This window comes from Dreissena polymorpha, chromosome 11, assembly GCF_020536995.1.
Source record: "Dreissena polymorpha isolate Duluth1 chromosome 11, UMN_Dpol_1.0, whole genome shotgun sequence".
Taxonomy (NCBI): Eukaryota; Metazoa; Mollusca; class Bivalvia; order Myida; family Dreissenidae; genus Dreissena; species Dreissena polymorpha.
In genome coordinates this window covers 55600799-55711481 of record NC_068365.1, presented here as the reverse complement: position 1 = coordinate 55711481, position 110683 = coordinate 55600799, and the positions used below count along the sequence as shown (strand labels likewise).

The window sequence follows — 110683 nt, the reverse complement described above, 5'->3', positions numbered from 1 at the left end:
GTTATAAAACTTGCGTGAAATCACATTATATAATGTTCCTAAATGATGCAGTCATTAAGCTTAAAATGTTTTGAAGATTTCACAATTGTTTTGCTGATCAAAAATGCGACAAAATCAGGTCAATGACACTTTCAATGCAATCAATTATTAATCATTATAACAGGCAATAAACTTTTTTTAAGCTATCTATCTATACTGACTAACTCCCCTTGCGGGTATTATTGACAGCAAATAAAGCAGCAAATATAAAGACCAATGGTTAATAATAATGTTTATAATGATTCATAGTCATACATTTATGAACATTTCCCACGACTCAACAGGCATAAAGCATACAAGAACTAGTAGTAGTTAGAAGGATGTGAAACACGTGTGTAATGGGTCAGTTGTTTATAACAAATAGGTGGAACTCTGATTAAATGCAACAGTTCACAAAAACTAAGAGTCAGAAATTACACATGAATAGATTTTTTTTTAATTATAAAAAGAGTTTCCAAAAACTTAAAGAATGTAAAAAACTAAGAGTCGGTACATAAAGCAAATTTTTCTGTGAAACTTAATTAACCCAATTCCAGTTCAGACATAAGATAAGCCTCAAATGGTTTAGCAAAGAGGATATTGATGATAATGTTAAGGTTTTTCATGCTAGTGTTTTAAGCACTGAATAGGTCCCCATTTACTTACAAGTCAGTCTTAGTTAGTACAAGAATGTATCTCCCATGTAAAGATGTTAGTTTAGCAGTAACAATAGATGTCCCATGTAAAGACATCTGTAGATTTATGTTTTAAATGTTTCTGTTTGAAATTTCCCATGATCTAAAGTATTCATTTTATTTTTAGCATTGCAGAAAAAGGGCCAGAAAAGTGCCAGGACCTTATTAAAGCTCACATAGAGTGCATGCGGAAGGCAGGCTTCAATGTGTGATATCATCTTATTTGTATGGTGGGTACCTACAATATGCTTTATTTTTTATACAAAATTCCCAAACTTATCATCGTTGGGTTTTTAGCAGTTTAAACTAGAATTATCAGAAGATTGACAAATATAAAAACATATTACCGGTATTGACTTTTCAAAATCCTACGGTACCCATTTCAAAGAAATGTTATTGATTTGTTTCTTTGTCAGTTTGTCACTACTGGAATGTAGGAGCTACATTGGAACCCCAATGTTCCACATTTGTCTGTCTGTCTGTCCCCCAGTTCCGAACCTATGTGGACTGCAGCTCCCATGCATGGAAGTATTTTTAAATAGTTTGGAGCAACTATTTACCTTTATGATACAGTGTGCAAAGCGTAACAATCATGTGGCTATTTTCAAGGTCAATGTCAAATGTTGAGGTCTCATGTAAAAATTCAGGGCTTTGTGGGGCTTGTGCCAACTGTAAATTCCTGCTGCATGGAAGTATTTTATAATAACTTTGCACAAATGTTAAAATGTATGAGGCGACAAGAACCTGGTTGCTCTGGTCAAGATCAAGGTTACACTTGGAGGTCTAAGGTCAAAATAATAAAGCACAGTGTTGTCATGAAAGGGATTATTTGCTGTACAACTTGCCCATGCTTTGAAGGATTTTAATTTATGTATGGACATGACTGTGTTCTGATGGTGTATCACAGCAAAAGCTACCTTCAAGGTCAATGTCTACTCTTTTAATCAAAATATAGTACATGAAACCATGTGTGGCACACAATAATCATGTGACCATCTCAATTAAGGTCATGGTCATACTAAGAGGTAAAAGGTCAACTTACTGACATGTTTCTGCAGGCAAGCTTAGCCAACATCTGTAGTTAACTTTACAAGGGTGCATATTTAAGTGACAATAATTGCTTTACTTGAATCTGAGGTACACATGTAGTGGGAGCTGGCCATAGAAATAATTCCATGACCTGTCCCTGCACAACTTCAAATTGCAATATGCATGAAAATTGAAATCTATGTCATGCAATTCTGTCATTACCCCACTGTCATTAAGTTAAACCTTTTTTATGATGATGTGCCAGACTTATGGTGCATTATGTGATTGCATCAATATAGCTATTGATGCAAACGGATCTAGTATCTACTAATGCACTCAACAAATAAATAAGCCCCCCAAAAATGATTTTGATGTTAACCTTGTATAGCGCACATGTACAAATATTGTTGGTGTGTGCCATCAATCAAACTGTTATGACAAACTTTAAATGGGGTAGACAAGAGTACATTAGAACAGTTCATTTCAAGATCCCAATGATTTTTGTCATGATATTATATAGAGGATATTTGTTCATGTCGGTGTAAGATCGTTTGTTATTTCAAGAGTGATCATAGAAAATATGATTTTTCTATGATCATGAGTGGAATAACAAATGATCTTACACTGACGTGAACAAATTTTCTGTTTCTTTTATGCCACTTTTTCAAGAAAATAATTAACAGCTGTTTCCCTTTTGCTGAAAAGTTACCCTTTCTCCCGTGGGGTGCCTCAATACATTTCAATACATAAAACGACGTCATTTTTTCGGCGAAATAATGTCACTATTCCGGCAAAATTCTCCAGTTTAACTCTTTTACAATGTAAATAGATGGTAATAAAAATTATAAAATAAAAAAATAATAATTTGGGATTCAGTGGAATACTGATTTTAATTCACTTGTGATCATAAAAATCTTGATATGATCATCTTAGTAAAAATTAAAATAAAAGTATTTCCAAAAAATAACAATAACAATTTGTCTATTTTCACTGCTGTAATTTCACTGCAGAAATGTCATATTTTATCATTATGTATAAAAGAAAGTTAAGTTTTCAGTTATTGCAACTTAAATATGCGGTTGTGCTGTAATTAAAAATCTCTTAACCTCATGTTCTTGCACTTGTACATGTACCTAAAAAAATGTTGAAATCTATATGTTTTTTAACTGTTCATGATTTTTAGCGAGGCTGTTTTCGGAGAAAACCCGAGCTATTGTCATAGCCAGCTCGTCGTCCGCTGTCCGCCGTAGGTGTCGTGCTAAAACCTTAACATTGGCCATAACTTTTTAAATATTGAAGATAGCATCTTGATATTTGGCATTCATGTGTATCTCATGGAGCTGCACATTTTGAGTGGTAAAATTTCAAGGTTAACATCATCTTTCAAGGTCTAGGGTGCAAAAAACAAAGTAAAGGGAAGTAATAAGCTTTAAATGGACATAGTTATCTGACCTGCCCAAGTATATATTTTTGTTAAATAAATCAAAGCGGCGCAGTAGGCGGCATTGTGTTTCTGACAAACACATTGTGGTAAAAGGTCAAGGTCATCCTTTACGGTCTACGGTAAAAAATACAGATTTAAGGGAAGTAATAACCTTTAAAAAGGGAGAAAATTATTAAATATTGAACATAGCCACTTTATATATTTGGCATGCATGTGTATCTCATGGAGCTGCACATTTTGACTGGTGAATCTACAGTCACAGTAGTGGCTTTTAATTATTTGCTACTAAAAATAGAGATTTGTTACAAACAATTATTTTCAAGGGAAGTAATTTATATAATTATAAATCTCATATTATATATTTCCTTACCAAGAATTGAAGTTCTTTTCACAGTTACTGTACAAATTTATTATTTTGATTATTTATAACCCAAATGATTGATTTGTGAAAGTTTTTTTTTTAAATGATATAATTATTATTTCTTTGATGTACATTACATACCTATGTCCATAGATACATGCTCAACTCTGGCTATGATCTCTTTTAAACCACAGGCCTTGGTTGTTAGTGATGTCTGACATGGTCATAATTGACTGTGAGACCCACTCCAAGGTTGGCTTGGACAAAATTCAAGGGAAGTAATAACCTTTAAAGGGAGATGATTTCTATACCTGCCAAATGATAAATAGAAATTTTATTTCAATGCGGCGCAGTAGGGGGGGGCATTGTGTTTCTGACAAACACATCTCTTGTTGGGTCACTAGGTCAAGGGTCAAGGTCACTGTGTACTCTATAAAAAAAATCTGACAAGCTTTCGCAGCCGAGCGTGGCACCCGTTATGCGGTGCTCTTGTTTATTTGAGCTGCATTTTGGGAAAACTGGGTTTTATGCATGTGTGTAAATTGTCATCCCAGATTGCACAGGCTAATAATCAGGCACAACGCTTTCAGCCTGAACTTGTTTTTTGTTTAGAAGATTATTCCTTTAAATGAAAAATTCCATAAAATTGGGAAGTCTCATCCCTAATAAGCTAATCAGGGACTAAACTTTACACAGTGCTCCAGCTGTACGGACTGCATAGGCTAATCAGGGATTAAACTTTACACAGTGCTCCAGCTAGAATTTGAAAAGGGCAGGGGGGTGGGCTATTTTGTCAAAAGGGCACTTTAGAGCGCGTGGTCTTATCCAGAATGCTCGTTGTTGCATATTGATTTTTATATATTAATTTAATATAATTAAAAATGGTAAGAATATAATATTTCCATTATAATTAAACGATGTAAATAAAATGTCTGCAATGATTAATAAATTAATATCAATATAAAATGCGATTTATAAATTATAATAAATGTTTAAAAAATAATAATAAAAGGGCAGGGCGGGGCCTCGGAAAGGGCAGGGCGGGGCGCCCTCCCATTTAGGCCTAGCTGGAGCACTGCTTTACTCATATGCTTTTAGCCCAATTTTCCCAGAGCAAAGCTCATTTTGCGTTCTGTTGCTTAACATCTGTTCTGTGTTACAGTTAAGCAAATCCAACAGATACCTCAGTGATGACACCATTTACTGATGAAGCTCCTCTAACCTGAGACAGTCATGGGGCACTCACGATTAGTTCCAGTGTTCTTATAGCTGTAGCTTTATACTGCTCGTTTACCTTGCTTATATTATTATGCATGCTTGAGAACTAGATGGAAATTGTTCTGGTAATATTAAGACTATTTAAGGTTACTTCTGTGCCAGATGTGTCAATATTTATTTCCTCATTAAATGTGTACATATTGCAATTATTTCTGTACCAATACTAAAGTATGTTTGTGTTTTGTTTGACATTATACAATGGTATATGTACTGAAGTTACTAGAACAGTGAGTGAATAACTTTTAAAAACATAAAAAAAGACTGCCTGAAATTGATCTGAACTACTTATCATTGTTGTTTCAAACTTTTCCATTTGATAATTAACTGTATGTGTTATATAATGATACTGCATAATTTTATATGTGCATGTGCATATAATACCCACCCAAATGTGTGCTTATGGGAGAGCTCTTGCAATGTAGATTGGAATAAATATTTGTTGGAATTTGTTTATCATGAAGATCATCTCTGTAAAAAGATTGTGTTTTCCAAACTAATGTATGTTTTCTGCTGTATCAGCAAAAGTAGAATGTGTGTTTGTACTTTATTAAACTTATCCCAAAGGAAACGTTTGTCTGTTTTCTAGCATATTTTGATACAACTGCATTATAATTTTCTAAAATAAACTTCAACATTTCAAAGGGTGTATTGCATTTTATTCCTAATGTAAATAAATAAATTATTGTTTTGAAAGACTGTCTGGGGCTGTCCAGTTAGCTCAGTGGCTTGTACACTCGCTTCTCACCTACGCGACTTGGATATAATCTCCAGTCCCTGAAGCAAGTGAGTTTGGTTGGTGATCACCATACCAGACAGGTGCGATAACCTCAGGGAAGTCCGGCTTCCTCACACTAAACAAGGCAACTCCAATATTAAAATATCTTTCTATAAAAAAGCAAATAGCTGAAAATTGTAGCTATAATTCAAAGTTCGTCCCATTTTCCAGGAGTCAAATAGTTAATTAAGTATGAAACTGCGACACACTCCAGGTCCTCAAATAATTCAGTCTCAGGCGCAGAAGGACCTCATAAACTTTGAAAATACACTCACACACACAGTCTGTTTGAATGCTGTCTTCATTTTCATATTCTTGAATTCTGGTATATGTATATGCTGAGATGATTGAGGTGCTTTACCACAACTGAACTCCAAAAACCATTTCCTCTTCATCATCATTTGTGATAGTTTGTGATCTCTTTATCCACATTATTGTTGATTTTTGTTTGATTTTCATAATAAATCCAGTAAATGTCAATGTGTTGAAATGCCCACCCCACATACATAAAGAAGAAAAAGATTGAAGAATGTTATTGCTCGATTGACAGTATATAGTAGTGGCATCATCCCTACATGGTTTGATGGATGGTTGGACAGGTTTGTCTGTCTGGTCTGTCTGGATTTCATTTCCCCTCTGTAACTTTACTGCATAAGAGGATTACTATTTTCTTTAACCAGACGATGTGTCATATGCAACTCCCATGATGGTCTCCATGAAAGGTCAAGTCATATTTTCCTTTCCGCTCATAATAATTTAATGCCTGGAAGGATTTCAATGATACTTTGGAATTATTTTCCTTATGACCAGAATATTGAAAACTCTTGTGATCCTGATTTGAGCTTAAAACATATATCTTAGTTGGGACTGCCTTTGTATATAAGACAAGCTGTATAACAGTTTTATTCTAACTATCTAAGTGTGCCCAGACCTTTGTGCTGTGGACACAGTTTCATGAAAAATGCGTAATCAACTTTCTTCTCAAGAGTGCAAAGTTGCTTTCAAAATTTTATGATGATAAAATTACACAAGAAGAAGTATTTGCATAATTGACCCCCAAGTGTGACCATTGAACTAATGACACAAGACACAATCTCCATATAATCAGGGATGCATCACAAAATTACAGTCTAGAAATGACGAGATTAAACAGGTGCATTCATCCCCTGAACTGCCATTGCCATCACTCAATCCACTTGACACCAAGTCTGATATACACAAGAGTTGTAAGAAGACAGCACGCTGGACTTTTCGAGTGCTTGACGGTATAGCGTTGGCCATCATGGGGAAATTGTTCATATTCAATAAGGTCAAGGTGACATAGTCATATTCTAACTGGAAGAGGACCATAATTGAAACATATTGATTGCTTATGTTTTAAAGAAGTGGTACATTATAGACGATTCTGAGTTCAGGTATATTTTCCACAATCTATTGAACATTTGTAAAGACATAAAACAAACTAATAAGATTATATTTCAATTTTGATAGCAACAGCTTGGGTGGGATGGTTGGACGGTCTTTAAAAAATAAAATAATAACAAGAGCACCGCATAACGGGTGCCACGCTCGGCTGCGAAAGCTTGTCAGATTTTTTTTTTTTTAGAGGTCACAGTGACCTTGACCTAGTGACCCAAAATGGGTGTGGCGTGTAGAACTCATCAAGGTGCATCTACATATGAAGTTTCAAAGTTGTAGGTGGAAGCACTCTGATGTTAGAGGCAAAGTTAAAGTTTTATATTAGAGGTCACAGTGACCTTGACCTAGTAACCCAAAAATGGGTGTAGCGTGTAGAACTCATCAAGGTGCATGTACATATGAAGTTTTAAAGTTGTAGGTGAAAGCACTATGATGTTAGAGGCAAAGTTAATGTTTTATATTAGAGGTCACAGTGACCTTGACCTTTGACCTAGTGACCCAAAAATGGGAGTGGCATGTAGAACTCATCAAGGTGCATGTGCATATGAAGGTTCAAAGTTGTTGGTGGAAGCACTGTGATGTTAGAGGCAAATTTAAAGTTTTATATTAGAGGCCACAGTGACCTTGACCTTTGACCTAGTGACCCAAAAATGGGTGTAGAACTCATCAAGGTGCATGTAAATATGAAGTTTCAAAGTTGTAGGTGGAAGCACTATGATGTTAGAGGCAAAGTTAAAGTTTTATATTAGAGGTCACAGTGACCTTGACCTTGTGACCCAAAAATGGGTGTGGCGTGTAGAACTGCATCAAGGTGCATGTACATATGAAGTTTCAAAGTTGTAGGTGGAAGCACTTTAATTTTAGAGCCAATGTAAAGGTTTTAGCACGACGCCCGGACGACGAAGAGGCTATTACAATACCTTGGGAGTTTTCTCCGAAAACAGCCGAGCTAAAAATAATAAGGGCTGTTTGTTAAACATGCATGCCCACCAAATGGGCTGTCAGTTCTAGTGGCAGCCATTGTGTTAATACGCTAGAAACCATTTTACTGCTCCAGGTCACTGTGACCTTGACCTTTGAAGAAGCTTCATGATCCTAGGCCTAGGCATTCTTGAGTTATCCGGAAACCATTTTACTGTTTTGAGTCACTGTGACCTTGACCTTTGATCTAGTGATCTGAAAATCAATAGGGGTCATCTGCCAGTAATGATCAGTGTACCTATGAAGTTTCATGATCATTGTTGTTTTAGAAAACCTTAAAAACAACTGTAAGTCGGGCATCAAACTAATGCAAACGGTCTCAATTTAGATAATGGTTCCAGGCTTAGCGATATTCGCAACTGTTGACCTCGGAAACCATATTTCTGGAAAAGCGTCTTTTGATTATGATGACTTTGGCAAGGTGAATTTTCAGAACCAATTGCATGAAAACTTACGCAATAAATTAAAAGACATCATGGGTCAGACATCGGTAACAGAAGCGTCCAAAGTAGAAACACCTACAGCGACTGGTGAGAAGCAAACAAAAAAAATCGGCCCCTCGTTATGTCTATAAATAAATAAATAAATAAATTTTATTTTGAGTCGGCAAGACATACACAAATAACATAAGCTGCAAAGCTTTTTAACCGACTAAACAACAAGTGTAAGCAATAAAACATGAGTAAAACAGCTAAAAGAAAGATCAAATACATGTTTTTAAGGGTGAAAGCACAAATTAAGATAATAAATTACATGCAACACTGAAACAAAGACCTATAGATAACACAGATTGGAAACTTCGCGCCTTATCGGGCTATCTCTCGGCGGGGTCACGTGGTCGAGAAACTGATAAGAACACTTGGGATCAGCAGACGATTTATTCCATGAATCAATCGGAGTAGTCCGGAGATAGCCGGTGTATCACGATTGCGATAGCGACGCGTCAGTAGCAACGGCCACGATCATCGAGAAAAGTTATGCGAAAATGTTACGGCGCTGTAGAGATGCGGCTGTAACTTGGTAAATAATGATCAGATTTTCATAAAATTAAGTTTCATAGAAACATGAGTAATTATGTTTTTATAAAATCTCGATTTTATTTACCTACAACAAGAATACATAATGCCGCGATCATTGAAGCAATTGCGCTAAGAACTTCCAAATCGCGGCGAGAATGCTGTTGAATAGTTTATTTGAAAGGCTTTTGCTGATAAAATAATCTTGTATAATTTGGTATTTCAGACAGTTAAAACCTTATAAAATATTATTATTTCAAAAAGGATAGATATATGTGGACACATAGATCTAGGTCTCTGATTAAAACAACATTACAGTATAATAAATGCTATGATCGTTCGATCCAAAAACGGTTTTAGTTCGACTTATTTCAATATTGATTGTGTAGATTTTTTTCAATTGTTTAATTCTCTTTTTATTGAGATTTAATTCATGAGTTATAGGTTATTAAAGTTTTGTTTGTAATCCAGTTTTTTTCTTTTGGTAATTAAATTAAGCTTTCAGTATCGTGGGCTAGGATTTCGCGAAAAGAAAAAAACAAAAACATTTCACGCGCGTGTTAATCGTCGGATCAATTAGCGAACTGAAGATGCTTTGTGTTTTTTTTTCTTTACTCTTGAGAATTAATTAAAGGAAGGGATTCTTACTTCAATTATCAGTTTGCGTTGTTGATTGATTTTAATTGTGTGATCAGTGGCCGCGGCCGGCGAATTCATTCTTTATATGTCATTGTGATGTCCAATTAAGGTAAGTCTTTGTTGTGAATGTGTTAGATTTTAATATACTTGTTTATAATAGTACGTTATAAACACAATGAAATGCTGTATAAAACTGTTTAAAAAAAAGGCTATTCTCGATTGTGTATCTTATAAGTTGGACATACTAGTACATATTTTGGATTTTACATTTTTAAATTCTGCTTCATTTGTGCAATCATGTCGCGTAACAGAGACCCTGATTTTTTCGCTTGGAGTGATAGTGATTTAGACCTTGATGAGCTTTTTGAAGGGGACTATACATGTAACTATTTTGTAAATGTCAAAAAACTGTAAAGTTTACGTCAATAAAACATTCTGTCTGTCTGTCTGTCTGACTGACAATGACTCTGTTTGTACTGATAAACATAGTGTTAGTGTTGATAAGAAAGATATATACATATGTATGTGTGTCCAATTTGTTCACGAGAATACAAGACTATATATTTCTTACTGTAAGAGGTTTTGCAATTACAACTCTAATAAATAAGAAAAGTGCAAAAAATGAAAAGAAAACATCCGCCAGCCTGAGAGATGCTTTAAAGTCACTGAATACCGGTAATTTGAAATAAACTGGGACTATAGGTCTGTACCAGAAGTTTAACATCAGGCCTATCAGTATGGGAATATTGAAACTAATAACGTGTGCTTTGCTATTGCTTACGCTTTTAACAATGACAATTTGTGGTTTTTATAGTCATCTCACAGCATTGTACTTTCATCTAGTTCTTTTATTCATACCAAGATAAACATATTACCCAGAATAAAAATCTTATTTCTTCAATTAAATGTGAATAATGACAAAGTTTTTCACAATGAACCAAAGCACGTTTGACAACACGTGTGTATAATAGGGTAAAAGAGCTTAAAATTGTACCATCTTTGTACAAGGCCAAAATCCTTTAAAATGAACATTATCCTCCAGTTTAATTAATTCATACCAAGATTAACATATCACTAAGCATAAAAATCTGACTTAATCTGTTTGGGATGAAAAATGAAAAAGTTTATCAAAAAGAACAAAAACACGTTTGACAGCTATCTTGTACAACAGAAGAAAAGAGCTTAAAATTGTACCAACATTGTATAAGGCCAAATCCTTTAAATTGAATATTTTTTTGTAGTTTGTTTAAATCTATACTTAGATAAACATATTGCCTAGCATAAAAATCTTACTTCAACGATATGGGATGAGAAATGGAAAAGTTTTCACAAAGAAACAAACCACTTTGGCGACAGGTGTGAAAACTTATTGAATGAAATAACAGTATATAATTGTACAAAATGTACAAAGGCAAAATCCTTTAAAATGACTTATTTTCGTCTACTTTTTATTAATCATACCTAGAATTACATATCACCAAGCATAACAATCTGACTTAATCGATTTGGGATGAAAAATGAAAAAGTTTATCAATAAGAACAAAAACACGTTTGACAGCAATATTGTACAACAGAAGAAAAGAGCTTAAAATTGTACCAACATTGTATAAGGCCAAATCCTTTAAATTGAATATTTTCTTGTAGTTTGTTTAAATCTATACTTAGATTAACACCTTGCCTAGCATAAAAATCTTACTTCAAATATATGGGATGAGAAATAAAATAGAAAAGTGTTTCAACAAAATACAAACCACTTGATTGAATGAAATAACAGTATAAATAGTACAAATTGTACAAAGGCAAAATCCTTTAAAATACCTCATTTTCGTCTACTTTTTATAAATCATACATAGATTAACATCTCACCTAGCATAAAAACCTTACGTTATCAATATGTGATGCTTAATGAAGAAGTTTATAGAAAAATGCTTCGGGCCTTTCAATTTTTCAAAAATTATCGAAAATGAACGAATCCAGTGTTCTCTTTCAAATTCCGATAAATTAATAATTAATTAGAATAATAACTACCAAAACCTAAAGAATTATCAAGACAGAAAATAAATACTTATTTCTAATCACACAAAAAATATTCAATATGTCTTTTTTCGGAGACCGACTTTGCTCACTACGTAAAGTTCGTAACGTTGCGCTTTCAGGCATTCATTGCTCTGCAAACTGACAACCGAGCGCTAAAAACACTAATTAACACATTAATATTGTTAATAACAATATCAAAATAATATAAACTAACCAGATCATGCTCAGAATACCCTACGACATCAAATATTAACGACTAATTACGAAGAATAATTGTTTGCTTTATAAGAAAATGGCCGACAGCAGCTGGAACAGGGAATAATCTACAGGTACACCGGCATCTCCAAAATCAATGTCACGTGACCCGCGTCCGCCGATAGATATTATCGCATATCGCTATAGCGGAGACGAGAGATTCCAATCTGTGTTATCTATAGGTCTTTGACTGAAATAAGTTTGACAATATTAAAGCATTAATAAAATTTGAGGCAATTAAAAACTGTGTAGGAAGCTGCTGATCTAGACCTGCTAGTAGGACTAAAAACTGCAATAAGACGAGTGAATAAGAATCTGAATTCAAAAAGAAACACAAAAGTGCGACAGATAAAAAAGTGCTAAGAACGAATATCACCTCGAATCAGATTCGAAATGAACTGATCAGCAGCTTTCTCACAATAAAAACAGAATAAAGCATGAAACAAAATTAAGCATGAAACAAAATAGGAGCAAACTAGAAGCAAGCACAGGCAATCAGAATAAAATAATACATACTACATAAGCAAAACATAGACATCAAAAGCCACTAAACACAAATTAGAAGCTAGCACAAAAATAAAGCATGAAACAAATTAGAAGCAAACTAGAAGCAAGCACAGGCAGACAAAATAAAATAATACATAGTACATACGCAAAAACAAAGACATCAAAAGCCACTAAACACAAGTTAGAAGCAAGCACAAGCAATCAGAATAAAAAACTAAATAATACATAAGCAAAACAGAGGCAGCAAAAGCAACTAAACACAGTGTGGCATGCAGCTCCAGAACTTTATGTACCTATGTAACTTTACAGGAAGAACATTTGCATTCTTTGCCAGTCCAGCTCATCATAAAGCTTTTAAATTGGTTAAAATTACTTGCTTTCCTGTGGCTTTCTGGTAAAGCATTCCACAGAACTGGAGCTGCATGCCGGAAGCTGTTTGTACCATACTTAGTAGACTTGACTTGGGGAATCTCAAGAAGATTGGTATACCTGAAGTGATAACGAGATTCACGTTTGATAACAAGGTCATTTAGAACAGGTGGAGACATTTTATTTATAATTTTGAAGGTTTCAAGTGCTATTACTCTGGTTCTTCTAATGTATAGACTAGGTAAGTTTGCTTTTGTGAGTAATTGGTCATATGAGCTGTTGTAATCATCATATACAAAGCGAAGAGCTCTCTCTTGTATTTTTTCAATTTTGTCTGTGTTACTTTTAGAACAGAAATGCCAAGTTAGAGGGCAGAAACTGAAATTTGATAAGATAAATGAATGGAAAATGGTTAGTCTACTAAGACGACAGAGGTTTTTCCCTATTCTTTTCAGGATATTTAGCTGCTGTGCTGCCTTACTGCAAATGCTACTAATGTGGTGATCAAAATTTAGGTTTGAGTCTAAGTTTACTCCTAAAAGTTTAACAACATCGTCACATTTTATATTAGCATTACTTATGTCGAGAGAAAGGTTTTTGGAAGCGGTTCTTTTTCCAATAGCTATAGCTTGAAACTTGTCGGGATTAGCTTGCATACAATTAAAAGTAAACCTGTCTATAAGGATATTGCTTTCTTCTTGTAGAACTTTAACAAGGTCATCAAAATTTGTGGAACAGTAGGAAAGTGTATTATCATCTGCATAATTATAGAGTGTGCCCTTGTGAATAAAATAAAAGATATCATTGATGAAGACATTAAATAGGAGAGGCCCGAGTATGGAGCCCTGAGGTACGCCTTTGATAATATGAGCCCAGGAGCTTACAGAACTACCTATTTTGATTTGTTGTTTCCTATGGGATAGATAAGAAGTTAAAAGATCAATAGAGTTGTTAGATAGACCATAATATTTAAGTTTGCATAGGAGAATATCATGGGGCAGGCAGTCGAACGCTTTTGATAAATCCATCAGAACTGCAGCAACATATTGGTCGGAGTCTAATGCAGATTTTCAATCCTCGACAAGTTTCAAGAGTGTTGTTTGGCATCCATGCCCTTTCCGAAAAGCACATAAAAAGTTATTGAAAATCTTATCAAAGTGTATAGTAAGTTGATTAGCCAGAACCTTTTCGAAAATTTTTGAAGGAGCAGGTAATATGCTTACAGGTCTATAGTTAGACTTGACTAAGGGATCATCTTTCTTATAAACTGGGGTTACCTGTGCTTGCTTTAGTCGATCAGGGAATATACCTGAGTCAATAGAATTGTTTATAAAGTATGTATAGAAAGGGACCAGTGACTGTGAACCTAATTTTAGGAGTTTTATAGATATTTTGTCAATTCCAGTAGCTTTTTTCGCATTAAACTTCCGTAAAATATTTGAAACAGTTGATTGTTCCACATGTGAAAAATTAAATGAATCTGGGGGAATATTTTGCCCTAGTATTTTATTTATACTTGGATGGTTACTTTCATCAAAGGTGAAATCTTTTCCAATGTCTTTTGCGACATTTACATAGAAGTCATTGAAAATGTAAGCTACATCACTATTATCTGATATTGTCTTTTGATTATCATTGAGAATGATTTTACTCTGACTATTTTTTGACTTGTTTGACATATAAGGTTTTATTGTTTCCCAGAAATCTTTAGATTTACAGCCACCAGTACACCTTTCCTGAAAAAAGTTATTCATGGATTTACGTTTAAGTTTATTTACTAAATTTCTATTTTTACGATACTGTTCCCAGGATTTTGATTTTTTCGTTTTAGTATACTTGTTATACAACATCTTTTTAGTGTAAATAGCTTTTCTTAGTTCCTTATTCATATATGGTAACTGAACAGGCTTTCTGTATGTTTGTTTAAATGGAGCATGCTTGTTCATAATTTCAACAACATCATTTTCAAAAGTGTTGTACACCAGATCTAAGTTATCAGGATCGATTGAATAATTTTCAACATTTAGTTTGCACAATTCTTCATTATATGAATCAATATTGAAATTTTTAAAACTTCTGTAAGTAATTTTCTGTTTCTCATTCCTCGGGACAGTATTGTTTATAACAGTGCTTATCATATTGTGACAATCGCTAATACCGGTTGAGAAATTTAGAGTTTTGATGCACAAATTTTTACTATTTGTCAGGATGACATCAAGTAAGGATGGTGAACAGTCCTTTTTAAAACATGTTGGATTTTTAATAATGTTGGACAGATTAAAAATTTCTTAAATATCTAATAAAATTTTACTTTTAGTATCACAAAGAAGATCAAGAAGATGTCTGGCAACATTTCTTCTAAGAGAGGTGTGGTATGTGGTAATGTTTGGTCTACATTGGCACTAGAATTCCAATTTTTACATAATTTAAGGACATATCACTTTCTGAAATGGTCAGAAGTGGGTGGAGTAATGTCAAATAATAATTCCTCATATAAGCATTCTATATTAAGTTTGGAACACTATGCAGAACTAAAATAACATATACTTCAGTGAAACATGAACCAGTTCTATTGAAATCTTTCAAAAAGAGTAAATAATCACATGTTTTTACCTTATAAACCCCCAGGGGGGGGGTAACTTCTGACCATTTCAGAAAGTGATATGTCCTTAATGTTAAACATTATCTTTTACCAGTATTCATGTCTATTCTACCAAATAACGCAAATCTCAGGGTCAGGTGACTTATCGCATTTAGGTTTTGTAGTAGTAGTAGAATTAGTAGTATGGTAGGTTCTTGTTGAGTCGTGGGTTCTTTTTGAGTCGTGGTTATAAAAATCGCGTGAAATCACATAATATAATGTTCCCAAATGATGCAGTCATTACGCTAAAAATGTTTTGACAATTTCACAAGCGTTTTGCCGATCAAAAATGCGACAAAATCACATTCAGGTCAATGACACTTTCAATGCAATCCATTATTTATCATTATAACAGACGATGAACATTTTTTTTAAAGCAGCAAATATAAAGACCAAAGGTTTATAATTATGCCCCCCTTCGAAGAAGAGGATTGTTTTGCACATGTCGGTCATCTGTCCGTCGGTCCGTCCACCGAATGGTTTCTCAAGAACGCTTTCGCCTAGGATCATGAAACTTCATAGGTACATTGATCATGACTCGCAGATGACCCTTATTGATTTTCAGGTCACTAGGTCAAAGGTCAAGGTCACGGTGACTTGAAATAGTAAAATGGTTTCCGGATGATAACTCAAGAACGCTTACGCCCAGGATCATGAAACTTCATAGGTACATTGATCATGACTTGCAGATGACCCCTATAGATTTTCAGGTCACTTGGTCAAAGGTCTAGGTCACTGTGACTCGACACAGAAAAATGGTTTCTGGATGATAACTCAAGAACGCTTACGCCTAGGATCATGAAACTTCATAGGTACATTGATCATGACTTGCAGATGACCCCTATAGATTTTCAGGTCACTAGGTCAAAGGTCAAGGTCACGGTGACTCGACACAGAAAAATGGTTTCCGGATGATAAATCAAGAACGCTTATGCCTAGGATCATGAAACTTCATAGGTACATTGATCATGACTCGCAGATGACCCCTATTGATTTTCAGGTCACTAGGACAAAGGTCAAGGTCACGGTGACTTGAACCAGTAAAATGGTTTCCGGATGATAACTCAAGAACGCTTACGCCTAGGATCATGAAACTTCATAGGTACATTGATCATGACTCGCAGATGACCCCTATTGATTTTTAGGTCACTAGGTCAAAGGTCAAGGTCACAGTGACAAAAAACGTATTCACACAATAGCTGCCACTACAACTGACAGCCCATATAGGGGGCATGCATGTTTTACAAACAGCCCGTGTTATATTTATAATGATTCATAGTCATATATTTATGAAAATTTCCCACGACTCAACAGGCATAAAGCATACTAGAAGTAGCAGTAGTTAGAAGGTTGTGAAACACTTGTAATGGGTCAGTTGTTTATAACAAATAGGTGGAATTCTGATTAAATGCAACAGTCCACAAAAACTAAGAGTCAGAAATTACATGTGAATACATTATTGTTACTTTTAAAGAGTTTCCAAAAACTTAAAAAAGAATGTAAAAACTAAGAGTCGGTACATAAAGCCAATTTTTCTGTGAAACTTAATTAACCCAATTCCAGTTCAGACATAAGATAAGCCGCAAATGGTTTAGCAAAAAGGATATTGATGATGATGTTACTGATTTTCATGCCAGTGTTTAAGCACTGGATAGGTCCCCATTTACTTACAAGTCAGTCTTTGTTAGTATAACCAATTATGTCCCATGTGAAGATGTTAGTATAACAGTTACAATAGACGTCCCATGTAAAGACATCTGTAGATTTATGTTTTAAATGTTTCTGTTTGAAATTAGCCATGACCTAAAGTATTAATTTTATTTTTAGCATTGCAGAAAGAGGGCCAGAAAAGTGCCAGGATATTATTAAACTTCACATAGAGTGCATGCGGAAGGAAGGCTTCAATGTGTGATATCATCTTATTAGAATGGTGGGTACCTACAATATGCTTTTTTTTATACAAAATTCCCAAACTTATCATCGTTGGGTTTTGAGCAGTTAAAACTAGAATTATCACAAGAATGACAAATATAAAAATATATTATTGACTTTTCAAAATCCTACAGTACCCATTTCAAAGAAATGTTATCGATTTGTTTCTTTGTCTGTTTGGATCTTTATATATCCACTACTCCCCTCTAGGGGCTACATTGTTACACATTGGTCTGTCTGTCTGTCCCCCGGTTCCTAAACCTGTGTGGACTTCAACTTCCCATGCTTTTAAGTATTTCAAAATAGTTTGGAGCAACTATAATTCTACATGATACATTGTGCAATGCCTAACAGTCGTGTGGCTATTTTCAAATTTTGAGGTCTAATGTAAAAATTCAGGGCTTTATGGGGCTTGAGCAGACTGTAAATTCCTGCTGCATGGAAGTATTTCATAATAACTTTGCACAAATGTTAAAATGTACGGGAGGACAAGAACCTGGTTGCTCTGGTCAAGATCAAGGTTACAGTTGGAGGTCTTAGGTCAAAATAATAATGCACAGTGTTGTCATGAAAGGGATTATTTACTGTACAACTTGCCCATGCCTTGAAGGCTTTTAAATAATGAATGAACATGACTGTATTCTGATGGTGTGTCTCAGCAAAAGCTACCTTCAAGGTCAATGTCTACTCTTTTAATCAAAATATAGTACATGAAACCATGTGTGGCACACAATAATCATGTGACCATCTCAATCAAAGTCATGGTCATACTAAGAGGTAAAAGGTCAACCTACTGACATGTTTCTGCAGGCAAGCTTTGTCAACTTCAGTAGTTAACTTTACTAAGTGTGCAAATTTAAGTAACAATAATTGCTTTACTTGAATCTGAGGTACACATGTAGTGGGAACTGGCCATAGAAATAATTCCATGACCTGTCCCTGCACAACTTCAAATTGCAATATTAATGAAATCTATGGCATGCAATTCTGTCATTACCTCACTGCCATTAAGTTACATCCGTTTTATGATGATGTGCCAGACTTAAGGTGCATCATGTGATTGCATCAATATAGCTATTGATGCAAACAGATCTAGTATCTACTAATGCACTCAACAAATAAATAAGCCCCAATTAAATTGATTTCTGTGTAAATCCTGTGAAGCGCACATTTAAAAATGCTGTTAGTGTGTTCAGTCAATCCAACTGTTTTGACAAACTTTAAATGGGGTAGACAAGAGTACATTAGAACAGTTCATTTCAAGATCACAATTCCTGCATTTATTTCGTGATATTATAGTTAAGTTTTCAGGTATTGCAACTTAAATATGTGGTTGGGCTGTAATTGAAAATCTCTTAACCTCATGTTCTTGCACTTGTACCAACAATAATGTGGAAAACTGTAAGTTTTTAGCTCACCTGAGCACAATGTGCTCATGGTGAGCTTTTGAGATTGCCTTTTGTCGGTTGTCTGTTGTGCGGCGTCAACATTTGCCTTGTTAACTCTCTAGAGGCCACATTTATTGTCCAATCTTCATGAAATTTGGTCAGAAGATTGGTCTTAATGATATCTTTGATGAGTTCGAAAATGGTAACATTTGCTTGAAAAACATCGCTGCCAAAGGACGGGGCATTTTTCCTTATATGGCTATAGTAAAATCTTGTTAACACTCTAGAAGCCACATTTATTTTCTGATCTTCATGAAACTTGGTCAGAAGATTCATCCTAATAATATCTTGGACGAGTTCGAAAATGATACCGGTTGGTTAAAAAACATGGCTGCCAGGGGGCGGGGCATTTTTAACCAGATTTTTCGAAGATTGGCAAATGTCGGCGGGCGGGTTGGCGGGCGGGCTGGCGGGCGGGCAGAACAAGCTTGTCCGGGCCATAACTCTGTCATTCAGTGTCAGATTTTAAAATCATTTGGCACATTTCTTCACCATCATTAGACGGTGTGTCATGCGAAAGAATTACGTCGATATCTCCAAGGTCAAGCATTTGGCACATTTGTTTACCATCATTAGACGGTGTGTCGCGCGAAAGAATCACGTCAATATCTCCAAGGTCAAGGTCACAATTTGAGTTTGAAGGTCAAAAATGGCCATAAATGAGCTTGTCCGGGCCATAACTTTGTCGTTCATTGTCAGATTTTAAAATAATTTGGCACATTTGTTCACCATCATTAGACGGTGTGTCACGCGAAAGAATTACGTCGATATCTCCAAGGTCAAGGTCACAATTTGTGTTTGAAGGTCAAAAATGGCCATAAATGAGCTTGTCCGGCCATTACTTTGTGATTCATTGTGAGATTTTAAAATCATTTGGCACATTTGTTCACCATCATTAGATGGTATGTCGCGCGGAAGAATCACGTCAATATCTCCAAGGTCAAGGTCACAATTTGAGTTTGAAGATCAAAAATGGCCATAAATGAGCTTGCTGGGCCATTACTATGTCATTCATTGTGACATTTAAAATCATTTGGCACATTTGTTCACCATTATTGGACGGTTTGTTGCACGAAAGAATTACGTCAATATCTCCAAGGTCAAGGTCGCCACAACCAAAAATAGATTGATTTTGAAACAACTATGTAACTATGAAAGGATAATAACTCAAGACGCTTAGGCCTAGGATCATGAAACTTCATAGGTACATTGATCATGACTGGCAGATGACCCCTATTGATTTTCAGATCACTAGGTCAAAGGTCAAGGTCACAGTGACTTGAAATAGTAAAATGGTTTGCGGATGATAACTCAAGAACGCTTAGGCCTAGGATCATGAAACTTCATAGGTATATTGATCATGACTGGCAGATGACCCCTATTGATTTTCAGGTCTCTAGGTCAAAGGTCAAGGTCACAGTGACTTGAAATAGTAAAATGGTTTCCGGACGATAACTCAAGAATGCTTACGCCTAGGATCATGAAACTTCATACCGTAGGTACATTGATCATGACTGGCAGATGACCCCTATAGATTTTCAGGTCACTTGGTCAAAGGTCAAGGTCACGGTGACTCGACACAGAAAAATGGTTTCCGGATGATAACTCAAGAACGCTTACGCCTAGGATCATGAAACTTCATAGGTACATTGATCATGACTGGCAGATGACCCCTATTGATTTTCAGGTCACTAGGTCAAAGGTCAAGGTCACAGTGACTCGAAACAGTAAAATGGATTCCAGATGATAACTCAAGAATGCTTACACATAAAATCATAAAACTTCATAGGAACATTGATCATGACTGGCAGATGACCCCTATTGATTTTCAGGTCACTAGGTCAAAGGTCAAGGTCACAGTGACTCGAAACAGTAAAATGGGTTCCAGATGATAACTCAAGAATGCTTACGTCTAGGATCATGAAACTTCATAGGAACTTTGATCATGACTGGCAGATGACCCCTATCGATTTTCAGGTCACTAGGTCAAAGGTCAAGGTCACAGTGACTCGAAACAGTAAAATGGGTTCTGGATGATAACTCAAGAATGCTTACGCCTAGGATCATGAAACTTCATAGGTACATTGATCATGACTGGCAGATGACCCGTATCAATTTTCAGGTCACTAGGTCAAAGGTCAAGGTCACAGTGACTCGAAACAGTAAAATGGTTTCCGGATGATAACTAAAGAATAATTAGGCCTAGGATCATGAAACTTCATAGGTTCATTGATCATGACTGGCAGATGACCCCTATTGATTTTCAGGTCACTAGGTCAAAGGTCAAGGTCACAGTGACTAAAAACATATTCACACAATGGATTCCACTACAACTGACAGCCCCCCATATGGGCTTTTTACAAACAGCCATTGTTTTCTAATTGAAATCAAGGTCAATTTTACACAAGGGGGTTAACAATACACATTTTGAATTGTCTCCCTTTATCAGACTTTTTTTCAACTGAAAACCTGGTTTTGTGACAATTTTGTCCCTTGTTCCTTATATGGCTATAGTAAAACCTTGTTAACACTCTAGAGGCCACATGTATTTTCCGATCTTCATGTAACTTGCTCAGAAGATTTGTCCCAATGATATCTTGGATGAGTTAGAAAATGGTAGCGTTTGCTTGAAAAACATGGCCACCACGGGGGCGGCGCATTTTTCCTTATATGGCTATAGTTAAACCTTGTTAACACTCTAAAGGTCACATTATTTTCCGATCATCATGAAACTTGGTCAGAAGATTCGTCCCAATGATATCTTGGATGAGTTCGAAAATGGTTTTGGTTGCTTTAAAAACATGGCCACCAGGGGTGGGGCATTTTTCCTTATATGGCTATAGTAAAACCTTGTTAACACTCTAGAGGCCACATTTATTGTCCAATCTTCATGAAATTTGGTCAGAAGATTTGTCTCAATGATATCTTGGATGAATTTGAAAATAATTATGTTTGCTTGAAAAACATGGCTGCCAAGGGGCGGGGCATTTTTCCTTATATGGCTATAGTAAAATCGTGTTAACACTCTAGAGGCCACATTTACTGTCCTATCTTAATTAAACTTGGTCGGAAGATTCATCCCGATAATATCTTGGACGAGTTCAAAAATGATGCAGGTTGGTTGAAAAACATGGCTGCCAGGGGGCGGGGCTTTTTTCCTTATATTGCTTTAGTAAAACCTTGTTAACACTCTAGAGGCCACATTTATTTTCCGATCTTCATGAAACTTGGTCAGGAGATTTGTCCCAATAATTATTGTTATCTCAAATGAGCGACTTTGGGCCTTTCAGGCCTTCTTGTTTAACTGTTAATGATTGTTTTATTTTAGCTGCATTCTGGGAACACTGGGTTTAATGCATGTACGTACTTGTCATCCCAGATTGCACAGGCTTTCAGCCTAAACTTGATTTTTGTTTAGAAGAGACTTCCTTTATATGAAAAATTCGAAAGCGGAAAGTCTCATTCCTGATAAGCTTGTACAGACTGCGTAGGCTAATGAGGGATTACACTTTAGGAATTTGCTTTGAGCCCAATTTTCCCAGAGTGAGGCTCATTTTGCGCTCTGTTACTTAACCTCTGTTCTGTGTTTCAGTACAGCAACTCCAACAGATACCTCAGTGATGACACCATTTACTGATGAATCTCCTCTCACCTGAGACAGTCATGGGGCACTCATGTTTAGTTCGAGTGTTCATATAGCTGTAGCTATATACTACTTGTTTACCTTGCTTATATAATTATGCATGTTTGAGAACTATATGGACATTGTTGTGGTAATATTAAGAACACTTGAGGTTTATTATCCCCACGCTTTTTAAAAAGCGTGGGGATATTGTGGTTATCTCCGCTGTCTGTCCGTCCGTTCGTCTGTCCGTCCGTTTGCCACTATCTCCTCCTACACTATAAGTACTAGAACCTTAAAACTTACACACATGGTAGCTATGAGCATATGTGCGACCCTGCGCTATTTGGAATTTTGATCTGAACTCTGAATCAAAAGTTATGGGGGTTGGGGTGGGGCCGGGTCAGAGATTTTCACTCATTTTTAACCAGGTTTTCAGAAGGAAAAAACTGGTTATTAGATTGGTGAATGCGGGCGGGCGGGCTGGCTGGCTGGCGGGCTGGCTGGTTGGCTGGCGGGCTGGCGGAACAAGCTTGTCCGGGCCATAACTATGTCGTTCATTGTCAGATTTTAAAATCATTTAGCACATTTGTTCACCATCATTGGACGGTGTGTCGCGCGAAATAATTACATCGATATCTCCAAGGTCAAGGTCACACTTTGAGTTCAAAGGTCAAAAATGGCCATAAATGAGCTTGTCCTGGCCATAACTATGTCATTTATTGTGAGATTTAAAAATCATTTGGCACATTTGTTCACCATCATGGGACGGTGTGTCGCACGAAAGAATCACGTCAATATCTCCAATGTCAAGGTCGCCACGACTAAAAATAGATTTTTTTTTAAAACAAACTTACAAAGGGGGTTAATTTTGTTTGTTCATTTCAAAAGTTCAGTTTGAGTTTTCTCCCTTTATCAGATTTTTTTTTTCACAATGAAAACCTGGTTTTGTGACAATTTTGTCCCTTGTTTTATGTTATTTTACATTAACTTCTTCATTTCTACACCGATTTACTTCAAATTGATACTGAACATCTCTTATGATTATACGGTCAATCTCAACTATGCATGGCCCCATTACCAACCTTGGGGCGCCCCGCCCACATAGACCACGCCCACCCAAAATTGCCTTTTACTATAATTTCTTCATTTCTACACCGATTCACTTAAAATTGATACTGAACCTCTCTTATGACAATACGGTCAATCTCAACTATGCATGGCCCGATTACCAACCCTGGGGCGCCCCGCCCACATAGGCCACACCCACCCAAAATTGCCTTTAACTATAACTTCTTCATTTCTACACCGATTCACTTCTAATTGATACTGAACTTCTCTAATGACAATACGGTCAATCTCAACTATGCATGGCCCCATCACCAACCCTGGGGCCCCCGCCCACATAGACCACGCCCACCCAAAATTGCCTTTTACTATAATTTCTTCATTTCTACACCGATTCACTTCAAATTGATACTGAACCTCTCTTATGACAATACGGTCAATCTCAACTATGCATGGCCCCATAACCAACCCTGGGGCGCCCCGCCCACATAGGCCACACCCACCCAAAATTGCCTTTTACTATAACTTCTTCATTTCTACTCCGATTCACTTCTAATTGATACTGAACTTCTCTAATGACAATATGGTCAATCTCAACTATGCATGGCCCCATTACCAACCCTGGGGCGCCCTGCCCACATAGGCCACACCCACCCAAAATTGCCTTTTACCAGAACTTCTTCATTTCTACACCGATTCACTTCTAATTGATACTGAACTTCTCTTATGACAATACGGTCAATCTCAACTATGCATGGCCCCATTATCAACCCTGGGGCGCCCCTGGGTCAAACATGCGGCGTGGGGATACGCGTCGGCCTCTGCCGCGCCATTTCTAGTTTATTTCTGTGCCAGATGTGCCTATACTTATCTCCTAATAAATTGTGTACATACTTTGGCTTTCATATTGCAATAACATGTATTTATATTGATTACTGTATCAATAATGCAGTATTTTAATATGTATTGTTCTTCATCATACAATTGCAATTGTATTGAAGTGACTAGAACATTGTGTGAATAGCTTCTATAAACAAAAAACAGACTGCATGAAATTGATCTAATCTACTTATCATTGTTGTTTCCAGCTTTTCCATTGGATAATTAACTATGTGTGTTATATTATAAAACTGCATCATTTTATATGTGCGTGTGCATACATACCCTCCCAAATGTGTGCTAATGGGAGAGCACTTGAAATGTAGATTGGAATAAATATTTGTTGGAACTTGTTAATCATGAAGATCTCTCTGTAAATAGAGTGTGTTTTCCAATATATTGTATGGTTTCTGCTGTAATAGCAATAGTATAATGCAACATGTGTTAGTACTTTATTTAACTTATCCCAAAGGAAACATGGGTGAGTTTTCTATCATATTATTTCGCTCAAACTCTGCATTATAATTCACAAAACTAAACGTCAACATTTTAATAGACTCTGTAGGCGTATTGCATTTTATTTCTAATGTAAATGAAATGCTTATCCTCATAAATGTTTTCTAAAGTTTGTTTTTATCATGTACTGGTAGTATACTCATAATTCTCCGGTGAGCCATATTTTAATAAATAATGGTGTTGAAAACCTGTCTGGGGCTGTCTAGTAAGCGCAGTGGTTGCTACGTTCGCTTCTCACTTAGATGACCCGAATTCAATCCCCAGTCCCTGAAGCATGTGAGTTTGGTTGGTGGTCACCATACCAGACAGGTGGGTTTCCTCACGGCAGTCTGGCTTCCCCACACAAAACAAGACCACTCCAATATTAAAATATCTTTCAGTAAAAAACAAATAGCTGAAAATCGAAGCTACAATTCAAAGTTCATCCTCACTTCTTGTGCGTCAAATAGTTAATTGGGTATGAGTGTTGAGACACAGTCCAGGTCCTCACGTAATGCAGCCTCAGGCACGAGAAGACCTTGTATACTTTGAAAATACACACACACACAGTCTGTTGGACTGCTGTCTTCATTTTTTTTCATATTCTTCTGGTATATGTATGTGCTGAAATGATTATTGGTACTTTACCGCAACTGAACTCCCAAACCATTTTCCTCGTGATCATCAATTGTGGTTATTTGTGATTGCTGTATCCACATTATTATTGATCTTTGTTTGATTTTCATAATAAATCCAGTAAATGTCAATGTGTTGAAATGCCTACCCCATATACATAAAGGAGAAAAAGAAGAATGTTATTGCTCGTTTGACACTATATTGTAGTCGCATCATCCCTACATGGGTTGATGGATGGTTGGGAAGGTTTGTCTGTCTGGCTTTCATTCCCCCCAGTAACGTTTTACTGCCCGGGAAGAGTACTTATTTCTTTAACCAGACGATGTGTCACATGCAACTCCCATGATGGTCTCCATTCAAGGTCAAATTATATTTTCCTTTCCACTCAACATTTTAATGGATAGATTTCAATGATACTTTGGAATTATTTTCCTTATTACCAGAATATTGAAAACTCTTGTGATCCTGATTGGAGCTTGGAACATGTATCACTTTGTCTTTGTATATTGAACATTTGTGGCAAGTTAATTAAAGCGAGATTATACAATTTTTGTATATGTGTTAAATTGTAATATATTGATAAAATATGTTACAATAACACAAAAAGGGCAAGAAAAAATATACATTAAATACGAATTTCATAAAATACAGCAAAGAAAAATTAGCGCCCGAGCCGATTCTGGCTAACATATTTTCCTACAATAACCGAAACATTCGTCTTTTTATTAGGACCAGAGTTAGTGTTCGTGTGTCGTATGAATATATATCGTTGCAGGAATTTAAAATGAACCGTTAAACTAAGTTTAGATTCACGTCGTTCATGCATGATATACATTCTGGCGAATTAGACTGTACAGCTGTTTTCGATTTCAGAATTAAATATCTGGCTTATTTCGCATTTTTCGACACATGTTCTTCTGAACTTTTATTTTATTTTATATTGAAATATATATATAATAAGTTGTTTACACATTTTATATAAATTCATTAATATTTGACAAAATCGTATAATCTCGCTAAATATAAGTCACCAAATGAATGATTATTTACCGACTGGACATGCTGTAATACAGTTTTATTCCAATCTATCTTAGTGTGCCCAACCTTAGTGCTAAAGACACAGTTCTTAAATGCAACATGCGGAAACAACTTTCTTCTTATGAGTGCAGTTGTTTTTAAAATTGTATGATAATAAAATTACACAAGAGGAAGTATTTGCATATTGTCCCCTTAGTGTAACCATTGAGCTAATGACACAAGACACCATCTCCATATGCATGTAATCAGAAATGTGTCACAAAATTACAGTCTGGAAATGACGAGATTTAACAGGTGCATTCACCCACTGAACTGCTGTTGCCATCACTTAATCCACTTGACACCAAGTCTGATATACACATAGGATCTTCAATGAAGTCTAAGAAACTAAATGTCATTGAAGTTTACAAATCACTACTTTGCAGACAGTGTGCTACCTTTATCTTAGCAAGTTTTGATATTATCAACGGTTCTTAACTAATTGTTACATATTTAGTGAAAATAATACATGTTAATGTATAAAACATTTATTTGATAAGACAGAAGATTTTTATGAATACAACTCATTTAAATGCACAGTATTTCTTAATGTGTTGTTATTGATAATATAAAGCCTTAAGTCCTATGTTTAGAAGTATCTCATTATTTGTCACAAAAAGAAAATAAGAAGGCTATTGATTTCTCTGATCTACAAAATGCAAGTAAAATACATTTTATAACATTTTATAAAGTCAATCTTTTTAACATTTTGCACAAATTCTCATACTTCATATTTAAAACATATCACAGACACATTCCACCAATTTTCACCACAATTGTATATATTTAATTCAACAAAGCTGATTTCACCAGTTCTTTCTTTTCTGGTGTTAGGGTAGCTGGGAACTCAATGTCAAATTCAATAATCAGGTCTCCTTTCTGTGTTGAGTCATTGGACAGAGGCATGCCTTCCTTGGGAACCATCTTCTTGTAGCCTGGCCTGAAATACAGGGACGCAATCTCAATAATGGCTGCCAACAACACAATGAAACTTGAAATAAGCTTTTGCAAAATATATTTATTCAGGGCAATTTTTTTTAAAGACAAAATTACTTAAATATTTTTATCTTATTTACGCGGCAGGTAACTTTTTGCTATGTAGTCCGGCACTTCCTAATTGCATGTTATTTTGTTGTAATTACATCATCAACACGTCAGTAAACAACTTTATGAGTTAATAAATAAGTTATAGTAAAATAGGCAGGCTTTATTTTGTTGTCCCCTACCGGTTTCACCGGAGGGGACTTATGGTTTGCACTCCGTCTGTCAGTCTGTCTGGCTGTCCGTCACACTTTTCTGGATCCTGCGATAACTTTACAAGTTCTTCATTTTTTTTCATGAAACTTGAAACATTGATAGATGGCAATATGGACATTATGCACGTAATTTCATTTTGTTCCTACGTCAAAAATTCTGGTTGCTATGGCAACAAATAGACTTAAAATACTGCTGAAAAAGGTGGTTTTCTGGATCCTGCGATATATTTAAAAGTTCTTAATATTTGTCCATGAAACTTGCAACATGGATAGAAGGCAATATGAACATTATGCACGTCATTTCATTTTGTTCCTACATCAAAAAAAAAATCTGAAAATGGTGGAATTTCTGACAATGGAGGAGCCGGTAGGGGACCATAATGCTTGACAATAGCCTTGTTTCAACTAATTTGATACATAGGATCCGACACAAGATGTATTTTTACACCATATTTTAATTAATAAGGAATTCAGTTGGATAGCCAGCCTTCGCAAATTTTACTAACAAATTCCATTTATAAAACTTACTTATGAAAAGACAGGTGTTAGATTCAATATATCTTAAAGATTGTTGCTCCCACTTATAGTGCCTGTGATGGAACTAACCACAAGGCTGCAAGTCCTGCATTGGTTCATTTTAAATTCGAGCCTGCTTCTTAAAACATTTCATTTACTGAGCCTCGCTCTGAGAAAATGGGGCTTAAAACATGTGCGTAGTGTCGCCCCAGATTAGCCATAGCGCTCATTCATTAAACCCCGTTTTCCCAGAGCAAAGCTCATTATTGTAAAGTAGATATCTGATGATGTAATTGATGGGGATATTTCAACAAAACTGATGTATGCAAAAAAATTAAGTGTCAAATCCAATATATCTCAACAGCAGCTGTTTGAACCTATGGTACGTACTTGATGATGTCGTTGATGGGGATGTGCAGGGTTCTATCATCAAGGGTGAGGATGTCCACTGTACAGCCAGTGAGGGCCTTGCCGAGGGGCACCTTGGCCGTGTGCACGAGGTTGTTGCCTTCACGACTGAACCGAGCATGCTGCTTATCCTTCACTATGAAGACAATGTCCGCTGCAAGACATCAGATATCGCCATGTGAAATGATGTTGGAATTGATAAACACTTGATTTTTATTTTCCTTTAATATTCACTTTAGAAGAGTAAAATTGCACTACCTGTATTACCTAGCGCTATAGGAGAATAACAATAAACTTGAGGGTTGGATACTTGAAGGTAAAATTGCACTACCTGTATTACCTAGCGCTATAGGAGAATAACAATAAACTTGAGGGTTGGATACTTGAAGGTAAAATTGCACTACCTGTATTACCTAGCGCTATAGGAGAATAACAATAAACTTGAGGGTTGGATACTTGAAGGTAAAATTGCACTACCTGTATTACCTAGCGCTATAGGAGAATAACAATAAACTTGAGGGTTGGATACTTGAAGGTAAAATTGCGCTACCTGTATTACCTAGCGCTATAGGAGAATAACAATAAACTTGAGGGTTGGATACTTGAAGGTAAAATTGCACTACCTGTATTACCTAGCGCTATAGGAGAATAACAATAAACTTGAGGGTTGGATACTTGAAGGTATTAAATTTGAGCCCCACTCTAGGCAAATGGGGCTTCATGCATGTGCATAAAGTTTATTCCCAGATTAGATTATGCAGTCTGCACAGGCTAATCAGGAACGACACTTTACTCTTTAATTGATGTTTGGTTTGAAGGAAGTCTCTTCTAAACCAAAATCCAGTCTATGATTCATCCCAGATTAGCCTGTGCAGACTGCACAAGCATTAAGACCCATTTTCCCAGAGCGAGGTACATTTGAATGCTTTCGCGCTTGAATACATAACAGAGACACCTGTATTAAAGGCTGTAATAAACACATCATTTCAGTTGCACATGTTTGGCTACAACAATAATGCTATGTGTACCTAAAGCACATAAACTCAGTAAATATAAATGGAAATAGCTAGATGATCATAAAACAAAATGCATTCTCAGCAACATGCCTCCTAACTAACATACCTGGCACATTGTTGGGTCCCTGGTCCCCCTCCTCAGGGAAGGTGATGCGTGTGTTTGGTTTCCAGCCTTTCTTCACAGTGATGGTGAGGATCTTGTCTCTGATGCTCGATGTGTGTCCGTCCTCATTCATCACCTGGAATACATTAATTGAGCTGCTTTCTAGGAAAACACTTTCAAAATTGTACGAAATTTGCCTTCTTAAAGAAGTCTCTTTTATTAGAAAATCTAGTTTCAACAGAAATTGTCCTACCTGATTAGCCTGTGAGAATTGCACAGGGTAATCTGGTACAACACTTTACTCACATGAATTAAGCCCCATTATTGGTTTTCATATAAGATCCTCTTATTTAAGCGAGTACAAGTTTCTGGTGCTGTTTTCTGACTAATTATTTACAAATTTGACCTTAGCAAAGTTCATGTAATGATAAAGTGACAGACCTGTCTATTTGAAAAATATTTTTACACTCAATAGTTTGTGATGGACTTAATTCTAAGTAGTTTTATGTATGAAAAAATAAAAATAAAAAATTCAAAAAAACAGATTACTAACAATATGTGAATGAACTTGCTATAGTACAACATAGCTACATAGGGTAGACCACTGCGATGTTTCTAAACTTCTGTGTGACGTACCCTTCTTGAGATCTTCATTTTCTTGGTGCATCCATGGAACACCTCCTCCAGTGACAGGAAGAGATCCCTCTCAATGGGCGGGTCCTGCTTCTTCCTGCCTCGTCCAGCCAGCCCGCCAAACGACATGCTCAAATCACCGTCAACACGGTCATAGAATTCTGGAATCAACCAGCCCAGTTTGTTGTTTTTCTACCAAATTTAAACGCGGCTATCTTTACATTCACCTCTAGGAATATTGTGGATTCAAAAAACTAGTTTACATGAAATTTAGGGGAATAATAAAGTCGCGCGTGCGTTGGACACCGACATTTGTATTTTCAAATGATGTTTAATACCAGTATACATGTAGAGCTTACTTTTCCTTTCATTTAATTCCTTAAAGATGTACAAATGAACAATCTTTGGTAAACTAAAATCTAATTTAGAACAGTTTTTCAATGTCAACCCCTATAAATATAGGTCTCCTAGTTTTGCTAAAGTAAATAATGAGCCAAGAGGAGCCCCGCTTGCCTACCTTGGAATGGGTTGCTGCCCCCAAAGAAGTCCCTGAAGACCTTCTCAGCGTTGCCATGGAAGGTGTACCCCTGGGTCCAGGCCCCAGTCTCCATGCTGCCACTGGGGACGCCATTCTTCAGACCTTCCTCCCCAAACTGGTCATACACAGCACGCTTGCGAGCTACGGGTAATAGGACAGTCATTTTAAGATAAAATTATATCTTTAGAGAAAGAGAATGTGACAAGCGAACCTATATAAATAAACGAATCTGAGATAGTGCCCCGTGTATTAAACATTCACTTCTACATACAGCACTGAAAGGCTGATATATTACTGCAACACAGCATTAATGACTATGTACATTTATAAGTTTATTCAATCTTTTTTTTTTATAAAATATTAAATGTGTAAGTAGCATCTGCTTTTTTACATTTTTTTCTACATTTCAGAAAATAGTTATTCCATGAAACAAGATAACTTTTAAATTTAAACCAATTTCAACAGTCAAAAGGTATTCATTACTTCCAGTTTAAGTTAAGTATTATCTAACCATAATAAGTATTGCTACTTTGTCTTACTTTATTTCAATTAAGGTGTTAAGAATATGGATATCTGATATATTAATTATAAACATCAAATTGCATACAAGATCTCTGCTGTATACCAGTTACATAATTTTTCAAAAGTCTAGCGAGGTCAACATTGATGTTAAATTGCAAATATTTTCTTAACCCTTACAGTGCGGGAACCGAGTTGTGAAGGCCTTTGCAAACAGTTTGGATCAAGATGAGACGCCACAGAACGTGGCGTCTCATCTGGATCCAAACTGTTTGCTATTCTGATAGTATTCTTTGAAAAAAAATCGAAGAAAATGCTAATTTAAGAAATTCAGCAAACGACATTTTAGCAGACGACAAATTTCCCAGCATGCAAAGGGTTAAAACCACTTACGATCTGCTAAGACATCATAGGCCTCTGCACACTGCTTGAATTTGTCTGCTGTCACTTGATCCCCAGGGTTTTTGTCTGGATGAAACTTTAATGCTAGCTTTCTGTAGCTAAAGAATAAAAAAACATCCAATGAAAAGTAAAAGAATATTTACAAAACAAGTGAACAACAAAATGTTGAATCAATAAATTGTTACCATAATTACTCTAAGTTTATGGACACTCTAAATTTCCGAATAAGCCAAAATATTTATTTTTACTCTATTTTCGTACATACGGGTTTTCGCCCATAATAAATGTCACTAATTTTTGCAGACAGTATATTTTACACCGCCATTTTACCAGATTTCTGCCCTGTTTTTTTTCTTATCTGTGGACCTTTCGATCATGGAGTTTTACAGCGGGATTCATTTCATAAAACCTGGCATTATGAATGCCCTAGGGGTCATGGACCATTACAAATGCGCTACAATGTATTGGGTAGATTACCATGTATACCAGTAATAAACAATGGTTTCACACAACAGCATTTGAACTGATATTGCATTCAGGAAGCAGTATGGTTGTTTTTTATAATGTTTTTATATACCATTTCAGGTATTAAGAGACTGCACAAAATTGAAGTTGTGTTGTATTTTTTTTAAGTAGAGAAAAAAAGAGTACAACAGAATAAAATTATTGCACATTTATAATTGGTTTTATTTCAATATTATAATTGTCAAACAAACATAACACATCAGTCTCTAAATTTTTGAACACTTGTATATTTTTAATATTTTTCGTATCTAAATTTTGATCAAAGTCTATGTTAATACGCATCATGACTTGTTTATTTATTGTCAGAGACCTTTTTTCAAATATATAAAAACAAATTTAAGATTTATAAAAATTATCACTAAAGATCCAAAATACTTAAGTTGCCTGATTATAGGAATGGATTAAAACATATGAAAGAAGGATATCAGTCATTGTTTATATTTTGTTTAAGCAACATGAGCAATGCAGTGTCTAAATATCTCGTATAAAATATAAATATTTATCAAAGTTTACTAGTAAAAATCACACATCTAAAGCATTTACTTTTTCTTGATATCTGCATCGTCTGCTGAGCGCGTAAGCTGCAAAATATTGTAATAGTCAACTCCCATTTTACTTTTGTTCAAGTAGTCAAAAAATTGTAATGGCGTCCGTTTCTATGCAACCACCATGTAAAGCTGAAGTGATAAAGTATTTTAATTGTTTCGAATAAAAGCAAAATTAACAAAAACATTTGAAGCATGTAAAAAATTTAGAACAACCAAAATAATTTCTTTATCCAATAATCTAATTCGTTATCGGCATATTTAATTGTAAGAGTAATAATCGATCGCTGTTATAAAAATTCGAAAAGTCGGATTTAAAACAATGTGCTAGCTGGACTCCGAGCAACACAATCCAAACAATATGGAGGATTGGTTTTAATTTGAGAAATGGAATGGATTTGACTTGAAGTGTTTTCATGATTTGAATAATTAAAACCTTTAAACATGGATAGAGACGTTGCAGGGATCCGTATTAGCCCCGCGAATGTTGCATTTCACGATACAACCCTGGATAGTGTCGAACAGTTGAATGTGACTGTGTACAATATCAGTAAATCGAGTAAAAGCATAAGATATTATGCGCCAAAAACAAAGGTAAATACGAAATAGCTTACCCTTCAACATGCTATGAAGTCAAATTTATTTGGTGTAATATATATGCTGGTGATATGCATGAGCTTTTTTATTTGGGGGGGGGGGGGGGGGGGGGGGTAGTAGTAGTATGACCATGATTCAAAAGGCACAACTAAATGTCACATAAAATTGTGACCCATGTCCATAGCAATACGTAACATAGTTTTTTACTCATTTAACAGATCGTGGACCATCACTTAAGGAAATGCCCAATGCAGCATTTATACACACCATTAAAATAAATGTATGCAACCTTATTTGATGTTAATAAATAGATTAATAGACCACCGTGCTAGGGTTTCAGAAGCTGATAGCCCATTTTTTGTGTTGTTGTTGTTTTTGCAGCCTTTGACTATTAGATTGGCAAAAATAATGTTATAAGCCAGGACATGTAGCAGGGCCCTCAATCTATCAAATCTGCTGCTGAATTTCGGCGGCAGTCCCCCACCTGAAAAGTATACTTTTTTCCCCTTTTGGGGGGAAAAATTCCCCTAAAAAAAAAAAAAAAAAGATTTTTTTTTTTTTTTTTTTTTCAATAGAAAGATGTGTCTCATGATTATTATATCTCAATTCTATTTCAATTTAATCTTTTCAAACATACTAAATTATGAAAAATGCAATGAATATAGTGCAAACATGTACAAATGAAATAATGAGAGAGTAAGTAAAAAATTCCCTCAAAAAGGGAAACGCCGCGAAAATTCCCCCTCCTAAGGGCTGCGGACCCCTTCCCCCAAAGTAGTGTGAGGGCCCTGTGTAGAAAACACAATGTTAAACTGCAACTTTGTAATACAAGTGCTACTTAAGTTCGTTCTCACAATCAAATTAACAGCAATGTTTTTTTCTTTTTATTGGGCATTTTCTGAAATATTTATGTGATTTTAAAGAAAAATCATAATTTTTTGTCATATAGGCATATCCCAAATTCAGCAAAGATATCACTGTAGCCCTACACGTGGCGCTTTTTTACCAGGCTTTCAAGTCTTTAGTATACAATTGCTCACATTGAAATAAATATGATCTAACTGAAAACTCAGTTTGACAATCTTTTTATTGTTGGTTTTACAGAAATTCAAACTCAAAGTAAAAAATCCAGACAAGCCAGTGGCCCCTGGATTATGCGTGCCTGCAATTATTGAGTATACAAACACTGAGGATGGTGAGTTCAAGGACAGAGTCGTGGTGACTGTGGACGGAGAGGTGGTGGAAATCCCCATCATAGCGTAAGTAATGATAGCATCTTATGTGCTGGAGTATTGGCAGCAGTCATCAGCCCTCTGTTTAAATACCGACTTGTTATCTTAAAGGGTCATTTTAACAGATTTTTGGCATGTATTGAAGTTTGTCCTTCAATGCTTTATATTGATATATGTAAATATTGGAACTAGATGGCTTCAGTTAAAAAAGCAACTGGGCTCAAACCACTGACCCTTTGAGTAAAAGTCTAGCACTTAAACCACTCGGCTGTCCGAGCACTTACAGTGAATGTTGTATTGTATACTTTATATAAGCAATCCTCTTTGTGTCACCACATATAATGATAACAACAGAACTCTCTAAGTTATTCAATTGTTTTGCGTTTGTAAGGCTTTATAAAAAGATGCGTGTAATGGATATTTTAGAGCATAGAAAATGTGCAGTATTACGGTTTCCTCGCAAATATCATTACTACATTGAACATATGCGAATCTGAAACAATTTTTTTCAATTTTGTCAATTTCCCAAAACATGAAAAAATCCCTTTAATTTTATCAAGTTGCCATCAAACCAGGGTTTCAGTCAGTAATAATTAAGGGAAGTGCAGATCTTGTCCGTTTCTCATGGATTAGGACTTTTGTGGATGAACAATTTAAAATAACTGTTATCGTAGTTTCATCTTTATTGAATTAAACTAAAAGATATCAATTATTGTTGTGGAAAAAAATGAGAAAATAATGCTTGACTCAATTCAGGTTCTCTTTTTTTTCAGGTACCCTACAAAACCAATGCTAGAAATTGAACAGACAGTTGATTTTGGCAATGTTGTAGCTAACAGTAAAACTATTGCAAGGGAGATAAGTCTTGTGAACCATGGCTCCAAATCGGGAGAGTTCAAGATCAAGTATGCTGGAAATCAGCCAATAGCCATCATGCCAACAAGTGGGACTGTCCCACCCAAAAGTGTGCAGCTCATTAAAGTGGAGTTTGTGACAAAACAACCAGGAAAGATTGAAGAAATTGTGAAGTTAGTAGAAGAAATCTATTATAATGTTTGGTGCCCACAGTTATATGTTCAACTAAAACAAGAACCCAATATTTCATGTCAATATCTGTGCAGTTGTAAATTAGTTATCTCATTACGGTCGTTACATTTCATAATGTTGGAATTCATCATTGATCAAATATGACTGTACATTTCAGGAATGGGTTCAATAATTTGCTTAGATTAAACTTAATTTATTTAATATTACTAGAGTCTTTTTGTAAGTCAAGTGTTTTCTCATGGACAAACTTCAATGGTTTCAGCTAATAAAAGAGCTCCTCATTCAACATTTGAGATATCATTCTAGGCTTTGCCTCATTATACATTTTATATACATATGGAAGAGACACATTTTTAATGTTATGTACTTTTCATTAATTAAGTTAAGAAATAGTATATTTTACAAAGTGGTTACTTTTCCCTGTGTTTATATATACACCTAGTATAATCTTTAACCCCAGAGTGAAGCTGGAAGGTGAAGGCTCCAAGGTGATCCATGTGCGTGCAAACCTTGTGAAGCAAGCTCTGCAGGTGCTCTCCCTTGAGAGTGAGGAACCAATCAGCTGCATACAGTTCGGCCACACGTACTATGGCTCTGACAAGACCGAGTGTGCTGTACTCTGTAACAACGGGCCGGAACCGGTCAACTTTGTAGCCATTCTGGATGAAGATGCTATTGCCCAAGAAATGGTATGGTGTAGTTTTGTTCATAGTTTTTTTAGTGTATCAGGTTTATGCATGTGACTATTGTGACTACACAATTGTTTTGAAAATGTAATGTGTATTTAATGATGAAACAGTATTCAAAACAGATTTAATTTTAGAACATAGAAGAAACAATGCTTAATCAGATGGTAGGGCATAATTGATGACATTCAATAAATATTGCAACTCTGAATATACAGGTTTAATTATTTAATCTCTATAAATAATGTTAAATTGGAACATTGCAATTAAGTTCTGAACATAAAAAAAACACTATAATATGTAATAAATAAAATCCCTTTTTTACTCTAAAGGGTATTGACCTGACAAAGAACACTCTGGCTGCACTGGCTGATCAAGGGGACACAACTCAGGTGCCGGGAGAGACCAATGACATTACCTCCCTTGTCACTGCAATCCCCAATCAAGGAATTCTACAGCCCTATGAGAGGATACCTGTTTTCTTCCGGTTTAGTCCCAGGTAGTTTGAATTCTGATAAAATGTTGTTTTTGTTTTTGCAAACAAATTTTGAATGTATACACAATTTGCCACCAGTGTCAATTATGCAAGTTCTATTTCACATTTTTGCTGGTAAAGAAGTTTATGTAGTAAATACATATTAATAAACAAGTGAACTATATTTCATATAAACAGTTTCTATTCATGTGTTTTGTGTATAAAAATGAATACGAAATAAAAATTAATCAGTCCTAGAGTAACAGTTGTGAATAAATATTATAGTATATAGTATGTATATCTTCATATCCTGTATCTCATCTAATATTTTCACATGACACAAGTACCAGTATTTTTCTTGAGAAAAAAAGCTCAATTATCTTTGTTAAATTTAGCAGTAAAAATATATTGATATGAAATAGTAAAATAACTGTTTGCTTGGTAATTGCAGAGTATGTTATAATGGTAGCATCAATATTATTCTCAAATTATCTTTGTTTGTAAGTAAATAGGCAGCTTTTTATACCCCCGGTAGGGTGGCATATAGCAGTTGAACTGTCAGTCCGTCTGTGCGTCCGTCCGAAAGCTTTAACATTGGCCATAACTTTTGCAATATTAAAGATAGCAACTTGATATTTGGCATGCATGTGTATCTCATGGAGCTGCACATTTTGAGTGGTGAAAGGTCAAGGTCATCCTTCAAGGTCAAAGGTCAAAAAACAAAATCCAAGGGAAGTAACAAGCTTTAAAGGGAGATAATTTCTATTTTATATCATTTGGCAGGTACAGATCATTTTCACAAAGGAAGTAATATTTTTTTAAAGGATATAATCAACAACAATTTTTTTTAATTCAAAGCAGCGCAGTAAGGGGCATTGTGTTTCTGACAAACACATCTCTTGTTTAGTAAGTAAAGTAGATTAATATAACATCCTCATGGTTTGATGTGTGTGTTTAGAATAAAACAGTTACCATACAACATCAAATTAATAATTAAATAAACACATTATTGTTGAATGATTGACGTCAAGGAACAACTGCTTTGATTAAACCCTTGTGTATTTAATTAATTCTTAACCACTTGTCAATCGTCAATTATTTATGGACAAATACTGATGAACATGTAAAATCTCTTGAATTGCTGAAGGAAGTCCTTTCCCTGTCACAGGTGGAATGCATCCAAGGCAGGTTTTAAGAACAAGGAGGGTCCACCGCCCAGGAAGGACTTTGCTCTCTTTCTGAAACTGCAGATCATTGGCTCCAGTGAGGCAGACGGCATGTCAGGTGAGGCAGACAGCATGTCAGCTGGAACAATCCTGTTTTGTCAATAAAATGTCAATATGATTATTATGATGACAATGAAATTCAAGAACAAAACACCTTCTTTGTTTATTATTTTTTTATAAAGAAAGTTCACATGTTTCAAGCATTTTTACTTAAAACGTTATTCCTCCACTGATTAAGTATTGCACTTGTAAGTCTGTATGATTGTACATCTGTACATACTTTCTGAAGCTTGTGTCTTCAACTTCTGTTTAACTACTGGGTGGATCTGGTTAAAACTTTCACAGGTTAATGTGTAGAATATTGTAAAGAAAGAAATTTCGTCTTCCACATTTTTTACAAGATGTTTGCCATTTGTCTTTTTTTCTACTATATTTCCAAAAGTTTGTGTTCAACTCAACTTTAACTTCTGAAGCAGTTGACTGACCTTATGTGTAGATGATTGCCAAGAAAGGAATTAAAGTTGCACAAGTTTTGTCAGAATTATGGTGCTTTGTTTTTCCTTTATGGAATATGTATCTTATTATTATTATTATTATTTTTATTTCCTTTTCAACTGCTTGACAGGTTTTGCTAAAACTTTGATTGCTGAGTGACCTTAATGTGTAGATGATTTGCAAAGAAAAGAATTTTGGCTGCGGCTAGTTTTGGCAGAACTTTGGCCATTTGTCTTTTTGTCAATTGTGGAACATATAGTGGATTTTTCTGTGTCTATACCTAAGTTGGGGACCCATTTGCGTCTGTTATACACTTCAAGTTCTACAAAAAAATGATGCCCATTGACTTAATTGATTTTTTTAGAAAAAGAACTTAAAACTGAATGCCAGACGGAATGTTCATGCCATAACCCTTCCCATTTCAGAAGACAAGAGTATCGAGGTAGCGCTGACAGGTACCGCCCTGCCCGTTCTTCTTGACATCTCCCCGGCAACCAAGTACGACTTTGGGGAGGTCCCAGTGGGGGAACATGCGGACATACTCTGCACTCTGAAGAACAGCTCCGACGTGCTGCCAGTAACGTACCAGTTCCGACGGATTGCTCACTTTATTGCTCATCCACCGAATGGCAAGATTCAGCCACTTGCAACACAAGATGTCATCTTCTCCTTCGCACCTAACCAAGCTGGTAATTAAGAGTCTATTTTTAAACTGTGTATCTTTTTTGTAAGGCACCTTGTTAAAATTAAATTACAAAAAGACTTGAAACATGAGTGTATTAATGATTTAAAGGTCATTTGGTGTTTTTGTGGATTGTTTGTTTTCTTTCCGTTTCTTATGTTTGGTTTCAAAATAAAGAAGAAAAAAAAAAGATGTGATGAATAGAATTCCACTTAAGTGTTATAAGTTTACTTGCTTGACATGAACATTTGAAAACTTGCCAAGCCTTATGAATCTAATTTTCTTAGCTTTACCAAATAAACTTGTGTGTATTCTACACTCAGCTAATATTCTGTTTGTCTTGCTCACATTTAAGACCAGAATGTCTAAAATGACATCTTCTGAGCCTTGCTCTGGGAAGACTTGGCCTGTAGGTAAAGTGTTGTACCAGATTAGCCTGTGCAGTCCGCACAGGTTAATAAGGGATGACACTTTCTGCCTAAACGGGATCTTCTGTTAACCAACACATACATATAATTCTTACTGACGTTTGTCTTCTTGCAGGATTCTTCAAGCCTCAGCAGCTGATAGATGTGATTGGTCACGTGGCTGACAATCGCAACCCAACCCTCGCCCACCTGCAGATCATCCACACCCTGCCGATACACTTCCTGGGGCGCAGTGACCCTATCACCAAGCACAGACAGCCCAAATATAACCCAGGTACACAACAGAGTGTGATTCTGGCGGCTGTATTGATTGACAAATCATTAGACCTATGAGAAAAGAATATTCATGAAATAGTCATTTTATACCCCTGAGTTTATGTTTCGAAGTTACTCATCTTTTCAATGTATAAAATTGAAAAAACAAATATGCATCATTGGTGGTATGTATTTGTTCAAACTATGTATTACTTATTTATACACCTGTTTATAAAAAGAGCATATTATGCATAATTTGCATAAGCAAAATTATGTCAAAAAATCCAGTTGTTCATGATTGTATTCTAGGCCTGACCCCGTATATCAGTAATGAGGTGGGCATGTTTGTGGACACGACCTTCGCGTCTCTCAAGGACAAGCCCCGCAACGCCGTGGCAGGCGGGAAGGCCACCAAGCTGCACCGCCTGGCCTCCTCTGTCAACGAGGACGATCTTACATCCAAGGTGGCGTTCCCCAATGATCGTGCCCATAGCATCAGGCCTAGCGATAGGCACGAGTCGTACAAGTAAGACAATTCACAGCAGTTCTTGAAATATTTTAAGTATGTTTTATCATCTGCAACAATTCTCAAGTATATTTTTAAGTATGTTTTATCAGGATTACCTTTAGACTACTTTTGTCCAGTTTGCGAACATATGAGATTGTCACAATATAATAAGCTATATATAAAAGTATTACCTGGAATTCACATGATTAATACTATTTTGTATAACATAAATAATTTTTATATACTCGTACTTTCCAATGAAATAACAGACTGTTGTGAGTTATTTTGAAAACAAATGTTAAAGTTGTTTTTAGAAATCGCTGCCAGATAATAAATAATTGTATTGGTTTTGACAAAGTTAAATAAATAAAAACTCTCTTAATAAGGAAAGTTAAGAGTCATACAATTGTTAATAAGTGACTATTTAAAAGGAAGAATTGACACATCAAATAATTTTAGTTTCACTTTGAGGATGTTGCGTAAGGTTTTGTGACAGATATGAGTAAGTATAAGCTAGCTAAGGCAGTGTTTGTTTTGTCTTCGGCAGCCTTTACATTAATTTCCAAATCAATCCATTGTCAAAGCCAATTGTGAAATCAATAATTGGGCAAGAAATTTTAATTCATTGTGTGTTTCATAATGTATGCACCTTGAGACAGTTTTGCATTTTTGGTGTAAACAATTCATTGACTAAACAAAATGTCTATGACTTGGACAAAGTTGAAAAAACGTGCAATTTGCAAATGGTTAAAGTATTTTCAATTAAGAAAATTGCTTACTACAGCTACAAAGATTTTGTGTGGTCGGACAATGTAAAACTCACTCAGCTGAAGTGTCCATGTTGCCTGGTAAAACTTCTTAACAAACACAAACATGTCGGTGGAAACACATCCGAGCTGATGCCATCCCACGGGTAAACATGCACATGTTTTGTGGGATCATATGTGCAATTCTTTGCAGTGGACATCGCTTTCAGCATTTGTTGCACTGGAGAAAGGAAAGTCTTTGCACTTAATGAAGTTTTTTGATAGCGTGTTAAATGCAAAGTCATCTTTAGCTTGGTATTTTTTTTTCTTTTTATCTGACATCAGCAGAATTATGGTCCTTTTTTAGCTGTACAAATCTTTTTGGATATTTGTTGCATCTAACTAGTGAAATATTTATGCAAGTGGGATGAAACTCACCAAACAAAAAATTCAGCATGTTAACTTGTTCCCCTGGGTATTTTGGTGTTTTTTCCAAAATCAAAAAACTATTAATCTTTTTTTTTTGCAAAAAAAAAATAATTTAAGGGACAATTTAGCATATAAGTTTAACTGTTAGGGTTATCTGAATAGTAATTACCTTGACAACATGCGTACTTTGGCATAGTTTCTTTTGATATATACTAAGTTGTGGGATAACCTGCAGACACACACATATGTCTAGGTCTAGTTAACAAATGTTGATGATGAATCCTATTTAAAATGTTTGAAATTTTTAATCTAGCATATGCATATGGAATATCATAGAAGTTCCAGTAGCATTGCAGTGTGTGTAAATTATGTGTTTTGGTAATATGAAACATGGTATTGGGCTGCTATTGGGCAGGTTTGTGTGTTTGAATTGGAAAGATTTAGGTTTTCTCAGCGTAAGTATTTATATCACAATTTATCATACCACCGCACATCTTATATCAGTCATGTGTGAAGGATGGTCATATTACTCGGAATCAATTATAAAGTAATCATTTTTAGTAAAATAGAATCAGGTTCAACAAAACAAGCAATTTGATACCAAGATGTAATATATTTTAAACACAAAATACAACACAAACAGCAAAAAACATTTTTTACAAATATTAAGCGCGCATGCTCATGACGTCATTATTAACAAGTCAAACGACAAAAGTCATATGCTCTCCGCTAAAACTGCAGTTTTATAGCGATTTTTTCATTATTTCTTTAAAATCGGGGACGTAGAGGCATGATAAACAGAAAAACAGGTTACTGCCTGATCTTTTTGTAATATATCAGGCTCGGCACGAATAAAATAACCGCTTGGCAAGCCTCGCCGTTATATTATTCTAAGCCTTGCCTGATATATTACATAAAGATCAGGCAGTAACCTGTTATTCTCTATGTAGCAGCCATAGTAAGGACAAAATCTGCAAACTTTTCACACAAAAAACACACATCACAACAGCTAACACGACTCTACCTAAAAAACTACTAATTTACTCAGTAATATTGTTATGGAGCTTTTTAGGTCCTGTTAAAAAAATGCACTTAAAAAACACATTTTGACTTAATTATAAATTTAATTTAGTTCACTAGATTTTAATCAAACAGACATAGGCATGTGTTTGCAGGACAATATTTATTCATGTAAGTCCCTGCACATTATGCGAGTTTTTGCAGGACGATATTCACGCGTACAAAGCGTCACACGTATGTGGACCCTGACTACGCCCACATTGACGATGAGGAGGTGAAAAAATGGAAGCATCGGGACAGCTACATGCAGCTCATACGGGAGATGAAGGAACGACGACTCAACAAGAAGAAGGCCATGTATGTATAATCATGCTGTCGTGATAATATGAGCCGTATCATGCAAAATTGGGTCTTATGCTGCATACTGCACCCTACTGCAGACCAGCTTGGGAATACGTGCAGTCTGGTCAGGAGCTACCCTTCCCAGTAATGGGACCACGAAACCTTGCATGATTTATAGTAAACAATGTAGCTCCTGACAAGATTGCATGAATGCGCAGGTGGTCTGGAGCTACTATATGCTGGCTGCATATGGCAAAAGACCCAGGGGTCTAGGTAATTGTTACTTAAAATAAAAAAATTGTTTCTGCTCAAGAACTCAAGTTTTGATAGAGCTATTGCAGTGCTTTTTTATTTTAATTTCGGGGCCGATATTCGGCCCCATTCTCCTCAAAAAAGAGTATATATTTTTCCCCCATTTTGTAAAAAAAATCCCCTCCAGATTTTTTTTTTTTTTTTTTAAGAACTGTCTCATAATCATGATAAATATATCTCAAATTTATTTCATAAACAACTAACAAAGTATATAACTATGATTTATATTATTTTGAATTAGTTATAAAGAGTTATATTAAATAGTTTTTCCCAAATCAGTGGACTTTTCACATAAAATTGCATTTTCTCCCATAATGGCCAGGAAAAAGCCTGATGTATCTATATTGTGTCAATATTTGTTGATAAAATCATTCCAATTTGGTCCATTTTATTGATAAAAAATGCTCAAATTTGCCATTTTATCGATTTAAAAGATCCCAATTAGACTCAAAATGGCTAAGAAAACTGAGACTGTGCATGAAGGCTGAACTGTCTGAAACTAATGTCGAAAAATCATTGATATATATTTTAATTTTAAGAAAACGGACAAAGACATTCGGCTGTGAATATTATATTCATACAAACATGTGTATTAATATCATAAATATCATTACATATAAACAAGTGAATTTTTAATTTTCCCCTTTTCCTAAAAAATGACGCATTTTTTTCCCCTTTGGACGGGCCCGCCACCATTCCCCTATAAGTGAAAAAAAACACTGTATTGTGTTATAATTTTGTGAGAATGCATCTTATGTTCAGACCGTATTTGCAAAACTTATATAATAAAACTAAATGTTCATTATACTATCAAAGGGGAAGAATAGCCCAGCACGCTGTCTTGGAACAGCTCTTGTCATTAAATAATATCCATGATTCATCCATGCTGGTTTTGTGATTGCAGTGAGTTCAATGAGACTAACACAGAGATGGACATCGGCATCAAACCTGCCAAGGGCATCCGACCCAAGAAACTGCTCCTGGAAGAAATCCAGCCAGATCCAAGACGTATGTAGCCAACTCTGACCTTGCATTAGTCAGGGTTTAAATAGCTTATATTGCTCACCTTTCATTATCTTTTTGGCCGCTTGTGATAGTCATCAATGTTCATTTTAAACAAATCTCTGAAATTCCTGTGAGTAAATTGATAGAATTTGTCATGAATATTCCATGAGAAGTCATCTGTTGAAATACTTTGTAGGAAAAATCATTTTAAGGATGAACATGTGTGTTATTATAACTTATATATTGTGGAAGTACATATGAAACTCGTTTAGGAAAAACTGGGCTATATGCATGTGTGCAAAGTGTGGTCCCAAATCTGCCTGTACCAGTTGAACAGGCTTATCAGGGTCGCAATTTCTTTTCTTTTTCATAAACTGGAATATTGCTAAGAAAAGACTTCCTTTAAATGAAAAATAGCATACAAGCGGTGTGTTGTCCATGATTAACCTATGTGGACTGCACAGGCTAATCTGGGATGACACTTGTCGCACATGCATTCTTTCAGCCCCTACGCCTCCAAATGCGGACTACAAGCTGCTCAGCAGCAAGACGCTGTCTGCTAGCATGGGTCATGTGACCAGCAAGCGTGTGCGAGACGGCCTCAACGCTGTGCCCACCACGCCACAGGAGAAGATAGACTGCGGGAAGTTCCTCACTCCACAGGAGCAGCACCAAGTCGTCATTGGTAGGCAGTTGGTTCTGTGAAATCATTAGTATTCACTGCACATCTTTTTTTTTCAGGGCTTGATTTACCCACAAGTTTAATACAAACGCATTGGAAAATGACTGATGCCAATTTCTCTTCTTTTTTTCCAAAATCAGAAGTCCACAAATTATTGTATCAGAATTTAAAGAATTTAAGACAACATTCTTATTTCTGGTTGTATATATTATATATTTAACCTTAAGTTTAAAAAAAACTACTAAAAGCAATAAAAACTACACCTACTGGACGCCTGTGTATGTTTAGCAAGGCTATTAGTTTAGGTTCTCTCGTCATCACCTAATACACTTATCTGTATTCAACTCTCACCTAGTATTTTCTATATTGCATATTATTTATTATTGACATTATTTTTATCAACTAGGCCCCTCAATCCTGGACTTTGGCCAGGTGTGTCTGCGCTCGATAACCACCAAGAACCTGGAGATTGTGAACAACTTGGACCAGAATGTGCTTGTAGTGGCCGAGGTAGGTGACACACTGGTTTACTTGATGTTTGATTGTCAGTGTTGTGCATTGGTGAAATATTGATATAATATATTAATGTTTATCCAATCTATTGGAGAAATTGATACAATACCATGAATAATGGTTTAGAAGAGATTTATTGTTGATCACCTATAAAACACACCTTTGCTTAAAGTTTGGTGTATTTGCCATTAACAATGAAGTGTTAAATGTTAAACAAGTTTTTCCATAAGAAACGCTACCAGGGCTATCATTAGGACCCGAAAGGCATGTATGTTGCCCTGCTATTTCAATATTAAATAATGTCCACTTCAATTCTAGCTTGGCTTAAAAAATATTACAATTTCACTGCTTATTTGGGAAATCATCCCCCTACTTAATTTAACAAAACCCCTGATACTGTGTAAGAGTTTTATTATTGATAGAGGGAAAGGCATAGCCTTCTTTTATAGGTATAATCAATCTACAAAACTGAGGAAGGGGAAAAGATTGTCCTAGTTATATTAAAAAAATGGGGAGAACGGTAAAATGTTAAAGAAATTCACTTTGACAGAGGCTCTGCTTAAGAAGAAAAAAAAACACCTTGCTAATGCATGTTATGTTGCAGATTGACTGCCGGGAGCTGCGCCAGAGCAGCCCCCTCTCTCAGGTGGTGCCCCCCAAGTCTAAGGCCTTCATCCCCATCATCTTTGAGTCCAACCAGAAACAGAAGTTCCAAAGGTGAGAGGGTGCATGACTCAACAGTGCACATTTATATTTTAGAAAAATAAATAAATTATTAATGTTTTGGTTTCTTGCAGCTTTTTAAAATACTGGTTTTGTATTTCATATTTTACCAAGATATACGTGCTCAACTTTGTTTAAACAAAAAAGGACAATTACTATTTTAAAACAACTTCTTAACAACACAGAAAAAAATACCTGAACAATCAGAAAATATAGTTGCGCATATTCCTTTACAATCACTTCATTTTGGGAATTGAAATAATTTCCAGGTCAGTGTCCTACACTGTTAATAACTTCCACAAGCACCATGTGACTGTACTGGCGGAGGTGGTGCCTGTAGCCCTTGAACTGTCCACAGAGGAGCTTGTGCTGAAACCTTCCTTTGGATTGCCTTCTGATGCAGGTATTATGTAATCCTCAATCTGGGATAATTGGGCTTAATTCATGTGCGTAAATTGTCATTTCAGATTAGCCTGTGAAGCCCCCACAGGCTAATCAAGGACAACACTTTCCGCCATTATGGAATTGTTATGCCCCTGGATCGAATGATCGGGGGTATATTGTTTTTGGCCTGTCTGTCTGTCATTGTATGTGTGAGTCCAAATACTTAACCTTGGTCATAACTTTTGAAATATTGAAGATAGCAACTTGATATTTGGCATGCATGTGTATCTCATGGAGCTGCACATTTTGAGTGGTGCAAGGTCAAGGTAATCCTTCAAGGTCAAAGGTAAAATATATGGCTTCAAAGCGGCGTAGTAAGGGGGCATCACAAACACAGCTCTTGTTTGTTTTCTTCTAAAGGATAAACCAGTCTAGGCGGAAAGTGTCCTCCCAGATTAGCATGTGGGTGTTACACAGGCTAATCTGGAACAACACTTTACGCACATACATTAAGCCTAGTTTAATCAGAACAAGGCTCATGTGGGTGATTGACTTGTCTCTTCATGCTTAATTATGTCCCCTCCCCTTCATCTCTTTGAAAAAGTGCATTTTTATTACAATGCACATGTTCATTGGTGCAAGTTAGTGGGAGGGAAGGTGGGGCATGCATGTTCTGCAAGCATCTTTTGTTGGGCAATTGAGTGCAACTTGGCTTTCAATTTTCTATCAATTATCTTTTCATTTTAATCCACTATCTTTTAAGTTTCTGAGATAGGTAAAGTATAATCTCTTTTTTGGTTTCAATCCCCATGTTGATCATTTGTGAATAATTCTTATTCAAAGTCCCCAAACACTTAAATACACTGAAGGCATATCCATATGTATCGCAGTGTTTTTTCTGTTGATAACCATTGTCGCCAATTGCGAGACATTTTAAAATATGGCAACACTTTTCAAAAGTGGTGATTTAAAAAATAATCGCCTGCAAATCCTATATGAAAAATCTTTAACAAGTCAAAAGCAAACGTCTGAATGTAAGCGGCTAAAATAAACGGACAAGAGTCTGTAAAATATTTTGATTTATGAACATAACTGTAAGAGAACAACAGGTTAGAGTGCACAACTGAAACCTCTGAAGTGTGTAAGTGTTACAGATTTTTTTTTTTTAATGTAATTGACTTCAATGTTTGATTGGAGTAATTATCGGATCAAAGTCACTGTGTATGATATGGAGCAATAAATTAATACTGTTATTGGGACAAACCTTCACAAAGACCTCTAATTAGAATGATGTTTAGTTTTGGAAACAGAAGCAACCTAAAATATTAAAATTCCAAAATCAGACTATGACAAATGTTATTATTTAAATATGAAAGTGTTAATTGGGATTGAGATCTTTTATGTTCAGATGTATAATATGTCTTTTTTTCAGACGTTCATTTGTGTGGTACAATTTTTTTTATATAAGTTTGAGACAGTTATACAGCATTATGTTGCATTGATGTTTGCATGATCTTTGATGATTTTTGTTTTTTGTGTTGTTCTTCATGTGCAATGAATGTTATTTATGATATAAAAATAATGTTCATTGTGCCTTAAAAAGTTTCTTCTTGTGCATTATATAACTTTGACTTGTATACAATTAATGTAATACAGTATATGAAATGGTTATTTATTCAATAAGAACGGGATAAAGTTGCATAAAACAGTTTTCATGTCGCAAAATAGTGGCAACAACAGTTAAGGGGGGCCATTGAATCCCTGACTTGACATCAGATCTGTCAATATCAATGATAATGTGTCTGTGTGAGCATTTTGTGAAGTCAACACATGTAAGCCCTTTACCACTCAGATACGCGCACATTTTGTGTAATTATCAATCCCATGTTAGCCTTTTACCACTCAAATATGTGCATATTTTGTGTACTTTTAACATGTAAGCCCTTTACCACTCAGATATGCACTTTGACATGTTTCTAGGCCCTAAAAAATTCAAATTGAATTATGACCTTTCTCACTTGATTCAAATTTTAAAAGCTTGATTATCAACCCACAAATATTGATGATCAACAAACAGCATAAAACCTGAAGAGACTGCGAGTTACTTGCAGGCTGTTCTGGTTGCATGCTGTTTGCATATAGCATTTTTCATTTTGATTCTGAGAGGGGAAAGGGTTGATATTGTTTAGAGCCATCTTTTCTAACAGAGAGCACTAAAATCTCAGGACATATTAGCCGTGCTCTGTGAAAAAAGGGTTAAACGCATGTGCGTAAAGGGTCATCCCACATAAGCCTGTGCAGCACTGGCTGATCAGGAACAACACTTTTTGTCTAAACTTGATTTTTATTAAGGTAGCGCACCCCTAATGATTTCCCGCGATTTCTTCGAAGGTTGAAGAGCCTAATATTAGGTGCCGTAGCCTAGTGGTTAAGGCGATAGACTAAATCTTTTGGGATATTCCCACGCAGGTTCGAATCCTGACGATGACGTATACTTTTTTGCGACTTGTTTTATTTCTTTTCTAACGTAATTTGATTTAATATGGCATATAAGCTATGTTTATTGTTAAATATGTAGCAATTTGTATGCACATTCTTCAATTTTTAAAATTAAAACAATGTTATGGCTAACTTGGGTGATTTACTGCTGAAAATACGAACCATGCATGTTGCATTTTTATTTTTATTTCAAAAAGTAAACGGTAAATCTGTCTATTTTTTGGTATTTTTGCTGTATATAGTGTATCTATAAAAACTAAGCTCAAAATATTACTAAAATGATACTATTTTGAATTTTATGACACTTTGTTTTCAACCAACCCAATTTCTACTTGCCTGAAATTTCTTAAATTTCATGGGGCTCTTCCATAGACAACAAGTTACCGGGTATACAAAATAAATGTCTGTAAAAGAAAACTTTGTTCATCTTGTTTAAACTTTAAACACCTTTACTGCATCTGTACACAATCTGCATGCCTATATTTGGAAATCTGGGTGAATTATGGAACTTTCATATACCCCAGGGATGCACATAAACTGGACAAAATCAGTGTGTAGGGGTGGTTTTGAAAAAATCAGTATATTTTTATAAAAAGCATGGAAAGACTACCTAAAAATGTGCATGTAGTTCAGTAAAAAGATGCTGATTAAGAAAATAATAGATTAGATTAGATTTGGATAGGTGCCCATTACAGGTGCGCTACCTTAACTCTTCCAGTGCTGGAACCGAATTTTGAAGGCCTTTGCAAACAGTTTGGATCCAGATGAGACGCCACAAAACGTGGTGTCTCATCAGGATCCAAACTGTTTGCTATTCTGATAGTATTCTTTGAAAAAAAATCGAAGAAAATGCTAATTTTAGAAATTCAGCAGACGACATTTTAGCAGATGACAAATTTCCCAGCATGCAAAGGGTTAAGAAGAGTCTACCTTTGAATGAAAAATACAATAAAAGCGGAAAGTGTCTCCTCTGATTAGCCTGTGCATACTGAACAGGTTAATCTGGAATGACACTTTACACACATGAATTTAACCCTTTGCATGCTGGGAAATTTGTCGTCTGCTAAAATGTCGTCTGCTGAATTTCTATTATAAGCATTTTTTTCGATATTTTTCAAAGAATACTATCATAATAGCAAACAGTTTGGATCCAGATGAGACGCCACGTTCTGTGGCGTCTCATCTGGATCCAAACTGTTTGCAAAGGCCTTCAAAACTCGGTTCCCGCACTGAAAGGGTTAACCCCCTTTACCCACAGCATGATTTATATCTGACTTGCAGGTTTCCGTGGCATCATTACCCTGTACAACAAGCTGAACTACCAGGCAGAGTTTACGTGGGCCCCTAACCTGGGAGAGAAGGGGACTGCGTTCTCCATCCGGCCTGCCACAGGGGTTGTGGACCCCTTTAAGGACCTGGACTGCGAGGTAGTGTGGCACCCCTCGTACCTGGCCCCCGAGGACGGCTCCTTCTCTCTCATGATCCACAGCGGGAACACACTGCAACTCAAGTGCCGGGCTGAGGTACGTAGACAGGGGGCTGTTCAGTTGTTATTATTTGAGCCTTGTTCTGGAAAAACTAGGCTTAATGCATATGCGTAAAGTGTTAGTCTCAAATTAGCCTGTTCAGTTTGCTCAGGCTTAGGACTACCCTTTCCCCTTTTATAGACTTTTTATGCCCCCGGATCGATAGATCGGGGATATATTGTTTTTGGCCTGTCTTTCTGTCTGTCATTCTGTCCCAAAACTTTACTAAACAGTAAAGTTTTGCAATAACTTTTGAAATATTAAACATAGCAACTTGATATTTAGCATGCATGTATATCTCATGGTAGGGCTGCAACGAATCCAAAAATTTTGTTCGGATCCGAATCCAAATATGGTTTCTTGCAGTTTTTCTGATCCGGATCCCTCAGATAAGAGAAAATTAAAATTTGATGTCTAAATTAAAGAAATCTATGTTTTAGAAGTATAATTTGACTAAAAAACATTTAACATTTATTAACAAAAAACATAACAAATTTCTCGTTTAACATTGTAGCAATGTCAAAATAAAACGAAACCTTAACACTTATTCACTTAATAGTTTGCTGGTTAACATACACTTATCACTGTTCATACAGTTTGATGTTTGTTTTCCAAAAAATTAACATATCAACATTGTCCGGGTCGAGGCAAGCCCTGTGAGCAATAACGAGGTCTCCTTCTGTGGCGAAGATTCTCTCACTAGGCACTGAGGCTCCTTGCAACACAAGATAGCATTTAAACTAATTATATGACGAAATATGCTTTCAAGACAATACATTATGCTGGAACACAATTTGACAGGTCGCGAAATTATGCAAAATTTACCTGAATAACATTGCAGCCCTTCTGGATGATCTGGATCCACTATCGTTGTTTTTAATACAACTCAGAAAGACAATAAGGATTGAAAACTTACTTATTGCCCTTAGGAATTGCATTGGTAATGTGTAAATCCTCCATGATTTCGATGGAAATGCATGAAAACAGCGCTAGGTTACATACAACTATGAAAATAAAAATTCGGAACCGAAATATCCAGGGGTGGATCTGTACCCGCGAATCTTATGTTGGATCCGATATCATCGAATATTTCGGGTACCCGTTGCAGCCCTATCTCATGGAGCTGCACATTTTGAGTGGTGAAAGGTCAAGGTCATCCTTCAAGGTCAAAGGTCAAAATAATTCTGTCCCAAAACTTTTATGTACAGTAAAGTTTTGCAATAACTTTTTAAATATTGAACATAGCAACTTCATATTTGGCATGCATGTGTATCTCATGGAGCTGCACTTTTTGAGTGGTGAAAGGTCAAGGTCAAGGTCATCCTTCAAGGTCAAAGGTCAACAAAAAAAGCGGCGCATTAGGGGGCATTGTGTTTCTGAAAAACACATCTCTTGTTGTTTAAAGAAATTCTCTTCTAAACAAAAATCCTCTTCACTTGGAAAGTGTTGTCCCTGATTTGATTAAATCCCTTTTTCAGAGAGTGGGGCTAAAATATGTTTTAGGAGGAATATAATTGAAAAATACAATATATAATTATATATCTAAGTACCACTAGTAGTGGTATTCGTTTACCTGACTCATCCTTATTCCTTATTCAGCTGGGTCCGACCCATGTCCAGTTTGTGGAGAGGCGTATCATGTTTGGTCAGGTGCCTGTCAATCTGTGCACGACCCGCACTGTGCTGTTGGCCAACACAGGACATAACCACGCATACTTTCAGGTATGTAAGCAATACTAGGGTCTTGGATTATAAAAGGTGTTACTGCTTGCACGTTATTCCAAATGTTTTGTATACTATTTTTACATGTTATTGTTATATCATCTGATCTTTGTCTGTGGTCCTGTCTGGGACGTAGGATGCCGACCAGCTTCCTCCATGGATCTTGGTTCTGAGCAAGTCTCTCCAGCTGTCCTCACATCTTGTCCATTTTTATTGTTTGCTCTATATTCATTATTATTTGCCAAAATATGGTTGACAAATTATTATCACAGTCCCTCATATGGGTTTTGCAGAGGGTTTTGTAGTTTTTTGTGTTTTTTTTAATGGCTGATGTCCATACTAGTAAAATGCAGACTGAGGTTTAGACTGCGTTTCACAAACTTTCTTAAGTTGTACTTAAATAGAAATTTCAAATTAAGTGTTTGTTTGAAGCCAATAGATTTTGTTTACCAAATGAAACATCTCAACTGTATTTTCATAACTTACTTAATATCATTGTAGAATGCCCTATTTATCAAATGATACCAAAGTTAACAAATTCTATAAATTCATGGAGTGGTATGTGTGCCCTTAAAAGATAAGTGAATACGTTTCATGGTCAGAATTCAGCACTCCATTCATAGACTTCAAAATTGGACATTGCCTCATGAAAAAAACACTTTTGCATTGGTTAGTATGATTGGTTGCAATTTTTATTTTGTTCCCAATAAGTCATGTTTAATAATAATTCAAAAATTGTTAATACAAGGTTAAGTTCAAATTAAGTAACCAATTTAGAACAGATATATTCCTACACTGCTCTTTAGTATTAGGCTTGACATCTAAGAATTAGATAGCTACTAAATAAAAATAGAGCCTTTCATTTTGGGAAATAATTTAACAATAAAAAGGAAGAAATTTGTAAAAAAAATGTGAAATTGCTTGAATTTAAAGAAAATCTCGTTAGGGGAGGGGCTTTATTAAACCCCTGGCCAAGAAGAAAGAGCCCTATCAGTTAAGAAGCACATTATAAATAAGTCGCAATTTGGGAAAACAGGGCTTAATGCAAGTTTGTAAACTGCCATCCCAGATTAGCCTGTGCCATCTCTGGGATAACGGGGCTGGGAAAATATTTATGTGGATATAATTGCATTGAATGAAAAATAATACAAGTGGGAACCCCTGTGATGCTTAAAAAAAGTTGTTCAGAACTGAACTTACTGTGGACAACATTAGAACTGAGGGGTTTCTCTTACAAAATTGAACCCTTGAAGGGAGTCTTGGAGTCATTTAGTTGGTTGATCTGTTTGTTTGTTGTTCAGTTTGTCCAAAATCTTTGTGGAGGGAACTTCAACATTTTTCCATTTAATAAATCAAAACTTACCACATGTCATCGCCATGAAGTGTAGATGTGTAAGATGCTTGTTTTCTTCAAGGGTGATCCGCACATTCCCTATTTATTTGTCATTATTCATAGCGGACATAGTGGTGCGGGGGTTTAAGTTATTAATGTATGGTAGCTATAACTTGTTTTTGGAGCTTTAAACAAGTTCAGTATTAAGCTCGCTCTTATAATGGTGACTCTTCCTCATATTTATGAATTTCATAGAAGACTCATATTCTTTGAATGCACCAGAGTTAAAGTTTGAGAGAAAGTTGCCAACTGGCAGCCTCGTGTAGATCTTGACAAGGACAGACAAGAACAAACAAATATATTTTCAACTATACTTGTATTACAATACATGTTATGTAGTGGCTACAAGGTTTTTAATAGGGTTTATAGGACCAATCACCCTTCACTTTTGTGAGCATGTTTTTAGAGAGGGGTCTATCCTATCACATTGTGCCTATAAAATTCAGTTTAGTAGGGTTTATTGGATACAAGTACACATCACTATCCCAATGTGAGCGCTAAGTGCTTTCTGCACAGGCTTATAAGGGATGACACTTTTCGCCTTGACTTCAAACTGCACGAGTTAATCTGGGACAACACTTTACAAACATGCATTAAGCCCCGTTTTCCCAGAGCACAGCTCAAATATACGATATAAATACTGGTGATATATGTAGGTGAATGATCCCAACCCATTCCCGGGTCTACAAGTGAGTCCCATACATGGGGTGGTGCCGGTTGGAGGTAATGCTGAGCTGCAGGTAAAGCTGACGCCAGACGCCATCCTAAAGTTTGACACGCGTGTCCAGGTTGCGATCAAGGGAGGCAAAAACCTGGAGCTCCGTATGGGAGGGACTGTGGAGCCACCTACTGTTGACATAGACCTGGTGAATATCCGTCTTTTGTAGTTGCGATAATCAAACTTTCAGCTATTGACCATGAGCAACTGGTTAAGGCTTTTTTCATGTAAACTCACCACCTCGAATCCAGGCAGTCCTTTAATTGGTTATATGAGTCACATAAAAAAATTCTGGCATTAATAAACACACAAATATCATAAATATCGTAAGTATGTCCCTTTTTTGCAAATTAAAACATCCTACTTCCTATGGTGTGCTTGCAGAATAATTATTGTTAACCAAGTTTCAAACACGGCAAGTTTTCACAGAATGTCTATGTTTTTTAAATGGAAAACGCAGAGATATTCTGAATTTGAAAAATTTGAAAATATGTTTATTTAACCCACATATTCTACTCGAAGAAAAACTGCTACAATTTTTTGCATGCGGTGTGTTAACACCATGTACCATTATACCTCAAGCAGCGATAATACTATCATAAGAATATGATAATAATATGATGTTTTCTAATTAAAATATAACACTGTTATGCACTACAAACTGTCAGTTGCCAGCATAAGACCAGACCATTGGGTGAAAAAAAGTAGTGCAGCATAAACTTTTAATTTCTTTTGTATAACAGTCAAATCAAAACTTCCTCTTTTGGTTTGATTTTTATCAAGTTGTTGTTTTGAGCAGTTCTCCATAAAAGACATGCAATGTGCTCTCCATTGGCAACAGGTATTGTTTTTGTTACCATGTATAAGTTGATTTACTTGATTTTATAGACAATCATGTGATTTACTTTTTTACATGGTTTTTGCCAAAACCACTAAGAGGATTAATCTGTACGTATGTACTCATAATAAAAGCTTAAAGCATTCAAGAAGAACTAGGGACATGTGATCGGTCTTATTTAACCTAATATTGGATCTTTTGAGGAAATATTTTATCAGATATGTTTGATGTATTTGAGACAAACCATGAAAATGGTGTTGCAGATACATTTTTGTGGTTCAGGGGGTAATGTCCAGTGATAAGACTATTCGTTTGGTAAATGAATTTAAAGGATAAATGTTCTTTGATTGTAAACTTTATTTATTTTCTTAAGACCTTAAGGATGAGAGGCATATCACGAATAAACATTTAAAATAACAATCTGATGTCATAATTGTTCAGTTTTTTTTTCTCAATTGCTCTCAAAATGCTGTATTTTTATTTTCATTCAATAGCTTTTGATTGCCCATGTGCATATTATTTCTGTATATCATATGTTTATCTTGATAATGTGACACATATATGGATATTGATTTTATCTTCTCACGTCAAATGATATTAAAATGTTTAAAAAGACAATATGAGCCGCATCATGAGAAATGGGTGTTATATCAGATGTTGCCAGCGTAGCTCCAGACCAGACTTCCTCTTAACGCGCAGTCTAGCAAAGAGCTAGGTTGTCGCCAATAAACTGACACAAATTTCATGGTCATATTAGCGGACAGAGTAACTCTTGACCAGACTGCACGGATGTACAGGCTGGTCTGGACATAAGCTTGCCCCATAATTATGTCATAAGACCCATGTTTGCATGACCCACCTGATATAACATTAAAAAGAACAACACTGTAGACTGCTGTTGTGTCTGTAATTGCCTGTTGTTACTTTGCAGCCCTCATTCAATTTTGGAGGGGTGTTTTGTGGTTCAGGGTCAACACTTCCATTCAAAATGACCAACAAGGTATGTGATCTGTGTCAGGTTCTTTTTGGCTGTGTCACACATTTTGTAACCCAAATCATTGGGAACACAATTTTCATTTGTATTATTAAGTAAAGGAAATAATTCTGGTTAGTTTTTCAAACTTGCTCTTCTAACAGATGAAATTTCAACTAAAATGTATGCCAGTGAATCTGCTTTCAACACATTTACATATGCTCATGCAAACTTTGCCAGTAGATTAAGAAGTCAGTTTTGCTGCTTTCAGATGACCACAAAAGCAAAACTGGAGTTTGACCTGTCCAGATACAAGGACTTTACCCTCAACTTCCCAGGATTCCAGACTCAAGGTAACCATATCATCATATTATTTGCAGCTGCTGTAATTTTTCTGATCTTAGATCATTCACTATCGATGTTCATGTTCGTAATTTAATCATTTTTGTCACTGAAAATCCGAATCTATTAGCTTAAACGGAACCGAATGAAATTCTGAATTCACATTCCCAATCTCTTTTACATCTGACTTGTAAATCATGTTTCCTATCTCTTTTACATCTGACTTGTAAATCACATGCCCTATCTCTTTTACATCTGACTTGTAAATCACGTTTCCTATCTCTTTTACATCTGACTTGTAAATCACATTCCCTATCTCTTTTACATCTTACTTGTAAATCACATTCCTATCTCTTTTACATCTGACTTGTAAATCATGTTCCCTATCTCTTTTACATCTGACTTGTAAATCACGTTCCCTATCTCTTTTACATCTGACTTGTAAATCACGTTCCCTATCTCTTTTACATCTGACTTGTACCGTAATTACTCTATGTTTTCGGACGCTTAAAAATTATTTTTTTTTCGTGTCCGAAAACTTAGATACGAAAAAATATTCACAAAATACAGGTGTCCGAAAACTTAGAGTCGAAAATTGAAGTGTCCGAAATAGCGTCAATTGTATCAACGACTACGGGTAATAGCACGCGCTTGTAAGATACCATGCCGTATAGTATAAATTACAGTTATATGTGTTTGGACTGCATTTTAAATAATTTTAAATGCTTAATTTATTTGACAGATCGTTACAACAAGGTTGTACTTTGACCAACGAGTTCAAAGATGAGCATGTGATGTACCGATACTCGCTAGTATGAACCTGTAATTTACGCAAAAAAAAACAACAATGAATTCTTTGTTTGTTCATTTCCGATAGTTGTTGTCTTACACCTTCCATTGTTCGTAAAACTTGCAATAGGGAGCATCACACTTTGAAGCGTTTAATATTTGTCAGTCATTTTACTGAGAAGCTGAAGTACCATTGCGGTAGATAATAGCACAGTTCTGCTGTGACGTCACTAATTGCTAAGCTGACCGATACATAGGTCACGTGGTTTAACCACAAAGGATTCACTCATGTGGATTCACTCATGTTAATTGGCGCTACCCCTGGTAATTGTCGTAACGCTTATGCTATCGGGCGAAACCATTGATTCATACCGGTTTACAAGGTTATTTACCCTATAACGCAAAAGTAATAGTCCGTTGCCCTCAGGCATGCACTTGTCATGTTTTATGATGTTAATCTGGTTGTAAAACCCCATGATTGAAGTGTCATTAGATATCGAAAACAGGACCGAAATTTGGTAAAATAGCGCTGTAAAATAGACTGTCCGAAAACTTAGAGACATTAATTATGGACGAAAACTCTTATGTCCGAAACTTAATTATTTTTGCTAAAAAACGGGGTGTCCGAAAACTTAGAGTGTCCGAAAACATAGAGTAATTACGGTAAATCATGTTCCCTATCTCTTTTACATCTGACTTGTAAATCATGTTCCCTATCTCTTTTACATCTGACTTGTAAATCATGTTCCCTATCTCTTTTACATCTGACTTGTAAATCACATTCCCTATCTCTTTTACATCTGACTTGTAAATCATGTTCCCTATCTCTTTTACATCTGACTTGTAAATCACATTCCCTATCTCTTTTACATCTGACTTGTAAATCATGTTCCCTATCTCTTTTACATCTGACTTGTAAATCACATTCCCTATCTCTTTTACATCTGACTTGTAAATCACATTCCCTATCTCTTTTACATCTGACTTGTAAATCACGTTCCCTATCTCTTTTACATCTGACTGGTTCACACCATGGTATGTGTTTGTGTTTCAGAGGACTACACGTTCCAGGTGTTGAACCCGGGCATGTTCTCTGTGACCTTGAACCCTGAGGAGGTCGTAGAGGGGGAGCTGATCTTCATGCCAACAGAGGTAGGCGGCCAGGTTTTATACCATCCTTACAGTGGCTTTGACCTAGGGGTGTTTCTTACTTTATAGCATATTGTCTTTCTACTAATGTTTTTGATGGAAAGTACAAGCACACATTTTACTGTCATACAAAACTTTGTTATTTACTTTTCCATTAGTGAAGTTAATGTAATATTTTAGATAATTGAAGAAAAAAACATGGGTGTAATTACAATGAAAATAAATCATGTACACATTACAAACATTTTTTTTGCCCCAATAGTTAACGTATTTATTGTTAATAGTTAAAGTGTGTCAACATTTATGTAAATGACTGTTATACAACACAAATTGTCCATGGGCAGGTGGCAGCCTATGACTTCACACTGCCTGTGATCATCAACCACACAGGGGCCCCCTCCCCGGCCCCTACCCCCTTCCCACCGACCCCGGCCCCCTCAAACAAGAACTCCCTGCAGCACATCATCAACCCCAAGCCCCAGCCCTTCACCGTGGATACCCCAAGGAAGCATGTGATTGCAACGGCCCTACGCCAGCCCCTACAACTCTCAACTAACAAGATAGAGTTGTTCGCCCCTGCCAGCTTCCATGATGTCTCCATACAGTCCGGTCAGATGCAGTCTAAGGTGGGTTTTGTCTTTTTGTTTCTGGAAATTTCATTATCTAGACCCGTATTCACATCTGATTCTTAGACTTAAGTCATATAATAAAGAATATCCTGAAGACTGTTAAGTGCTATAACTAATTGAAGGTGAAGTCTAGCATGCCAGTGAATGCCTGTAATTATATAATTGTTCATTGAGAACAAGATGTTTATCAAATGAGTCGCAATCTGAGAAAACTGGGCATAATGCATGTGCGCAAAGTGTTGTCCCAGATTAGCCTGTGAACTCCGCACAGGCTAATCAGGGAAGACACTTTCTGCCTAAATTGGATTTTTGCTAAGAAGAGACTTCATTTTAATGAAAAATGTCATAAAAGCGTAAAGTGTCGTCCCTGATTAGCCTGTGCAGATTGCACTGGCTAATCTGGGACGACACTTTATGCACATGCATTACGCCCAGTTTTCTCAGAACACGACTCAAATAAGCGCCATTTAAGCTTGCAGGTATTTTCATTGAGTCTATGACTATTCCTTGGTCTTAGAATTGGTGAGTCAATACCGGCCCATGTTTAAATGCTTGCAACATGGGTTTAAGTATTTGAATAACAACATTTTGATTTAATATTTACCATAAGCTGGCATAAGTTTCATAGTTTACACTTACATGTAGTTAACAGTTATAAATACTATGAACATTGTTACCATTCTCTTAAAAGTTTTCTGTTTTAGAAATTATACTAGAATTCTTGAGAATTTAGAAACATACACATTTTACATTGCCTTTATTTGACTTCTTCCAATTCTTCAGGGTACCATCTTTGTCAACAACAGTGACAAAGAACTGCAATGGGCCATCGACCTGCGTATCAACAACAAGACGATGGATGACGGGGTGTTCAAATTCATCCACCCCTCTGGGGCCCCATTCACGGACCCTACAGGGGAGAACAAGGGGTACATTGAGGGGTCTCTGAAACCAGGAGAGACCCAGCAGGTGGCAGTCATGTTCTGTCCAAGTGAGTGAGCCTGTCTTGTGGATGATCATACATTGCCAACATGGGGACTTTGTAAGATATGAGTCTTGCTCCGGGAAAACAGGGCTAAATGCAAGTGCGTAAATGTTGTCCCAGATTAACCTTTGCATTCTGCACAGGCTAATCATGGACAATAACTTTCACCTTTACTGGGTTTTTGCTAGGAAGAGACTCCCTTAAACAAAACTTCAATGAAAGCGGAAAGTCTTGTCTCTGATTAGCCTGTGCAGACTGCACAGCCTAATCTGGGATCCCCGTTTCCTAAGAGAGAGGCTCATTTCAACGTGGTATTAAAAAGACGTTATTATCCAGATATAATTTATAGTGACCATCATTTTTATGTCCCCCAACACTATAGTGGGGGACATATTGTGTTTGCCCTGTCTGTCGGTTGGTTTGTTGGTTGGTTTGTGTGTTTGTTTGTGCAAACTTTAACATTTGCCATAACTTTTGCAATATTGAAGATAGCAACTTCATATTTGGCATGCATGTGTATCTCATAGAGCTGCACATTTTGAGTGGTGAAAGGTCAAGGTCATCCTTCAAGGTCAAAGGTCAAATATATGGGTCAAAATCGCTAATTTAATGTAAACTTTTTCAGTATTGAAGATAGCAGCTTGATATTTGGCATGCATGTGTATCTCATGGAGATGCACATTGTGAGTGGTGAAAGGTCAAGGTCATCATTCAAGGTCAAATATATGGGGAAAAAGTGTTTCACAAACGCATCGCTTGTTTTCTAATATTTGTGACAGATATAGAGGCCACAATCAACATTTACAATGTTATTATATTGTTAATATATGTAAACAACAAATGCCTGAAATGATTATACATCTTTGACAATTCATTCTATTAATTCATTGCTGTTCACTACAACCAAAAATATGGTATCAATCCTCCAACTCTTCTCTATTACCAGAGGTGCCCGGTCGGTATGAGAGCCTGTACAAGATTATCCTCAACGAGAACTTTGAGAAGCCCTATCAGTACCTGCAGGTGATTGCCGAGTACAAGGCTCCCCGCCTCTGGTTTGATCCCCTCGCTATTGTACTCACCCCCGTACCCCTACTGACGGAGGTCAGCGCGGAGTTCACACTGTTTGCTGCACAGTTCAGAGAGTAAGTACGGATATGTATTTTTATCAGTTAAAAATGTTGGCATCGATTTTTTTTTTCAAAAATGCTGAAAGCAGTATTGGCACATGACTGTTAAATAATACTTTATTTGTGTTGTTAATTGCTTGTGTTTTGTTTGTATTGACAACACCATAACAGACATTTTATGGATGTAGGCATGTTCTGGGAAAATCTGGGATTAATGCATGTACTTAAAGTGTCATCCCATATTAGCCTGTGCAGTCTGCACAGGCTAATCAGGGACAACACTTGCCGACTAGACAGGACTTTCATTGAGATGAGACTTTTTTTTAAACAAAAAAACAACAAAAACGAACAACACAGCATAATCTGGGATGGTGCTTCACACACATGCATTAAGCCCAGTTTTCACAGAACGCAGCTCAATTGATTGAAGCACTGACTGTTCTATGTGACCCCTTTCAGAGCCACTAAGATTCAGGTTGAGTTACCTGAAGTGGAGTGTGAGGATGGCAGCAAACTTTCACCTCTCAAGGTCACATTTCCAGAAGGTCAAGGTCAGTCTAATGTTTCATTTTGCAAAATTATAATTGTATTTTAAATGTTTTAATGGTTAAAAAACATGATCATTTTGTATTTTTAACATACATTATATAATTTTAAATTGCTTGTTTTGGCATAGTTTTAAAACTTGTTTGATGGTAACTGAGTATAAAAAACAATATTGCTATAAACTTGTTTTTTTTCAGTATTTGGTGGTTAATACTGATACAAAGTTACTTATTGTGCCTTATATTTTCATGAAACTTAATGTTTCCGCCATAAACATGTCTTGTTATGCAATGATGTGTAATTAATCACAATACTTTTTGGAAAAAATTCAATGCTTGAAGTGGCACTGTCATGTCTCATACTGCTGCCTTGATAGTCATTTGCTAATAAATTTAAGTTGCACTGCTTGGGCTAGAAGGAGTAATAATGTGTGTGGTTAGAACAAAAGTAACAAAGATAATATGCCTATGCTCATAAGGGGACAGGGTTGCTCCTGACCCGACTTTGGACATACGCACAGAGTGTTCTTGAGCTACCCTTGCAGCACATGGCATAAGACACATTATTGCCTGAAGCGTGTCAAATCATTTGTGTACGCAAAGGTTACGTAAATGTGAAAAGTTCACCTTAAAAATGAAGCATTATTAATTCTTGCCCATTCTAAATGTAACCATCCTTTCCTATTGTGTAACTTCAGTTGTGAAGCCCTGCTGCGGAGATGAGGGTCAGATAGAGCCATTCAGTCTGCCAGTCAAGGTCACCTTCTCCAGCTCGCGCCCGGTCTCGTTCGCGCAGAACGTTCAGTTCTCTTTCCCGGACTGCAGTCGCCCGTTCAGCCTCATGGTGACCGCCACCGCTGACAACTGCCTTATGACGTGCTATCCCTTCCTGGCCCTGCACCGCACGGACCATCAGATTGTGTGCGAACAGGTATGGAGGGAATCAAGGATAGAATAATTATTTAGCATATTTTATCATAGTGACAAAAATGATATTTGTTATGTGTGAAAATAATTTTCAGACTTGTTTTATCTATGAATATCATTCCTTCCATAAAGCTGTCTGTCTTAGTGTCTATATCTGTTTGACCTGTTCAGGTCCGATAAATATGATAGAGGCAATCTACAGTAATATTGTCTGGTCACTATTGACTTATATGGACCACTGGTGTTCAATACTGACAAATGACCTTTCTGAGTTTCAGTTTGCAGTAGCACTTTATTGAATTTATCAGTTAACATTAGCAAATATTTAACTGAAAAAATATTAGGTATTAATTACTGGGTTCTTTGAAATATTTGATTCTATTATCATGTTCCAAAATTAGAACTGCCTTTGAGTTGTACCGTTTTTCTCAAGGTGTGTGCTTTCAAGGTTTATTGTACACTGGTTGGTCATAGAATGGTTGATAAATAAAATGCAAATGTTCAGTACAACATAAGAACAAGGAAACCATTCCTTGGACCCCATGACGTAATAATGACCAGCCTGGCAGCCCCAAACTGAATATGGAACTAAGTCCTCCTTTTTGGTCCAAGTAAAATGTGGGGCTTCCTGGTTGGTCCCTATTGTGCCATAGAGCTATCAGTAAGTTTTTCTTTTTACCAGTTCCTAAAAGGCTTAGGGATATAGAAATGGTGGACATGCATGTATGCGTACATTCTGTCCCACTCTTCTGTGTACAACCTCTCAAGCAGTTTGCATTTCATTTGTTTTTGACCAAGTTTTACAGAAGGATTATCTTCAATTGCTGCAGCCCATTATGTCAAGATTTTGTGATTTTGTTATTTTTTAAGGAACTATTGCTGTTTGTTTTAAATTAAATATAGAGGCTTTTGTGCTCATGTTCTATACTTCTATACACAATTTTTGTCAGACTTTTATAGAATTTTAATCTTTAAGTGCTACAGAGCATATTGTCAGGATTTTGAGAATGAGTCATTTTTAAAGGAGTTATTATTGTTTATTTAAAATTATGTTCATATGCTACTATGCGCAACTCCTAATTTATTTTGGGTTCATTATTTGTAAAACTTTTTCAGAATAATAATCTTCCAGCATTTTAATGCATTTATCATATCAAGGTTTTTCCCCTATTGCTTTATTTTTCTGTGGTTATTGCCCTTTGTTTAACATTACATATATAGAGAATACTAGGTCGGTGCCGAATAAAGCGAAGTTTATTTTGCGAGGCTTTGAAAATCTGAACCACAAGCTTTGGGAAGTTCAGATTTCGGGCCGAGCAAAAATAAACTTCGCTTTATTCGGCACCGACCTAGTATCTGATTTATCCCATCAATTTTCTTAGTTTTCAATTATTTCTTTAAAAGTAGAGTAGGAAAATAGAACTACCGGTACACGGAAAATCCCAAAGTTATTTTAAGCAAACATTGTTTTATTATTTTATTCGTCCCGAGCCTAATACATTACATACAGATCAGTAACTAACCTGTTTTACTATTTATCATACCTCTACGTCCCCGATTTGTAAGAAATAATAATAAAAAATACTAAAAAACTGCAGCTTTAGCGGGAAAGAATATGACTTTTGTCGTTTGACGTGTTAATAATGACGTCATGAGTACGCACACTTAATATTTGTAAACAATGTTTTTCGCTGTTTGTGTTGCATTGAGTGTTTAAAATATATTACATCTTGGTATTAAATTGTTTGTTTTGTTGAAACTTATTCGATTTTACTAAAATGATTACTTTATAGTTGATTCTGAGTAATATGACTATATGAGTCCGCCGCGCGTGCCCAAATAAAGGAAAAATTTTCCACAGTGGTTTATTTCGAGGATGCACGTCTGATGATGGGATGTAAAAGCTTCTGTTTGCAACTCCTCATACAATTTTGTCAAACTTATTCAGCACAGATATCTGCAAGTACATCAGTGCATATTGTCAAGATTTTCCGAGATTCCATTACTTTTAAGGAGTTATAATTGCCAAAATTAGAAAATGCTCAGGCTTTGTGATTCTAATTGTACTGTAAACAACAATGCACCTGTGGCGAGGGATACACTGTCTTTGACAGGTTTATGTTCTAACATGCAATAATCACAAATAAATGAGCCGCGCTCGTGGAATTTGCGGCTCAATGCATTTGCCTAAAGTGTAATCCCAGTCTGCACAGGCTAATCAGGGACAACACTTTACGCTTGTGTGGTATTTTTTGTTTAAAGGTAAAGGGAGGCACTTCTTAGTGAAAATCCAGTTTAGGCAGAAAGTATTGTTTGCAATAAGCCTGTGCAGACTGCATAAAACTAATTTTGGACAACACTTAAGGCAATTGAATTAAGCCCTGTATCCCCAGAGCGTGGCTCAGATCTGCCCTTTTTCAGGGTTCCTCACCCAAGGGTCACAAGACAGTGTCCAAGGAGAGCCTGAACAACACAGGCGAGGCGGTGTTTATCCCATGCCAGACGCCCAACATGAACTCCCGCCCCAGCACCAGTGCCACCAGCTCCAACTTCCAGATCTCCTCGTCCAGCTACGAGTCCTCCACTAGCGCCTCAGGTACACTGAAATGCCACATATGTTGGAACCATGCTCTGGGATAATGGGGCTTAATGCATGTGTGTTAAGTGTCATCTCTGGTCAGCCTGTGTAGAATGCACAGACTAATCTTAGAAACACTTTACGCCTTTATGTAATTTTTTGTTTAAAGGAAGTCTCTTATAAACAAAAATACAGTTTAGGCAGAAAGTGTTGTCCGTGATATGCCTGTGTGCCAAAATATTTGGGGGGAAGCATATAGTCACCGCTTCATCTGTCCGTGCGTGTGTCCGTCCATGCACAATTTTTGTCTGGGCTATTTCTCAGCAATTAATGACCGGAATTCAATTAAACTTTATGGGAAGCTTTGCTACCAAGAGGAGATGTACATATTATCAGCCGGTTCTGGTGGGATGATTTTTCACAGAGTTATGGCCCTTTGAAATTTTCCATTAACTGTACATATAATGCAATTCTTGTCCTCCCAACTACTAGACGTTTCCTTTTATCTGAATATATAGTGCAATATTGTGACAAACAATAACCTTTGAGGAGCATCACCCGTCTTTGACGGTTTCTTGTTTAAGTCAGTGCATGTTTTAAAAATTATTTTCTTCAAGTTTTTCATTCTAAGTTTGGACTTAAAATCCCAGTATTGTGGGTTTGAATCCTGGCCTGGCCCCATGAGTTGTATCGTGAGAAATCATACAATTACTCATACTGTCCGCTTGTTTCAAGCAGGTCAGTTGTCAATTACTGGCTTTTGTGTGTGCTTGGCAAAAAGTGCTGCTTAACTAATTAACCGAGAAAGTGTTTGTAGGTAAACTGACCGCCCATGATGTGACAGATATAGTTGTAAAAAATTGTGCAGATCCCAAAATAAAGGAAAAAACTAACTTTCTTAACCTGATGACCTGGAAACCTGGAACGTGTCTTAGCACTTGTACCTTGTTAAGTTACTAGACTTATGAAAGTTGGGACTAATTAAGAATAATGTATGCAATTTCTAGTTATTTACCTTTTTACTGAAATAAACACAATTTTGATGTGGTCTGAGGACTGGGAAGAAACCCTGCCTGTCTGGTATGGTGACCATCAAACCTTGCCTGTCTGGTATGGTGACCATCAAACCCTGCCTGTCTGGTATGGTGACCATCAAACCCTGCCTGTCTGGTATGGTGACCATCAAACCCTGCCTGTCTGGTATGGTGACCATCAAACCCTGCCTGTCTGGTATGGTGACCATCAAACCCTATCTGTCTGGTATGGTGACCATCAAACCCTGCCTGTCTGGTATGGTGACCATCAAACCCTGTCTGTCTGGTATGGTGACCATCAAACCTTGCCTGTCTGGTATGGTAACCATCAAACCTTGCCTGTCTGGTATGGTGACCATCAAACCCTGCCTGTCTGGTATGGTGACCATCAAACCCTGCCTGTCTGGTATGGTGACCATCAAACCCTGCCTGTCTGGTATGGTGACCATCATACCCTGCCTGTCTGGTATGTTGATCATCATACCCTGCCTGTCTGGTATGGTGACCATCAAACCCTGCCTGTCTGGTATGGTGACCATCATACCCTGCCTGTCTGGTATGTTGACCATCATACTCTGCCTGTCTGGTATGTTGATCATCAAACCCTGCCTGTCTGGTATGTTGACCATCATACCCTGCCTGTCTGGTATGGTGACCATCAAACCCTGCCTGTCTGGTATGGTGACCATCATACCCTGCCTGTCTGGTATGGTGACTATCAAACCTTGCCTGTCTCGTATGGTGACCATCATACCCTGCCTGTCTGGTATGATGACCATCAAACCCTGCCTGTCTGGTATGGTGACCATCAAACCCTGCCTGTTTGGTATGGTGACCATCAAACCTTGCCTTTAGAAAATGATCTTCCTTGAGTTTGCAAGCCTTAAAGTCATAATTAATAAATAAGGTTTATCAATTGACTGTAGTTTATTATATGAATTAAACCCATTATATACTCTAACCAAAACACATGTTATTCTAACCTTCCCAGACTCAACAGGCAGCTCGCCAGACAACCGTGACGGGGCCAAGAACAAGCCTCCTTCAGGCTCTGATCACCATGTCATGTCGCGCCAGAACGACCTCGCGTCGCGCTCACTGGGCTCGGCCATGTTTCCTGATGAGGACTCAGAGGAAGGCATCTTCCACATGGAGGTGCTGCTGGCGGTACAGCGCTGGTTCTCGGCGCAGGGCTGGCCCGGCGGGCCCTTCCCCATCAGCATACCTGTCTCTCTGAGGATGTGAGTAACATAGTAGATGGAATCAATGAGCCTTTTTCTGGGAAAAAGGGAAAATGGGGCTTAATGCATGTGTTTAAAGTCTAATCAGGGACAACACATCCTTTTTTTTTAAAGGCATCTGTACTAAACAAAAGACCAGTTAAGGCGGAAAGTGTCGTCCCTGATTAGCCTGCTAAGACTGCACTGGCTAATCTGGTACTATGCACTAAGACCAGTTTTCACAGAATGGGGCTTATGTCAATAATCATTTTAAAATTAGTAGTATACAAAGGTGAAATAATTAGGAATGGAATGTAGTATACAAAGGTGAAATAATTAGGAATGAAATGTAGTATACAAAGGTGAAATAATTAGGAATGGAATGTAGTATACAAAGGTGAAATAATTAGGAATGGAATGTAGTATACAAAGGTGAAATAATTAGGAATGGAATGTAGTATACAAAGGTGAAATAATTAGGAATGGAATGTAGTATACAAAAGTGAAATAATTAGGAATGGAATGTAGTATACAAAGGTGAAATAATTAGGAATGGAATGTAGTATACAAAGGTGAAATAATTAGGAATGGAATGTAGTATACAAAGGTGAAATAATTAGGAATAGAATGTAGTATACAAAGGTGAAATCATTAGGAATGGAATGTAGTATACAAAGGTGAAATAATTAGGAATGGAATGTAGTATACAAAGGTAAAATAATTAGGAATAGAATGTAGTATACAAAGGTGAAATAATTAGGAATGGAATGTAGTATACAGAGGTGAAATAATTAGGAATGGAATGTAGTATACAAAGGTGAAATAATTAGGAATGGAATGTAGTATACAAAGGTGAAATAATTAGCAATGGAATGTAGTATACAAAGGTGAAATAATTAGGAATGGAATATGACTTACATCTACTAACTAACTAACAGAAGTTGTTGTAAGTTACATATTAGGTGCCACTTATAAATTTGGGATGTGAGTTACATAGTAAGTAACTATTATCAATATATGAACGTGAGCCACTTACAAGAAGTCATTTACATTTTAGGAATATGAGTTGTATATTGTATTGGTCATTCTGTATGTTTTTCTTAGAACTAGCAAAACATGGAACACTTTAGCTATCGAAAATAATAAGTTTAGATGCTTAGTTCATCAGCAAAAAACAGAGTAAATTCGCTTCATCATTTATAAAATTTCTTTTACTTAACATTCAAAACAGTTTATGTTAGGAGGATGGTTTTTATGTTTGTGCGATTTTGTGTCATCTTTCATCCTTAATAATAAATCCATTTTTTCCATTATGTCTCCCAAGATTGTAGATGTATTCCAGGTAATAAACTGAATGATTTAAACTCACTTAGTACATGTCCACAGATTTTTGTATAGGCATGTTTGTGTATGTAATGTGTTATGTTGGTGTGTATGGTATGGTAACTATCTCATTAAATGATTCTGGCAAGTGGTATGAATATATAATCATGATGACAATCATCCCTCGTGTTGCTAAACTTAACTGTTGAAAAGCAGTTTAATTTCAAGTAATGAAATCAAGATGTTTGTCCTTAAGGTCACACATGTAACATAATGAATATTTGGGGCATTTTTAATACATGTAATAATCGAACTTTGTATCAACGCAATAACCCAGATTTCATACAATCTTCAATAGGAAGTCACGTCTAGATCATCATTTCATTGCCTCGGGTATAAAACTTCAAACATCGATCAATTCCATAGGTATTTGTTATGTGTCCGTTGCATACATGTACATCATATTTACGTTGCAATTATTAAAAACGTGCCTTTGTACACGGCCTGTCAGACTTTGCACATGTAACAATCAACTGTTTCATCGTTTATATCTGTATTTTGACGTTAGTAACAGGACAGTCTCACACACACTACTGGGCATAGCGGACACACAACTTCTTGTGTCGCGAGGCCCGTTGAGGGTCTCGCTTTTATCATGTATTCAACAAACATTTTAAAACGCTGTGTGGAGTTTAATAAGCAAAAATAAAATGCAAATAAAACTGAAATGGACGTTTATGTTATTGTGTTGTCCACAAAATATATAAACATTACCTAATGTACGATGTTTTTAGATACCAACCATGTAATGATTTGATTTTAATGAGATTGTCTATGGTAGATTAGCTCTTGAGTTTAACAATGCCATTGCATTAATCACATTTTAGGTGTATATGTGGCACAAAAGAAGGGAGGTAACTTTGTTCACTTTACATTGTTTTAAATGATGTTGCCTGTTCATGTATGTTGACTATTTTGTGATTTTTCCCATTTCAGTTTTTCCTTATGAGCATGTTTTATCAAAATGTCTGTTTCTAAAAAGAAAGCATGGTATATTATTGGTAATTTCTTAAATCCTCGCCAACTTTTTGCATGCTCTCCCATACAAATGTATCCTAATTATTTGCAGAGGGGAATTTGCAAATGTATTCTAAATAATACTGAATACGACTCAAGTTTCATGTCTGAATGTATTAACCTTATACACTACATATCATTAATATAAAAAGTAAGTGACATCACAAGAGGGCCAATTTTTGTATCTCCTATTCCAATTTGATAATATTGGCCACAGACTAATTTCTGTATCTGAATACAATCTGATGGGGCTACATGAACTGAACAAAAATATCATCCACACTCAGTGGAAAAATCAAAATTAAACAATATTTTTTTTTAATAATTTAAACGTAGCACACAATTGAAACAATGAAAATATTAATTACAAGTGAATGTGAACTGCAGATCCACTGCTTATAACAATAAAAAGACACACTATGCGCTTCCATTTTCTGTTGTTTTTATATCCCTTACTCTTAATTTATTTCAAACCAAACTAGTTTTTGGAAACATTTTTTTTAATGCTAGCCATTATGACCAAAAGCAATATTCACAAAATCGAATGACTTATTCATTTTATTTTATAAGTTTTTAATTATGCATGCCAAAGAGACAATCCTAAATATGTTTTGAATTTATTTTATGCTTATTTATCAAACTTTTTTCTTACCGGTATATTTAACTGTTTGAAAACAACCATGTCATAATTATGTGCCAAAAATGCAGAGATTCTAGCATAAACTGATGTGTTTCATCAAACAAATTACTTCTAACGACATTCGTCACAAATTGGTGACCCTTACGCATATATAATCATTATTTGCTGAGTAAACAATGGAAAATTACCTTTTGATAATTAATTAAACTCAAGTTTCATGTCTGAAAATATTAGCTTTTTATATTTTTCCATCAAACTTTTAAAGTTTTAGGACCTTAATGTATAGATGATTGTACAGAAAGGAATTTAGACTGCAACTAATGTTGGCTGAATATTGTCCTTTATTTTTGTGTCCACTGTAGAATATGTAATGGATTTGTCCAAACATGTGTTTTTGGGAGCATCAGTGTCTGTTAGACATTTGAGTCACGTTCTGAGAAAACTGGGCATAATGCATGTGCGTAAAGTGTCGTCCCAGATTAGCCTGTGCACTCCGCACAGGCTAATCAGGGACAACACTTTCCGCCTAAATTGGATTTTTGCTAAGAAGATACTTCTTTAAACGAAAAATGTCATAAAAGCGGAAAGTGTTGTCCCTGATTACCCTGTGCAGACTGCACAGGCTAATCTGGGACGACACTTTACGCACATGCATTATGGCCAGTTTTCTCAGAACGCGACTCATTTCTAGTTACAGTAATTTCTGTTTATTGGAATTCTTCTTATTGTAAATCTGCTGGAGGTGAAAGTGTTCTGGATTAGTCTACAGGCTTTTCCAGGTCAACTTTTTATGTACGTCCATTACCTCTGGTATTCCCACAAAATGACTCATGTTGTCATTTTTAAACATAATGAGCAGACAATCATTTGGATGTGTTCTCTATTTCATTCCAGCAGTATCAGCTACAGAATACTGAATGTTTACATGTTTGCATTTATTCTATTTTATTGTGTGATCATGTCATTGCTTCACTTGACGTTGCCCTCCACTCTGTGTCCACAGAGGCATCAGCCGCAAGCCAATCGATGAAGAGAAGGGCTCTAAGTCGGGCAGCTGGGACACCAACAACCTGAAGAAGGAGTTCAAGACAATATACGACATGATAAGCAACCTGGCTGGGCGACCCGTGCCCGGTATCCCCATCAATGGACACCTGCCGTCTGACCCCATTGAGAGGGTCAAGCAGGTCTTCTGGCAACACTCTACCCTCCTCACCTTTCTCAAGTATGTGGCCGCGCACATAAACAATGGGAACCTCGTTCTGGGAAAACTGGGCTTAATGCATGTGTGTAATTTGTTGTCTCATATTTGCACAGGCAAATCAGGGACGAAACTTATCACTTTTACGGTATTTGTAAGGGAGTCTCTTCTTAGCAAGAATCCAGTTAAGGCGGAAAGTGTCGTATCTGATTAGCTTGTGCGGACTGCACATGCTTATTTGGGACAACACTTAAAGCACATTAAACCTTGTTTTACTAGAGCACGGCTGATATACACAAATAAATCACCCTAAAATTCCTGAAGTATATACGCAATATATTGCTTAACCTAAACTACGTAAAGATCTATAAATAAGTCATCCTCAAAGTTATTTTCCTTTCAAAAATTGCTTTTTACAAACATTTGACTCAGAATTGTTTTCCACTTGCCCTAATGTGTCTATATAATGTTTAAAAATCCATGAACAGAAAATAAACTTTGTTGACTTAACTCAAGTAAAAGGTTGATTACATTTAACTCATTTTTATCACATAATCAAATCTTTTAAAAGATATTTAAATAAACATGAGAGTAAAAATTAAATTAATTTCATGTTAGTCACAGAACGTAAAAATGTCATGTTCCTATATATGTCTTTTACATTTTCCTTGATTTACAGCGATCAGATGTTTAATCCAGACTAGGTCTGTGTATGATGTTCACATTTATGTCAAATTTACGCGTACATGCGTCCTGAGAATTAAAGACATCAAATAGCACATGAAAGTCTGTTTATGTACGTATGTTTCTCCCCCAGATGCCAGGGTGCGTGCCTGGCTTCGATAAAGCCTGAGTACCTGATGGACGTGCGAGACTACCACCTGTGGAAGCAGATGCAGAGCGAGCTGAGACTCTCGCCCGAGAACAACGGCTTCTTTGAGGAGATCGGGAAGGTGACCACGGAGGAAGAGCTGGAGGACGACGTGTTTGAGGCCGTGTCCAAGCGTGCCTGGACAGACATACTGTTGCAGATACTCAAGGTACATAGTTCATTGGCCAGACTTTTGACGCTTTTATGGAGTTGTTCATTTAAAGAAAGTCTTTTTATGTCCTGGATCGAATGATTGGGGGTATATTGTTTTTGGCCTGTCTTTCTGTCATTGTATGTGTGTTTGCAATATTGAAGATAGCAACTTGATATTTGGCATGCATGTGTATCTCATGGAGCTGCACATTTTGAGTGGTTAAAGGTCAAGGTCAATGTCATCCTTTAAGGTCAAATGTAAAAAAAACAAATCCAAGGAAAGAAATAAGCTTTAAAGAGGATAATTATCTGTACCTGCCAAATGAGAAAAAAAAAATCAAAATGCCGCAGTAGGGGGCATTGTATTTCTGACAAACACATATCTTGTTTAAACCAAAAATCCAGTTGAGTCTAACAGTGTTGTCCCTGATAAGCCTTAATCAGGAATGCGCAGGCTTATCTGGGACTTCACTTTTGGCACATGAATTGAGCTCAGTTTTCCATTAGTGAGGCCCATATGTTACTGTCTGCTTCCCTCCCTGCAGACGTTAGTGCTGGCAAAGATCACACCCCGGACCCTCAAGCACATGGCGTCACCCGACCGGACCGTGAGCATGCCCGATGTGAACCCGGACCCTCTCAGCTCCAACATCTACAATGTGGGGGAGAGGATCATACTGACGTGGCTCAACCACCACTATGAGCACTACAGGAAGACTGTCTGGCAGAACTGTGACAAAGGTGAGCACACTGGCAGAACTGTGACAAAGGTGAGCACACTGGCAGAACTGTGACAAAGGTGAGCACACTGGCAGAACTGTGACAAAGGTGAGCACACTGGCAGAACTGTGACAAAGGTGAGCACACTGGCAGAACTGTGACAAAGGTGAGTACACTGGCAGAACTGTGACAAAGGTGAGCACACTGGCAAAACTGTGACAAAGATGAGCACACTGGCAGAACTGTGACAAAGGTGAGCACACTTGCAGAACTGTGACAAAGGTGAGCACACGGGCAGAACTGTGACAAAGGTGGAGCATTCAGTGGCAACATTCAGTTTGTTTGAAACTTTTAATTTGTTAAGGTCCTAATATTTCATTTGTTGGCACATTAAGTTTATTTTTCATATTTCAATCATTATACTTAAGGTTAATTTTCATTTAGTTTTTTTTGTTCTTGGATTTCAACCTGTACACCTTAGGTCTTGTTTCATTAATTTTGTCTGAATTCTAGAATTGGATACATTTAGTTTGTAAAGTGCAGATAAGCCCATGAAAACATTGTTAAATGTACAAAGCTCACTTATAGTTTATAGTGCCATGTCTTAAAACAAGACATGGCATTTTCCATTAACACTGTAAACATTGCGCAAATTAGACATACTGTATAAAAGTAGTCTGTTTTCGTTGCCATTTAATACCTGTACAGATTTAAGACAGATATACAGAAATTTCTGTCCAATAGCTTGTTTGTATCAAGAAATAATAGTAAAAAAGCAACATTATGATAGAAATATTATATGCATATATGTGAATTATAAATTAGTTGAGCCCATAAAGTGATATCTGTCTCAACTTTCTCATATCCAGGTGGTGTGCCCCCATCTCGCTGGATCGTCAACTATGACTTTGACCTGCTGGACGGACTTGTGCTGGGCGCGGTTATCGGCGCTCATATGCCCTTCCTGGTATGTATAGTGCTAGAATATAGGGCAGTAACAATGAACTGCACCTCGTTTACTTTGAAAATGATGTTTTGGTAGAGAATATTTATTGCATAAATGATGTCATAAATGAATCTTTACATTTTCATTTTAAATTGAAAAAGTGTCATATTTATATTATTTTTGTGCCTCCGACATCTACAGATGTAGAAACTTGTCAGTTTTTTGTGTGTCTGCCCTTCTTTCCATGCTTGGATCCTTACCAGGTTTGTAAAAATTAAAAGCAATTTCATCGAAAAAGAAAAGAATGCTGTCAGACACTTTTGTTAACAGTTGATTCGGCCTGATATTCACAAAGTCATGAGAGAAATCTGAGGTTCTTCTAAAGGAGAATGTGCAAGTTAATATTCTAGAAGAAATCCAAGGTGTTTTGCTAATGAAAGGCTAAAATTCAATTATTTAAGTAATTTTTAAAAACTTGGTAATTAAAAAAACTTAAACATACAAAATGTATAGCCAGAGACTTATGAAATGTCCTTATCTTGACTCTTAGAAGCTTTCAAAACAAACGGCCCGTTTTTCACCCCTCAGATCCGGACCCACCTCCAGGACATGTACACACATCCGGCCACAGCTGAGCAGTGCCTGCACAATGCCCTGAAGGTAGTGAACGCGATGCGGTTTGCTGGCATTGACTATGACATCCAGGCCATCGACATCACAGACCCGAACCCTATTGCCCTTCTGTTGCTGTGTGCTCACCTGTACCAGCGTCTACCCCAGTACCTGCCCAAGGCCACTGTTGAGTTCTCTGGTCCCTTGCATAACACCGTCTCTAGACAGGTATGTCTGGTCCCCTGCATAAAATCATCTGTAGACAGGTATGTCTGGTCCCCTGCATAGCGCTGTATCTAGACAGACCTAGTTTTGACTGCTAAATTAATCAAATTTTGGATTGAGTCTTATTAAAATGGGCCAATACATCAATAGTGAAATAGCTTCCACATGGATCATCAGTGTATCTTATTTATGACTATATTTTTGGTAAACTAAATTTTCAACCATGATTAATGACTCTATTTTGACATTAATATGAAATGAAAATTTTGATCAGAATTATGACCTGTTGTTTTATTCCCTTTCAACATGTTGCCCCCTTCCTATTGGTCCTGTATTTCGCAGGTAAAGCTGAGCAACCCCAGTGGTAAGTCCCTTGTGTACCAGGTATTGCTAGCAGGCCACGATGCACGAGATTTCAGAGTTCCCAAGGGCGAGTTTGTCACAATACCGCCAAAATCTAATCTGCCGCTGAACGTGGAGTTCACAAGCCGCTTTCTGCGACCTTCCGAAGCTATCCTGGTTCTGATTGGGCGACGCCAGGGGTCAGCTGTGGGATCAACCTTGACCTTTAATCTCCGGACCCAAGTGGAAAATATAGCGCCAAAGGTAAAAATCATGTGGGAATGAGACCTGCCTTTAGTGTGCTGTGCTTGCTTGCACAATCTGCACAAGTGTACATTGTGTGTTATACATTTTTCCAAAAGCATTTTTTTAACCCTCACAGTGACAGTCACTTCACATTTTCTTTCAGATTAAAAAAAAATACTATTGAGCTATAATGTTGATTGGTTTGAAAAAAACACATACTTTTTGAAAATCATTAAGTTGTTTTTATCGCATTATATCTGATTTCTTTAGAACTGCTGTTGCTATGAGACTAGTTTTCATGTTTTATAAGGCGGCACATATCAACTTATCGCCCAATATTTTGCTACTTTGCATATAGGCTTTGTGCTGTTTTCAGAAATTTAGAGACCCAGAGGTAAGGGTTGTGTTGCAGGTAACATAGAATGGGCTAATCCTAGATAGGGTCATAAGCATACGAATGGTTTTGCTTCCTGTCACTTATTCCATGCAACTAAAAAACAAAATGTTCATTTACCAGTACATAACCCAAGCTTTCGATAAATCTCAGCTTGTATCAATTTGCCATTATCTTGAATTATTGTTGGATTTGTCTATCTTTTATTTTATTTTCCTGATTACTTGAAAATGATTCTTCACAAAAGAAGCATGGTAGAATGACATGGAACAAAGCATGTTTGTTTATGGCTGAACAGTTCATGTTTTTAGCTCACCTTAGCACAATGTGCTCATGGTGAGCTATTGGGATACTTTGATGTCCATTGTCAACCCATGTGTGACTAGTGTGTGTCCGTTTGTTAACTTTTTCTTTGAATCACAACTCCTCCTGAAGCATAGGGAAGAATTTGACGAAACTTCACAGAAATGTTCCTTGGGTGATCCTCTTCGACATTTTCTTAAATGGTTCCGATTTGTTATATAATTAGGTCAAGGGTCAAAATAAGGTGTTTTGAAAAGGAGAACTTTAAAAAAAAACTGAAACCGCATGACCCAGAGGTTTAGTATTTGGTCTGTAACATTTTATGGTAGTCCTCTTCAAAGTGTGTTCAAACCATTTGAATGAAGTCAAAATGAGGCTTTGGGTCAAAAAAGTGAAATTTTTATTGTGGAGATACAGTAAAATGTTTTTTTATGCCCCTGAAGGAGGGCATATAGTGGTTGCACTTTCCGTCTGTCAGTCACACTTTACGTTTAGGTTTCGAAAAATGCTCATAACATTCTATGTGGCTTCAGGTGTAGCCTTCTTATTTGGTATGCATGTGTATATGGACAAGGCCTTACCATACGCACACAAATTTTGACCCCTGTGACCTTGACCTTGAACTAAGGGTCCGCGTTTAGGTTTCGAAATATGCGTTTAGGTTTTGAAAAATGCTCATAACTTCTATCAAAGCGTTTATAGGGGGCATATGTCATCCTATGGTGACAGCTCTTGTTTAAATCTCGGCAACAGCGAGGCCCATAGCTTTTTTAAATTTTGTCATTGGTGTAAAAATTGGCCACACCTGTGTGGTGGTGAGAAATTATTTATATAGACTTACATAGCAAGAGATGTTGACAGTATATCTCCTGTTGTGAAATATATCCTCCAAAATGTTGTCTTGAGTAGCATAGATGTGAGCAACAGTGTAACAGGTGAGCAATCAAGAACCCTTAATGTCCTCTTGTGGTTTATAAGACTAGTTATATCAACAACTACATGTGGTGGAGCGTATACTTGTATGTCATTTGTGGTCAGAATAACTTGGCTTACAAAATTAATAGTAATATAGTAAAAATGATTAATAGTAAAAATGAATAATTTCATTGGTAATGTAAATGTAAGTGATCATAATACATATACAATTTTATTTTTATGTCCCCTACCACTATAGTGGGGGACATATTGTTTTTGCCCTGTCTGTTGGTTTGTTGCTTTGTTTGCTCCAACTTTAACATTTTGCCATAACTTTTGCAATATTGAAGATAGCATTTTCATATTTGGCATGCATGTGTATCTCATGTAGCTGCACATTTTGAGTGGTGAAAGGTCAAGGTCATTCTTCAAGGTCAAAGGTCAAATATATGGGTCAAAATGGCTCATTTAATGTACACTTTTGCAATATTGAACATAGCAACTTGATATTTGGCATGCATGTGTATCTCATGGAGCTGCACATTTTGAGTGATGAAAGGTCAAGGTCAGAGTTGTCCTTCAAGGTCAAAGGTCAAATATATGGGGATATAGTGTTTCACAAACACATTGCTTGTTTAAATGATATTTATAAATTAGGTGTAAACTACATAATTTATTATTCTGTGTAGAAGGTTCATGGTTGGTTTTACAAAGGGTTCATGTTAACAAAGTTGGTTTTGCATGTCGCATAGTTGAATTGGTTTCATTTTAGATGTTTGTTTTACTATGTATATAATACATGTACTTTATTGTGGGGATGATGTAATTTGTCAATAAATTGTGTTAAGTTTAATATTGTCAGTACAGTACCTAACCTATAGTGTGATCTAATGAAAGGATAGGTAATGATAACATGCAAGTTGGTCAGCATAACTGTAACAAGCATGAAGATGTTGCATTGCATATTAGATTATCTTTGTGTTTTTTCATACATTTTACTTGCTTGTAATGCACTGGTAAGTCAGAACATTCATGAGTGTTGATTTGTTAATTCATACTTTGTACATATGTGTTTATTATATGTTTTATCTGTCTAAATCTGTTTGTACATTCACCTGTTCTTATAAGAAATGTTATATATTCAGTAGCTTTAGTTGAAATGTGACCAAATCATGGGATAACAAGGTTGAAGTTGAACTACTCAACCCCTCCCTGTGTATTCACAGAAAGTCATCCAGTGTGAATCACCCTGCTATGAGCTGGAGAAAATCAACATTGATGTGACCAACCCTTTTGCTGAGGCCGGGGAATTCCGGATCGTCTTGGTCGAGGCTAGCGGGGCGCTTCTTGATCCAGGCAAACAGGCGGCCATCTTGAAACGGCGGGAACGCAGGAAGAAGCGTGTTAAGTCGAAGATCGACTCGGGAATTGTGAGGCCCGAGACACCCCCATCACCGCCACCAAAGATTGCGGACACGCTGCAGATGCAGAGAGATGGTGAGAGTTGTGGCCCTTTGGGTTTTGTCTTACTATATAAGTCTTGTTCTTGGAAAACTGGGATAAATGCATGTGCATAAAGTGTTGCCCCAGATTAGCCAGTGCAGTCTGCACATGCATTAAGTCCCGTTTTCCTAGAAAGAGGCTCATATAATTGCAGGGCATGGCCATAACAAAATTGGTATTCAAATAGTATGCTATTAAAGTATTTGAATATTCTAATATTATCTTTTATAATAATTCACTTTTATGTAATCATAAATAATCTTTTAAGAAATTTTTATGAAGAAATTTAGGAACAGAAACATATGAATAACAGATATATACAAAATGATAGCAACATACTTGACAGGTCATGATGGTGTTATTGATATGGTGACGGCCTAGTGATCATGATATCATGGCGTTGATTCCCACCCTGGGAGCATTCCCTAGACATCCCCCTAGGTTACAAGTACTGGTTCTATTCAGGAAATGGACTCAAGAGTGTCTCAACAAGCCTTTAGCTTTTGAAGCCATCAAGCTAAAGCCAGGTTTAAAAATAAGTGCAACAACAACAATGTTATGTATGAGCCTCCCTTTGTGTTAACAAGGCTAAATGCATGTGCGTAAAGTGTTGTCTCAGATAAGCCTGTGCAATTCCCACAGGCTTATGAGGGACAACACTTTCTGCTGTTATGGCTTTTATTCAGGTTTTGAAGCAATTAAACTGAAGCAATGTTTAAAGATAATGAAACAAAAAAAAATATTAAAAAAAACTACCATGTTGCAGATGATGAGAACCAGATGAGTGCATTCTACAGCCCGGTGTCGAGTGTGTACCTGGATGTGGCCGCCAGTACCACCGTGGAGATCCACTTCCTGCCATTCAACGTCGGGGAGCGCCAGTGCTCCGTGATCTTCCTCAATGAGGCTGTCGGGGAGTTTCTGTACAGCATTGAGGCTCGGGCCACACTGCCACTGCCTGACATCGTGCCCTTCGTGAAGACAGCGCACAGCGTGAGGATCAGTAGCGCCGCTGCCGCAGGTGATTTGAGTGAACTGTCACGGGTTAGATTCATATGTCTGCTATAAAAATTTAGCTTTTTATATTGCAAACTGACATGACTAATGTTGTATGGACAAGTTGCAATCATAACTTGTATCGCAAATTATCACAGAAGTCAAGTACCAAGTACTGATTCTTCCGAGGTAACGGAATCAAGAGTTTCCCTACAAGCTGAGGCTTAAGTTGCCATCAAACCCAAATATCAAGGGTTAAACTCCCCTCATTTCAGGTACAGGGAAGGGTCTGTTTGGGGGAGATGAGCGTGTCGTGTACTGGAAGTGTGAGGCGGGTCAGGAACTGCAGGAAAACCTCACCGTACCCTACAACAACAACAGTCGTGAGCGCGCACTGATGTTAGCATCACAGCAGGTTGGTACCAGTAAAGGATCCAGTGTTAAGGCACACCTGGTCCTGGTTTCACCTGCCACTTGGTTTTTAGACGTAAAGGCCTTGTATTAAGTATGTCTGTCCCCTCCATGGAATATTCTGCGTGTATTGATCCTAATTAAAATGCCTGTATCTATCATCCTTTGTCTCAACTTACTTGTATGGGTTTACAGCACTGTTTACTCTACATTATTGTCTTGATTATTACCATTTGCATTTTTTTGTTGGGGGGTGTCAATAAGGTTGTTTCGTTGTCATTTTTATGTCCCCTACCACTATAGTGGGGGACATATTGTTTTTGCCCTTTCTGTTGGTTGGTTGGTTTGTTTTTTTGTGCAAACTTTAACATTTGTCATAACTTTTGCAATATTGAAGATAGCAACTTCATATTTGGCATGCATGTGTATCTCGTGGAGCTGCACATTTTGAGTGGTCAAAGGTAAAGGTCATTCTTCAAGGTCAAAGGTGAAATATATGGGTCAAAATTGCTCATTTAATGTACGCTTTTGCAATATTGAAGATAGCAACTTGATATTTGGCATGCATGTATATCTCATGGAGCTGCACATTTTGAGTGGTGAAAGGTCAAGGTCATCCTTAAAGGTCAAATATATGGGGACATAGTGTTTCACAAACTCATCGCTTGTTCATCTTTATTTATTTCATTTTTTTAACAGTTTGTAAATGACTCAAGTATTGATTTTTTAGCTTGTATTTTTTCAAACTCTTAAGTATGTCTATAGTATGTTTTCCATATTTACAAGACATGTTTGACCTTTTATAAGATGAACAAAAATGTTTATAGCTACTACACAATCTTGTTTTGAACAATGGTATTGTGTTATATCTCACCATTTTAATTGAGTAAAATACAAACATAATAATGAACTTATCTATAAATATATAACTTTATACATAAGAACATTATTTATCATAAGCTAGATAGTAATGCTATTGTTAGAATGAAGTTGCATTCTGTCATTGTTGCCACATAGGGACCCCTATCTGGTACTGGTAACTGTTGCATTCTGTCATTGTTGCCACATCAGGACCCCTATCTGGTACTGGCAACTGTTGCATTCTGTCATTGTTGCCACATCAGGACCCCTATCTGGTACTGGTAACTGTTGCATTCTGTCATTGTTGCCACATCAGGACCCCTATCTGGTACTGGTAACTGTTGCATTCTGTCATTGTTGCCACATCAGGAACCCTATCTGGTACTGGTAACTGTTGCATTCTGTCATTGTTTCCACATCAGGACCTCTATCTGGTACTGGTAACTGTTGCATTCTGTCATTGTTGCCACATCAGGACCCCTATCTGGTACGGGTAACTGTTGCATTCTGTCATTGTTGCCACATCAGGACCCCTATCTGGTACTGGTAACTGTTGCATTCTGTCATTGTTGCCACATCAGGACCCCTATCTGGTACTGGTAACTGTTGCATTCTGTCATTGTTGCCACATCAGGACCCCTACCTGGTACTGGTAACTGTTGCATTCTGTCATTGTTGCCACATCAGGACCCCTATCTGGTACTGTTAACTGTTGCATTCTGTCATTGTTGCCACATCAGGACCCCTATCTGGTACTGGTAACTGTTGCATTCTGTCATTGTTGCCACATCAGGACCCCTATCTGGTACTGGTAACTTGATGAGCCTCGCTCTGGGAAAATGGGGCTTAATGCGTGTACATAGTGTCTGCCCAGATGAGCCTGTGCAGTCACCACAGGCTAATCAGGGAAGACACTTTAAGCTTATAAGGAAATTTGTTGTTAAGGCAGTCTCTCCTTAACGAAAATGAATTAAAATGGTAAATGTCCTCCCTGATTAGCCTGTGCAAAAATCACAGGCTAATCTGGGAGGAAATTTTACACTAATGCATTAAGCCCAATTTTCCCAGAACAAGTCCAAATGTAGTTTAGCCCAGCATATGTCAGTATCTATACTTCTTGTTGTACACTTGTATATATGTTTGTGTCATAAAATGTCAGTGAATTTTCACTAATTGTTGTCTGTAAAAGATGGTTGTTTTATCAAATTTTATTTAGCAGAACTATCAATAAATTATTTACTGTTTTGTCTTTTATTAAAATCATATTTAAATAGCACAAAAAAGACAAATTTACTTTATCACTTGTAAAAGCAGTGCACATAGCTCCTAGCCTAATACACAAACAGTGAAATGCTATTGTGTCTGATATAGTAATGAGCTACTGTGTCTGATATAGTAATGAGCTACTGTGTCTGATATAGTAATGAGCTATTGTGTCTGATATAGTAATGAGCTATTGTGTCTGATACAGTAATGAGCTATTGTGTCTGATATAGTAATGAGCTATTGTGTCTGATATAGTGTTGAGCTATTGTGTCTGATATAGTAATGAGCTATTGTGTCTGATATAGTAATGAGCTATTGTGTCTGATATAGTAATGAGCTATTGTGTCTGATATAGTAATGAGCTATTGTGTCTGATATAGTAATGAGCTATTGTGTCTGATATAGTAATGAGCTATTGTGTCTGATATAGTAATGAGCTATTGTGTCTGATATAGTAATGAGCTATTGTGTCTGATACAGTAATGAGCTATTGTGTCTGATATAGTAATGAGCTATTGTGTCTGATATAGTAATGAGCTATTGTGTCTGATATAGTAATGAGCTATTGTGTCTGATATAGTAATGAGCTATTGTGTCTGATATAGAAATGAGCTATTGTGTCTGATATAGTAATGAGCTATTGTGTCTGATATAGTAATGAGCTATTATGTCTGATATAGTAATGAGCTATTGTGTCTGATATAGTAATGAGCTATTGTGTCTGATATAGTAATGAGCTATTGTGTCTGATATAGTTATGAGCTATTGTGTCTGATATAGTAATGAGCTATTGTGTCTGATATAGTAATGAGCTATTGTGTCTGATATAGTAATGAGCTATTGTGTCTGATATAGTAATGAGATATTGTGTCTGATATAGTAATGAGCTATTGTGTCTGATATAGTAATGAGCTATTGTGTCTGATATAGTAATGAGCTATTGTGTCTGATATAGTAATGAGCTGTTGTGTCTGATATAGTAATGAGCTATTGTGTCTGATATAGTAATGAGCTTTTGTGTCTGATATAGTAATGAGCTATTGTGTCTGATATAGTAATGAGCTATTGTGTCTGATATAGTAATGAGCTATTGTGTCTGATATAGTAATGAGCTATTGTGTCTGATATAGTGTTGAGCTATTGTGTCTGATATAGTAATGACCTATTGTATCTGATATAGTAATGAGCTATTGTGTCTGATATAGTAATGAGCTATTGTGTCTGATATAGTAATGAGCTATTGTGTCTGATATACTAATGAGCTATTGTGTCTGATATAGTAATGAGCTATTGTGTCTGATATAGTAATGAGCTACGCTCTGAATAAACAGGGTTTAATGCATTTGCATAAAGTGTTGTCCCAGATTGGCCTTGTCAGTCTGCACAGGGTAATCAGGGACGACATTTTCCACTTTTTGGAATTTTTCATTTGATTGACGTCTGTTCCAAACAAAAAACTAGTTAAGCCAGAAAGTGTTGTCCCTAATAAGCATGTGCACAGGCTAATCTTGGACCACACTTTAAGCACATGCCTGTAGCTCAGTTTTTTCCAGATTGAAGCTCACACTTTAAGCACATGCCTGTAGCTCAGTTTTTCCAGATTGAAGCTCAAATTTTAAACAGATAAAGCAGTTTTGCACTGAATTATTGCAAGCTTATTGCAGGCTCTATTCATGTCATCGTACTTGTTTTCACACTTAACTCCCTCATTCTGGATCTTTGGTTGCACGGGGCGTGTCGTGTGTGTTGCAGCGTATGTCGAACGTCGAGTTGTCACGACGCATGGCCACGGGAACACTGCACAGTAGCATCGTAGCCGCACAAACCATCACCAAGCTCTCTAGCGATCCCATGACCGCCATCAAACAGGCGCAAGTAAGAAATGGAGAACGCTTCAGATGGTTAAACTCTTTCTCTCTCAGAAGCCAAGTGAAAATGGCTATATGCAACCAGCATAAAATCATAACAGCCTCGAATTACTCACAGTCTGTTCAGGTTTTATGCTGTTTGCTGCTCATCAGTATCTAAGGGTTCAGAATGAAGCCTTTAAAACTTGAAACTATTAAGAAAGGTCTTTATTAAGTCACGACAAAGTAAAATGGTTTCCTTATGATAATTCAAGAATGCTTAGGCCCAGGATCATGAAACTTGATAGGTACATTGATCATGACTGGCAAGTGACCCCTATTGATTTTCAGGTCACTAGGTCAAAGGTCAAGATCACAGTGACTCAAAACAGTAAAATGGTTTCCGGATGATAACTCAAGAATGCTTACGCCTAGGATCTTGAAACTTCATAGGTATATCGATCATGACTGGCAGATGACCCCTTTTGATTTTCAGGTCACTAGGTCAAAAGTCAAGGTCACAGTGACACGAAACAGTAAAATGGTTTCCTGATGATAACTCAAGAATTATTAGGCCTATAATCATGAAACTTCATAGGTACATTGATCATGACTGGCAGATGACCCCTATTGATTTGCATATCACTAGGTCAAAGGTCAAAGGCACATTGACAAAAAACGTATTCACACAAAGGCTGCCACTACAACTGACAACCCATATGGGGGGCATGCATGTTTTACAAACAGCCCTTGTTTTGGTACAAAGAAAGGTTAACATTTTGCACGCAACATTTAATGTACATCTATGCTAGCACACTTACCAGGTTAGTGATGGATACATATGAGTTTATTCCACAAGAAACAGTTGAACTGAACCACCAGTGCCTCAATTATTCTCTCATTATTTTGCAAAGAATTCAACATGAAACAGTGGAAAACATGCTTAACATCGATTGATTTCATGAACATAAACAAAATAATGTCATTATACTGCTGACATACATTTCGTTTATGCATTTTTTTATTTATTTTTTTTTCACTGCACATCTGAAGATGGAATAAATATTAGTTTTTTGTTGTTTTTTTCACTGAACATTTAAAGTTGGAACAAATATTTGTTTTTTGTTGTTTTTTTCACTGAACATTTAAAGATGGAACAAATATTTGTTTTGTGTTATTTTTTTCACTGCACATTTAAAGATGGAACAAATATTTGTTTTTTGTTGTTTTTTTCACTGCACATTTAAAGATGGAACAAATATTTGTTTTTTGTTGTTTTTTTTCACTGCACATTTAAAGATGGAACAAATATTTGTTTTTTGTTTTTTTTTTCACTGCACATTTAAAGATGGAACAAATATTTGTTTTTTGTTGTTTTTTTCACTGCACATTTAAAGATGGAACAAATGTTTGAAGCTAAAAATTGATATGATAATTCTGTAACGTGTCACATGACCATGTTAAAGGAGAGACGTCCCCAGGGTCAGACGTACACCATTGAGGTGGACTCACACCAATACAAGCTCCCTGAGAAACTCTACATCCCTCCGTCTGGGGACCGCAGTCGCAGTGCTCCTGTAGGCAAGAACGTCTACGTTGGTAGGTGAACTCTGACCTGTATCTGTGGTAAACAGAACATGTATTTAGAGAATACATAATTAGTGTTGAATTCATGTAAGTTTATGCGCAAGGCTTAAACAACTTAAGCCAAGAGTCTTTAACAAAATAAAATGGCATACAAAAACATGACAACTTGGTTTAAATATTTAACATTAACAAAAACATGACAACTGGATTATTCAACATTAACAAAAACATGACAACTGGATTATTCAACATTAACAAAAACATGACAACTGGATTATTCAAAATTAACAAAAACATGACAACTGGATTATTTAACATTAACAAAAACATGACAACTTGATTATTTTAGCATCCCCGAACCGTCACGGTCGTCTGGACATTCCCGTGCGGTTCCTGGCGGAGGAGCCCGGTCACTACCCGTGTCAGATCATCCTGCGAGGACCGGACGACGTGCGAGTCTTCCGTATCGAGTGCACCGTCAACCCGGAGGGCAGCACCGCCGAGCTGGCGTTCTCAGCACCTGTGCACCAGAATGTCACACAGGAAATACCTCTAGTATGTATGGGGTTGTAGTTGTTGTTGAAATTATTGTTAATGATGCCCATTTCGTTTTAAAATAAATGCATATATTTATAAGCTTATTTCAATGGTATTTAAATCTAGTGTCACACCAACAAACTGTTTGTAAAAATAAAACACTTTTTGTGAAAAGGAGACATTGCCTTGCTTTGTGATTATGAAATATCAAACTAAAACAGTCTAACAAAACATAATTCTCACATATGTCCAACATATGAACTTTGATTTTTATAGGCAAAGATATAAAGAAAGGTGAAATTAAAGACTATTCACATTCACAGAGGCTGTAGTAGTGCTCTCTTTTTCTCAGACTCCACATATTACTTACCTGGTAGATACAAATCAATCTGAGATTGAATTCAACAATTAAGGGTTTACATTTGAACAGCACATTATTGCACTAAATAACTTATCAACTTGAATCGTCGGAGAAATAACTTTGGAACAAATGAGCCGCATTCTTGGAAGACTGGGCTTAATACATGTGCCTTAAGTGTCATCTCAAATTAGCCTGTGGATTCAGCACAGGCTAATCATGGACAACACTGCCCTCTTAGTGGAATTTGTCATTTATTAAAGAAATTCTTTTCTTAACGAAAATCCAGTCTAGTCGGAAAGTGTTGTGCCGGATTAGCCTGTAAGGACTGCACAGGCTAATCTGGGATGACACTTTACGCACATGCATCTATGATTTCCAGGTAAACATGACAACCAGTGACTGGCCCCTGAAGGCTACCATCACAGGTACAGGGTTCCACGGGCCCCGCTCCATCCTGGCCAAGGCCTTCCAAACCACAAAGTATCCGCTCGTGTTCCGACCTCAGAACGAGATTCCTGTTAATGTATGTTGTAGCGGGCTTTCATATGCTTCTCTCTTCTTAGCAATTATTTATGTTTGTGTTGACTTATCCTTGAAATGTTGGTACTATTTAATAGTATGTTGGTTAACTATTTATTATTAGTATTGACAATTAGCTTGTCAAATTGCCAACAGGCGTATTATTATTATTTTTTTTATTTATAACAAAAATGTTTTTTAGAAAATGTGGCAATTTTGATGCCTACTATAATAAATATGTATTCTCAGTTGATGTTATAATGTGTATACAACATTGTTATCACTTACATAATCACTGAAGTCATTGTGCACAATCCAAGACCATCTGCACACACACTTCATGCTTCTCTCCTCTGCACAGGGCAAGCTGGTGTTGTTGAACACCGAGGATGGCACAGAACACGTGTTCCAGCTCAGTGGGACGGCAGAGAAACCCCTCGCCCTTGAACACATCGTGCTCAAGTCACAGGTCCACAAAGCGTGAGTAGCACACTATAAACCTGTCTTGGAATGCATACAAACATTATTATCACTACCAGATATTTGTCTACAGTTTTATGTGTTAATTAAGCTAAGCCAACACATTCAATAAACCTGAGATCTTCAAATTGTTTTAATTGTAAGTTTGAGAAATTTATCCATTATGTATGAAATTACTAAAACTATCATTATTATTACATGTACTAAGATCTTTGTATGATCTGATTCAAAAAAGGCCTATTCTCGTCCATGTAAAACATTCTGTGTGCATACTATAAAATTATTTTAATGCACACCACCTGAATCTGTTTTCTTCAGTTTAACCTATGACCTGAAGATACCAAATGTGACGCACAAGAAGTTGTGCTACAGAGTGGAATCTGACCTCCCCATTGTCACGGGTGACCAATCAGTGACTGTGTTGGCTGGCAAGCAGGTCATGTATCGTATAAATATAGCGCCTGTGAGACGTGGGGTCTTCAATGGAGTCATAGCCTTCATCGCCGGCAAGAACCCTGTCGTGTAAGTTCAGTGTGGGTTGTTTGCTGGCAAGAACCCTGTCGTGTAAGTTCAGTGTGGTTTGTTTGGGGTTTATAATGAAAAATGTGTATTTGCTTTACAGTCCACTTTGATGCTTTTGCTATCGTTCCATTTTTTCAGTGCCATAATTTGTATTTTATGCTTTCCTGTTGTTGAAAACAAAATATCTGTCGTTTAAAGCTAGTCATTAACTATTTCAAACAGTGAGAAAAAAAGAGAAAATTATTGATAACTTTCTTTTTTACCATGAAATGACATTGTTGTATTGTTATTTAGACGTAATGACATTATTATTCCTGCAAAATTCTCAAGTTTAACATCTTTAAAGAAAAAAAAATGGAAAAGCATAAGAAAAGAAAATCTATTGGTTTGGTAGATTATCTTTTTTATCTACTCATTGTCATAAAACATAAATACTTTCACTTGTGGCTGTGACTCTCATGATAGTTATTTCTGTGATCACTTATGAATTAACCCTTTGCATGCTGGGAATTTGTCGTCTGCTAAAATGTCTTCTGCTGAATTTCTAGAATCAGCATTTTCTTGCATTTTTTTCAAAGAATACTATCAGAATAGCAAATTCTGATGTATGAGATACATACGGAATATTACGCTAGTCAATTGTTCCAAGAGTTTGTATAACTCGAGTGGCTTGTGTGATGACGCATCACACGAGAGGCGGAGCCTCGAGTGTGATGCGAAATAGCACAAGCCACGAGAGTTTGTTAAAAAACACCACATCCGACATGTCCTTACAGAGTTTAGATAAAACTATTGTGTTTTGTCACAGAAATGACGTCACACGATGTACTACATAATATATTTCGTAATATAAAATATTTCTATTTTTGGTGCGTGTAATGTGACATCATTAAATGGGTCGAAGTAGTCCGGCTAGTATGGTAATACGGAATTGGAAACAGCGAGTAGCTTAATACGGGATTTTTTATTTAAACGATTGATACAACCTGTATTTTGTTAAAAGCATTAAACAGGTATATAATAAAATGGTTTAACTCTTTCCCACTCAGATCCGAAGTGAAAATGTCTATTTTTGACTAGCATGAATCAAGAACAACCTATGAGTGACTCGGAGTCTAAGGTTTAATGCTGTTCGCTGCTCATCTGTATCTTAGGGTCTGAAATTAAGGCTTAACTATTTGAATCTAGTAAGAAAGGTTTAAATTTCAATGTGATTTTCTAAGGGACTATCTTCTAAAGGTGTATCTGAGTACTCATGATGTTTTTCACCACAGTGAGGTTGACAGTGACGGTGATGAGATGCCAGACGAGGACGATGAGACGCGTCAATTCTATGGTTACCGCGTCTGGTACTCTCTGGAGATCCATGTGAAACCAGGGGCGCCAGAACGCATCATCGAGGTGACATGCGCATGCCAGAAACGTCAGCTCCTGGAGGTGATTGTGCGTAACCCCACACAGGATGACATCACGTTGGAGGCAACCATCGAGGGACGCCACCTTGCGGGACCTTCGTCTATTACACTGCCAGCGGGCTCAAAGGATGTGTACACTCTGCAGTATGCCCCTGCTGTGATTGGTCAGACTAAAGGAAGGTGGGTGGAGTATTGTGTTAGGTGCTGGAATTATTGTTTGTTGTAAATATTGGCAATATGTTTGAAAATTTACACCCATTGTTATACTTTGAATATTTAACATCCATGGTTTGATCATTTTTGACTTATTCAGACTTTGTGTGTCAGCAAAACAAGCATAGTTATTTTTTATTTGAAGAATATTATTAGGACTTGTTTGGGGGGGGGGGGGATTCTTGGGAAGAACAAGAACTTTTGAGAACTAATATGATTTGAATGATTTTATAAAAAAAATATGTGTTGAATACCTAATATGATGAAATAGGACAAATTATACAGTTTCTATATAATATATAAAAAAGCTGCTTCACCCCCGGTTCTGACTGCCCTGTTATGATTTCAGTCTGATATTCTACCATGACCTGGTGGGTGAGTTCTGGTACATGCTGAAGCTGTCAGCTGAGTCTCCTTCCCAGACAACCCTTCCCCACCTGGAGTGTGAGCTCGGCAGGTACGTAGTCAGGATCTTTAAACTAGCCATTGTCAGTTAAACGTTGTTCTGGGAAAACTGGGCTTAATACATGTGCGTAAAAAGTTGTCCAAAGGAGGACCAGTTCTGCTTGTATGGTATTTGTTGTTTCATGGAAGTATCTTTTGAGCTAAATCCAGTTAAGGAGAAATTATCCCTGATTAGTCTGATAAGCCTGTGCAATTTATAAACCCTTTTAATTTCTCAAGTTATTACCCATTTTATTATGTTCAATTTATAAGGTAGTTTTCCAATTGAAATTTATTATGAATTTCTGTGTGATATTTCATCATGCTCCGAAGATTGTGAAACAAAATAACACTTTCTGCCTGCAGATGGACCAAACAGAACATCCACCTGGACAACCCGACAGATGAGACCCTGGAGCTGGTCCCCAGCCTGTCAAACACCAACAACTTCTCCCTTGAGAGGGACAACGAGCGGCCCCTTGTGCTGGCCCCACACTCCAAGATGGAGGTGCCCCTCCACTTTATGCCCTCCACCCTTGGAGAGGGGGACCACTTCGCCAAGATCACCTTCCTTAGTGAACAGGTACGTTTTATTGTAAAAATGAACCGTGTTCTTGGAAATAAGATATAATATTTATTATAAAATAACTTACTAGTTTTTTAAAACACTGTAGAAACATTTTAGCCGTATTTTTGGAGAAAAGGTTTAATGCTTATATATGGAGTGTTTTCCAGGATTAGCCTGTGAAGAATTCACAGGCTAGTCTGGGACAACACTTTATGCACATGCATTAGGCATCAATTTCACAGTGTAGGGCTTAAAGTTCTATTACAGTGTTTGACAAAACTTGTATGTAATTATGTGATAAATATTATATTTGTATGCTTCAGAGAAGTCTGTATGGAAACCTTGAGTTTGTTAAAAGGTCAAGGTCAATAATGTTGCTTATATCTTTAAAACAATATTATGTATTTTGTTATTCCTTAAATGATGATAAATTATGAAATGCAGATCTTACAAGATCTGGTTTATATTTGGCTATATGATTAATTGTTTGTTTCAAACCATTAACTCAGTGTATTGACCAGAATAATGATGTATCTCATTGAAGTAATTGTTATACATTGTACCCCCAGAAGGGTTGCATATAGCAGTTACACTGTCAGTCCATCGGTTTGAAATTTTCTGATTCCTAAGTATATTTCCTAGAGGCTTTCACATATTTACCTGAGTTTTGGTGTGTGAGTCTACCTGCATAACTAACAGATCAAGTCTGAGTTTTGTTCCGGTCCATTGATTGTTTTGCAAAGTAATTGGCTTTGGACTTAATATTTTTCTGCTGCTGTGCGGCTTCAAAGTTCAGTAGGGGTTTCACAAACACAGCTCTTGTTTTAATTCTGAAATTATATGCTATTTGTGTTCTCCATTAAAAAATAAAACCATGTTTCATTTATCCATCCACTATATAACCCCCAATGATACTGTATGTTGTTTTGTTCCCAGCTTGGAGAGTGGGTGTTTGTGTATACCCCCACTTCTACTGTATGTTCTTTTGTTCCCAGCTTGGAGAGTGGGTGTTTGTGGCGTCAGGTACCGGCCTGCTGCCCCAGACCCAGGACCCAGTGAGTGTGTTCACGGTGGCAGGCTCCAACACGACCCTCATCATCCCCTTCAGGAACCCCATGGACAGCCCTGTACTCTGTGAGGTCATGCTTAGAGGTGAGTGGTAGATTTCAGCTGGACAGCCCCTTACTCTGTGAGGTCATGCTTAGAGGTGAGTGCAGGAACCCCATGGACAGCCCCATACTCTGTGAGGTCATGCTTAGAGGTGAGTGGTAGATTTCAGGAACCCCATGGACAGCCCCGTACTCTGTGAGGTCATGCTTAGAGGTGAGTGGTAGACAGGAACTCCATGGACAGCCCCGTACTCTGTGAGGTCATGCTTAGAGGTGAGTGGTAGATTTCAGGAACCCCATGGACAGCCCCGTACTCTTTGAGGTCATGCTTAGAGGTGAGTGATAGATACCCCATGGACAGCCCCGTACTCTGTAAGGTCATGCTTAGAGGTGAGTGGTAGATTTCAGGAACCCCATGGACAGCCCCATACTCTGTGAGGTCATGCTTAGAGGTGAGTGGTAGATTTCAGGAACCCCATGGACAGCCCCGTACTCTGTGAGGTCATGCTTAGAGGTGAGTGGTAGACAGGAACCCCATGGACAGCCCCGTACTCTGTGAGGTCATGCTTAGAGGTGAGTGGTAGATTTCAGGAACCCCATGGACAGCCCCATACTCTGTGAGGTCATGCTTAGAGGTGAGTGGTAGATTTCAGGAACCCCATGGACAGCCCCGTACTCTGTGAGGTCATGCTTAGAGGTGAGTGGTATACAGGAACCCCATGGACAGCCCCGTACTCTGTGAGGTCATGCTTAGAGGTGAGTGGTAGATTTCAGGAACCCCATGGACAGCCCCATACTCTGTGAGGTCATGCTTAGAGGTGAGTGGTAGATTTCAGGAACCCCATGGACAGCCCCGTACTCTGTGAGGTCATGCTTAGAGGTGAGTGGTAGACAGGAACCCCATGGACAGCCCCGTACTCTGTGAGGTCATGCTTAGAGGTGAGTGGTAGATTTCAGGAACCCCATGGACAGCCCCATACTCTGTGAGGTCATGCTTAGAGGTGAGTGGTAGATTTCAGGAACCCCATGGACAGCCCCGTACTCTGTGAGGTCATGCTTAGAGGTGAGTGGTAGATTTCAGCATCATTCTGGGAAAACTTGGCTTTATGCATGTGCGTTAAATGTAGTCCCAGATTAGCCTGTGAAGTCTGCTCAGGCTAATGCGTGACGATACTTTATGCTTAAACTTATTTTTTATTTATTATAAACTTTATTTAAACAAAAATTCCATTAATGCAGAAAGTGTCGCCCCTAATTAGCTTCTTGACTAACAATCTCCACTACAAACTTGTTGTTGTTGTTACCTGTAGACAAGAACACCACCCTGGAGGAGGTGATGAACGGTGTGACGGACGCAGACACTGAATCCCCGTTCTGCCTGTTGCTCAAACGCAAGGCTGGGATCCGTGTGGGCCCCAAGTCAACACTGGACATCCCTGTGTGCTTTGCACCAACTGAGATGAAGATGTTTGAGGCGGTGTGCACGGTGGTTGTGACACGGGAGGACGGGGGCCGGTGGGCGTACGCTCCCAGGGACAGCCAGGGGTAGGTAGCAATGTTATATGAGCCTTGGTCTGGGAAACCTGGTTAAATGCATGTGTTTAAAGTGTCATACCAGATTAGCCTGCGCAGTTTGCACAGGCTAATCAGGGAAGACACTTTCCGCTTTTATGGAATTTTCCGTTAATAGGAAGTCTCTTCTAAACAAAAATCCAGTTTAGGTGTAAAATGTTGTCCCTGATTAGCCTGTGCGGACTACTCACACTTATCTGGGACGACACTTTACGCACTTGGCTTATATAAGCTTGGTTTTCTTAAAACTTGTATCAGTCAAGTTGGTTGTGTAAAGTTGTGTGAAATGTTACCTTACTCAACCAGCGTGACTAATGCAAGTTCTCAAAACATTTAATTTATTATGTAACAGTTTGAACTTATTATTTCTATCCACCCCAAGAAAATCATGGTCTATTTTTATGTCTGGTAAACAATGTTTTTAGCAGAATGACAATAGGATTTAAGTGGCTTAAAAATCTGTTGTGACATAGAAAGAAGTTCAGCCACTCACATTATTCTGAAATAGAAAACACTAGTAGCCAATATGGTTTTTCATATTGTATAATTGAATAGAATTTATATTGGTTGCAAAATTAAGATAACAGTGGGTGTATGATAAAAAGATAAACTATGGTCTCTCGTTCAAATGCAAAATCTTACAGGAGTTAACAGGGAATGAGTTTTACACTTGTTACAATCCTATTGCCTATTCCAGATACCAGCTGTCCCGTACAGGCAGTGAAGGGATCCGAGAGGTCCGCTGGGTGTTCCCCATACAGGGCATCCCCGAGTCCCAACCAATCAAGGAGTCCTATGGTGCGGTCATCGAGTGCCAGGCCCGAGACCGCCTAGAGGAGAGGCTAGAGGTCACGCTGGCAGGGGTTGCCCCGGTGACCTCGCGGCCCATGAAGTCTATCTACGCGAGATCTGTCACACCAAAGAATGAGTCGCCAAAACTTCCTGATGGAATCGTGGTTGGAGAAAGTAGGCACCAGTTTCATGTGACATATTTAGTTTATATTTTACATTTATTATTTTTTATGCCCCCAAAGGAGGACATATAGTGATCGGACTGTCCGTCCATCTGTCCGTCCGTATGTCCGTCACACTTTGCGTTTAGGTTTCGAAAAATGCTTATAACTTCTATGTCGCTTCAGATAGCAATTTCATATTTGGCATGCATGTGTATATGGACAAGGTCTTTCCTTACGCACACAAATTTTGACCCCTGTGACCTTGACCTTGAACTTAGGGTCCGCGTTTAGGTTTTGAAATCTGCGTTTAGGTTTTAAAAAAATCTCATAACTTCTATCAAGCGTTTATAGGGGGCATAAGTCATCCTATGGTGACAGCTTTTTTTTTTTTTTATGTGCATGTGATATTAAGTTTATTATTCATAGCAAGTAAATAACTGGTATCCATAGTTTTAATTAATTTAACATCAAGCAGGAAATAATATTCCAATTATTTCAGACCTGACCAGTTTTTGTTATAAATATTTTTAAATTCTTCTCCAACTTTTTATACAAAATATTCATTACTTCAAAGTGCAACAACATGCTCACATGTGTAAACTAATTTTAAATTTAGACATGTTTTATCAGGTCGCAGTGACTTAATTTAAGTAAACTAGTATTTTAAGATGAATAATTGATCAAAAAGGGGGATGACAACACTTGACACACATGCAGAATGCAGCAGTTTTTCATGTGCAGTCCTCACAGGCTAATCAAGGTCAACACTTTCTGTCTACACTGAATGTTTATTTATAAGAGACCTTCTTTAAATGCAAAATTCACATGCATTAACCCTTTCCCACTCAGAGGCAAAGTGAAAATTGCTATATGCAAACAGCATAAAGCCACAACAGCCTGCGAGTAACTAGCAGTCTGTTCAGGTTTTTGCTGTTTGCTGTTTGCTGCTCATCAGTATCTAAGGGTTGGAAATGAATCCTTTAAAACTTGACTAACTGAATAAGAAAGGTCTTCAATTAAATATAACTTTCTAAGAGACTACAAACATGTCAAAATACGTATATAAGTGGGAAAGGGGTAAGCCCTGTTTTCTTATAGCAAGACTCATTCTATTTGTGTCTTGTCCAGCTCTGGCGACAGCTGAGGAGTTCATGTCTGACCTCACGTACAAGTTCAGCGGCGTCCGGGAGGACCTACTGAACTGGATTAATGCATGTCCGTAAACTATCCTCCCAGATTAGCCTATGCAGGCACAGGCTAATCAAAAGTCCCCCATTAATTTATTGATTCAGCATTCTATTCCTATCTTGTCCAGCCCTGGCCACAGCTGAAGAGTTCCTCTATGACCTGGCGTACAAGGACAGCAACGCCCGGGAGGACCTCCAGAACTGTGTGGCTCTCAAGCTGGTACGCCAGCACCGAGACTCCACCTCGGGACTCGTGGTCCTGGTCTTCAACGTCATCTTCAACCCCTTTAGGACCATGGAGTAAGTGGGTGTACATGTGTAAAATGGGTGTACTTGATTGAATGGTACAGGCTGCATCAGGCTGCATTCAAATTGTACGGTAGATTTAAGTACAGATTGAGTCTCACATTGATAAGTTTAAAAACAAACGGCTTGCATATATAGTAGAAAACATGTATTATTGTCCTTAAAAATAGCTTTTATCAAAATCACTGTGTTCAACTGTATTTTCTGTAATTCCTCACCAGATTCCTTCGTATCTAGTAAATTAAATTGTGTTGTGTACTAATGTCATGGGTCCTTCACAGAACATTTGAATTAAATTAGAGGGAATAAGCTCAACATGAACAAAACTGTAAATATTATCATATCTGATATTCAATTGATATGGCCTTGTGATTCAGCTTGTCATTCCAGTAATACCCTTTAATGAGACTTTCACATTTCCATTCTTGTGTTCATTCAGTCACGGTGTGACCCTGGAGGTGAAGGCGTCCCAGGGCGGGGTCTGGAAGTTCCCCATCAGGTTCCTGGCCCTGGAGCCGCCTGTGGACGACGTGCTGGATATCGAGGCCACGGGGCTCGACCAGGCCTCCTTCGTGGGCTTCAGGCTCACCAGTCAAACCAAGTAAGTCTTATTGGAACACATTAGAGTTGCGTTCTTTGAAAATGAGGCTTAATGCATGTGTCATCCCAGATTTGCATGTGCAGTCTGCACAGGCTAATAAGGGACAACACTTCTCTTAGCATAAGTCCAATTTAGGCGGAAAATGTCACTGATAAGCCTGTGCAGACTTCACAGGCTAACCTGGGACAACACTTTATGTGCATACATAAAGACCAGTTCTCCCAGAACGAGGCCCATTTTATTGATGTTAATGCTGTCCTAATATTTTCCTGAACACGTTGCTCTACCCATATTTGTTATTTTGATTGATAACTTTTTTAACACAAAACTAAACTTCACTTATAATTGTAAGAATACAGATACAATATTGGAAAGGTTAATTGTTCCTCGAAGCTTTTTATTAATTGTAAACAATTAAAATTCATAATTAATTCTGCTTAAAAGCATTACCTGTCCTTGATTCATAATGTCCACTAACTTCTTGTACACCAATGATTTAAGTAACTTACATTTGTTTTAGGTAAAAACAATTCAGCTGTAATATTCATCAACATATTGATAGATAACTGCATAATATGCATATGTCCTGTGTACAGGTATCCGATGGCGTACAGTGCATACTTCACTGCGGGTAGTGACCCTGAATTCTCCGTGGCCCCTGCTAGTGGGGAGTTACTTCCCTTGGGCAGCAGCGGCACGCTGATCCGCATAAGCTTCTGTCCGGCAGTGTACGGCAAGATCTACACAGGAAAACTGGTTGTCCAGGTAACCAATTGAGCTGCGTTCTGTGAACACAGGGCCTAATGCATGTGCCTAAAGTGTTGTCCCAGATGAGCCAGATGCAGTCTGGACAGGCTAATCAGGGGTGACACTTTCCTAATGCATGTGCCTAAAGTGTTTTCCCAGATGAGCCAGATGCAGTCTGTACCGGCTAATCAGGGATGACACTTTCCTAATGCATGTGCCTAAAGTGTTATCCCAGATGAGCCAGATGCAGTCTGTACAGGCTAATCAGGGATGACATTTTCCTAATGCATGTGCCTAAAGTGTTGTCCCAGATGAGCCAGATGCAGTCTGGACAGGCTAATCAGGGATGACACTTTCCTAATGCATGTGCCTAAAGTGTTGTCCCAGATGAGCCAGATGCAGTCTGGACAGGCTAATCAGGGATGACACTTTCCTAATGCATGTGCCTAAAGTGTTGTCCCAGATGAGCCAGATGCAGTCTGGACAGGCTAATCAGGGATGACACTTTCCTAATGCATGTGCCTAAAGTGTTGTCCCAGATGAGCCAGATGCAGTCTGGACAGGCTAATCAGGGATGACACTTTCCTAATGCATGTGCCTAAAGTGTTGTCCCAGATGAGCCAGATGCAGTCTGTACAGGCTAATCAGGGATGACATTTTCCTAATGCATGTGCCTAAAGTGTTGTCCCAGATGAGCCAGATGCAGTCTGGACAGGCTAATCAGGGATGACACTTTCCTAATGCATGTGCCTAAAGTGTTGTCCCAGATGAGCCAGATGCAGTCTGGACAGGCTAATCAGGGATGACACTTTCCTAATGCATGTGCCTAAAGTGTTGTCCCAGATGAGCCAGATGCAGTCTGGACAGGCTAATCAGGGATGACACTTTCCTAATGCATGTGCCTAAAGTGTTGTCCCAGATGAGCCAGATGCAGTCTGGACAGGCTAATCAGGGATGACACTTTCCTAATGCATGTGCCTAAAGTGTTGTCCCAGATGAGCCAGATGCAGTCTGGACAGGCTAACACTTTCCTTCTAGACTGGATTTTCTTTTAGAAGAAACTTCCTTTAAATGAAAATTAAATAAAAGCGGAAAGTGCCATCCTTGAATAGCTTGTACAGTCTGCGCAGGCTAATCTGGGATACTTCTTTACACACATGCATTAAGCTAAGTTTTCCCAGACGGAGGCCCGCTTCATGTTATAATTTGAAGTCAGAGGTGTTTACTGTGGAGCATGTTGGATGCGTTTTTGATACAATTTGTTGCTGCCTGCAGGGTTTAAATCAGGTCTGGGAGGAAATGATGCAAACATTGACTAATTTTTTTTTATATCTGGTTTGGAGAATGGTGAAAGAAATACTGTGGGATTAAATGTATCATGAATTTGCCATGAGTTTATAATAAATGTAAAAAAACAAAGTTTTGACCCTATATTTATTCAGATTTCCCCCAAATTTAATAGAAATTGGATAAAGTAGGACCAAAGATTAATGTTAAAGAAACAATGATTCAGCAATTCCTAATTAATTCAATTCTTGATGTTTTTTTTCAGAATGTTGCAATACTATATTCTTGTTATTGCAGTATTTATTGCTTCAGACGAATTCTGCAAAAGAGGTTTCCATCGTAAAATAAATCTGTTTCACTGCAAACTAGTTGTATTAAAAAAAAAATCATTCAACAAATGGGCCTTGCTCTGTAAAAAAGGGGGTTTAATGCATGTGCGTAAAGTGTCGTCCCAGATTGTGCTGTCTAATCAGGGACAACACTTTCGGCTTTTATGGTATTTTTTTGTTTAAAGAAAGTCTCGTTTAGGTGGAAAGTGTTGTCCCTGATTAGGGACAATCTGGGACGACCCTTAAGGCACATGCAGTAAACCCCTTTTTTACAGAGCACAGCCCAAATGTATGACTATTTTGTAATCTGACATACGTCCCATTCCCCATGCAGACCCCAGAGATGCAGTGGAGCTACAATGTGCGAGGAGTGTTGCCGGAATATGCCCCACCCCGGGGAATCTCCTCCCGCCCTATGAAGGGACCCCACCCCGACCCCCGGATGAGAAGGGAGAGAACCAACTACATACTGGACAATATCAGGCTCAAGACCACAGCAGTCAGCTCTCCTATTAAAGGGGCTCCCATTTTGCACAGGGTGAAAATGGCGTGAGGCGAATAAATGACTTTTGTAAAAAAATGAGAACAGCTGTTTCACTGCGTTTTGTTTGAAGTATATTTATATGGCATAGTATTATGTAACCATGCATTTGAAACCTGTGATTAAAATGTTTTTTTTTTATGTATTTAATATTTTTGTTTGTTGAATTTTAAATGATGCTATTATTTGGTTATGAATAATATATTTGTCATTAAATTCAATAATTATAATATTAAAATTAAATCCATTCAGATACTTTATGTTATTGTGCTGTCTTTTGGAAAAAAAATGAATGTGATGAGAGAACGTTTTGATGAAAGAAAAAGCATAACCATTTTATGAAATGTCAAAATATGAATGTATTAACTATTTAGCTCTTTTCGGATCATTGAAAGCCAAAAGTATGCATTGCAATCTGTGAAGCTTGTGTTATTGAATGCGCAAAATGAGCCGTTCTGTGTATTAGCGTGCAAGGTTTGTGTGAAGTAGGGAAAGGTTCTTACACTTTGGTACAAGATTGTAATTTTAAGCAGATTGCCGTAAAATTGATATTTAGATTGTGTGAGAATTTGTTGTTTGTCAGTAAAGGGCCCACCATGCCATGATACCAAATATTTTTTCCTAAAGACAACCCAATGTCAACAACAATGGCAACTCTGCTTCAGTGATAGAAATCTATGAAGTGACACAAATTATGATGATAAGTGTAACATTTGCTTGGATTGGTTGGTTTTCTATTTACTTGGGTGTTAAAATAACAACTTGGATACCATGTGTATTTTTATGTATGTTTGTTATTATGTGCTGTTATTGTTTAACAGTATTTTATCAGTCTGTGATACATAGTGTGACTTCTGCAACATGTATATTTTATGTATTGACATACCTATTATTTGTTACTTTGGTATGAACAAATTTACGTATTCATTTATTTAAAGCACTCTTTGTTTCTACTTCTATTACATGACATTGTGTTTGGAAACAGATGCTATCAGAAATACAAATAAGCCGCACTCTGTGAACATCAGACGTAATGCATGTTTGTAAAGTATCATCCATAGAAGCTAAAAGTGTTGTTTGAACTAAGCCCGTGCAGACTGCACAGGCTAATCTTCAAGGATACTTCACCCATATGCATTAATCCCGGGTTTTCCCAGAGATGGCTCAAATGCTTACTAAACTGTTGTATATTTTTTATAAAAGGTGTTTACTTTGAACGTGTATAGCTGTTGTGGGGTTCTTTTCTGAAAAGTTTCTTCTGTGCAAAACATTACTAGAAAATGACTTGTACTTTAAAAATAAACATTTATTGACACACCATTGTTTTTTATGACTAATACCATCCTTGTCTATAGTCCTTGGTTAAAACCAATCAACAAAAGATGTCTTGATAATTCTGTTTTCAAATAATTGTAATACATTATTATCACAATTCTTTGTACAGGTTTTATACAGTTTGTCAATGTACTTGTGTACTTTAATAAGGACGCAATAACTCCTTCCTTTATGGAAAACAGTGTGTGTTACTCTTTATTATATGTCTGTTTTCTACCAACAATGACTGTTATTCAAGATGCCATCATTAGAAGCTGTGTTTACTAATGGCATCATCAGTTTCTGCATATCGCTTATAATAGAAAAACTGAGATGTCAATACAAACATTCGGCTGACTTGAGAACTTTCATGTCAGTTGGCAAAAAGAATATTTGACATGACATCAATTGTTGATGACATGTTATTTTAATGTGGAAAAGATATACTGTACATCTATAATAAATGTAATGTAACACTTGTTCAAAGCTCTTATGTTTTTTGTATCAGCATTGTTTGTTGTGTCAAGTCACATGGCGCTAAAGACATGCAGTAAAAATACAACCAACTCGACTCATTAAAGTTCTTAAGACACCACATTAGCATAAACTTCATTGAATTCTTCTGATCTATTGTAAATGCATCATACCACCCCGGGGACCGTTTCAACAAACATCGTAGTACACATTTACGATACGATACATTTTTCGAAGATACGTAATTGCTCAAGTCCATATCATACAATTATATATTTTAAGTACTTCATTAATTACATTGGCATCTCAAGCGCCGTATATATTTGACAAGCATGGCGAGCTAGTTCGTCTACTTATTAAGATTACAAATTTCTCTCGTACATTAAAATTGTCGTATGAACGGCCCCCTGGTACTGGAGGTTTCATTCCTGGTAACAGGATCAAAGAGTCGGGCAAACAACCCAAGTCATCAAATCTGATCAGTCAATCCATTCTGACATTAAATATTTAAACATGAGAATCGTTATTTTTTTCTGATCCAAAAAAACAATTATGATTATTTGGCCCAAATAATTGTTGTGAATCATGTGATTTTATTGTGTTTTAAATAATTACATTGTACATGTAAAAATAGCTTATAACATTAAAATTATATTATATATTGTAGACTGTCAGCTATAATACTGACACCGCAGGAACCACATTTTTTTATTTAATCTCATATTTAAGGTTTCATGTGCTTGTTTGGCAGGAATCGAGACTATATATACTGTTGTGATTGTTTGACACAAGTTTATGTTTGGTTCTATACAGATAAACGTTGGAAAACCATTAAAAACATTTGCCACAATAATCAACCAAAAATGAAAGTCCTATTCTGTTATTTTCACGAGTTTTTCGCCATTTTATACCCTTTATTACTAGAGATAAAGAAGAGATATCAAGCCAATATTTAACTAAATAAACTCATCACTTTCTGACTGATATTGCTGGAAAGTGAGCAGCATTTAAAACTTAAACAAAAGTAACAAGAAACCGTCGGAGACGGGTGATGCTCCCCAAAGTTTTTGAGGTCACAGTAGTTGGGGGGACAATATTTTTTTTATAGAAAATTTCAAAGGGCCATAACTCTGTGAAAAATCATCCGACCAGAACCCGCTGATAATATGCACATCTCCTCTTGGTAGTTAAGCTTCCCATAAAGTTTCATTGAATTCCAGTCATTAGTTGCTGAGAAATAGCCCGGACAAGAATTGCACTATATGTACAGTTAATGGAAAATTTCAAAGGGCCATAACTCTGTGAAAAATCATCCGACCAGAACCCACTGATAATATGCACATCTCCTCTTGGTAGTGAAGCTTTCCATAAAGTTTCATTGAATTCCGGTCATTAGTTGCCGAGAAATAGCCCGGACAAGAATTGCACTATATGTACAGTTAATGGAAAATTTCAAAGGGCCATAACTCTCAGGGCTCGCGCTGTCGTTCGCCACTTGAGCCATTTGCGAAAATATTGAGAATTTGGCTCAAGAAAAATCTGATTTGCAAAAATGCTAAAATCTCGTAAAATTTCATTAAAAACAGCCGCCATTTTAACCCGAAACTGGTTTTCTATATTTTTCTCTTTGTTTCAATGAAAGTATTCGCAATTTTGACAGTGAACGAATACCGGTCTGCACCTGTATCGAGCCATCGCTTGACCTTATTGTTATTGAAGTGCAAATGGTAGCTGGCCAATCAAAACTGAGCTCGCTTACACATGAAATGACGTTGTTGAATGAAACGTAAAAATGGGTGGAGCTTTGAATACACAGTTAATATTGTCGTCTGCCAACAAAATAGCGGCCGGTCGCAAATGTCGTATTATAAGATTAAAAATGAAAATAAGCGTGACAATAAATTAATTATTTCCAAGCTGACTATCGATCTAAATTAAAGAGTGATAATTAAATAATTAATTCTATGTCGTTGATGTTACATCTTTCTGCCAATTTTCGATTGAAATGAAAGATGATAATTAATTAATTTGATCGTTTTACTCATACACTATTCTAACTAACAGCGGAGTATTTTAATCAAAGGAAAACGTGAAAAACACGCGCGGTTTAATTGCAATAATTAAAGTTTAATTAAAGTTACGAATTTGTAACACATTGGAAGAGTAATTCATATCGTCTACAATATAAATGGAAGTAACCACTTTGTCCGTGCAGTCGCTAACATAGCTTCTTTAACCTTAAGGCGTCCTTTGGACGAAAATGAGTCTGAACAAAAAAATAAATAAAAATAAAATAGAGCGTTCCAAGAGTCATGGAAAGTTGATAATAATTGGTTTTGCTTTGAGAATGAACCAAAATCAATGTACTGTGACCTATGCGTTAAGATGCAGAATTCCAACACGTTCACTGTAGGTTGCAATATCCTGAAAAAAGACTCAGTGACGAAACATGCAAAGTCTAAAGGTAAGATTTTGAAGACGAGAGGAATTTTAATTTGAAATTACTTTGAAATGCTAAAGTCTAACTATATGTTATGCAGATGAAACAAACGAAAACTGGTTGGCAATAGGCCCAAAACGCAACACAGACAATCTAGGATCCAAAATTTTTTCGGGGGGGGGGGGGGAGGGGCATGCCCCCGGACCCCCTAGATCTGGGTGGCTCAAAGATATTTTGGGCCAGCGCTAGCCCTGACTCTGTGAAAAATCATCCAACCAGAACCCGCTGATAATATGCACATCTCCTCTTGGTAGTGAAGCTTCCCATAAAGTTTCATTGAATTCCGGTCATTAGTTGCTGAGAAATAGCCCGGACAAAAATGGTGCACGGACGGAAAGACGAAGCGGCGACTATATGCTGCCCCCATTTTTTGGGGGGGGGAGCATAATAAAGGGTATAAAATGGCAAAACAAGAGATGTGTTTGTCAGGAAGTGTAGCCCCCATCATGTCTCTTCTTACCATTTTTCAATTGGCCTCAGGTTTGGCGGGGGTACTCCCCGGACTAGTTGAGCGGGCGGTGCCCCTGGCGTCTGGCTGCGTGCTTTTGCAGCTCAAGTCCGCTCAAGCGCTTGCCACCCTCCTTTCTAGGGGTACTTTCTATCTTGGCAAAGTCGCGGTCCGGGCCTTATCCCCGTCGAACATGAGGACGGTTCATGGTTATATAGCAGGGATCCCGGAAAGCCAGGATTTGATGGAACTTCAGACATCTCTTTCTTTTAAACCTGCAATCTCTATCTCTGATATCCTGATCACTAATTTGGAAAGGGTTGAGCCTTATCGCCCTGCCCCACCTGGCTTTCCGAGACTGGTCAAAATCTCCTTTTTAGCGTCCGTACCAGTCCCAAATAAAATCTTAGTCAAGGACACCAGTATCACCCTTGACATTCGTCCCTGCCCCGTCACACCTGCCCGTTGCTTCAATTGCCAGGGCTTTGGTCATATAGCCAGCAGGGGTAAATGCTCTAATACCACCTCTTGCTGCCGCTGCGCCGGCGCTACTTGCCAAAGAAGGTGCACAAACAAATTTCGTTTGTGCGCCAACTGTGGCGGCCAGCACTCTGCATCCTACCAGGGGTGCCCCTCCTATAAGAAGGCTATCCATATAGCCACCTATGCCAATTTTTATGGGGTCACCTGGTCCGAGGCGGAGAGCAGGCTACTTGCACCTGACACTGTGAGCCACAGCGTGGGCGCCCTAAACACTATCATCACAACCGGTTCCGCTTCTTCACCTAAACATGCCTCTCCCGGTTCTATCTCGCCCCAAGCCGGGAGGACATGCACCATAGTTGAGGGGCTAGTGGGTAAGAGTACCCCCCCTCAACCTATAAATAGGGAATCCCACCCCAAGGTTACCTTTGCGGAACCGGTGACCAAACACACACCCGATTTATGCACCACCCCCCCTGTATCGCCTATCCAGGGGGATCCACCCACTCAGAGACGCCCTCCTGTGGCTACCAGGGGGTCCTCCCCGTCCACCACGTTGACCGACGGTGCTAGCGACACCACCTGTAGTGGTCCTACACTGTCGGACGACTCTATGTTTGATATCACGGGGAGAGACTCTCTGGTGTCAGTGCACTCCAGTATATTGGAGAACCTTTCTATCTCTGGTATCTGTGAAATAGAGGAGGAACCCCGAGTTAGTGTCCCCCCTAACCGTCCCAGAATGGTCGACTCCCAGACATCCCCAATGAGCTCCCCTTCCGACAACACCAGCAGACGTAACTCGTTTGCTGGGGACTCATTTATTAAAATCAAGGGTCCGCCAGCAACAGGTCCCACCTATAGGAAAATATATCTCAGCGAGCTGGCGGATCTGGTTGCTGAGATAATAAAGGACCAGAAAAGGCCCACTGGGAGTCGAGTTATATCTTACATTTATAATAAAATTGATTCTCGATTCAAAAATTGCAGAGAATCAATAACAAAGGTTATCCCCCCTGATAAAATTTTAACTTATAAAATCCATTCTGGAACTGGGGATCCTCCAATAGTAGTAGCAGATCCAGGATGCCCCCCCCCGGCCAGCGGTACCCGCCCTGCAAATAAGAAACACGTTCGGCTTGCCAGGACCCCCGCGAAACTCAAAGGGGCCTGTGCAGGCCACAAACTAGGAGTTAAATCTCCTCACCACTCAATTAATCAGATTAAACGCAAGTTAATTTCGCACCACTATGGACAGTAGCCTGCAAATAATATCATTCAATGTTGGTGGTCTTTCCGCCAACAAATTTACTGAATTAAAATATTTTATTGACTGCAACCCTAATACCCATATTATATGTTTACAGGAAACTAAATTTTCAAATATTTCTGTAAAGCAAATACCAGGGTATAACTGCGAATTTAAGAATTATGTTACTTCAAACCAAAATATTGCTGGTGGTCTTGCCATATATGTTAAAAATACAATTAATTATGAACACCTGGGAGTGAACAACCAATTTAAATCTGATGGTAGCACTGCTATTGAGGCATTAGCAATTAAATTGGTTATTGACAAGAACCGGCCTCTTATCCTGGTCAACTTATATTCAAGAGGATGTGATCTTGAAACTCTGAACGGCCTCTTTAAGGAATTAAGGACCATTAAAGGACCCTTTGATGTAATATTCACAGGCGACTTTAATGCACATCACCCTGCTTGGGGTTCCATAAATTCAGATGCAGAAGGTCGGGCGGTAATAGAATGGTTGGACGAGCAAGATCTTATACTGCTCAATGACGGTTCTCCAACCAGGCTAAACCCCACTGGTTTAAACTCCCACATTGACCTTACTGCTGTTAATGCCAGGATAGCAAGTGCGTCTGCATGGGCAACTGTTAAAGATACCATGGGATCTGATCACCTCCCACAACAGGTTACCCTGCTCAACTATATTGCACAGGGAACTGAGGACCAATGCTCAGGGGAGCAAAAGTTTTTATTGGATAAAGCTAATTGGGCTCAGTTTAGGGACCTCTGCTCAGATCTCTCCCTTGCAGATGTTCACTCCCAGGATCCTAATCTGTTTTGTATTAACTTAACCAGCAGGATACTGTCCATGGCGGAATGTAGCATACCGGTCTCCTCCGGCAAGGTCAAAGCCAGAAATAGGGTCCCGTGGTGGAATGAGGCGTGCTCCAATGCGGTACAGGATCGTAAAAATGCTTTAAAAATCCTTAAAAAGAACCCCGCTGAGCATAATCTTCTTAATTATAGGTCCCTCGAAAATCAGGCAAAGCGGGTTATTTTGGACGCAAAAACTCAAAATTGGAAAGAATTCTGTGATTCAGCTATCATTAATAAGAAAAATACTAGGGATTTTTGGCAAAAAATTCACAGAATTAAAGGAAATTCATTCACTCCTGTACCGCTACTTAAATACAAAGGCGAAATTGCCACAACCCCAAGGGACAAGGCTCAATTTTTGGTACGACATTTCCAATCTGTCTCCAGTGACTCAAACCTTCCCGTTGAAACTCTGAATTATCAAAAGCGGTTTGAGACTGAGCACCGAAATATTTTAAATGAGCCTGGGGATAATAGCACGCCTCTCAATTTACCTTTCACTATTACAGAATTATTAAGTGCCATTAACAGCAGGAGCAACACCGCCACGGGGCCTGACAAAATAGCATATTTAATGTTTAAAAATATGCCAGCCATAACTCTAAAAATCTGGCTTAACCTATTCAATCAGGTGTATAGGACAGGCAGGATACCACCCGAGTGGAAGCAGGCCACAGTGATTCCAATTCCTAAACCTGGTAAAGACAAAAATGATCCAAACTCATATCGACCAATAAGTCTAACATCACATGCAGGTAAATTACTAGAAATAATGGTCAAAAATAGATTAGAACACTTATTGGAATCAAATAACATACTAAACCCCTTCCAGTCTGGCTTTAGGAAGGGGCGATCTACTCTTGATCAGCTAGCTAGATTACAACATGATATTCTTTCTGCAAAAAATCAAGGGCAATCAATATTAGCAATTTTTTTGGACCTTCAGGCTGCCTTTGATTTAACATGGACCTTCGGCATACTAAAAAAGCTAGCTGACTATGGAATCACTGGATACTGTTTCCACTACCTCAGAGCATTCCTAGAGGGCCGTAAAATCCAGGTCAGGGTCGATGGGGAGTTATCAGAGGTAGCCATAACTGATCGCGGAACCCCTCAGGGGTCCGTAATATCCCCAACTCTGTTCTCCCTCATCGTAAACGGTCTACCTGATGCCGTAAAAGACTCAGGAATGGTTATCTCCCAGTTTGCAGATGACTCAGGCACTTGGTTAAAGGGGTCTAACATGTTACGCCTGCAAAAGAGGGCTCAAGCAGGCTTAGACTCCATATGGAAATGGGCAATTGAATGGGGATTCAAAATTTCTCCAACCAAAACAGTAGGAGTACTATTTGGCGAACAATTTCAGCACTCTTTGGACTTAAATTTAGGCGGCACCAAAATTATCTTTGAAAAAGTGGTGAAATTTCTAGGTATGTACCTAGATAAACAGTTAACTTTTACTCACCACTTTAAATATTTGGCAGAAAGGTGCGAAAGGGACCTAAATTTAATGAGAATGTTAAGAGGCACAGGTTTCGGATCAGATAAAAATAGCCTCTTAACACTCTACAAGTCCCTTATACGTCCAAAGCTAGATTATGGAGCCCAAATCTATGCATGTGCTAAGCCAAATGCCCTAAAAATGGTTGATGCCATTCAACACAAGGCCCTAAGGATAGCTCTGAGAGCCCTAAACTGTACACCGGGTGCACTGCTAGAGGAGGAGGCCGGTGTGTTACCTCTTGACTTGCGTAGAAAACAACAGTCCCTCAATTTCTGGGCCAGGGTTAAGTCTCGGCATGGTTCAAACCCCGTAAACAAACTTGTCGGGACTGGCACCTTCGTCAAGGGGAAAATACTTAAGCGTAAGCATGTCGCCCTACCTTTTGGTGCGAGTATTAGGACCCTGGTTGAGGATGCCGGTCTCGACAAGGTACATGTAGCAGACCTGAGGCCCTCCAAGGCCCCCCCCTGGACGCTTGGACCCATTGATGTTGACCTATCACTCTCTAATAAAATAACGAAAACTGACTTGCCACAACTCATCAAGTCAGAAGCTCTCTCTCTTATAGATAATATGTATGCTGAGCATCTAAAAATCTACACTGACGGCTCCAAATGCCCTAACTCTGGTTTGGTAGCCAACTCTTTTGTAATCCCTTCAAAAAACATTAGTAAAACGCACAGGCTCAGCAACAATCTCTCTATTTTTACAGCAGAACTTTTGGCAATTAAATTCTCTCTGTGCTGGATATTGGTCAATAAACCTACTAAAACTGCTATTTTATCAGACTCAATGTCATCTCTTGAGTCCATAAAAAACAGAAATAGCAGATCTAGGCCTGATATTTTAGCTAGCATTTTGGAACTTCATCAACAGTGCCTAGATAAATCTTTAAAGGTCACATTAGTATGGTGTCCAGCACATGTCAACATCAGTGGGAATGAACAGGCCGACAGGGGGGCCAAAGAGGGCCTCTTGAGGGGGGCCGTAGATGTTGGGGAACCCCTGGCACCTTCTGAGATCTACTCCCTGACAAAGAAATTTGTTTTGGGCGAGTGGAATCTCCGGACCGACAATTTGTCTTCCCGTCGACATACTTTTACTAGACCTGCGAAAACCCTCAGGCCGCCTGACAGATACTCAGCAAGCATTGTGCTTGACAGAGCCATCACGCGCCTGAGGATGGGAACCACCCTATTACCCGGTGGCGCAGGAAAGTATGTCCTCGGTATAGACCCTGCATGTCCTAGGTGCCAGGAACCTCTCACTGCGCCCCACATGCTGCTACATTGCCCTAACCATAAGGCGCAGAGGGACCACCTTGAAGCTGCATTGCACTCCCATGGACTAGTTTTTAACCTTACCAACGTGCTAGACCCCAAGGGAGCAGCTAGGGGCCCGGTCTTCTCTGCCCTCTCCAAATACTTACTAGATTGTCAAATAACTGACAAAATCTAGGTCATTGGGGGAGGAAGAGCAGCCAACACCCACCTAATTATACAGTCTTGTGACTGTTTTCTTTTAAAAATGTGTAATCTCTGCACAAACCTGATGTAATCAAATAATTGTGTTGGATTTGTGTCGCTTTTACACAACCTTTATTTTAGTTTTTAATGGGTTTATTGTTCTACCCCGCCCTTTCTAAATCAGGCCAATGGCATTGACCTGGTCTTCTTTATTTTAATACATTTTTTATGAGAGCATGACGTTAGTCCACCATTTACATTTTTCAGTTTTTTAATACAATCATATTTTATGGCATTTCTTACTACAAGAAAGGACGAGGCTGTCCAGTAACCTGGGATTGTTGGCTGCATTGCACCCCCTCCCTTC

General features: G+C 37.4%; 2 protein-coding genes and 1 long non-coding RNA gene across 9 annotated transcripts; 2 read left to right on the top strand and 1 right to left on the bottom strand.

Moving 5' to 3' along the window:
• Positions 1 to 15072: 15072 nt before the first annotated feature.
• LOC127851157 (uncharacterized) lies at positions 15073 to 25675 on the top strand. Of its 2 annotated transcripts, none has more exons than XR_008035675.1 (3): positions 15073 to 15195; positions 17292 to 17394; positions 22437 to 25675. It is a non-coding gene; the product is annotated as an uncharacterized LOC127851157 (long non-coding RNA). The 2 variants fall into 2 exon arrangements; XR_008035676.1 differs by having other exon boundaries at positions 15102 to 15190.
• A 1418-nt stretch (positions 25676 to 27093) lies between these two features.
• On the bottom strand, positions 27094 to 33227 carry LOC127851154 (dnaJ homolog subfamily B member 13-like). Its single transcript, XM_052384773.1, has 7 exons — positions 33081 to 33227; positions 32004 to 32110; positions 31071 to 31232; positions 30557 to 30714; positions 29924 to 30056; positions 28784 to 28955; positions 27094 to 27561 (listed from the first exon to the last, which is right to left on the bottom strand). The coding sequence occupies exons 1-7, from the start codon at positions 33146 to 33148 to the stop codon at positions 27408 to 27410; spliced, it is 954 nt and encodes a 317-aa protein (XP_052240733.1). The 5' UTR covers positions 33149 to 33227; the 3' UTR covers positions 27094 to 27407.
• A 190-nt stretch (positions 33228 to 33417) lies between these two features.
• Positions 33418 to 101792, top strand: LOC127851145 (cilia- and flagella-associated protein 47-like). Of its 6 annotated transcripts, none has more exons than XM_052384728.1 (56): positions 33418 to 33676; positions 34784 to 34938; positions 35685 to 35939; positions 36419 to 36647; positions 36977 to 37143; positions 38288 to 38403; positions 39266 to 39529; positions 40066 to 40224; positions 40515 to 40731; positions 43113 to 43265; positions 44467 to 44570; positions 45073 to 45252; positions 45656 to 45759; positions 46367 to 46479; positions 46755 to 46888; positions 48302 to 48316; positions 50650 to 50891; positions 52494 to 52616; positions 54666 to 54875; positions 56497 to 56565; positions 56810 to 56891; positions 58724 to 58821; positions 59277 to 59444; positions 60231 to 60438; positions 61379 to 61577; positions 62022 to 62113; positions 62806 to 63038; positions 65456 to 65630; positions 67638 to 67887; positions 70077 to 70103; positions 71910 to 72131; positions 72925 to 73147; positions 73677 to 73872; positions 74721 to 74818; positions 75386 to 75637; positions 75977 to 76240; positions 76599 to 76616; positions 79061 to 79331; positions 80104 to 80358; positions 80609 to 80748; positions 84624 to 84746; positions 86185 to 86317; positions 86655 to 86860; positions 87583 to 87726; positions 88084 to 88202; positions 88521 to 88724; positions 89999 to 90319; positions 90702 to 90809; positions 91163 to 91379; positions 92360 to 92516; positions 93784 to 94018; positions 94743 to 95011; positions 96317 to 96488; positions 96934 to 97095; positions 97692 to 97860; positions 99793 to 101792. In XM_052384728.1, the coding sequence occupies exons 1-56, from the start codon at positions 33527 to 33529 to the stop codon at positions 100009 to 100011; spliced, it is 9588 nt and encodes a 3195-aa protein (XP_052240688.1). In that variant the 5' UTR covers positions 33418 to 33526; the 3' UTR covers positions 100012 to 101792. The 6 variants fall into 6 exon arrangements, with proteins under 6 accessions (XP_052240688.1, XP_052240684.1, XP_052240685.1 ...); XM_052384724.1 differs by having other exon boundaries at positions 59163 to 59444; XM_052384725.1 differs by lacking the exon at positions 48302 to 48316 and having other exon boundaries at positions 59163 to 59444.
• The last annotated feature ends 8891 nt before the right edge of the window (positions 101793 to 110683 follow it).

Coding starts and splice junctions, on each gene's coding strand:
- LOC127851154 (XM_052384773.1), bottom strand. CDS start 33,148: ATGGGAGTTGACTATTACAATATTTTGCAGCTTACGCGCTCAGCAGAC. Junction 32,111..33,080: donor GATGCAGATATCAAGAAAAA/GTAAATGCTTTA, acceptor TTTATTCTTTAG/CTACAGAAAGCTAGCATTAA. Junction 27,562..28,783: donor CCCATCAACGACATCATCAA/GTACGTACCATA, acceptor CCTGTATTTCAG/GCCAGGCTACAAGAAGATGG.
- LOC127851145 (XM_052384724.1), top strand. CDS start 33,527: ATGGATAGAGACGTTGCAGGGATCCGTATTAGCCCCGCGAATGTTGCA. Junction 45,760..46,366: donor ATGTGCTTGTAGTGGCCGAG/GTAGGTGACACA, acceptor GTTATGTTGCAG/ATTGACTGCCGGGAGCTGCG. Junction 73,873..74,720: donor CTGGCAGAACTGTGACAAAG/GTGAGCACACTG, acceptor TCTCATATCCAG/GTGGTGTGCCCCCATCTCGC.